At 35.9% G+C, this 144,179-nt stretch overlaps 2 protein-coding genes across 3 annotated transcripts; both read right to left on the bottom strand.

The window, feature by feature from the left end:
- Positions 1–22,675: 22,675 nt before the first annotated feature.
- On the bottom strand, positions 22,676–23,797 carry LOC145661433 (glutamate receptor 2-like). Its single transcript, XM_081726738.1, has one exon. The coding sequence runs from the start codon at positions 23,795–23,797 to the stop codon at positions 22,676–22,678; it is 1,122 nt and encodes a 373-aa protein (XP_081582864.1).
- Positions 23,798–47,114: 23,317 nt separating this feature from the next.
- LOC145662451 (methyl farnesoate epoxidase-like) lies at positions 47,115–119,862 on the bottom strand. 2 transcript variants are annotated; one of them, XM_081728039.1, is made up of 9 exons: positions 119,687–119,862; positions 103,266–103,377; positions 85,994–86,242; positions 82,559–82,977; positions 79,879–79,984; positions 67,389–67,569; positions 65,845–65,959; positions 61,432–61,570; positions 47,115–51,042 (listed from the first exon to the last, which is right to left on the bottom strand). In XM_081728039.1, exons 2-9 carry the CDS (start codon positions 103,348–103,350, stop codon positions 50,861–50,863), a joined length of 1,476 nt encoding a protein of 491 aa, XP_081584165.1. In that variant the 5' UTR covers positions 103,351–103,377; positions 119,687–119,862; the 3' UTR covers positions 47,115–50,860. The 2 variants fall into 2 exon arrangements, with proteins under 2 accessions (XP_081584165.1, XP_081584166.1); XM_081728040.1 differs by having other exon boundaries at positions 119,691–119,862.
- Between the last annotated feature and the right edge of the window lie 24,317 nt (positions 119,863–144,179).

Raw genomic sequence — 144,179 nt, 5'->3', positions numbered from 1 at the left:
AAATTTCAGTATTGGTGATAAGGTTTTATTAAAAACTCACGTTAAATCTTCGTTAAAGGATAAAATAGCTAAGTCCTTAGCAGATAAGTGGTATGGTCCGTTTGTAGTGAGGAGTTTCTTAACTCCAAATACGATACTTGTTTCTGACGAAAATGATTCTCCAAATTCTTATCGCCGATCCCATGTTTCAGAGGTAAAAGTATATAGAGATAGAAGAAACCTAGATAGAGTGGGGGACGAAGATTAAAAATTTCCTTGAAAAACCTTGCTTTATCCTTAAAAGTTTAAGTCTAGTTTATGGTTTAATGCAATTGCAATTGAATTAATTATGTTAGTATATATATAAATTCATCAGTATTATTGCTATTTTTCTTAAAATTGTAAATAATTATTACTTGTAAATATAGATTTTACTATGGCTATAGTGAAACAAAAAAATTGTAAATATAGTAATTCATTTATATATATATATAAAGTAAAATTTTGAATTTGTCAATAATAGTAAAATAATTTCATATATATATTAAAGTTTTTTTGAAAATTTGAAACTAGTTTAGAATATTTAACGTTGTTTGTTATACATATAATATTGTTAGTCAGTTGATTGTTGTTTATAGATGTTTGTTTAAAATTTGTGTCTTATAATCTTTTGTATTCCGTAGCTTGCCAAGAAGAAGATGTCGAAAAATTCTTGGTTTGGGAATTTTTCTTTCCAGGGCGGCGAGTTTGTAACGTGCCCGTTACAAGTCACAGGAACAAAAAAGAAATTAAAAAAAATAAAAATGTAAATCTACGATAAGGAAAATGGTAAAATTTACTATTAATGTATTTAATATTATGTGTTACAGAAGGAGACATAAGCTTATAAAAAATCATCTTCGTATTTTTTTAAAAAATAGGAGAGAAAGAATTGAATGTAAAAAAAATAACGCTTGTGAGAAGATTTCCTTTGCCTTTCGTAACCGAGAAATATCTAGGTCTTGGCTTATGCGCTGGTCGTCGACTGCGCATGGTCACAGCTTTGCGGCCGCAAGCAGCTGGCCTCGGCTAGCTGACTTGGGCTGTGTGTTGCGAACGGGTAACATCTGGAAGGATTCAGTTGTTCGAATGGATTACGAATCTAAATGGACGTTTCGTGTTGGTTCACGTTTCTTGTATTGAAGTCTTCGTTTGTAGAAGAGTGTGTTATAGAAGGAAATAAGAATATCCATTACAAGTGAGGATTATGATTATAGTGATATTTCATTTACTGCAATATTTAGTGTATTTGCGTATTTTTGCAAAATTAGTGAAATTAGTGTTGCTTGGAAAATCGATAAAAGTGTTGGAAGGGAGGCTTGGTTCAGTTCTCTCTGCTTCTATTAGTAAGCAAATTACAGAAAGGTGCATGAGTAATATTCAGAATCACGTAATTATAATTGTGTCTGCATTTTTTTTCGAATTCGTGAATGTGGGAAATTGTGGATCTACGTCCCATTTTCTCATTTGAGTTTCTGATTGAATTGAGATCATTTAAAGTGAATCCTGAGCATAACCTCACGTTACAGTGGAATATTCTTGTTTTGATAAGAGAGTCCGAGACGATTGAGGGCAGAGAAACTACAGAAAGTTGAGGTAAAAACGTGGATTTTCAGAGGTGAGTGAATTTTCAATTTTTCTATTAGATTGTCTGTCTACGTCCATTTTGTGTACTCTGTGGGTTGTCTTGTTGGATTCCATTTGGTTAGATTTTCAGCGGAATATATAATTATCGCGAATAAGCTCGGCAAATCCAGGGGAACAAAGGTGGAGGGATTGTACCCGAAACCTTTGAAATGTGTTATTTACCCTATGTTCGTTACAGGTCTGAATTTCTTGTTTTTGATTCAAAGAGTAAAATCCGAAAGGCTTATTAATGCTGTTTTTGAATGCTGAAGAACTGACAGTAAAATTTAATTCTCTTTTTCTAAAAAGTAAATCTTCGTTTGACTTGTTCGTGCTGTTTGAAGTATGTTTGACCGGTTTGTGTTTGAAATGTTTCGATGCTGCAACGCATTCAATTGAGTATAGCGAAGTTGTTTGCGGTTTGTTTTTACATCGGGAATTTTCCATTTTCAAAGTAAATTGCGACAAATTAATAAAAATAATTTCTTTTTATGATAAGTATTTATGGAACTTTTTCTTCGGTTTGAAAGAAAAGGAAAATCTTCACTCGATTAAAGGTACGAATTTATTTCTTATTTTTAAAGAAAGGAATATATTAGTACTAGACAAGAGAGGTCCTGGACTGGCCTTGAGTATTCATATTAGAGTTAAGTGTGAGGTGTCCTTGGCTGGCCTCGAATATTTGCGTCAAACTTTAGAGGTTCCTGACTTGACTGGAGAATTTGCTTTATTATTCAATTTGAAGATTTACGATTCAGCGAACGATTCTTTGGAATTATATTATTTTTTTTTCTTTTCTCAAACTGAGAAATAAAATATTTATTGAATCCAGATTTTGACTTGGCAGCGAGAAGATAGATTAATTATTGTAATTTTTTTGTAATAAACATTTATTCCTGAATTGGTTGTGTTGTTATTTGTTTATATATAAATTTACTGTTAGTTTATGAACTATTACTCCTCTGGATTTCCGAATTGAAATAACAGTCTGAGCTATCCGGATGCTTGCTCGTGTAAAGCCCCTTCTGAGGCCGGGCTGGATTGGTTTTTCGCACCTTGTCCGCTAGGCTACGGATGGGGGCGTTACAAATTCGAAACACAGCCCAAGTCCGTTCTAAAATTTTTGGGTTTGTATTGTAAGTCCGCTCTAAAATTTTTGTTTTGTTTGGTAAGTCCTCTTAAAAATTTGTTTTTGTAAGTATTTCACATCCGTTATTATTACTTTTGATTTAAGGATTAAGCTGATTGTTATTTATGGTAGTTCACATCTTGCTTTTGCATTTCAGAATTAAATTCGTGATTGATAATTATAACTTATTGTTCATTTATAAATTACTAGTATGTTTGATAAATTGAATTATGGTGAAGCAAGGAATTATTAGGATTATTTCCATTTGGTCAAAAAAGTCTGGGTCGCAGTAGTGTTCGTAGTTAGTATTGTATTTTGTATGTATTATAATTAAATTATTTATGTTCTATTTATATTTGTATTGTTCTATAATAATACTTATGTGTGATCCGATGGAGTATGTCAGTATTGATATTCCGGAGCAATATTCCGAATTGATAACGGTCGATAGAACCGGTAATCTTGAAACAGATACTAGATCTGATTTTGGACAGTTGAATATGTCACTTACTCCGCCAACTCAAGGGAGTTTTCATTTTAGACAACCTGCTATGAGAGCTAATAATTTAGAATGTGGAGGTAGTTCGCAGTCACCTGCGGATGAATATAATTTTAGTAGATTTGTTAATATTGGGAGTTTGAATGAATCGTTTCGAGATCAAAGGCAAGTTACTTTCAATGAGCCTTTAATGAGTTCTGGTTCAAATAATGATAGGAATTCGATAAATTTTGGAAATTCAGGTCCTGATAAGAATGAGGTTCCTTCTAGGTACTTGAATCTTAGAGATTATTACCGAAGGGTTTCTCAAGTTAGGAATTCCACTCCCAAGACTTCGTTACATCCGCGGTATGGTGCTCCACCTAGGAGAACTCAGATGGGTGAAAATGTATTAACAGGGTTGCCAACTTTGCATAGTACTAATGAATCTTCAAATGTTGAGCATAATCTCCTGATGAAGTATACATTTAAAAGAACTAGTGATTTTCTAGAGTCAAAATTTAAGGAATTTAAAACAACTGATGGCAGTAATAGTTTGCAAGTTTTTGAAATATTAGCCAAAATTGAGGAAACTCTAATGGATACTAGCTACTCTTTGAGTATGATTCTTTCTGTTCTTGTCGGGAAATGTGAAGGTTCGTTATTAAAGGAAATTTTGTTAGCATTAAATCATCAAATAGCTTGGAATGAGTTAAAATCTAGGCTTGTTAAGAATTTTATTACGCCTGTTGCATTGCATTCACTTATTTCTAATAGAATTTATAGACGTCAACGCCTGTCTGAATCAGTTACTCAGTATGTAAGATCTATAGTAATTGCAATGAATGTATTAAATTTTATGGATAATGAGTCAGACATGGTTAATATAGTATGTGGAATGAATCCAAACAATAGATATAAAATGCTGAATTATTACATTCCAGCTACCCGATCCGAGTTATTGAATCCAGATTTTGACTTGGCAGCGAGAAGATAGATTAATTATTGTAATTTATTTGTAATAAACATTTATTCCTGAATTGGTTGTGTTGTTATTTGTTTATATATAAATTTACTGTCAGTTTATGAACTATTACTCCTCTGGATTTCCGAATTGAAATAACAGTCTGAGCTATCCGGATGCTTGCTCGTGTAAAGCCCCTTCTGAGGCCAGGCTGGATTGGTTTTTCGCACCTTGTCCGCTAGGCTACGGATGGGGGCGTTACATTAGAAAAGTTTCCACCCATGAAGCCATCAAAAGAAACAACCTTCCCTTGATGAGTGCTAAGAAAGTTACAGTTGAGTCCAAAGACAAGCAGAAAATAGTAGACCTGAGAAAAGACAGTACTCTTTTTGCCAAGTTGTACGTTGCTAGTCAATCAAGGGGAATTGACGTCAGAAAACTCTTTGCCCAAGAAAATAGCTCATATCCACCTTCCATATCCGACCGCGGTAAGCTCAGAAAACCAATAAAAAAAATCCGACGTGGTGTCCTGTATCGTCGAGTCAAGTGGAGGTCGGGTGACCACTGCTCATTAGCCGTAAGTTTCTTCGCTCATAATGGATGCAGCACCCTTGATCCATATGCTTGTCCCTAAATCCAGCCGGACATTTCAAGAGTACTGCAACCAGATTGTTAAACGATACATTCTAATGGGATTAAGATCTGTGGAAAGAGTTGACCTAGTTTCTGACCGCTACCTAGAAGGAAGCCTAAAAAGTGACATAAGACAGTCGAGAGGGTCTGGGCTCAGAAAAAATGTAAAATCTAATGTTGTCATCCCCAAGTTTTTCATGTGTTCCTTGCTCACAGTAAAAGCAAAGAAGAACGCTTTGAATTTTTTGCTAAAAACTTGGTCAAAATGGATCTCCCCGCCGGGAAAAAGTCATTTGCACCTACAGAGACACGGTAATTGGATCGCAAATGGAGACGACATTTGAAGCTATATCTTCCGTATTCCATGTAAAAGCCGATGCCCGTCTCCTACTTCATGTATGGCATGTCATGGAATACTCGGGTTGTTCTAAGGTCATAGTGAAAACTGTTGATAGTGACGTGGTACTAATTGCTATGTATGCCTTTTCTAGACTCAATACACTGAAAGAATTTTGGATAGAATGCGGCAGTGGAAAGCATCTCCTATACCTTCCGATCCACGAGTTGCACAACAAAGTTCCACAAGGAGTTCCAGATCTTTTGCTTTTCTTCCATGCATTTACGGGGGCTGACACTGTGTCAAGTTTTGCAAGTATTGGTAAAACAATGGAAAAAGTGGATGACTTTCCGAAACGTAGACAAAGCTTTTTCGGCATATTCTCAAGTTTTGGACAACATCTCAGAAGATGACGACACGTTTTTACACATTCAACGCTTTGCAGTTCTTATGTACCATTCATCAAGTTCTGGAGAGACCGTCAATGAGACCAGGCGGATTCTCTTTACCCAGCAAAACAGACCCGTTGAAAATATTCCACCAACCAGCAACGCTCTGTTACAATACTTGAAGAGGGCCATCCTACAATGTTCCTTGTGGACAAACTGTCTTCAACGGAACAGTCAACGCTTGGATCCTTGTGAGTGGGTAATGGAACAAGACCGCAGATGACTACGAGCCCCTCTGGTCGACAAGCCCAAACTTCATCATGGAAAAGCTAAAAGAGTTGATAGCATGCAAGTGGAAACAGATTTGCACGCGCTGTCGATGTGTAAAAATACACGAACTTTGCACTTTACTTTGTAGTTGTGAGGGTCAATGCAGAAATTAAGTTTAATCTTACAAACTTGCCACTTTGTTTAAAGTTTACATTGTTTTCAATAATTGTGCCTTCCGCGTTAATAATCCATATGGACTGTACATGTTTTCATTGTGAGAAACTGTTGTAAATATCTGTTACCCTCCTTAAAAAAGAAAAGTTTCTTATTTTTTTTAATTTTTGCCAATCAGTAAAAAGAGGGCATTGGATCCTCTAAAAGATGTAAATAACTATTTTTATTTTCATGTTCACTCTTTTGTAGTATAATTTATAATTCATGATGAATCACTCATAAAAAAAATTATACAACCATGCAACATTGCAATGGATGTAATGTGTATTTACTTGAGTTAACGCCTCTTGTAATAACAGAAATGTCATTGCAAAATATATTAAGCCAACAGCAACCATTTTAAAACATTGCTTTTTTTACTCCCTTCCACGTTGTCATCTCCATACACCATTTACAATCGAATAAAATCGAATTATTTCATGCTCTTTCAAATGGAACAATTGGAAGACAATAAAATGATTGGTAACGGAGTTAAGCGTATTTAAGATAACTTATGTTTTTATCCCGGCGGCCATTTTGATTACGTCAACATAGGAGTTCAGTGTGTTAAATTAAGTGTCTCCCACGTATTTTAAAATTATTTATTATGTATATAAATACTGTGTAAAATTTGGGACTAGTATATGGAAGTGAAGTATTTCGGCTGAATTTGTCGCTATCTGTTAGAAGTCGTGACCGCCATTTTAATAATGTAATTAACACGTTATATGTGATATCTCAGTTATTTATGGACCGATGTTCTTCGTAAATAGCTCCTTTTAAAGGTAATGAAATTAACAATATAACACGTTACCCAAGTGTTTCGTCTAAAACTAAGGGTTTCGGAGTTATTTTGTATTTTTCTTCAACAAATACTCATTAATTTATTAAAATCTTAAATAACTCCGAAACGGTTAATTTTATAGGAAATATTTTGGTAACATGTTTTATTGCAAATTTAATTTCCTTTAAAATGAGCCAAGTTTGAAGAAAATCGGTCCATAAATAAAGGAGATATGGCTTATTTTTTGAATCGATCTGTCCGCCATTTTGATGACGTCATCACATGAGTTCCGGACGTCAGATCAAGTGTCTCCAGGCGGCTTTCTGTTCTTTGGTATACATATAAGAACTGTGTAAAATTGCAGACTGGTAGCCGGAAGTGAAATATTTTGGTGGTTTCTGACACTAACTCCATGCACAATATATGAAACATCTACTTATAATTTAACATGAAATTCCAACCACCTGACCTCCCACCGGGAATCGAAACCGTGTCTTCCGCATACACTTACCAACTAACTGTAAGAGATGCAAATTTAAGGAAATATATGAGTTAAGCAAGAACGGATGCTTTCACTACTTACCTCGGTTCTTCATTATAGGATACCGAAGGAATAAGATAAAGACTGCCATAGAGTTGTAATAGTAGTAGTTTTGTGGTTTAACTGCATTAGTAGAATGATGGATTAACACAAGAGAAGAATAGTTAGTAAATGAATGGTTATGGAATTTGGTAGCAATATAATTTTCTTAAATAATAAGACAAAATATAAGAACTGTCTACTGTTACAGTAAATTAAATCTATGTGTGTATATTTGTATTCATCTTATCTTTTGATTAAATCTAACGTCTTGGGATCCATACACTCATGAATTGACATAAACTCAAACAAAACTATCTCCGCGGCAACAAACAATAGACTTTAAGTCTCCTGTAAGTTTCGCAATATACCTAGAGTAACACGCAAATGTATAAAAATATAGAAAAATATGCTGATTAGTTGATAGAAATATTTCTATAAGATGTATATCAGTTATGTCTTATTATTCTGCTCTATTGTCTATTTCCCAAGAGCTTCGTCCATAAAACAATGAATACCAAAGCATAAAAATTTAACGTAACCTGTTTAAGCCAGATCATTAAACAAACTGCAGCAATTACGAGACTGGAAGAATGCAGCAACTCAATAATAAATAAAGTATTATAATTGCATAAAGAAAAGGTATCAAAGTTTATAAACAACATTTTGAAGTAGAGCTCCTCCCTGGCTAAATGGTTAACATACGCGCCTTTGGCACGGGAGACCCGGGTTCGATTCCCGGCGGGAGCTCATGTGGTTCGGATTCCACGTTAATCAGTAGGTCCACGTCTCACGTAGCCTCGCTGCTGAAAGAGACGCTAAACTGAAATTCAACTCAACTCAACATTTTTATGTATACTAAGGACATATAAATGTAAGATTTCCACATTTGATTCACAATGTAAATGAGAATTTTAAAATTAGGCAAATAGTTATAAGTAGATTCCGTTTCAATATGCACTAAAAAGGAGCGAAATATGCATGCAAATATACGCCAAAAATCACGAAAATATGCACTGAAAATATGCGAATATACGCTAAAAGTGTAGATACGCACCATCAAAAACTGACGTTAAATGACCAATTTTAATACATCTTTAGAAAAAAAGTTGTATTACTTGAACTACATATATTTGGTGTAGTCCTATAACTATAATGCATTCATGTTACAGTACACAACTGTGTATTTTCCGATAGCTTCTAGCAAAAACCTGTATTTGTCAATCAAAACAATTCTGTAGATCGAAAAGATTTTTTTTTTTTTTTGTGTGTGTGTGTGTGTGTGTGTGTGTCATGTCGTTAATGGGTCAATTCATCTGAAGCAGTGAAAGCACAGTGTCATTGAAATCCAATCCCAGTTACGGAAGTTAATACGTTCACAAGGTTGCGTTATATAGCATAAATAGATTTAACACATCTTTGTGTACACATTAACTTCCGTAACTGGGTTTGGATTTCAATGACACTTTGCTGATACATTGAGTGCCTTAATACCGCGGTCCAGTTCGACGATGGGTGTCATGGGTGCAAAGGGGAGCTAACCCCCTTTCCCATATAGACATAGCAATGACCATGGAACTAGAAAGACGGAATAAACGCCACTCGCAAGTTTTTGCACAACTGAACACAAAAGAAAACGGGCCTAATTACTGAACCATGCGTAGTTTTTGTCAACTAGCATGAAACATATTCAAACATTTATAATTCTTTTTTCGGACTAAGACCATCGTCAAGCTCGTGCCTTCTTCGCGTTTTTATCATGTCCTTACGTTTTTTCTTCATGTAATATCAGTCCTGATTTTTTGTAATAGTTTATTCACATACAGAATTACTTTATGGCCTAAGCAACAATTTTTTAGCACTTTGCCCTCCTGCGATATTACGCCCTAAAAATGCCATTGGAATTACAAACTTCAACTTTCGGACCCCCATAAATCTACAGCACTAGTAGTATCATAATTTTGGATATTTCTGCAGACTTTTTATACACACAATAGTATTCAGCACAAAACTTATGAACACCCCACTTTATGCCAAATCCAATATACGCCCCTTCAAATGTGTAATTTTCGGTACTTTATTTCTGGTGATTTCGTGTCTTGGTTTGCAAACCCTGTATATTTATTTAGCAAAAATATATATTATCCGTATATCTCAGTCTCTTCTGTAAATATTTGTTTTTGTTTGGTGTTCGTCTGATTCATACGTCCTGAGCAATTATAGTTTTCGTACACGCTTGCAAATGCAAGAAATGGCACTATATCAAGAACAAAGATGGCTGCCATTGAGGAACACTTGTACATACGACAACGTGAATAGTGTAATTTACTTTCTCATCCACAAGGTTCATCACACTCATTAAAAAAAAAGGAAAAGAAAAAGAAAAAAAAAGAATTTTTGGAGATGGTCGAGCTACCTTTTCTGGACCACTTCGTATGGATTGACCCTAACGGACAGTATTTCTCAGAACTAAGATAAGGTCAGTGATTAAACTTATTCTTAGGAAGTAAATCGATATCAAAAGCATTTTTCCGATATATGTTATAGTCGGAAAATATACTACTAATATGTCTGTATTTTCATTTATGTTTGATAGTGTCTAAAGAAGGATATGTTAGATATCCGAAACCGTTATTTATTGTAATATAAAATACAGTGGGTTTTAAGCTTTGGTCAGTGTTTCTTCTGTTAAAATCTGTTATAGTATTTTTCCTCCATAAAAATCAATATTAAAACCAGAAGTAGTAGTAAAATTCTATCACATCGAGTTTTAGCAGAGAGATAAGGGTGGAGTTGAAACGCTGAATCGATTCTCGAAAAACACCTGTCGCAAGATGAAACCTATTCTTCGGATGCTGAATCGATTTTCGAAAATCGATTGACGATATTCCTTACCGTTGTTGCTTAATACCTGTTGATGGAAGAATGGACGGACGAACAATAACAATCGGAAGTGTTCTAGAACGGCTATGTCCGTTTTTCCCTTTGTCAACAGGTATCATAGCATAGACGGTAAGAGCTATCAACAAGTGGTCTTCAGGAGTTGATTCTGCGTCCCAAGAATAGGTTCCATCTACTACGAAATCCTTAAATTTAAAAAGGAAGTGCTAGAAATCGACCATTTCCGGTTTCAATATTGATGGTCGTAAATCAAAAAGTATAATAGCCAGTGGCAAGCGATTTTTTGGAATCGATCTAGCATCTCAAGGATGTGTACCATTCCTACCCCTACAGCTGTACCCGGACCGTAGCCAGCCCAAAAATGTAGGGGTAGCCCGGTAGAAGTTAGGGGGGCCCGATCCAACCATATTATAGTTCATCATCATATTATAATTCATTTGCAAGCCTACCGTGAAAATTTTAGGGGGTGCTCCGTCGCCCCCCCCCCCCCGTGGATACGGGCATAAGCTGTACTATAATTGAAAGTGCTAATATTGATTTCCTTAAGGCAAAAACAAAGATATATTGAGAAGCAGTTTCCGAGAATCAATCCCAGGCCTCTAAAATAGGTTTCTTTTCATCTGATAATCCTCTATTTAAATCACAAGACGAGAAGCCAACCACTCCTGTTTCAATATAAATCTTCCTAGAGCAAAAATCGTAACAGATAGCAGAAAAACACTTTTTGATATCGATTTATCGTTCCAACAAGAAGTTCTATCTGATAATTTATCCCTCTAATGCAACTAAAAATTATATATCTTGTTCCGTGTGGTAACTTTACCACTTAAAAAAAACAAAAAACGATTTTAGCATATGTAACCTGGAGGTTATGCAAACCCGCCCGAAACACTGGTTAATTATAGCGCCTCTCGTGGAAAGATTTGGAATCATGAGACCTTCGAATACGTGCCTTACGGACGTTAAAGCCATTCGAAGCAAAATATAAAAATGGGCAACATATATGCCTAGAGGTTCTACGATCTTGCGTATAGATTACATATTACATAATTGTTATACGATTTTGAAGTTTATATGATTTTCAGTGAATCAAGGTTTATACATTCCAAGAAGTGTGGTTATTCATAAGTTTAAGTGGTGCAATAGAAAGTGTAAATTGCATAGGGGTGCGTTAAAATCTTCATAAGACAGGTGAATGGAGTATGGTATAATTACTATATTAGGTGAGTGTCAAAATTTTGTACTACATGTGAATTATATTCCAGTTTCATATACGTTGTACAAATATATATATTGGAGTTAAGCATTATTAGAATCAAATCCGGATGCTAATGTTCTTTAAATTAATAATACTCTTTACTTAAAGTATTCGTTGATTCATTCTTGCTATTGGAATTAATCCATTTAACACCTATAGGAACACATGTTCATTATAACGTAAAGGTACACATGCGGTCATTTTGACCGTGAATGCATTTTTAATATTTTTCTTTACCTATTTTACTATTTAGAAACATCGTAAAGCAATAAGAAGATTAAAGAACATTTAAATAAACAAACAAAGATGACATAGTAAATGTATTACAATTTTGAAACTTTTACAAAAGCAAAAAACTTGTTGTTATTGAAAATTATCAAATATTGACATATTATATACTGGAGTAAGGTAATGTTCACAAACTCCCTCAGTTTCTTTGCTCACACTCACACACATTCTTCTGCACAGTCTGTACATACTCTTCTATGGCATTATCCACATATTGCGAGGTTGCACTTGATGCATTTGTGCTATCTTGATGCATTTTCTATCACTTTCTTGTGGGCACTTCTCACACCTTTTCCTTTTCTGGAATCTATCATCAGGCACGCATTCAACCTGGGAAGCAATATTGTTTTGCGATATTCTGTGTGGTGATAGGGGCGGGGGAGACAGGGAGGTATTGTGAACGACGATATTGCTAATCTAACAGTGTTGCCAATATCAGAATGTAAAGATGCCTATTGGTCAAATTAACCGATGTGTACTTATACGTGTTAACGCTTTTTGACTTGTATATTGCATCGCTTAATTGGATAAGTGATTATAGTTACGCCCTACTTTGTTACTTCTGTCCAGATAAAGTTCTTATATGTCAAAGTTCTCGAAATTATTGTTATAGATTATTGAAAATATATATAAAAGCTTTCGTTTACCGAGTCCCCGAATACATAATAAAGGATATTAGGATAGGGATATTTCAACCAGACTCCAGTAGTAAGTTCATCAGAACTAAGGCTCATTCTTAATCAGTTATTCAAATTTTGCTATTTTATATAAGAACTAGCAGCGTTCACCCCGCTTCGCTGCGGTCACCCCGGAACGCAATAAACTTTGTTACTTAGATAATTTTTCTTTTTCGCTTTCAAGTGATATGATAAAAACCATAGAAGACTGCAGTAAATCTTAACATTATATCGCCTGTCATTTATGTTAACCCGCCCCGCTTCGCTGCGGTCATCCCGGTGCTGGCATATTGTAAAAGTGTCTGTAAAAATAAGCAAATCAATTAAAAAATTTTAAACAGAAGATTCAAGCTATTTTCCGCTGTATATCGCCTGTCATTTATGTTAACCCGCCGAGTGACACGGTCATGCGGGTTGCATATAAATACGTTTATTTTTACCTATGATGAACTAATAACAAAGGATTTGTACGTTATGGACACTTGAATGGTCAATTATCTCAAGACACTGGTAATTAAAAATTAAAGTGATATGATAAAAACCATCTAGGGTCCAAATCCTAATAACCCCCCAAAAATGAAAGAAATTGGTTCAGCCGTATTAGCGTGATGAGCGGACAAAGGATTTTGTACGTTCTCTTTTATATATATAGATTAATTATTGAATTTGCGTAGTTTGGAAGTCTAATGAAGTTTTACATTGAGCAATGAAAATTTCTTGTTGGCAGTTCAGAAATTTGACAGAAAAGTATATTTATTATGGGAGGTGACATCCCCCCTTAACCTATTATAACTTTTGGGACTAGTTCTGAGACATAAATGTAGTCCAGTCGGAAATTCGTTTTTTGTTCAGTCTTGGTAATTAATTCTAGAACAACTACTTGTGTATAGCTATAAAAATATACTGTAATTCTGATTTCAACAATCGTTCTAATTATTTTACACATATTGCCCGAGGTATCATATATTACTTTCCTTTAAAAACTGCTATACGGTAGTAAGCTTAGACCACATATACGTAAAGCGTTGCATTTACATATCCTTTTACAACTGACGAATTAGAACTTTTCTAAATGTGGTATATGTATCGATATTATCACGTCAAATCTGAAACCATTATGAAATATAAATAGCAGAATACATAGTCGACTTAAGTTCATTTAAATTAGAAAATTGAGATTCCATTTATGAGGAAAGTTGTAACTTAGGACCTTAAAAAATAACAATTTGATCATTCCTTTTAATATGCATTTATATGCAGTAACGACATAAATATGCATATATATATGCACTATAAAACTCTGCTGTTTCACTCCAAAACAGCTGAAAGGAACTTTTATTTAAAGATCATGTCTCTATCACGTCAGGAAAAAAAAAAAGAAGCAAATATGCTAAAATCCAAAGTCTAGTTTAAGGCGGATTAATACTATCCAGATTAGTCTAGCTCAATATTTGTGCTACTTCTACGTTGTTATTCCCCAGAATTCCATCTATTGATAGAGCAGGCATACTAATACTAGAACAGAGGCAATTTACGGCACAAATATGATGTCAGACAGGAGTCATAAGAGTTCAACAACTGACAGACACTACGAAATTTTTCCAACTTCCGCGCTTCGAAAATTTAATCTAATATCTAGACATAAACTATTATCAATTATTGTAGATTCTCAGTAGTTGAATGCTGATTAAAGTCTGCAAGAACAAGCCAAGAAAATTATGAGGAAAAAAGTCACTGAGCTTTCGGAATGCTGGTCAATCAACAAGCTTCATGCTGAATCGTGAAACATTAAATCAGTTAGTAATAGGCAACACTTTAGCGACAGGTGGAAAATGATAAGAACCACCGAGATCTGGATGCGCTCTAAAATTTTGGAAACCCGCAATAAAAACACTACACATGGAAAGGTCAATGCACGACAAAGTGCTAAACCCAGCATAAAAGTGAGTAGCTCTACCATCATTAAGAACCAGCTTTCCACTCTCATCCAGGAGTTCCGTAAGTAGTCACTTGATAATTCTTCAAAGGTGATGCTGCGTATTCAGATCTCCGAAAATCAACACAGGCTGTTCAAATTATTCTAAACCTAAATCAAATGAGCTAACAAAAATGCTGCAGTACGAAGAATATCCAACAAGCAGATGACGATCAAGCGATGAAAGGGAACCTGAACCACAATTGCTTGCGACCGGTATTTTATGTTATCGGGAATATAAGTCACAAGGTACACCAATGTCTACGCAACCAGCAGCTAGAACATCAGTCATAAGACGATGATAATGCGGTGAGGATCACCAAAATTATATATAACGTAACTTGTTATACACAAGCCCTCGGTCATAATTACATCTATATTATATTACTAAAATCATTTAAAAGAGTTTATGTTGCGTTTAGCTTTCCTGGCTTTTATAGTGGCACACACTTATTGAATTAAATACACATCTTTATGATCATGAGTATATCTCTTTATATGATGGTTCGTGAATTATATTGATTATTTACAAAACGTTGTTATGCCAACGTAAAGACAAAAATTCATCAAAAATCATCCTATTAGAATCAATTTTGATTCCTTTTTTCATATTGTCGTATCTTCTTCTTCTTCTTCAAACTGGTTAGTGCATATTTTAAAATCATATCTTGCCCGATATTTAAAATTACACTGAAAATACAAGATGTCGTTGCAGTCACACGTACAAATCGTGTAATGACATAGGATAATCGATTCCGTAGACTGAAAATGAGTTTTCTCCAAGCAGATGGCAGCCTATCAGAGGTCAGAATCAGTGGTTTTATTCTTCAAAATTACTAAAAAAGTTCTTAAAGTTTTTTTGTAGAAGCGTCTTAGTTGGATAGATTAAAGCTTAGAACCAAACTTTCTTTGTGAGCTAAGATTAGTCTCCTCATCAATAGTGTTCTACCATAGAGATACCATTCATCCTTATCTAATTTAAGTAGCTTCAAGATTTGCTTCTCATTTGCAGTGTACACTAACAAAGTGCAATTTCGCACTTTTCGGACATCTTTAACTTGTCCGGACTTTGTTTACGACAAAAGAAGCAAGTCCTTAATATAAGTCAAACAGTTAAATTGGGAACTCGTTTTGTCAGCGTTCCTTTCCTTACTTACTAGGTTTCAGACTACAGAAATCACGGCACTTGTCTTTTCACATTCTCTATACTGAATTTAGTTTTGGTCTTGCTTATATCGGTTCTAAATTTCTTCCTAGAAGGTGAGCCCAGACACCAAGTATATTAAACTTTAACAATTATAAATTATAACTGCGTGATCGTTGCAATATTACACCGAAGCATTCATGAAGAAAACTAACCCTAGCAGACTAACGACAGACTCAATAAGTAATCTGTAGGCACTTTCTTACCGAAGGAGCAGACGTTGGCAACTGTGATGATAAATATAGTATGTTGGCTAAGAATCGTCAGTTAAAATATATTCTACAATATTATTAAAGTGTAAAAGAAAATATTCAATGACGAGTCATATCGATCAATCGATAGTTGTCATTAACATAAATACAATTTTGTGCACGGACAGGTCTGCACGGGTGTTGCACGGACAGGTCTGTAAGGGGCATTCTTCCGAGTCTGAATCACACGGGCAATTGTTGGATAGGTGTACACTTGGGGTAAGAGTCCAACGGCAGATTATAGCTTCAAATCGGCCAGTTTCAGCCTATAATTCAAAGATTCACTTTCAAAAGCTGAAAGGGTTGGTTGATATCTAAATTCGTTATTCGTTTTCTCCATGCTTAACGATATTAATCATTTTCGATACTTAACTAATGTGCACAAATTACAAATAGAAAGTATTTATTAGCAATATACTTAGACTGTTGGGAAAGTTTTTAGAATCAAATAGAAGGAAACACAATGTCAGAGTGAATGGGGTTTTATTTTTCAACATAATCTTCAAATGTATACACTTCTGACAACAGCTTTCCAACGCCTTGAGTCCAGAAGAATATGTTGATTCGTCTAGGGCTACAAAGTGGCCTGTCACTGTGAAGATGACTTCATCGTTGAACTGAAATTTCTTGCCAATCAAGAATTTCTTAAGGTTAAGAAGCTGCTGGAAGTCATTAGGAAGGGTAGCAACATCAATACTTACATTTATGATCCAGTTTGACTCTATAACTCAAAGATTGAGTTTAGAAACTGTAAGGATTGGTTGATATCTAAATTTTCTTTTTTTTCTCCATGCTTAACGATATTAATCATTTTCAGCATTTAATTAATGTGCACTAATTAAAAATAGAAAGTATGTATTAGCAATATAATTGGAGCATATAATGTGGGTTTCTGTGATTACCAAATGGCGCGTCCTTATTGCGGATCGAGGAGAATGCCTCTAGATATAGAGGTTAGCTGCAAATATATTGAATAAACAGTCGCCGACAGACAACAAGGGGTACTCCTCCGGTTTGGGGGATTGTGGTGATGCTAGCTAACAGCTTCATCCTATAAAAAAATCTTGTTCAATAACATTCACGGAAGACTCGGACTAGGACTGATAACTTGACACCTCAGCAAAGTAAAATGGACATGAGATTTGGAACATGGGATATTAGAAGTCTTTATAGGGTAAAATAAGATAAAATGGACAGAGAGAAAGCAACAAACGAAGATGTTTTAAAATGGATAGGAGAGAAGAGGACACTTCTATCCACCATCCTTCGTAGAAAGGCCAGTTGGATTGAACACATGTTGCGAAGAAATTGTCTTTTTCACACCGTCATACAAGGAAAGGTGGGAAGGAAGCGAGGAATAGGAAGAAGGGCACAGCTAATCGATTATTTGAAAGATAGGAGAAAATATTGGGAGTTCAAAGAAGAAGCTGCAGATCGAGAAAACTGGAAAAAACATTTCCAGGCCCAAATCTAAAATTGAAAAAGAAATCCTCATTAGTCCCATTACCTGCCGAAAGGCAGAATACTTAATAATAATAATAATAATAATAATAATAATAATAATAATAATAATAATAATAATAATAATAATAATAATAATAATAATAATAATAATAATAATAATATAGGGTAAGCACGTTAAAATCCGTATCGAATGGGTTAGAGAAATATAAGATGAACCTAGTAGTTCAGGACGTTAGATGGAAAGGAAAGGAAACAGTGAAGTCCGGAAATTTATGTTATTTTAAGGGGAAGGAAATAAAAATCATCAACTAGGAACAGGGTTTTTCGTTCACAAACGAGTGATTTCATCAATTAAACTTGTGGAATTAGTTAATTATATATTTTCTCTTATTACTCTTAATGGTCAGTGGTGTGATTTTCTTGTTTTAAATGTACATGTCCGAACAGAAGATAAGGATGATGATATATATATATATATAAGACAGTAATTACTAAGAAGTAGGACGTGTATTTGACCAACTTCTGCGATCACATATGAAAATTCTATTACGGGATTACGAACGAGATGAGAGGATATTTTCAAAAAGATTATTTTGAACAAAAGTCTCCATAAGGAAACTAATGACAACGACGTTGGACTTGTGAATTTTGCAACATCCAAAAACTTTATCGTGAAGAGTACAAAATCCCACATAACGACATTCATAAATATACTTGGCCTCACCAGATGGAAAAACAAATGATCAAGTTGATATATTCTACTAGATATAAGAAGACAGTCTAGCGTACTTTATGCTCGGTCGTTCAGAGAAACTGACAGTAATACAGATCACTACCTGGTAGCAGCGATAACAAAAAAAGAGATTATCGTTGTATAAAGGAAATATTCAATGTCTGGAAATGGAGAGGTGAAATTGAAAGAAATTAGAGGAGAACCAGGCGAGAGAGGAATACCAGACTGAAGTGTCGAATAGATTCTCGGTTGTTTTAGAAAGTTTGGAATGAAATCGTGTCGAGGATACTTGGGTTGAAGTTAGTGCTATTATTAACATCTCAGTAAAGAAAAATTGCAGCATGCAAGAATACGTAGGTGAAACCATAGTTTGAAAGGAAATGCACTAAACTAACGGAGAAGAAAAAACAGGTGAACTGCAAAAAACAATGATATAACTACACAACATTCCGTTGATATCAAACGGAAAACTTCCAAAACGTTTAGAAAAAAGAAACACTAGTTTTTTTAAGTAAAATTAGCGAACTTGAAGGTAACAGTAAAAACTAAAACTTTTGGGATATGTATAAGGGCATCAACTAGTTTAAGAAAAGCTATCAAGCCCGTACTTATATACTAAAGAGAGACGACGGAACAATTCTCATAAATGCAGACAGCATCTCTAATAAATGGAAAGTTTTCTTTGACGATTTGCTTAACACACAGCCAAAATCTAATGTTCGTGGAAAAAGTGATAAGCACACAGCAGAGCCGTATATACCAGATCCTAGCCGAACAGAATTAGAAATTGCTATAAAGAAAATAAATAACCCAAATTTCCAGGTTTAAAGGAAATCCCGGCTGAGTTATTTTTAGCTGGAGAGAAAACTTTGTGGACAAGATACACAAACTCATTCTAATAATCTGGAACAAAGAGAAATTCACAAGAGTGGAAAGAATCAATTCACAAATCATAAGAAGAGTGATCAAAATTCACAAATCACAAGAGTGGAAAGAATCAATCATTGTTCCAATTCACAAGGAAGGCGATAAAAACTGATTGCAATAATTATCGAGGCATCTCTCTTCCGTCAACTTCCTATAAAATCCTTTCGAACATATTATTAATAAGGTTGATCCCATATGCAGATGAAGTTATTGGAGATTATAAGTGCGGATTTAGGAGAAATCAATCAACTGTCGATCAGATATTTACCATTCGACAAATACTTGAAAATAAATATCAATACAATACCACAGTACATCAATTATTTATTCATTTTCGAAGGTTTACGACTCAGTTAGGATGGTTACACTGTACAACATTCTTGCAGAATTTGGAATACCGGAAAAGCTAGTTAAACTGATTAAAATGGGTTTAAATGAATTTCAAAGTAAAGTTCGAGTTGTAAAATTCTTGTCCACGAGCTTACACGTCAAGAACTGCCTGAAACAAAGAGATGTGTTGTCACCATTATTACTCAACTTTGTTCTGGAGTACGTTATAAGGAAAATCACAAAATCAACTATGGCCTGTAGCTCAATGGTATTCAGCACGTTATGGTGTATGCGGATGATGTAAATCTGAGAGGAGATGATAGGAGAACAATAAAAAAAATGCAAAGGTTTCATTCAACGCTTGTAGCGACATTAGTTTAAAGTAAATGCAGAGAAAACTAAATACATGGAAGTTAACCGGGGTCGTAATACTGCAAATTATGGGTGCGTCAAAATATCAAACAATACTTTCGACAAAATGGATACTTTCAAATATCTAGGATCAATATTAACATACCAAAATCACATTCACGAAGAAATTAAGTGTCGATTGGAGGCAGGGAATTCGTGTTACTATTCACTTCAAAACCTTTTGTCGTCGCGAATTCTGTCAAGGAATTTAAAGCTTAAAAGTGTAAAACTGCCTGTTGTGCTGTATGTTTGTGAAACATTGTCACTTACTGTGAGAGAAGGAAGCTTACTGTAAGTATTTGATAATTAAATCCTAAGACGAATGTTCGGACCCAAAAGGAACGGGAATGGAGAATGGCGGAAACTTCATAACGAGCAACTACATAATTTATACGGCCTACCAAGTATCGTTAAGGTCATCAAGCCTAGAAGAATCTGGTGGGCAGGAAATGTGATCTGAACATAAGAAAGTTGGAACCCTTTCAAAGTTTTGACCGGAAACCTAATCGGAAATCGTTCATTTGGAAGAGCTAGGCGCAGATGAGACGACAATATTGTGATGGATCTCGCAGAAATAGAAATATAAAGTGGACACTGGGTCCAGTTGCTTAAAGACAGAAGTCAATACAAAGCTTTTGTATTGCGACATTGAACCTTCGGGGTCCATAGGCAATAGAGTTAGCTAGTTAGTTAATATATTTGGGTTGTTCGTAAACTTTTTAGGAACGCATACAAAGAAACAATATCAAAGTGAATGAGTTTTTATTTTTTCAATATAATCTTCTTGAATTGCGATGCCATTGCCTTGAGCCCAGGAAAATATGTCGATTAGTCTAGAGCTACAAAATGACGCGTGGCTCTGGAGATAAATTGTTCATTGAATTAAGATTTCTTGCCACTCAATATTTACGGTTAGGGAGCAGGTGGAAGTCACTTGGAAGGGTAAGGTCAGGTTAGTACGGGGCTGAATCGGAAGAAGTGAATTTCCTCTAGTTTCCAGAATATAACAATTCTAAATGCATGAATGTGTTGCTTTTTGGAACAGCACTTTTGTCTTCTTCCTGTGAGGTCTTTCCTTCAATTTGTCCAAAAGGTTTCAAATGTACTTATGTGATGACAGTCTTCCTTTTTCTCTAAGAAGTTTTCCGAGATTGCTCCTTTAGCTACCCAGAAAATGATGTATAAAGTCTTCCAAACTGTATCAATGAGAGCTTGATGGCTGTCGCATTTTGACTTCTTTTAATCAGAAACTTGATAATCAAACGCACTTTCTTTCGTTTCATGTTGTCACGTCACTGGCACGTTTGCTCCTTCATATGGGCCTGGAACCAAGACTAACAAACGAGTAGCGATGTGCGTTTCTTTACATGTTCAGAACAGAAGTGACCTTGTAATGTTCATGCTTTCATTCCGACTCCAATCTCATCTCTGAATAATTCTCAGAGCTTTCCCAATAGACAATGTATTTCATGAAAGATCTTCTGCTCTTAGTATAACATTGTCTATTTATAGTGCAATTCATTTCAAAATTAGGATTCTCAAACAACAAAAATACCCCTACACGATATAAATTGAATGTTAGTTCTCAATTCTATTTCATGTATAGGAAGAAATATTTTTCATGAATATAGCGTAATGTATTTTGTTGTTTTTTTTTCTGATTTCGGAGCACAAAGGAATCAACTCTCATTACCAAAGTTGTGAGAAAGAAAAATAAATATGCTTCAGTACAAGGAAAAGGTAATCCTGTTTAAAATTTTCAGACTTACTTACGTTGCCTGGACATTAATCTTTTAAGATGTGAATAGAGCTTCAGATAGAGATCGATCTTAAACATGAAATAAATCCAAAAATGGCCAAAAAGTCAATTTCATTCTCTTTTCGAGCAAAGAAATTGACATATTCTAATTTCCTTGAAAATATTTTCTTCATTGATGGAATGAGGTAGGATTTCAATTTTGCACCTCTTTCAGAACTAAGGCGTTGTGAGATGTGGACTTACGGTTTAACGTGGGATCCCAACCACATGAGCTCCGATTGGTCTTTTGTGTCAAACATGCGAATGCTAACCACTTATAAACCAGGAAATTATTTTTTTACTCAAACTAACATAATATACAATAACTTTAGAACCGTGACAAAACTTAAATTCTTCGGTTTTACGTCCCAAAGTTATACTGTATAGACTAAAGGACTCTGCGATGATCAGAATGAATGAAGTGGTGGAATTAAGAAAGTGAAAGGAAACTGGAGATCCCCAAGGGGTACTCATGAACACGAAGTTTGTCCAACGCACAGCCAACCTAGAGCGAGCTGTATGAACTCCGCACGCCAGAGAAGAACTTTCACCATTGAGGCATCGAACTTTTAAGAGATAGTACAGCAACTTTTCTTATGGTGGTAGAAACATGTTCGTCAGGAATAATTTAGATAATAAATCCACAAAAAGACCATGAAACATCAAACGTAGTGTAGTCAAAAACTGGTGTCAAAATCGTCAAGGAAACCTATATTATTTTTATTGCTATTTATTTGAACACATGCATAGATTATTTCTGTTTCTTGTGTCTTCGTAATATAAAAATAAGAAATTGAAAATGCAAAATGGGAATGAGGTTGGATAGTATTAAGATGGTAAGCATATAATCTTATGTCAAAATTCACCACCAAAAGGTTACAGTTTAAGTTAAAGATTCGGGTTTTAAAAATGCTACTAATATTAAGGGAAGATGATTAAGAAGGAATTAATTATATTAAACATACTGGAATACATGTTTCTTCAATACATGTAAATTATAATATGTTCAATACGACGTTTCTCCTTCTTTTATTTTATTATGACTTCTTCCATCGTTTGTGAAACGTACATATAATTTTAAGCAACACTTCAACCACAAAAGCTGCAATAGAAACGGTAAATCCAACACCTAATATAACAAAGAAACCTGCTATTTCTTCGAGCGTCAGAGATCGAACTGAATTATTGTCCTTGAATTTTAATTCATAACTGCGTTTATCACTCAATTCGCAAATCCAATAGTTAAATATACCTGACTCAAAAATAGTTAAAACGAATGGATTGAATGGTTCAATCAGGGGAGAGTTTCTGTGAAAAAGAAATGCAAAGCTGAAGCTATATTCACTATTCTTCATTAGACGCAGTTTCTCCAGTGCACTTATATCAAGAAATTCTGCTCCAGATATGTAGTTTGCGTAGAAGACTTCTGTTGGAATGGCGAGTTTATCCTCTCTTACTAAATTTGTCAGCAGCTGTTCATTACGGGTCGAAACTTGATTTTTATATATCTTCTGAAGATTAATGTTACCTGATTCTTCAAACATAGTCTCCCAATTGTCAGTAGTGCTGCCCCATTGAAGACCAGAATTAATTAGTTCTTGTAAAGTATCAATTGGCGGTTCATATAAGGGCAATGTAAGGAATGAAACAAGGTTGCAATTGTAAGCTGTTACAACAAGAGTAGACGTAATGAACAGCCATATAATGATGTGTCTTAAACATTCATGGCCATGATTAGGAATAGGAAACCCAATATTTATCCGAATTGAGTTCATAAGAGCATAGGTGTAGTCCAAATAAGGCTCTCTTACTCGGAATACAGACAGGTGATCTTGGAGAACAGAGAAAATGTGTATGACACAAGAACTGAACATAACAAATGCAATAATGAGAAACCACAAGTTTTTCTTAAAAGGAGAAAGTATTGACCATAGATTGTGTTTCCTTTTTGGAGCAGGAGTTAGGAATTTTACGAGCGATTGACCATGTGGAATAGCATAATCGAAATTAACATAGCTACTGTAAGTAACTGGAAATGCTGGAACTCCGACTTGATATTTTATGTTCTTTAAGCTGCCTGCTAAACTTGGTACTGTGTAATTGTCATCTGGAGTACCCCAAATTTCCTTCAAGTCAATAGTCCATGTGAAATTAAACATTTTGGCAAAATAGTACAGTACTCGATACTCCAAACCATCATAAGAGCCATCCTTTATTATTACCCATGGATTTAATATAAAGGTAGGCAAACGTATTGTAATATTATTTAAATTTGAGAGTTTATCTAATTTGTAGCTCAATAAATTAATTTCTTGCAAGCGCTTAGGCATTAAATGATCTGTCAGGGTATGAGTCATCAAACGTAGTGTTCGTTTGTCTCTTTCGTTTCGACTGTCATGTAATATCAACATATATATGTAAGGAAAGAATCGAATCCTAGGACATTTGAGATAGTTTTGTAAGGATATTTCGTTTCTTGATGTAACTATGATTATCGTTAGCGTTTTCCTTTGAACTGCTATTCTTGTTGCTGTATAAATGAGATTTATGCTTGCACAAATGTCCTCTGTTGAAATGATTATTGTAGTGCAAGCTTGATTTAATGAATCAATCAACAATTTAGTGATATCGTTGACAGAACTATTGCTTATTATATATTTTGGCGACAAAATACCATATATTGAATTTATGAACGGGTCAACACCTTCAAATAGATAGTTCCTCCCATCGATGAACATAGTGCAAATTGTTGTACTAAAAAATTCTAGAATGGAAGTTTCGATCAAAGAATTTCTACCCTCTATATTCTTAAATATGCTCCATTTGGACATGTAAATTGTTTCCAGATGAAGTACGAAGCAAATTAGAAAGCTGAACATCCTTGATGGTAGCTTCATGATCTGTAAAACAAAAATGGAATTCATATACTGTGTTACACTATTAGTAGTCGAAGCATAACACACTAAAAATTAACATAAAATTTAAACACAAGAAGAATTAAGCGTAATCAAACCTTTATATTAATCACCATCAAGTCGACCCAGATAACGTCGGAAAATGTAATATTTTCTACTTCGAAAGTAAAAATTTTAAAAATATATATATATTTGACTTACGAAAGAAGTTGAGTGTCAATTTTCTATATAGACTCTGGACGCTAGAACTATCTGAAGCACTGCTGTTGCTTTCCGGCTTTCTGTTTCGGGCTTTTTGATTCGTTAACATATCCAACTAACAAAATAAAACTACTGATATTACTTTCCCACTCTGTTCTACCACAGTTCATTAATACATTCGCTGCATATACTCTTCTATATGTGCTTACCACACATCTACCTTATCATGTCGATGTGTATTCGTCTTATCTCCGATACCATTTGCAGAAAATTCCTGTGCAGTATAAGTAAAAATATTTTGCAAATTATTTGGTTGTCTTAGCTTCATAAAGTAGTGTATACTTTTCTTAATTATCAATAGTTTTCTATATTTTAAACAAATTGTTTTGTATCGACTGAATAACAGCCCAATGTAAAACTATTATACTTCATCTTACAAACTTCATGCTATATGTTTCTCATTGATAGGCTATAACATAGTAACTTTACAGCTTGTTTCATGGTCTTGAAATATATATACACAAACTCTTTGCAATAATTTGGTCATGTTAGCTTCATAATATTTGTGTTTACTATTCATAATTGTCAATTGATCCTTCTTTATTTTACTTTTCATTTTTTTTTTTAATTTTACTTTTATATGTTACTTAACCACATTGATTCTGTATTATTTTGTAACTGCCCACTGAACCTGTAATTGAATTGCCAATAATGTCTTTTTTAAAATATAGGCGGAAGAGCACGCACCTAGAATTCAAAAGGTTGGTGGTTCGCGCCCACGCCGGAATACCTTTTCTAGTTTTTTATAGACTTACCTTAATGTAAACAAATTTCGCATATAGTCAATTTAACAAATTTTGGGGGAGAAAGTTTGTTGTGCGTTGGCATTTCGTCGCGTCTCAGCCGCTAGTTATATAATTTTCAAAACGGAAGTGGCACCGCGAATCTTCTCTGTGGGGCCGCCAATTTTTGGCGAGATGTCCCTAGTTGCCCATCGGTGGTCCACCAACGCTTACGGCATGGCGAATTGTCAAGTGGCGACCGCAGTTTCGAATTATCGGTAATAGTGTGTTAGGGCAAACGCCATATTACATATTAGAATTGCAATGTGCAATTAACTGGGCAGTCGGTAATACCATAAAATGGCCGACTTTTCTGATTTTCGAGGAGACATGTTTGCTTAAGTCAGTTTTGTGGGCTCTGAAATACATTTTACAACATTTATGGTATGTTTATTCACTGTTATTCCTCACTTCTTTGTTTCAGTCGCTCAATTCTTTATCTGGGTAAAATGAATTTCCAAAGATTTATTGTAACTGCACTTGCGCATTACGTTAACATGGACAATACAGGAACATAATTAAATCTGCGATGTTCATGTTTACACAGCTTTGCATAACTATTAGGCCTAGACATTATCTGAGACAGCAACATGGTCAGTAATATTACTACAGCGGAAATTTCGGTGACTTAGTGGCAGAGCGTTCGCCTTCGGTGCTTAGGGTCCCTTTGTTCGATCCAAGCTCAGGCCGTGTGGATTTTGTGGCGGACAAACACCGTGCTCGTGGGTTTTCTCGTGGTTCTCCCCTTTCCTTGCACTTTCTTCAATCCCCTATTTCATTCATTTCTCATCATTACCGTCTTCTTTAGCCTAACCGGCGTAATTGTGGGACGTAAAACTTAACAGCGCAAAGTTAACAAAATATTGTCAGATATGGAGGTTAAAAAGACTAAAACAAGAATTGAACTATCATTCATTTTTTTTTTTTTTTTTTTTTTTTTTTTTTGTAAAAATGTTGTTAATTGTGAATTGAATACTCAGCAAACATAACCTTTATTCTATTACATAAAACTAATACTTCGTGATTTCATTTATAAAAATTAAGAAAAGAAGTGTATTCGTAAGAGTTTTAGATAGCCTGCAGATAATTAAAAGTAGCCCAAAAACTAGCGTGTCAACCCATTTGAAATTTTAGTAGCGAGGGCACTCTAAAAATCAAGCAATCCTTTACTTGTAGCCCAATCTGACGACACTGATTCTACCAAGAAGTATTATTCTTAACTAAAGCAAGAAAATTATATAAAAGTATGGTATATTAAGTCTAAACATAACGATCTAGCATCTAATTTATTTGTTAACTTATCATTCATAATCTGCGGTAACACATATTATTACTAAATGTATTGTGAAAACACAACTCTGAAACTAAAAGCGCCTACCTAATTTTCCTACATCTACACGTAGGTTGGAAGTAGTTTCAATTAAGTTCGGAAATATTTAGTTTATGCCCTTGAGATTGTTCTAACATAACTGTGAAAGTACTTTGTTTGACAAATTGCGCGACTGTGAGCGCAAATACATGTTTGCGATACAATATGATAGCTTGGACTTCAACATTGCAATATTTGATTAAACGAATGGCATAAATGTTAATCAATAGGATATGTCAAATAAGACATCGTTCTGCCTGTAATTGAAGAAAATATGTGTGGTTTGGAAAAGATCAACACATATATAGAATAGAACTAATATATATATATATATATATATACAATAGTTCTCTATTCTGTTTTACGCAAATTACTACCTATATGATATAGTTTCTTTATCAGCTTAGAGTCTTAATTATTCAGGCAAATCCATGAGCAAACCTTCCGTTTGTATAACAGTCTCATACACTAAGAAGAAAATAAATCATTCCGACAATTACAACATTGGCAAGTGTTCTACGCAATTACTCTAGAAATGATCGTTACAAATTGTGACCTCAACGGACCAATACGTATGTCTTTCTACTAAGAAAATCAGCAGCCTAGAAATACATAAAGAGCGAACAATTATACCACTAGTAAAATGTTCCCATGCTAGGGTAAACATCTAATTCCCACTCTTATATTAATTTTAGGATCCTGAGTCAGATGCAACTACTTTCAAATATATCCATCCACAGAATCACGAGGAAACTGGATATTTATATTTAATAACATCCGAACTTTGTGGCCATTTTCTCATGACCCATGAAATTACTCAAAGTTGGAATATTTATATTTATTTATTCCCAACTATGTTATATTTACTTATATCTTAATCTTAAGGCCATTTCCTCATAGCGCCATAAAAATTTCCTCAAAGTTGAAATATTTATATTTATTTAGAGTCATTGGGGGTGAAGTCGGTAGTGTGTAAGGTATGACGAACTGACAACATCGTGTTGAGGCGAGTGAAGGAAGAAAGGTTTGTTTTCGAAACAGTTAGTCATGCTGTATGAGCGAGGGTGAGAAGAAGGAAATTGGATCGCAGAACGAGCATACCACCAGACTTCTTTGTGTGGAAGGTGAGTCACTCATGCCGTTTATTCTTGCTATTATAAGTTTCGTTCTGGAGAACCTAAGGTGTATAATGAGCTGCACGTGTAGTTTTGACTTGCGCATTTTTTCGTGAGGTAAGATAAGGTTTCTGTGTAGAGAGTACATAGTTGTTGTCTTGATGTTTATGAACTAATAGTAATTTGGCAGAGAAACAACGGGGTAACCTATGTGGGGCGAAGTCGGTACTGTTGTGTGGGGTGAAGTCGGTACGTCTTTTCCATGCTTGTAAAATGAACATTCAGCATGAAAATAAATACAATGTTTGTTGTAGCTGTGTTTGAACCTAACTTGGCCTTAAAATGCACTCGACAATCAAACACAGTGGCATAATCAGAACAAGGGGTCAGGGAGCACCAGACCTCTCCTGTATGAATGGTGAAAAATGCATGTTTCAATAAAGTAGTATCCATGTAGAAGATGTAGTATCCATGGAAAAGAGCCAGGCAGGGTACGGAAATACTTACTTCCCCCGATCATATTTCACAGCTGACAGGGCAACGAGCTAAGTTTGCACATAGACCTACACCTAGGTCTCTTCAGTTGGCGGTGGCAAGAACTCAATACAATGCGGCACGTACTGCCGATTTTGCTGACAACAGGAACATATGTGGGTTTTGTGGACGACCATACAGCAACGAGACAGACTTGGAGTGGATACAGTGCCAAAGTTGCGACACCTGGTATCACGAATACTGTGTCGGTGCTTTTTATAAAAAACAGTTTGTTTGTGGAAAATGTTAAACTGAATGTTTGTTGTGGAACTTTGTGTACAGACAATGTTGAATTGAAAGTGTGCTTGAAGGTGGAAAATTTCTAGTGATGATGTAGTGGGATATAATGGTTTATGACGAAGTAGTGGTACCTAGTAGAACATATGATTAGTAATAAACATGTACCCAGTTCACCCCATGCACCTACCGACGTCACCCCCACAAACGGGGTGAAGCGGGTAAGTCGCAGACTTTTCTTTTTCTCACTTTCCTCACTTTATTGTTTCACACTTGTACGTCATTTCCATTGAGTTTATAGTAAAAGATTCACTGTATCTAGCATGAGTTTTAATTTTCAAATAACTATCTGCATAAGCACAGTGTAGTGCATTTTATCCTTAATACACCGACTTCACCCCCAATGACTCTATATCCCGACTTTGAGACCATTTTCTCATGACTAAGGCTCGGAATTTGAAGACCTAAAGAATGCCTAAACCGGACCTATAAAAAGACCTAAAATATATTTAACAAAGGACCTAAAAACTGCGAAAATGGACGTGAATTTAATTATGATTACATATATAATGAATATAATGGTCAAGAAATACAAGATTCTCGTAGGTTAATGGTCTGTCTTTCTTCCACAAACTGAAATACAAACTAAAATAAGAAAACTACCCCACGAACTTCGTCGCGCTCGGGCACAGGAATACGCTGTTTGAACCATGGATGATTGGAAAAGGGTGTGTTGTTCCGATAAATCAATGTGTGTGCTACTCCTCTCGGACAAGCGTGTGTATGTGTAGCGCCAACAGCAGGAAGCTATGGATCCCTCGTGCATGGCGCATACTGTACGGGCGGCTATATGGGTTGGGGATACTTTTGTTGGTTTGGACTGGGACTGTTTGTGTGTATGGACTACAACGAGACATCCTTTGTGTACCTGCAGGTGTTAGAGATTCACGTACAGCCTATAATGCAACACTTCTACCCACACGAAGACGGCATTTTCCAGGATGGCAATGAACGGTGCCACGAAGCCAGGACTGCACTTGCTTGGCTTAAGGAACATTCCACGGAGCTGTAGCACATGAGTTGGTTCCCTAACTCACCGGATCTTAATCCTATAGTACATTTGTGGGATGTTGCGGAACGAGCTCTTAGCACCATGACCCCTGCACCAACATGTTCGGGTTCATTGTGTAATGCCATCAGAAATATATGGCATCAGATCCTCGTGGAAACAGATCAGAAATTACCAGAATCCATGCCACGCCGTGTTCAGGCCGTCATCTGAGCAAAACGGATCAACAAAGTATTGGGTAGGTGGTCGTAATTGAGTGAACATTTAGTGTGGTTGCTACAAATTTGAATTACATTTCTTTAAGTGCAACGAACATAATACGCCCTCCATCAATCACTGCAACTGATTTCATTTTCTGCTTTGATCAACTGCAATGCAAGCTATAATATATGTGGTTGAACACTTTTTCGAATTTTTCATTGTGGTAGTCTTAAATCTACTCTATCGTTGCTGCGATTGTAATTTTAGAAGCCATATAAGGTTGAGGGAAAACAGATATTGTGAAGATTGGTCCGTAAGAGATCTTACTTATTGAAATTCAGTTAAGTATTCAATGACCGATGAAGAAAGACCTGTATTTTTCTTTCTCATTGGATGTAAGTATTCTCGGATAGATGTGGTGTTAATAAAAGACTCAATTGGAATTCTCTTAACTGTTATCCCACAAACGTACCTAACGTAATATAATGAATCCCTCCCATAGGACGAAAACTACCTGTGTTATCAAGACTTCAACATTTACATCAACATTATCAAAAACATGGAGAAATCCATCTGAATGAATACCTGGGGAGCCAGCGTTAATGATCGATGTTAGGTAGATTGTGACTTCACGGTAAGATGCTCACACTCCCATGGATGAAATATGTTTATGAAATATTTTGAACCGTATAATGGATGTAGATTTAGAGCAAGGCTTGTCTGCATGTGTGACAGAAACGATTTAGGTCTTACAGCAAATATGAGAGCCTGGTTTATAAAAACTCACTTACTTTCAGCTTTCTGGGATTCACTTGAAGTTGTTATTTCGTAACTTGTGATGTAAAAATGTCAAGACTTTCTGGAATAAGATTAATAGCGAATTAATCGTATTCCTAAATTTGCACTTTCTTAAGTCACTTTCTCCGTATCTTTTCGAGCACATCGCCTTTTCTTTGTATACTGGCTTCATGAAAAGAATGTACATCATTTTTAAAACTAAGTCTACAGTGTTTACGTTAAGTTCATTTCCACTAATTACATAAATGAAATAAAAATTATTACGTTTTTTATATTATTAATGTTGCTCAGGTATCCTGGAACAATATGAAATGACTGCACTCTTTTATATTATACTGAGTTCATTCATCAAAATGATATGGGAATCTAAATTTAAAATTAGGAACGTTACTTTCTACCTTTCGCTATTAATTACGGTAAATGATATTGACAAAAAGAAATAGTAATTTTGAAGCTCGAAAATGATTAAATGTTGTACAATCACAAAACGCTATAAAGAGTTATGCATTTTAAATTGAAGTTCAGTGTTTGAAATGAAACACATTTGGGTTTTTTATCCAGGCATATTATATATTTTATACTTCTTTTTTTAAAAAAAGTGACTGTGAATAATCATATAGTGATTAAACCTTTCAATGCTTGCCTTTCACTAAAAAACTGCTAATTTGTAATTAAAAGTAATGTAAATTTGTCTGTGGATTTTTTAAAAGATAAAAATCTACATTGATTATGAGCATGTAAACAAAATGTTACGTTCTAGTTGAAGGTAACAAATCAGAATACTAAAGGCATATTAATATATGCCTACATTTCAAATTATAAACCAAAAGCCCTACAGAAAAAAAACTACTAGATACTCATTAAGTACTTCTCACTTCTACTGCACAAAATTACTTTAGCACACACAAACTTCATAAATCTCCCACTGAAACTGACTCATGAAGGTAGACAGTGTCAAAGCCGGATTAGGATGCGCGCCTTGCCGGCCCGGCGGAACGACTTTCCTGCACTTGGTCCCTAACCAACTCCATGGACATCGTTCCCGTTCCTATAAACCTATTAATGCGTATATCATTCTAAAGCTAATAATACAAGCTAAAAGTTTTATTAGAAACATTTTGTTGCAGAGTTATCAGGTCTTCAGTAATAATAACAAAAATGTTGAACATTATATTGAAAAATCTACTTTTTCAGATATTTATTTCAATAGCGCCATATATATTTACTTTAGCTAAAAGCACATAAAGACATGATTTAGAGAACGTAATATGAGGAACCTAACTTTAAAAAATCATATTCATACGAGCTGGCTTAATCGAGTTATTGACATTTTAATGTAGGTATGCAAATTTGTATGTTTAGGGCCGTGAGGGGGAAGGCAAGAGGGGGAGGGTTAGGGACTTTTGAGGAAATACTCCTCTTGTGGTGTTGTAATAACTGGTAAAGCTTCAGCTTCTTACTAATTAGTCCCGACAAAAGCCTATTTTTTTGCCTTTATTAACTGGACTAACAGCAGAAGTTTGCGTTCATGGCATCTGGAATAAAAGGTTTATTGATTACCATATTCATACTATCACGTATCTGGCTGTTAGTAGATCTATATTTTGTTAAACGTTGCATGTCTCATGACAGAAATAATATTTCATAATCAATTCATGAGACAAGATAAAAGAAATACTATAATATTTTGCCGAATTTCATTCTATTGGAAATCTTGAAATATTCTGCTTTTGCCCAACGAAAACAAGAAAATGAACATCCTTTTACTCCCTTCAGGATACGTACAGTATTTTAAAATCCTTTCTTGCCCTTTGATCACATGTAAAAAGGAATATTCTGTCATAATTCTGTACCTGTATTGTACGTTTATTTCTCAACCAATAAAACTGCAGATGGTTTCCTTTCAACACGTTCCAACAGTCACCTTGTTTGAGGTTAATCTATGCAACTTGCACTTTTATCATCCACATAGTACTCCATTTAACTAAAACATCATTGGATTTTGGAATATCATTCGATTATCTTTCTAGAAACCTGGTATCACTGAATTTTGTGGCCAGCAGCTCTGTAAAGCTGCGCTATCCATTAAGAAGTTTGAGCCCGACCCTGTGTCTATTTCCTGTTTCTAAACTTAATGGGGCGTTTACACTTGGTCGATTTAGTCGCACGACTAAATCAACTCGCTGCATTTGCCACTAAATCGAAGCAACTAGGCCGAATCAGATCGATGGATGTGTTCAATTATTTCAACCACAGAAAATAGAACGTCTTTTAATTCAGTTGCCAGTCGATTAGTCGCTTTCGATCAACAAGCGATTAAGTTGAATTCCCGTTTACACGGTCGATTAAGTTGAAAGTGACGTCAATTCAACAGAATCGAACGCAAATCGACTAAGTGTAAACGCCCCATAAAAGAATGGCAGATTTCTGAAAATAATGAACTGAGGGAGTGATATCTTGTTTGGAAGACCAAGATATATATATATATATATATATATATATATATATATATATATATATATATATATATATATATATATATATATATATATATATATATATATTGAAAGCAGAAGAAATGTACCAAATGAAATGGAATTAACGGGAATTACGTTGAGAAATGATTATAGTGTAATTATAAACAAAATTCATATGAAACGTAAGAAGAATGAAATTTGAAACAGATTTAATTATTTTACTTGCCGTACCCTTGTATATACATAAAGCACTGTTTTCTCTAAAAGACGAATCTCTATTTCTTTCCCTTTCTCCTTCTCTCTCTCTCTCTTTCCGTCAACGTTATCAATTAACTGGTGGACAAAGAACTTGCACAAACCCTGTTAGTACTTTCTGCATAAGAGGGTTTAGCAACAGCTAATGATAAAACATTTAAAAATTACTTACCAATACAATTAACATGTTTAAAAATCGTTATAAAGATATATATATATATATATATATATATATATATATATATATATATATATATATATATATATATATATATATATATATATACTCTGTGTGTGTCTGTAAATTTGTACGTATATAGCCTATATACTCATTTGGCTTTTTCATACTTGTCAACCGATTATTATTTTTAGTAGTATTAGTGTTGTCATTATTAAAATAATTATTTTGTATTACTTTCATTTTATTTTATTCCAAACAGAGATTATGGTAAAGATATAAATACTCGTACTTACATATACAAGTAACATCTGTGAAAATTAAGCTAAATCGTTACAAAAATACAATATTTTATTAATAAAGTTTTGATAACTAATCTGCTCCGTATTTGTAAAAATATTTTATAAAGCCATCTTCAGAGGTCACTTCAGGAGAAACATTCCAAAATTTAGAGTTATAGTAAGGGCCACAAGGAAGGTTTGGCTAGTTGATAGGGTCACTTAAAAGTTGTTAAGAAGAAAAAGGATGTGGCGCCTATAAAGAAGAAAACAAAGAAAAATCAATAGGTACTCAAGAAGGTGTTAAAGATAAAAGAATCATTGTGAAACAAAATGCAAAATCAATCATTTGGGTGGTATTCAGGGAGAATTCTTTAAACAAGTCTTAGTCACGCGATTAATCAGTGTCATATACCTGTACTAAGGAGCATATACTTTTTAGTATTCAGGGTCTGTTTGGAGTTGAACGAATAAGTGGATTTCGGTATGATTAACTAACATAACCCCAATGCAACGTGTGAGAAAAATAAATGTGCGCATTTGTAGTCTTTAAAAATTGAAAATATTTGAAATACAAAATTCGAAATATTTTCTTTGTAGTTTGAGATCACAATAACTTATAAATAATTATGAAATCGGATTATAATTAATTTATTGATTTCTGAGGAATGTATTATTTATAGTAGGAATAAGTAGTTAATTCATATTAGCGACAATAGAAGGATTATGTTGTAATTATAAGGTAAGATCATTTATCGATCAGTTATATGTATTCCTCAGAAAACTGGAAATTTTCTACTCATCTTCCACTGTTCACTTTAAGAAACAGTTCTGTTATTATAGAGGACGCAGCTTAGTAGTTGGTTCATAGTAACTCACCCGATGAGGAGAAAGGAAAGAAAGATAGTTAATTAATTGCCTTTGTATTCTCATGATGTAAGTTTATTGTGGCTTAACCAGGGTACTCTCTGATCTAAATTAATTAATGACATGTGATTAACTTACGAGGAAGGTCCATAAACCGTAAGAGTTGAATTTTCATGAAAATTAGTGACAAGACTCAGTTCGAGATGCTAAGTAACGTAGTAATAGTCACTCGATGCGCAAATGCTTCGTTGAGCTGCTACACCGACGCCATCTTGAATTCCAATAGGCAATGTCCAAGAATACCCTTTTGGCATAAAAATGAAAGTTTTTGGTAGATCTGACTTCAACATTGTAAACCGGGATAGTGCATCTATATGTGGGAGTACTTCCAGTGCATGATCGCCATCTTGAAAGGCGCCATATTGAATCCCGGTCAAATATGATAAATAGCAAGGGGGTCATGTGGGGTATCAAATAGCACTGAAATTTACTCCTGAATCCATTTCCGTAACCAATGTTTACATATATGTTTTCAGTTCAGAGTTAGGAGCTCTCTCACCTACAGGAACATATAAAAACTGTTCGAGTTAGATTTGTGTTATGAAACATGGTCGTGCGAGTAAATGTAAGGTTTTAACTAATGCATTAGTAGTCATTTGATCCACAAGAGCCATTATAACAATAAGATCTTGAGCCTAGTGAGAGAAATCATTAATTAAATTGAAATGCCTGTAGTGAAAAATGGAATAGCAGCACTGTAATAAATTATACGTATTTCAAAGTGTGATGGAATAGACTGGTGGTCGATGAAACACTTGTTTAATAGTGCTGAAGAGCAGAAAATACCAAATGAATTGTTCAGATATATATATATTAGAAAATCCACTATAATCAGTAGGTCCAGGTCTCCCTTAGCGTAGCGGGCAGAAGTGTGGGACGTTGAACTGAATCAAACCAAAAATCTATTTTAGGCAATTTTACATGGTCCATTATATTGTGTTTCCTTCTCCAATCTTGAAATCTTACGCAAATTCCCTCATTGTTGCAGAAAATTGCGTTCCTTTCCAATACTCATATTTGACAACCTATAATTTACCGTGCATATTACGAAGTTAAAATTCTTTAATGCATTTATTGTCAGTTTGTCTAAATAAAATCGATTTATCGCTGACGCATTGAACAATGAAGGGAATTTAAATTATCAGTTCACAGCCTATACTTAGAATATACACCTGAAAACTTAGAATTCACTTTTTCCTGTGTCTGTTCTGCTATTAGTGATAAGATAATGCATACACACCTGCTAAGAAGAGTGGCAATAAAGATTGTTACAAGATTCAATATCAAGTTGCAATCCATAAAAAGATCCTCTTCTTGCTTTTTCCATTAATATTAAATAATTAAACATCTGCATCTTTCCACCTTTAACGATAAAACACTAGCTTATAATAAGGACAAGACTAGTTTTTATATCAAAACTGTGATAAATAACTAATTGTAGCAGGTGTTTCGAGGATTTATTTATTATTTAAATCACGTACTTGACAACTCAATAAATTCATTTTGGGATTTGTTTATTCATGTGCTTTAACACTCACAGTGATATATATGGCTCTTTTTTGTGTTTGAAATACTCCATGGGAATGTGCTGAATTTTCCCAATATTGTACTCCGTACTATTAAAAACTAACAAAGTGGACTTATTAGTTCTCTTGACTTTAGACTATTGTTTAGGGTATTAAGACATAGCACGCAGAATTTAGTGAGTTTTCCTACAGGCAATAATTGCAACATGTGTGTGCAGTGCGGTAAATGGTGTCTGTCTCCAAATGACAAACGGTAGTAGTACAGCAATTTTGGTGCGGACAGGCGTCTGACGTTCGGTACGAACGTATTTGTTGGACCAGTGAAACATTCGTTCCATGCATAAAATGCAAACTATTAATCCAATAAACGTAGTCAACATTTTAAATCAAGCAGAGGTGGTGTCGTGAGTGAGAATGGGGTAGAAGATAAGATATTTGCAGGTATATTGCTTGCAATGATAACAAGCAAATATGATTGTAATATTTCTCTAACAGTGAGTGACACATTAGATGTAGACACTGACAGAGAGAGTGAGCGTGAAGATTCGACAAACGAAATGGATTTGGAACAGATAACTAGTCTATCAATTAGTGAAAGTGAACCTTCTACGAGCGAGTATGAGATGTCATCTCCAAGCCGGACAAAATCTGTACGTGTAACAGAAGCTGTCGTTAAAAAATACGAACAAATTCAGGAGCATTGTTGCATTGTTGAAAAAGAATGGGAAACGTAACACTGTTGCAGCTGCAGCGAAGAAATTCAAATGCAATATGGCGTTTGTGTATAAGGCTTTGAAATTCCGTAACAAACCTCCTCGCTCTCATGTCACGTCACTACTAAAATACGAAGTACTAAAAACATTCAACATTCATCGCACTAAAGGACTTACGGTACATGATTATCGTTTAAAAGCGTGGATGTTGCTGATAGCGAGGAAATTGGACTATCCATTCCGTGCTTCTCGTTGTTTCATTAACAAATTTTAAAAAAGAGCACATGATTCGCTCACGTAGGATTACTCAATTTGTAACGAAGAAAGATGTTGAAAACGAAGCTGAATTACTTGATAATGCCCAAAATTTTGTGATTAAAATTAATAAAATAATACATGAGAAACCGTACAACAGTGAATGCATCTTTAATACTGATCAGTCTAGGTTCGAGTACGAAATGATCTCTGGTAGAACTCTGTCAGAAATGGGTGAGAAACATACCACAGCAGTCGTTCAGTCTTTGGCCTCAGTGTCCCACGCATATACCATCCAAATTCACATTTCCCCAGTACGGCTAGCCACACACACACACACACACACACATATATATATATATATATATATATATATATATATATATATATATATATATATATAGTGTGTGTGTGTGTGTGTGTGTGTGTGTGTGTGTGTGTGTGTGTGTGTGTGTGTGTGTGTTTCCAGGTGCCTAAGGGCGTGTTCGGACCCAAAGTGAAACAACAGTTAGATAGACAGATACCTTTCAACATTGTTACTGATGCGAGCAAATCAGGCAAACTCACTCGCGAACACGTCAAACGGTGGCTAAAAGACGTGTTTATTCCTGATGTGAAAGAGGATTCCCTGCTGTTGCTTGACTCGTGGAGTGGACAGACGAGTGAAGACGTGCGAGAATTATTACATGAGAAAAACATTCGTGTTGAAGTTATACCCCCAAAGACCACCAAATTTATTCAGCCTCTTGATGTATACTTTTTTCGGCAATATAAACTGGTAATTCGGATACTTGAGGGTTATTTTCGACATAAATTCATTGTTTCTGGTACACCGAACAAGTTATATGACAGAATTTTCATAATGAAAATGCATTCTGCTGTGTATCATCAATTTTGTGCTCCAGTCCTAAAGGACATGCTTGCATATGCATGGCAAAAATGTGGGTACGTCACCAGAGCAATAGTTGGTTCATTTACAAATGCTCTGGAGACTATGTTGCAAGTAGAAGATAGTGTCTGTGGTTATGAAGATTGTGACGAAAGTTCATTTGTTAAGTGTTTGTACTGCTCCATGATGCTGTGTGCTAATCATTCGTTATGGATCTCCATCATCACAACTGAAGAGCAAAAGGTCAGTAGGTTAATATCTGCTTATGTGCACCAGTTTATATTATTTTTGTGATAATTTATCTATTAATTTCTAATAAGTTCAACACATATCCTTGTAAAATCATATGTGCCGTTGCACCTAACTTATATTACAACATTTAAGTGCTTATAATTTGTTAGGGGCTGCTATTCCATTTTTCGCTAGAGGCATTTCAATTTAAATAATGATTTCTCTCCCTAGGCTCAAGATCTTATTGATATAGTGACTATTGTAGATCAAGTGACTACTACCCTGCAGGCATTAGTTAAAACCCTGCAACTGCTCGCATGACCGTGTTCAATAACAGAAATTTAACTTGCACAGTGTTTATATGTTCTTATGGGTAAGAGAGCTCTTAACTCTGAACTGAAAACAGATATGTAAACATTGATTACGGAAATGAATTCAGGAGTAAATTTCAGTGCTATTTGATATCCCACATGACCCCCTTGTCATTTATCATATTTGACCGGGATTCAATATGGCGCCTTTCAAGATGGCGATCATGCACTGGAAGTACTCCCACATATAGATGCACTATCCCGGTTTACAACGTTGAAGTCAGATCTACCAAAAACTTTTTCATTTTTATGCCAAAAGGGTATTCTTGGACATTGCCTATTGGAATTCAAGGTGGCGTCGGTGTAGCAGCTCAACGAACCATTTGCGCATCGAGTGACTATTACTACGTTACTTAGCATCTCGAACTGAGTCTTGTCACTAATTTTCATCAAAATTCAACTCTCACGGTTTATGGACCTTCCTCGTTAGTCAACTACTACGTGCTAAATCAGAGATTCTGAATACACTTCTGATAACCATGTGTTAGTCAAAACCCTTAGTATGGCGCTAATCATACGTCAAAATGACTCTGCGTAAGGTACTTTGTGTTTTGGTGGAAGAGTGGGTCAGAACATATGAAGATGGTCAGTGGTTAGAAAAGACAAATAAAGTAAATAAATAAATGTTAGTGAAAAAACGAAGAGATGACACAAAAGATGACTCAGTCAAAAACAATAAGTTAGCTGAGCTGGAGTTAATTCTTTAGCAGAATAATAGGCAAATCGGCAGTAGGTAATAACTGGCTCATCACTAAACAATAACTCGAAAACTAATACAAAGTTTTAAATCCGTACAAACTTCGGTTCCGAAGTGTGGAAGTGTGTTCGTGTCAAGCGTACTTGCTTGCTACATGTAAAGCCTTGGGACTAATGGAGTAGCAAATTAAAATGAAAACACAAAGACTTACCTTGTGTGGTAATAAATGAAACTAACACAAACGTAGTACAAGGAATAAGATCTTCAAATAGATAGTTATCAATGGTCTTCGAGGAGGTAAAGTGACTAAATTTTATTACGAGGGTTATTCTGGAAATCCTTGAGCAGCATGTTTTCACAATCGTAATCTTTAGTTGTAAACGAAAGCAAGTTTACCATCTCAATCTAAAGACCTTTCTTTTTTCTTTCTTTCCAGACGTTGACGCTGTTTGTTGCTAGCACGTGACCACAGGCAGGATTTTCAAAATGGTGGGCAGAGATGTTTTGTTTTCACAACGTGCTGTGATTGAATTCCTTGTTAAAGAGGGCCAAATTCTTGCTGAAATTCACCAAAGATTGGAGCGTGCCTATGGAGATGTGTGCATGGGTGTCAGCAGTGTTAGGAGGTGGGTGAAACATTTGAAAGATGGAAGCACGAGAATCGAAGATGAGCCTCGCAGCGGGAGCCCTCGAACTGCCTCCATGGAACGCAACAAAGTAAGAGTTGATAAGTTGATTAGGGGAGATAGGTGTATCACTGTGAATGAAATCGCTGCATAACTTGGTGTTGGACATAGTGCGGTGCAGGAAATGATTCACAGCTTAGGTTATCAGAAGGTTTGTGCCCGTTGGGTCCCACTTTTTTTTTTAACCGAGAACCAAAAACGTCAGAGACTAATCATTGAACAAACCCTTCTTCACTGATTTCGACATGAAGGTGATGACTTTTTGACGAGTATTGTGACTGGGGATAAAACTGATTCCATCATTATGAACCTGAAGAAAACGACAGAATATGGAATGGCACCACTTGAATCCGCCACCGAAGAAGAAAGCGAAGACAGTGCAATCGGTAGGGAAAGTTATGGTAAGCGTATTCTGGAATACATAGAGTTGCATTCTGGCTGACTTTCTTGAGCCTGAACAAACCATAAATTCTGCTCGCTACATCCGGACACTTTTGAAGCTCCGTCGTGTCTTGCGTGATAAACGTCCTGGAAAGATCATCCCTCAACAGAATAATACGCGTTCTCATACTGCAAGTGCCAATATGGAGAAGATCAGAAGATTTAGGAGGGAAACACTTCCACATCCTCCCTGCAGCCTTCACATCCTGGCACCTTCCGACTATCATCTTTTCGGTTTTGTGAATAAACAGATGCGAGGATATCGCTACAAGACACTGGAGGATAATTGGCAAACAGTGCGTCAGTGTCTAAGGGCAACTTTAAAGGAATTATATTGCAAGGGTATTTTCAAACTTGCAGAACGATGGGGAAAATGTGGCAAAAAATGGAGGCTACGTGGAAAAGCGAAAGAAAGGTCTGTAGATTGAGATGATATATTTGGTTTCACTTACAAATAAAGATTACAATTGTGAAAAAATGTTGCTCGCGATTTTCAATATGTCCCTCGTACTTGTATATGAGTGCAGTGAGCGATAGGAAAACAGTAAACTGACTGATAGTCTTGCAGAGAAATAACACAGTGAAGGTTACATATTGGTAGACAGAACACTGTTATAATGGGAGGTTGGTATGATTTATTCTCATTTTAGTAGGGCCATGATTGTGGGTACACGAGCAATAGGTCCTTCGTGACTGTTAGTGTATGCGCCTATGGCTTGGGAGACCCGGGTTCATTTCCCGGCGGGAGTTCATGTGGTTCGGATTCCACGTTAATCAGTTGGTCCACGTCTCATATAGCCTCGCTGCTGAACGGGACGTTAAACTCAAAATCAACTCAATGAGCAATAGGTGAATCAATAACTAACCAGCAATACTAGTTGGATGTGCCCGTTCCTGTGTAGTGAAGTTGTACAAGGACTGGAAAGTAAATTGGGTAACAGTCTCCAAGAGACGGAACTTCAGGGACGTACGAAAGTTCAAAACCTGAGGCGAGCATTGCATCAAACAGTTCGTGAAAGCCAAACGAACCGTCAGTGTCCGGGAATTACCCGACCAATACAATGGTGCATGCACAACACCCATATCCTAAACAACTAAATGTTGTATATTTTCAGGCATGAAGTCCTACAGCAAACGACCCACTCGTCACCCACGTCTTACAACTCGTCACCACCGACTTCGTCGCGCTTGGTCATAGGAACACTCCAATTGGACTGTGAATGATTGCAAAAAGGCACGTTGGTACATAAATCACGGTTTCTGCTACTCCTCTCAGACGGGGTGTGCATGTGTGGCGCCAACAGCACGAAGCTGTGGATCCCTCCTGCATGGTGCGTACAGTAAGGGTAGGTTGGGACAGCTATATGGTCTGGGGATGCTTTTGTTGGCATGAGCTGCGTCCGTTGGTGTGCGAGGACCAAAGTGTGACATCCGTTGTGTATCTGCGGATGTTAGCGAATCACGTACACCCTACAATGTAAAACTTCTACCCACACGATAGCGTTTTCCAGGACAAGAATACACGATGCCATCAAGCCTGGATTGTACTTGCTTCGCTTAAGCAACATTCCACGAAGATAGAGCGTGTGAATTGGCCCCCAGTAGCTCATAGTGAGACACCATCAGGAGTATACGGTGTCAGATCTCCGTGGAAACATGTCAGCAACTAGAAAAATCCATGCCACGTCCTGTTCAGTCCGTCATCTGAGCAAAAGATGGACCAACATAATAGTAGGCAGGTGGTCGCAGTTCAGTGAGCACTCAGTCTCTATATATTTTAATAAACACTGTATTATTAAGCTATCCAAAAACTCCATTAAATATTCAAATAAATATTCTAGTTTTAATTCACTTGAGATTTTGTGAGCGAATAAAACATATCGTCGCATGAGAACCAGAAGAACGTAACTCCATTTTCGTAGGTTTACAGGCGAGATGGTAATTGAGCTACATTACAACAGATGATCGACAAGGAGAACAAATGGCGTTACGTTGCAATACACCAAATGGGGCTTTCAAAATGATGTCCAAACATGAAGAAAACGAAAACAGCATTTTTGTAGTTACGTTCCCCTGGTTCTCATGCGACGACATTATGTACAGGTAACCATAGGTGAAAAAGTGGTAGTAAACTTACATATACTCACGTAAAAAAAACATTATACTCACATATACATATAACAATAACACTACACAGATACTCACGTAGAAACTCTTCAAGGAATATTAATTTCTGGATTATCAGTAGGCAATCCAAATTCATGTGCATCTATGCAACAAAGTGTTGTAAATATTAATAAAAAAACATTGTGTCTGTCCGTAAGATTTAAACGAATACTTCTCTAGATAAACTAGGATAGATTAGCGTTTCTAGCTAATATGAAAACAGCTATATTCTTTATGATATTTTGAAACCAAACTTACGTAAATTATTAATGTCATTGTCACAAATCATTACCTCTTAATAGTTAAAAAATTAGCTTGATGTTCCTTTGAAACTAACAATGTACTAGTTATTTCTTATCTTCCTTCCAAACATATATTCATATTATATCTTTCAAACGTATTAACAACACTCTTTAGCAATTATCATAATCTACGTTAGTCTAGGGTAAACAAGGACTTCCGTTTTGAAATATATAGCTCACACCAAATATGTTCGGTAAATATCCTACATAATCACACATTAATCAATCGATTAGTATATACGATTAATTTAAATAAAAGACAAATTAATTATTGCCGACTTCATATGGAGCTCCATAAATCCGCATGACATCAATTAACAATGTATATATCTGTTGAAACATGTTCTAAGTATCCATCACTTTTTATATTATTGACCGAAACGGTCAATAATATTTGTTTTTTATCAGAGTATAATTGCGACTTTTAGGTATAATAAAGGTTAATTACTTTCAAGCTCATTATTTGTCGGACGTGATGTATTACTTTCATCAATCGTTGTCACTTTCCTCTGTCATAAATTGAAGAATGTAGTACCAAAAAAAACACAATTAATGACTGGCATAATAATCACAAAGATGCCTAATGTTAGAAGTTCTACAATGACGCGAAACTGAAAAATGCATACTTAATAAAATTTTGTTTTGCCTCACTGATGCATTCTACTTTGTATTTGCGCATCTATCGCCATTCCTGCATTTTCCCTGTATTTGCTACTTTTCACTCGGTACTGGCGACTTAATTGTTTCCGCTTGGAGCTAAGAGTTATTTGTGTTGATCTGGTATCTGAATGTATGGAAGAATTCCCACTGAGATGTATGAAGCCAGAAATAATGGCTATGTTAAACACCATACGAAACGTGTCCTATGAAAGTCATCTAGATATCACATTTACAGTTCTTCAATTCATTCGTTCCACAGATCTCTTTTTGAAAACAGGGATTATCGCAACTTCAGCAAGAAATTTTTATTATTTTGGTTTTAAATTAAAAAATCCTTACAGAAAGGAAAACTCCCACTCGCAAGTTTGACTTCCTCTTATGGATGGAAATGCAAGGCTTTTAGAACAACGTGACCCGATATTTTGAAAGAGTGTAAACGTAAACATACATATTAGACCCAGACCGGTGTGTAGAGAGCATTCGTCGGACGGGCAATTATCGGATAGGTGTGTACTCGGTGCAAGCGTTCAACAGCAGAATTTAGCTTCAAAATAAATACATTAAAGGAACTTCAATACTGACATTTGCGATCCCATTTGAATCTATAACCCGAAGATCAGTTTTAAAAACTGTAAGGATTGGTTGAGATCTAAGGATTGGTTGTTATTCTTTTTCCCCATGCTTAACGATATTAATTATTTTCGCCATTTAACTAATGTGTACTAATTAAAATAGAAAGTATTTACCAGCAATATACTTAGGTAGCTGTATGGAAAAGAGTGAATGAGATTTTATTTTTTAACATAATGTTCTTGAAATGTACACACTTCTAAAAAACAGCTTTCCAATGTCTTCAGCCCAGGAGAATGTGTCGATTCATCAAGAGCTACAAAATAGCCTGTCACTGTAGAGATAACTTCGTTGAACTAAAATTTGTTGCCACTCAAGAATTTATCAAGGTTAGGAATCAGATGGAAATCATTGGAAAGGGTAATATTAGACGAGTACGGGGACGGAGGAAGTGAAGTTCCCTTAGTTTTCGCACAATAACAATGCTGAATGTATGGATGCGTTGGCTTGTGGAACATCACCTTCTTTGTCTTGATGTGAGTTCTTTTCTCCTAGATTTACCCCTTCAATTGGTTCAAAAGGTTACTAAAGTATTCCTGAGGTGAAGCTCTTCCACTTCTCCCAAAAGTCTATCAATATGACTTCTTTCGCGACCCACAAAATGATTGTATCGAATTTTTCAACACTGTCAATCAGACCTTGATGACTATCGTTTTCTGACTCCTTTCATCAAAAACTTAATAACCAAACGAACTTGTTTTTGTTCAATGTTGTCACGTTACTAGCATGTTGTTCCTTCCCATGCGTCTACAAACCAGACTAATAGATAAGTGACAATGCATGTTTCGTTTATACGTTCAGAATTGAAGTGACCTTGTGATGCTCATGTTTATGTTCTGTCTCCAATGTCATATCTGAGTGCTTCGCAGAACTTTCCGAATAGACAACATATTTCTTGAAAGATCTTACGCTCTTCGCATTACAAAAGATTCGTCTATTTACAGTGCAATTCATCCCGAAGCTACGATCAGAGAGTTATTCTAAGAAAACAAAATACCATCATAAAATATAAATCGGATGTTAGTTCTCTATTCTGTTATCTGTAGAAGAAGGTATATTTTTCATGGATATAGCGTGATGTATTTTGTAGTTTATTTCCCTTACTGGGGGTCTTTCAGAGTATAAAGTAATCAATTTTAATTACCAATGTTGTGAGGAAGAAAAGATATAAATATGCTTACGTAAAGGAAAACTTATTCTTGTTTTACGTTTTCAGACATGCATTGTCTGGATATGACTCTGTTAAACTATACAAGAAGTTTCAGATAGCTACCGATCTTAAAGATGAAATAAATTCAAAATGGCTATAACATGGATTTGATTTACTTGAGTAAAGAACTCTTCATATGTTCTAATTTTCTTGAAAATGTTTTCTTTATTCAAAACAGGTGTAGATAGGATTCGAAAGCTAATCATATATAAACAAGGGATCCCTTTTCTTCACTCAAGGTAAACCAGACATACGATAACCTTAGTACCGTGACAAAAATTAAATTTTTCACTTTTACTTCCCTCGGTTATATCACGTGGACTAAAGAGCTCACTGATAATCAGAATAAATTAATTGGTGGAATTAAGAAAGTGGAAGGAAACGGGAAATCCTTAAGGAAACCCTCGCACATAGTGCTTGTCCGAAACAAAGCCAGAACCCCACGCACCAGAGGTGAACACTACCACTGAGACATCGTTACACAGGTAGAGAGTACGGCAATTTTCCTTTTGGTGATAGGAACCTGTTCCTCAGAAATCATTTAAGTAGTAATTCCAGAAAAAGTGTATGAAACTACAAACGTAATGAAGTCAAAAACTCGTGTCAAAATGATCAAGTAGATCTATATTATTTTTATTGCTATTTATTTGAACATGTGCTTCAATTATTTCAGTTTCCGATGTCTTACTAATAAGAAGAAAATATGAGAAATTGAAAACGTTGGGTTGTATTAATATGGCAAGCAAATGGTACAGCTTAAGCTAATGGCTCGGATTTTAAAAATGCTACTAGTATTTACGGAGAATATAATTATATTGAACATATTGGAATAGGCCTATATGTTCCTCGATATACATAAATTCTGTGGTATCGTGAAACCCAAAACCCACACAATAGCGTTCACAGATTTAGGATTTAGGATTTAGATTTCTGGGCTTTCGGCATCTAAGGCCATTTAGCTCGTCATGTTTGAGGAATGACGTACTTCGGTGAGCATACTATTCGGGGAAAGGGAAGGAAGGAAGTGGCCTAACACCCATAAGTTAGGTGAATGAGGAAAAGCCAGGAAAATCTCATTGAGGGTGGCTGTCCTGAAAAAACGCTTTACACTTTTTCGACGAGTGACCTCACCAGGAATCGAACCCGGAACTGCTCCCACTGAAGGAGTAGAATTCACAGAGAATCAAGTCAAAATGAAATAGTGAATATATCTCGTACAACTCTGATTATTGATGCCATACATTGTCAATATTAAGGTGTGTGTGTATGTTACATAAAATCTTAAATTATTACTGAAACATCATTATATAAGAAATTATAATATTAAAAAAACAATAATATTTATACATTGAAAGTACAACCAATAACACAAACAAAACAATTTCACATAAAGTTAACTCTAAATGAAATAGTGACTGTATATCCTGTTTACGTTGGCACTGACACCTTTCCACGAACTTCACTTTCTGAACTAATATAAATGAAAGCATTATTCACATAGAAGTTCCTTAAATCTGCACGGCACAGAACTTTTATTCCATATTTATTAGGTTTGTTAGGTATGTACATTTTAAAAGGGCATCGTCCCCGAAATGGTACCAGCATTTCGTCAACAGTCACAAAGCTTCTAACAACAAAATACTGCTATGGATGAATGCATCCCAAATTTCACGAATAGGAGCAAGTTTATACGTTTCCCTTCGCAGTGCTCGTGTCTGGGCACAGTAAAACCGCAAGGCTGCAAGAATGAAGAAGAATCTCTTGACACTCATAGTGGCCCGGAAGAACACTCTACCCGTACCGTCTGAAGCAAAAAGGGTAGAAACATCTTCGTTTCCTGATTTCAATACACCTACCAGATATAACAGTCCTACCACTGCTTTGATTTCAATCATATAGACATCACCCACAAATGATGGCAGAGGTTGTTTATACCTACTTCTCATTTGACGGATTTTGTCATTTGAGTGATTTACTATAATGGTGTCAGTGAAGTATAATTGCCAAGTACCTAAAAACGTCATTTTCACGGACATCCTTTGCAGCTCCACGAACACCTGGCAATCTGATAACAATGTTATGCGCACGTGTATGTCCAATTGCAGAGGGATTCTTGCTCCACTTGAAACATTTATTCTTTCCATAGAAATAGTTTGCATCACAAGTGGGTACATAATCTTCTTCCTCGCTGACATCAGTTTCATCTGAGGATATGTCACCAGGCTCCACTACACCATCTTAGATTTCCGAGGACGAAGATAACTCATTTTCATTGCTATCGCTGACAGTTGAGTCACCCAGTAGACGCTGTATTTCTTCGTCTGTCACAGGCTTCCTCCTAGCCATGCCACCTAACTTCTACAAATGTTACAAAAGTTTAGTGCAAAAAATGGGAGAAATTTTCCTATAAAATGTTCACCTTAATGGGAAAAACACTAACGTTAACGCTCTGGTGGGGTCTCACACACCCCAGACTGCTCCCAACTGTCACACTGTTTGGAATGAAATCAGAGTAATGGCGCGCACAGAGTCATCTACAGATCACTAGAAAATTCCAAAACCGCCAGCGCCATCTGTTGCCTAGATATAGAGGTACGTGTAGAAAAAATGTAATGGGGTCTGTCAAACCCCACTAGACCAGTTAAGGGTTAATTGAAAACGAAACGAAATTATTTATTGTGAAATTTATGCTACTCACGTCATATGAAAAGAAAGGAAATCTTTAAGTTTTACGTCCCACGATTATGCCGTCTAGGCTAAAGGAGACGATGATGATGAGAAATGAATGAAATGGTAAAATGAAGAAAGTGGGAGGAAATGGAAGAACCCTGAGAAAACCCACGCACACAGTGTTTGTCCACCATAAAGCTCACTTGGCGCGAGGTAAGATAGAACCAAGGACCCCACGTACCAGAAGTGAAAGCTCTACCAATTAGCCACGGCGACCCCTTTTTTTATTTTATAAGAGACAGTGAGTTTAGTATACAGAAGACCTCAAAATAGTATGTGTAGGGTTGTTAGAGAGTCCTACAAAATTGAAATCTTAAGTCATCCAAAGTGAATGTATGACTATAAAACCTGCAATTTTTCTCTATTGATGTCTGCGTCTAAATGTCTCAAAATATTACACTGAAAGATACCTACAAGAGTTTTAAAGTATAAATGGCGCGAGAATTACATGAAAGATAAGATATGTTTTTTTTTTTTCTTATAAGGGATCGTTAAGATTTAATCGAGCGGTCTCGTAAAACTTGTTGTGTAGAATATAAGAGATAGCGGTGAGCCCAAACACTTTGTTAGATAGTTTTGTGTAGTTTGTGTTCAAAGCTATTGCATTATTTTTCAGTATGGTAAGAGATTAAACATGACATTATGTTTCAAATTTCAAGACAAAATACCTTGATTAAGCAATATCACACCGAGAATGAAACACCTAAATATTCGAGCTCAAATAGTGGAGATCATTAATGCTATAAGATGTTGTACAGTTGATATTGGGGTTACTTCTGAGTCCGAGATTTTTTCTGGTCATCAGGTTTGTACGAGTGAGATTGTATTATAAAACAAGCTAGATCCAGACTCATGTGACGTGGAAAAGTCGTGATAAGAGTGATCCAAGTTGCAGCAGTAAGAAATAATATATTAAGAAATAAGAGAATACTATATCAGAAGCACAGAACCGTTTGCAAGATGAGTAATCTAAACATAATATTGTGTGTATACAGTTTAATTTTTCTTTTCATCAAAAGCACTTCTTAAGTTAGATCTAATGCTGAATTATTAGATATAAAATGTTTCCTGTTGAAAAGTGGAAGGTATTCAAGTAAATCTGGCAGAGTTTCAAAAAGGAATGGGAAAAAACTTTTAAAGACTGTGGTTGTAAAAGGTCTGATGCCAGAGTTCTGTAAGCTATTGACAAAGTAAAGGCTAGAAAGGAACAAAAATTTCTTGGGAAATGAAACTGAACAACATTTGAGCATTTAAGCTTAAATTATCACTAGTGCGATATATTACATTGAACACAAAAGATAAATCTTACATACCAAATTCATAGCTTCACTGTTGATGACATGGAAAATGTTATGTATTGTTCAGTCTATTAAATATAATAACTCTTTTTGTATCACGAAATATCTTACGCATACAGGACAGGATCAATACTATTAATATTTATCTATACTATACAAATGAAAAAGACTTGTCTATCATAACGAGAAATGGATCAACCGCTTGAAAGGAAATTGTGAACATAGTTAATATATACCGCGAACTAGGCTGTTGTCAATCCCAGCCCAGTTCATTAAAATGCGTATCCCAAGGGAAAAGAGGAAGTCCAAAATGTATACCAAAAATAGAGTTACCCAAGTTAGGAAGATAAACTTTTTGAACATAAATTTCTTATAAGAAACGAGAAGACATGTGTCCAAACGTTCTTAAAAATTATGCTTTTAAAGGAAGGAAAAGAGACTAAATGTCTGCGAAACAAAATATATTACCTGTATTCAGTAGCGTATTTAAGGGTGGGCTTCCGGGCATATCCCCCCGAAATTTTATTTACTATTTTAAAGTAAATGTAATATCTTGCAGAATTTTCACATTTCCAGGAATAAAATTAGCAAACACCCCTCCTCCGAAACAAAATCGTAAATACGCCACTGCCTGTATTCTGATTGGATTATTGATCGAAAAATTGAACGAAAGAACATGTAAGTATTGTAATCAGATAAAATTCAGTTTTCTTCTCTCAAAACAAAAGTAACATAATCGAAGTCGATGTCTTGAATAAACCAGAATGTCAACAATTCAGAAATATATATATCATCTATCTACGAATACAAAAGTACACAAATATATCAGTCAATGAACACGATTTGTTGAGTTTACAATTCAACATTAAAAGACAATTAAATATTTATTTCTTGCTAGCTAAAGTTTTTTTTGAAAATTTTATTTTCTAAATTCTCACAGTTTTAGCAACACACAGTTGAAATGGATACATTATTGGTGTAAAACTACTTAATTGTTGTATCTTCTTATCTTGATATATGTTTAATTTCTGTTTGTAATTATAGCATTATATGGCTTTGGCATATTTATCCCAGCCTCGATGGGCTTTGGTGATGGCGGTCCTTTTGAAGTTGGGTATGTGAATGAAAATTTCTTCAGTAGAATGGAGAAAAATAGAAAGAGAATCATTTTAGCTGCATTTTCTCCCAAACAGCGCCGTTTACCTGCAAAACGAAACAAAAGAGTTGTATTATTATTTTGTGCAGTAATATAAGTATTTCACAGTCATAAATTATAAATCTGACAGTAATAAAAACATGGATGAAAATCTTATTTTAATGTGAAAAGTCTTCCATATTTAAGTCAATTTTTACAGCACTCTTTCTTAATCTCAACCATATTATTAGTTTGTCTCTATTCAATTGAAAATGACTATTATTATTATTATTATTATTATTATTATTATTATTATTATTATTATTATTATTATTATTATTATTATTATTATTATTATTATTATTATTACTTAGGCAGTATTCGTAGTGAGTATATGAAGTGCAAACTCCAAACAAAAGGGAAAATAAGAATGACAACAAAGTGGATTCAGAAAGAAGAAAAACGTTTTCTCAAATTCTTCCTTTAAAACATACGTATGGCCTTCCAATGGTTTTGTATGGATTATTGTACTCTATGCCAGAAAAAATGAATACTCCATAAAAGTGAAGGAAAAGCCTAGAGGATTTCAAGACAAAGATACGAGCAATAATGGAATGTGTTAGCTGTATCGCATGCAAAACTAGTAGAGGAGTGTTTGAAAATTTAAGAGGAAAAAATAATAATTTTGTACGTAATTTCAATAAACAAGAAAGATCTATTATATGGGATGTATCGAGAATTCTAGAAATTATCAAAAAAATGCACCAAAATATTGCGATCTTGGCCAATAATTAGTTTGTAGATCAGGATCCACAAGATTTTTCAACGGCCCCTAAATCGTGTTATCGTATTTTTTTTACGGAATAATCACATCATACTGAGTTAAGTGATAGTTTTGGTTTGGCTACACTATATGCAATTCTCCAGAAATAACTACAACAAAATTTTTGACTGTAATATATTGGATCTTTCCCGGATATTTCCTTGTTCTTTCCTCTTTTGATCAATATATATATATATATATATATATATATATATATATATATATATACAGGGTGGGCCATTTTAATTAATCCACGGAAATATCTGAAAAATGATAAAACATAGAAGAAATTTTTGAAGTACACGTTATATATTCCTAAGGGGGAAAACCAATTCCGCCAAAAGTAACCCTCCCCGCCCCCCCTAAATGGGGGTACGGGGGATAACTTTGAAATGTCAAATGGGAACATGGGTCGAGTAATACCTCGTTCGAAAGGTCTTGGAAAACTAAGTAACGCTGTACCAAAAGATGTTTCATATTGTGCACCAGTTTCAAAATGGCCGCCATGATATGGTTCGGAAACTCCAGTACCCGTTGTATGAAAACCATGAAAGGTAAATGAATGGAACAAAATTGAAATACGTAAATATCATAGGGCATATCGAATGATGTAATCCCTGTGATCCCAGTGGCCTCCCTAAAGGGGTCTTGTGGGCTAACTTCAAAATTTCAATGTCCGACCGGACAACGGTTCGGGCGTACGCTTGACCTACCCAATGCTGTTTGGAAGGCAGACTTCATGCATAGAGAATTGGTGCACTAAGTTAAGATGGTCACAGTTACATTTTGATTAACTATTAGCATTCATGTCATATTGAGAGCTTGAGGGACGAAACGGTGTGTACGTATATCCCCGAAATGCTTTCTGAATAACCAGCACGCATTGCATAAAAGTTTCTCCTTTTTTAGTCACTACAGCGTCATCCTTACAAACAAATGTTTCAACCACAGCATACCTATTTGTAAGGTTAGCCTTAATTTACGAATTAAAGTAGAGTTCTCGTTTGAACTTTCACTTTACTTTCCATTCCACTCACATACAGAGCGCAGGGAGAGATTATTTTGCAGGATTTGGATTTCTCTCTATACATTATGGCAATTTTACTCTAATATTTTTATCTCTGTTGTATTATTCTCGAGCCATGGAACGCCTCCGTGGTTTTCCTATTTAATTTTCGTTATTTTCATTTATGTCTAACCGTACTCATACTATGGGCACTAGACGTTTTCTTAGACACAGTCACCAAGTCTTTGCGATCATTTTGAAAACGGTGTCTCATGTCGAAAATTTTCTTACAGAAGCTGTTTGATATTAATTTGTCTATGTAACGTGATGTTACTCGCTTCAAGCTACTATTTGAAATTTTCAAGTTGACCCCGGATACCTTTCAGTTGGCCCTTGGAGTCACCCTGACAACATCTCTCGATGTGCCTTACGTCAGTTAGCTACTCCAGTTTTTCTTTTGTTGATTTATCTCCAGCTTTCATACTACGGGTACTAAACCTTTTCTCTGACACGGATACTATATTTCGGCGGCCTTTTGAGAACACTGCCATTTCACATCAATCGTTTTCTCCTGCAATATGTTAGATTTTGCAAGATTTATCGAACGAGGTACCACTCGACTCATGTCACTATTTGAAATTTTGAAGTTAGCCCCCAAGACCCCTTTAGGGAGGCCACTGGGATCACAGGGACCACACCGTTCGATATGCCCTATGATATTTACGTATTTCAATTTTGTTCCATTCATTTACCTTCCATGGTTTTCACACTACGGGTACTGGAGTTTCCGAACCATATTATGGCGGCCATTTTGAAACCGGTGCACAATATGGAACATCTTTTGGTACAGCGTTACTTAGTTTTCCAAGACCTTTCGAACGAGGTATTACTCGACCCATGTTCCCATTTGACATTTCAAAGTTACCCCCCGTTATCCCCATTAGGGGAGGCGGGGAGGGTTACTTTTGGCGGAATTGGGTTTCCCCCTTAGCAATATATAACATGTACTTGAAACATTTCTTCTATGTTTTATCATTTTTCAGATATTTCCGTGGATTAATTAAAATGGCACCCTGTATATATATATATATATATATATATATATATATATATATATATATATATATATATATATATATATATATTCTACGGAGCGTGACAATGTGTATTAGGGCGTGTCAATTTTTTCAATTATCAAAATCCTAAATGAGGGGTGCTAAAAAGTTGAGACCTGACATTGTATTTCGAAGCATATATTTACAAATTCGATATAATGTTGTTTTGCTAGGTAACTATCAGTCCAAAGTTTTGTCATTTTCTTCTTTTTTTTACAAATTTACTTTTGTTCCTCATAGATGGCGCCAGCGTTGTATTTCATTTATTTAGCAGAAATACATGCTTGTTAAGATTAGTTTTATCTATTTGCACATTGCTGTATTACAGTTTTAATATTATGTCAAATTTATATTCTACAATCATTAAATTAGATAAATTTTCAATTTTAAACGGGTGCTAAAGTTTTCACATTTATTATATAATAACTCCAAGGGTATAAGATTGAGAGCTTCAAATTTGAGTGTGCAAACTTTTTCAACTAGTCCTTATATTAACATCGTGGTTCCTTGATGTTTCTTTAGAATGACTTCTAAGGCAAAAACAAAATGCAATACATTTACACATAGGAGTAATTTGATTGGAACCCGCAGAGAATTGTTACCTTCTGAACTTCCCATCATTAAGCTATGTTGTCATGCAGAGCATTTGGTATAGTGTCTGCTTGCGTGCCATAGCTGCCATATCGACTGCCGCCCTCAGGGATGTTGGCTTGATGACCGACAAAGACCAAAGGCTTGTGATTGATCACAATAAAGTGAAGAGAGCACAAGAAAAAAAAAATGAAATTCGTGGACCAAGAATTTGATGAGTTTTGTCAGCAAGGTATAATCGACTGCATCTTCTTTGACGGCCGTGAAGATATTACGAACGTTATGTTGGTAGCAGAAAATTCAAATCACCAGTTCCCTGGGATTATATGAGAACAACACTATTCTGTTTATAGCGAGGACGCTATCTTCATCATTTCACTCCTCAGAAAAATTGTGACAATAAAAAGCAAAATGAATTTTTTGCTGATAATCTTTAAGATTTTAGAAGGGCATTGATAAAATCTTACAAGCAATTGGAGGTGATTCTGCTAGCGTCAACACTGGTTGGGAAGGTCGTACTTTGCATTGGGTAGAAGTCAAACTCGGTTGTAAGCTAAATTGGTTAGTGTGTGCTCTTCACACCAGCGGGTTACCTTTGCGACACTTAGTCACAACACTGGATGGCATAATTTTGTCAAGCAATCAGTGGAAAGGTACTATTGGAGATATGCTAGACGCAGTTACCGGACTTGAAATCGATCCTTCATAGCAAAAACTCCCAATTGAAGAGCCTCTTATTGCGCTGAGTGAAAATATCGTAAAAGATTTATCTACAGATCAAGCATACGGATATCAGATTACTCAGGCCATTCTCACTGGAAAACCTCCATGGGATCTGGCGCTTCTTGAAATTGGTCCAGTCAGTCATTCAAGATGGTTGACTACAGCAAATAGACTGCGTCGTTTGTGGGTTTTAAAACATGAACTTAACGTCAAATATCTCATAAATCTTAGGCGGATAGTGAAATACATTGTTAGTGTCTATTACCCTGATGGTTCAACATCAAAGTCAAGCATTGCTGGGAAAAAGGGCCACGCCACATCTTGTTTCAACTGCAGTGACTTAATATGCAGAAGAAGATTGTTGTGGATGCTATACTTCAAAAGATACTTAACTTAAGAAGTGAGGCAGTACAAGGAAATCTCTCTGTACGTCCGAGCGAAACACTTGCTATCGACCCCAAAGCCTCGTTCGTTCTAGAGGTTGATCGACTGGTCTAAAGGTGTTTATGAACCTCCCTTTACATGAAAACTTTCAACGGTAGTAGCAAAGAAATTTGTAGACTTTCGGATGAAAGTACCACAGTGGCCAAATCACGCTCAATCTATAGAAAGGTGTATGAAACAAGTCACAGAGGCAGCAGCAAAAGTCTATACGCATGAGAAACGTGAGGGGTACATGATAGTTCAAGAAGCAAGTCCACAGATGATGTCGGAAAATGAATCAAAACAGGACATAATGAAACTTGTTTTGTGAATAACTTGTGCGTTAATAGTATTGCTTAATTGTTGGTGTTTCTTGAATACATCTGTAATAAGTAAAACAAGGACAGCTTTATCACAAAATGTAACACAAATGTAGCATGTATGTATAGTAATACTATACTAGTAGGCCTAAGTAAGAAGTGTATGAACTATATGATGCAGCAGTTAAAAAATAATTCATTATAATTGAAAATTAGTAGTTTCTCAATGTGGTTGAGTAAGGTATTTTTAAAATCAATGAAAAGTGTGTTTCTCAAGATTTGTAACAGAAGATACACACTTCAAACATGGAGAATGTTATATGTTTTTACTAAAACAATTATAAAGTATAATAGTACGTAATAAAAATAATGCTTTCGGTTGTTAGTAACTGCAAAGCAATAATATAAAGTCTAAATGCAGTATTTCAGTACGTACGTCTATGTATGCAGAAATTTTATTGAATGTTTTCTCAAAGTATAGGTTATATACTCTTTCTTACTGTACCTCTAGCTTTATTAATATGTTTGATGATTAATAAAATGTTTCACACGGAAAAATAATTTATTTTATAGCATTGCATGGCATTTTCGAAAGTATTTCAGTATAAAATTCCGAAAACTGCTCTTGTGCTATATTCAAATCTTGATTTACCTAGCTAGAATTTATTTAATCGCAAAACTAAGTACAGATTCGAATTTCTCATACCTAAAAACATACTTTTAAGACCCCTCATCATGAAAAATTGCAAAAAGTATGTTTCACCCTCAAAAATGACACGCCCTAATGTGTATGGTGTATTTTACGGGAAGTTTTGGAAGATATGCACTGTATAGGGCGTGACAGAAGATATGGTGTATTCTACGGAGAGTAGTACTAGGTGTGATATGGGCTGTGAGCGAAAAAGAGGTTTATTCTATGGACTGTAACAAAGCATATGGTGTACTCTATGGAATAAATTAGAATGTATGGTGTATTCTACGGAGCAGGGCAGAAGAACACATGCTGCATGAAAAGAGAAAGTAGGAGAATAATATTATAAAAGTTATGTAAGAGATGTATCATAATACCCGGCGTTTTGTTCTAATTTCCAAGAACAAGGAAATATCCGGGAATATTAAATTGTGGCTAACTCTCAACAAACTCTTTCTCTTTATTGATACATACTTGCGATTGCGCCATCCATTTTGTGTAGCATATGGCATAGTGATCTTTGAAGGTATGTTTCAGGTACTGGAAAATAGCACTTCCTAGGGATAATCTACTGGCAAAATGACATCCACGAGAGAATCATTGAGGTTTGGGAACAACCAAAAGTCACTCGGGACTTAATCTGCTGAGTAAGGTGGGTGTGGCAGAAGTTCAATACCCACCGTGGTCAGCCAAGAATGACCTCACGAATCATCTTTTACCATCCTTGTATAGATTCAATTCATAAAGTTGAAATTTGGTTTCCGGTAAAAAATGACATGTTTTTCCATCTTCGTGTACACTCATGTCCAAAATGATTGTCGCATATCTATAACTGTCATCTTGTAAGAATATAATTTGATAATGATTTTGCACGGTACTTTTAATACTGACACTATGTGTATAATCGTAAAATGTATATTTGCGGTAAATTTCATAGGAAAAGAATTATAAATACGAAAATTAGAATGCATGAAACAAAATGTTTCTAAATGACCAAGAAAGTTTTATTTTTGTTTTATTATTCTTATTTACTGCTCTTTTGACATGAAATTTGCCACATACATGCCTTTGCCGATTATACATATACCAACATTACAAGAAATACCGGGCGAATTCGTTATCGAATTATATTTCTACAACAACATATTTGTAGACATGCGACAATAATTTTGGACATGAGTGTGCATCTATCGGATAATTCATGTTCTATATGGTGATAAATATGTACCGAACAAAACTGAGAATTAGCAGACAGGATGATTCACAAATCGCATTCGCGGTATTACATTCACTATCATTCACAAACGCATTGAAGACGGCTCGAAGGAAGAATCTTACCGGTATATTAGGAAGTATTTTAGCAGTACCTCCATTTTTCATTCACACGACCGTATGCTTGGCGTGTACAGCGATATGCAATACATGTTGAAATGGCGGAGATTAAGTATCAAACAACGGGGAAAAGTCAAGAGCGCGATGGTATCTATGTTTAATGTAAAAATAAACCTTTGGTCCCCTTTCATAAAAATGTCTTTTACTGGATGGGAGTGTGGAAATCGTCTATCACAAAGGTGGATAGCTGACTGGGAAGGATGACATTATGGTAAGACCTGAGCCGACTTCCGGTATAGATGAGCAATTCGAGAAAAAAGTCGAAACAGTGAAAAGACTTAGTGGGTCGTTTCTAGCATCGGGATAGAGTAATAATGTATCCGTGCAGTCAAAGGAAGCTTGAGGTAGACCAGTCAAAAATTCAAATCTACACATTCAAAGGAACGTTGTTCAAGACACTTTAACAAGAGTCTCGAATGAATTTGAATTCTTTTGTACATGGTTACAGAAGTATTGAATCGTATTTTTACATACTTGTAGATTGACAAGTTGCAGTCCGAAATAAGTGATCGAAAACATGCAATACTGCAAACCTGAAATTGATTTAGTTTCCACTGACACGCAAATAAATACAATATTAAAGGTTTTCCCCAACTTTGTAGGATCTGGAATTTAATAGACTACATTAAATCTTTAAGAGAAGATGTCAATTGATTTTCTAAGTATACCGGCAAATGTTCACTAAGTATTTTGGCCCTTACGCATCGAATGTAGCTTAGGTCAGCTTTCTTTAAGAAGAATACAGTGCTACTGAAGTATAAAATCGTCCTTTGCACTCCGATGTTTTATTTTATTCTCCATATGGCGTACGGATGACAGCGTGATAGCCAAGAAAAAATTACAGAAACGTTTCCAAATATTATGGATCTATACCACAGGGCAATAAGTGACCTTTCAAGTTATTTATGCTATGACATCAAATAGAGGGTTATTTTCTTAAAACTCACGGGTTTGATTTGGGTCTAGAGTTTCTAACTAAAGTCCGATTTTCATGTGGTTTGTGGCAAATGATCAAGGAAGGATGGGAGATTTATGAGACTATATTTACTATTTCAATTCATCGCAGGTAATATCAGACACACCTCAAGAAAAACAGTAAATATTCACCAGTGCACCTTACAATTGGAATGACTAATATATGTTTGATATATGTTTAATATATGTTTGATTCTTATCATTTATTCATAATCCAAATATGAGGGGGTCTAATTTTGTTAATCAGTCCCAGGGCCTACTTACAGTACGATACTGTATATATATATATATATATATATATATATATATATATATATATATATATATATATATATATATATAATTTTTTCTTGCTCTTAATATATTGTTTCATACGGAAAGTACGTACAAATGGAACATTTATACAGAAAGTATTATAAAACATGCGTTTTCAGTTATATATTTCCTGTATGTTAAGTCCAAAAACTACAGTATTTACAAATGTAACATACGATTTTACGTACGCCACATACAATTTTTTCTCAGTGTACAACCACCGCAAGTTACACAAATCGTGTTTAATATCAACAAAATTACCCGCATTATCTTCCAGCGTGGATATTCGTTTTTGTTTATTATGTTAATGTACACTCTGAATATTATACAAACATGGAAAAGATCCATAAAAGATATATTAATTTAACAATTGTTCCTCTGGCACAAGACGCCAACAAAATTGTTTTATCTTTTCGGGCAATGAACTCAAGCACTGACTTGGTATTGATTGGTCTTGAATTGGATTATCAAGACCATGACCGAAACGATTTCTTTTAACCCTGGAATACACACGCGAAAATTCTAACGTGAATACAAACGTGGGGTGCAAGAGCACCCCATTTAACTAAATACTACTAAAAGCAATAATAAACGAACTTTGACAAATGTATATCACTTTATCATATACAAGAATACACAATTGCAATTTCTTTGCATTTTCAACAAGCACAGTTACTTTTTATTGCATCATTTGCATACTTTGTTTTTGTGCTCAGGACAAGCAGCCATCTTGCACCTGGTACAAAAATATTTTACTTTTCTCTTCTTGCTTCTGGGACCCATTCAACATCGGGCTTGTTTCGGAAGATCAGTTGTTGAGCCACGTGTAATTCATGGTTGGTCTTCAATATCAAGAATAATTTCGATGCCAATAGACAAAGTTGTGGAAGATTCAACTTTAGGTGCTCCTTCATGCAGGGTCTAGGTAACTGCATTCACAGTTCTTTCAGAAACTCTTTACGTAAGATTTCCTTCTGTTGAGCTTCATTATTGGAGAACAGAAGCATTACGTAAAACCAGCCTGATGCAAGAAAACACAAAGAAAACGTTGAGTCAATCGACACTTTTCCCCTACTGACACTATATAAGGTCTATATGAAGTAACTGGTGGAATCAGACAATACTTCCTTTTGTTTCGTTGGAGTGGTCTAGTGTGTTCACTACAAAGTCTGTAAACTTACTTCGACCTGCACTTACTTTCGCCATCAGAAAATATCACATAATCACACGTAAAGAACCTAAAACAATTTTCGACAACACTGGATTTCACAAACGTAAACACACACATGAGGTGCTCAAGAACCCCCCCTTTTTTATCTTATACTCTAAAACGAAAGAAATAGCTTGACAGCTACCACCGGGATGTCATTATCTAAAATGAGAATGCACTGAAGTACCAACTAACAGGCTTGAAAACAGCGTCACAGTGGCGATTAATATAACTACTTGGGTGCTCCAGCACACCAGTGTGTATTCCAGAATTAAACGAAACTATTGAATTCTACAGCAAGGATTTGCGAGAAAAATCATTAGCTTACAGAACGGTAAAGATTTCTGTCTTAAAGAACTTTCGACATGTGTGAGTGGAAATTTTGACTACTTTACATTAGACTATATAGTGGTGCACGGCCCAGTTTAAATCCTTGAAACTGTTATGGTATTTTAGATATTGTCACACAAACGTCACAATTTGTTGTGCGTTTTACAATAGTTCACTCTATGATCAGAGGTTTGGATAGTGGCATATACTGGATAGTAAGTCTATCAGGTATTTAAATGAAAGATTCCAGCCTACAAAGACAATGGTGCAAGAGAGGAATACTACCCTTCCAAGATTTTTAAGCCATAGTCGACAGTCAAGTTCAAATAAAGAACACTAAGGCAATTACGTAGAAAAGATAGGTTTCGAAAGGATAAACAATCGGTTCCTTGCAAAATGATGAAAATTACGGTGCCGAACACTAAATAAATTACACATGAAACAAATCTCTTTATCCTATGCAATCTAATAGCTATCACACACACAACTCTAAACTGTGTAGCCACGACGCTGATGGTCAGCCCTTCTTCATCTTGCTCTTACCTTTTCCAAAATAAAACGTTGATTCTAAGTTGACAGTGTTGTCATCCTTAAGAAATCTTTCTGGTCGAAATGTTTCTGGATCTTTCCAGTACTCCTTCTCCATATACACGCTGTATAAATTAACCCATATCGTTGTACCCTGGAAGAAAAGGATTAAAAGTTAGAAGAAAATCAAGGTTTACGTCCCACGATAAATTTTAAGAAAGCATTATTTTATGTGTAGTCTGTAAGCTAAAGCAAATTAGAATAAAGGTAAATACAAGATATGGTAATGACAAGTCTGACTTTTTTCCAAACGTCATAACGGGACTGGTGCCAAAAGTACGGATTATTGTAACAACCTTACAAATTAATAGTGATCCCCTTGATCAACTTCAACATACTCTCCTCCCTTCTCTATACACGTTTGTGTATGAAGTTTCCATTGTTGTAAGCAGTTGTGCAAATCTTCAGGGTTACCGTCTTGAATACTGCTGCCGTCTTCTGCATCATCTCTTCCACAGTCTAAAAATGAGTTCCCTTGAAGGCGAATTTCACTTTCGAAAGAAAACCTCGTAATATATCAATTACGGATAATAGGGTAAGTGTTTCAACACAGGAATCTTTTTAGCTGCCGGAAACTGTTTAATGGTCGAAGCAGTATGCGAAGGAGTATTGACGCGTTGCTCAATACCTGTACACATGTTCTTGCAGCTTCACCAAAACCTGCTCATAATGCTGCTTCTTCACTGTCTGACCTATCGGACCTAATGGTACTCATTCAATCGTAAGCAGGCTATTGATATTTAAAAACACAATGAGCATGACCTTCCCTTTTGATTTGTTCTTGCTTGCCTTTTTCATTCACGGTCATCAGGGAATTCTCCAGTGTATGATTTGCCTTTTCATTTCAAGATAATACTGAAAGATTTGCGTCTCCTTATCAATGACGATTCTCGTTAAGAAGTCCGGTCTGCTTCCAGAAAAAGTCCGCTTCCAGACGTTCCATTGTGTCTCTGCGCATGTGCTTCCGGAAGTCCTTCTGCTCGTACGTGACGACATTTGGTACCATTTAGGGCAAACTTTTCACATGTTTAAATGGTCGTGGAGAATTGTATGGGCAAACTCTTCATCAATGCCCACCATACTTGCTAGCATTCGAATACTGAGCCCGCGATATTTGCGGGCAATGTCAGCCATTTTTGTCACATTATCTTCTGTAGTTGCTGTGCCAGGACGACCCGGTCGTTCATCATCTATAATGTTCTCGAGCCCGGACGGGGTACTGCGCATCTTAAGTAACTAAGTGTCCAATACTACGGTCATCATACGACATTTTTTCGAACAAATACACTAAATTTAAACACAACAACACTGAGCAAGGCTATGTGATAATAATATAAAACACACAACCACATATGTGATAATGTAAAACACACAACCCCATAACAGTTTCAACACAATAACTGTGTCTTCATGAGACTTCCACTCCTTCTGGCTGCTCAGGAGTTGGTCACCTCTTATATACTTTCCGCAGATCAACTTTTAATTAGGTTCCACCCCTTCATTAAAAATTGACACTTGTGTTATTCACTTTCACTTGTACAGCTGTGTATTTGTCCAATTAAAAATTTACGTTTTTGCTTGGTATGTAGCAGGAGTGTGTACACAGGAGGAGTGTATTGCCACAAAAGAAGTGATGTAGATGAGGGTACGAAGAAGAATTTCATAAAAAAGCATGGTGGAAAAAGTAGGAGACCTAAACACAGACGAAGAACAGAGAAAAAGAGATTTGAAGAAGTTCTAAACAGAATTAAGGAGAAATTAATACAATGAAGAGAAAACAGTAAGAAGAAGCGTAGCAAGAAAGAGAAAGAGCGCAGAGTATAGCAAAATTTACGTAGGGGAAACAAAAACGAAGATAGAAGAAAGGATAACACAGCACAAAGGATGATGTAAGATTGAAAAGGGACAATAATGCAATATATAAGCATCAGAAAGAGACAAACTACAGGATTGCATGGGAAGGAGCAGAGATCATAGAAGTAGAGAAAAGGATATTGGTGAGAAAATGGAACGAAGCCAGGAAAATTATGAAGGCAGGAGACAAGGTGATGAATTGGAATGCAGGATTAGTGATAAATAGAGAATAGGAGACGATTCTACTTAAAGATGAAATAAGAAAAATGAAGAAGCAAGAAAGAGAACAAATTAATAAGGTACATAACAAGAAAAATTAGAAGACAAGAATGTATCCACCAGAAACGTATATTTTTAATTGGACAAGCGTGTTGAGCATTTCTGAGATCATTCTGCTATCACCTTTGGTAAACAGATTTATGTTGTTATATAATATTATATTATATTAGAAAATATATCTGATATAGGCAATTTATAAGTACAATATAATACTTTATATTATTCAAATAATTTTAATAAAATGTCCTGTATAGTCATATCAACGTAGTTGAGGAGTATTTCTTAAAATTTGATAATAGCCTTTTGAAGGAACAACAGTTTCTAACCTTGAAGAAATTTAAATTTTGAAATGTCAAACACATAATCAAATTAGTGCTTACACGAACATAATTTTCATATGTACAGTTCTGTTTTAATACTGACAGTTTAAAAGCGCGCTTTCTGATAAAGTTACGTCTGTGCATTTATCGAGTTTTGAACAAGTACTGCTCATTACCATTGAGGGAGTATTCCTCTCTGAAACTTCTCCCAGCTGGGCACTGGCGTGAACTTATCAAAATTATTGGGGGGATCTAATCACAATTAAATGACTAACCCACTCCTTCTCTGTTTTAGTATATATATATATATATATATTACAACTTACGAAATGTTTAGCTTCCCCCATTTAAAAACTCACTCATTTTCTTATTGCTTCTCTTGAGAAAATATCACAAAAAGTTACTTTTTTAAGTTTTTCGCCTATGATTAATAGAGATATGGTATAACATTATTTGAGATCATCATTTTTTTTTTTTTTTTTTTAAGTTCTTGCATATTATTGACAAGATTGCATTTCATTTTAATGACAACTCAGGTGACTACACTTTACTTATAAAGACTTATTGATAGGGGGTATATGCTGTCGAATGTCTCTGTTTAGTTTTGATACACCATTTCCTGTGAATATTACGTATATTTTTGGTGTTAATGTAGTGTTGCCATGCAACATGATATGTACTTAAAAGAAAGCCAATAACAAATAATCCAAAATACATTGATTACCTATAACAATAGATTTTAAAATAATTTAAAGATTTCTACCATAACAGAGGGATTCCAATGCTCGTTGTATTTTATTAGATTTCCAAATTATCCTATGCATAAGGATGTCTTAACGAAACAGCTATGTCCGTCCGCGTGACGACAGTTATTAGACATAAACGATAAGATAGCAAGAAACAGGTTTTCGAAACGGGTTTAGTATTCCAAGAATCAGCTACATATCTATCTTATCTACTCTAGTGGTCATAATTCTGGAAATTTTTCAAAAATCATACCTTTGCTCTTATAAATGCATTATTTTAAATATTCTAGCATGTTTTATGACTACATTTACTTTTTTTTTTTACCTTACGAGCCACCTCTGGTTATAATTAGTGCTCTGTACTTTTTCTCCCGAAACACGTACTGATCATTTATAAACTTTCTTTGTTTATGCGAGAAATAGTCCCAATGCTTTATTCCAACAACTTACCAAATGCAAAACAGTAACTACGATAAAATAATAGTAACCGACAGTTAATTTCTTAAAATAGGTCAAAGTTCGCCTCAACACTTTCACCTTCTTGAGGCACACCGATTGCGTAACACAGGACTAGAGGAAGAAATTTTAAGAATAGCTAAATATTGTACAGATCAATGTTGCCTAAAGTTCGTGTTGAGACCTCGATTGGTTCAGAATTAACTAAATAATATACAGGTATAATTGTCATAGAACATATTACTTCACTATTGAAACTATTTCCAGTAAAAATGCTAATAAAATTAATATCAGCTTAGTATACTACAGTAATAAGTTGTGTTTTGCTCTTTCCGATTTGCCCTCCCCAAAACTGTGATATAGTTGTCTTATGTCCCACAAAGTTGATAGTCTAAATAGAACATTTATGCATATTTAAAGTTAAGTTCATGTTGCACAATTCAGAGTCAACTTTGTTATAAAAAAAGAAATAATACATTAACTTCTCCTAAGCAAAGTTATTTGAGGGGCTCCCACATTGTTAAGATCGGGTCTGCCCCCCAAGCCCAATGGAGTCGGCGGCTATGATGCTGGGTAACATTACTAATTTCTAAACAGAGGCTTTTGTTTCAGGCTTTTACAAGATTTCTTCTAAATTTTCTCATTAAAATTTCTGTTTCGTTTGATATTTAATATTTTTTTCTCATTTCAAGATATTTAGAATGAAATTTTACCTTTGGTATTCGATATCCCATCACTTCTACATCGTCCAGAGCTAGTCTAGGAATGCTGAACAACACGTTAGATATTCTCTGTATCTCCAGTATTGTGGCAACTGTATATGGTAGTCTGAAATATAAGAAATAATTATAACAATATTATTTTGTAACAATATGTAAAGCTTAAATTATATAAAACATAAAAATTGGCAAGTCTACGATTGTCTTGACTCTATTGACGAAAACATAATTAAAAAATATACCTTAGAAGTTATAAAATTTTAAATTAACTCCGATAATTGCAAATAATGGGTAATTAAAAGATTGGATTAAATACTAAACGGAAGTTAGAGGATATATTCAGAGTATTTTCTTCAGTTGCTTGAAGACAAAGGTTAAGAGAGTATCCTTGTTGCTAGTTATCACTCGTTTACTTGCATGATCAACATGCATGAAAGATTTGTTTCATCATGCATGTTCGAAGAATTTTTTGCCCACACAATACCAACTTGCTGTCCAACTTACTAGAAGAATGAATCGGAGAAAAGAGTCACGTGATTTCCTCTGTTGTGATTGGCGGACCTAAATATAAAACAACCAACTTGCATGAACGAGCACATACACGGTAAACAAGCATGAAGAACGGCAAAACCATCATGCATTTTACAGAAGATTTTGAAAACTTTCAACGTGCATGAACGAGGCTATACACGATCTACTTGCCTGTGGTTTTATCGTTTTTCATGCATGTTGGAAGGTTTCTTCATGCATGTGTCTGCGAGTATTGGTTCCTTAACCTCTCAATAACCAGGAGGTTTTAAATAACTGCGTGATCATACAGATGGAAGGATATGTATAATTTGTACCCTTACCTAACTTTCCAAAAGCATCCTGTTTAGGATGGGGAAAAAACTGTTAATAGAATATGTTAAAGAATTTAGAAGTTATGCCATTTCAAACATTGCACTAGAAACATCACTATGATATAGTGATGTTGGAAGCTTGTGTAGAAGGGAAGGGCATCACCACGCAAATACGTCGGCACTGAGGAGTTAATAATCCCTAAAATAATGGGAAAAAATCATCCATTTTTCTTACCGCAGCAAAAAGATTTGTTTTTTCATCCCCAAGAAAAATCCATTTGGGTTTTGATTTGTCCTTTTTTTTTTTTACCGGGACGTGGACTGCCCTGGGACATTATTTGCTACGAACGCGCACTGTTACAAGACTGACATGGATTTGCAGTTCATTTTATTTTAGCTCAGTGTCCTCCCCGCTAGTCTATTGGCTAGCGCGTGATTCTGGTGCACGTGGTCCTGCGTTCCATTTCCTGTGAGAGAACATTTTTTTAGTCCATTAATTTCTATGGGACATTAATTTTTGTATAAACTTTAAAGATAAAGTTTAGCTTTGAGAAGGTTTAGCCAACTTCCGGGAGACGAATTTGTCTCCCGGAAATATGATTGGAAGAAAAACTATTTCCAAAGATTACGAGGTGTTAATAATAATGATAATAATAATAATAAAGTAAGTTGACAATTATTCAAAAACTTACCAACCTATTCATATCAAAAGAAGATGGAAGTACATCTTGTCCAAGAACTTGGTCTATTTCTCGTTGTACTTTGAGCTGGACTTCTGGATACAAAATCATGTACAAAATGGAAAAACTCAAAGTATTGCTTGTTGTGAACAATCCACCATCAAAAACATCGTAACACATATCACTGATGTCCTCGTCTAAAACAAAATATGATGAAGATCCATGAATAACGTGTAAAAACAGAAATAATATTTATGGAGTTACACAAATTATAAACAAAAAATGTTTGATAACAGAAAGATGAAAGAAGAACATGTTAAGAATATCGATCTTGTGTAACAGATACGAGGGAGGCTCAAAAATTAAGGTTAGAAAACCGATATTTCTGCAGTTTTGTCCGTTAAAGAGGTATGAGGCATGTACAGTCATTTTAATACATGGAATTAGCAACTGTGCAGATTTTGAGCCACCCGCCATCTACGGTACTAGTTGTATGTAAACACAAATGACAATTCGTTTGGAAAACTTGTCTCTCGAAGAAGTTCGTACAGTTATTCGATTTCTGTGGGTGAAACATGTAACCGCGGCTGAAATTCACTGGCTGCTGGTAGAGGTTTACGAACAGACTGTAATGTCTTGTCAGTATGTCACAGAATGGAGCCGAAAGACAACGAGCGCCCGCATACAGCCGAGAAGACCACTACGTTGTTGAAGCAGCTTCGCTAGGACATCATCGGCCACCCTCCCTGCAGCCCGGACCTCGCCTGTTCCCACACTTGAAGGAGCACCTAGGAGACAGTCGCTTTGCTTCAGACGAGGAGGTGAAACACTTCGTGACAACGTGGGTGAACATGCACAAACAGAATTTTTTCCTCTTCAAACTCATCCCATAACACAATGAGTACTTCAACCGATATGAAGATTGTCGAAAAATAACCTAATGTATATACCAGGCCCGTATCCAGGGGGTCTAGGGCGGGCCGAGCCCCCCTAAATTTTCGCTGGCCCCCTAAAATTTTCACGGTAGGCTTGTAAATGAACTATAATACGATGATAAACTATAGTATGGTTGGATCGGGCCCCCCTAACTTCAGACGGGCCCCCCTACAATTTTGGGCTGGCTACCGGCCTGGTATATACTATATGTTGGCTGTATTGGGTATATGAAATAATATACACATGTTTCACTGCAGGCTTTGTAACCTTACTTCCTGATCACTCCTCGTAAATTAGACTCGGTGGTGCCGGGTTCGACTCATGATGAAAATATAGAAGTTTCGATGTTAAACCGGGAGCGTGAGTCAATTGGCTGGCTACTGTATTTAAATAACAAACTTGAATTTAGAACATAAGAAATAATGTTTTTTGGAAACAAGCTGACTCATCAGGCACTCGGTTGAGCATGATGCTTATAGTAATCATTATATTAATGACTAGGATAAGTATTTTAGTCCATTCAAAGCACGGGACGCTTGCCTTCCTCCAGCAAAGGGGAGCGCAAGCTACTGTCATAGATAGACTGTTTTTTTTTCTTTCTTTTTTAATAAAGCAACATTTGTAATGATGGTCTACATCTTATCAAACTTCACACATGCTACAGTCTATATGCAGAGTAGTTTTTGTCGACCTTTCCGCAGGGTTGTCCAAACACAATAAGAATCAAGAGAATAGGTCTCTCTTCTGTTGATTTCTCCTGTTGTGTTCCGGAAACCCTGCGGAGAAGTCGAGGTTGGACTTTTTCGATATCAATCGTTGTTCACTTACGTGTTGCTAATTACGGAAATTAACATCACTAACGTGCTCTTAAGTCAACGCTAGACTCGACTTTGCAGAAGGCCCTACATATTTACAATTTTGTCTTTCCTATTCCTCAGCTTTCGCAAAAATTGCAGAGCGTAACAACGCAACGAAAAAAATTTTATAAAGTCAATTATAATTACTATACTTAGAATTTGCGTTCTGTTTACACAAACTGTTACGGAATTCAAGATACCTGTGGTACTGGAGACTAGCAGGAAGTTCGATTCCTGCTAGAGCTTAAGTGATTCGGATCACACGTTAAACTCTAGGTCCACGTCTCACATAGCCTCGCTGCTGAACGGAACTCTAAACTCAAATCCATTCCTATAAAAATTACATTTAATATTTCTAAGTTACTGAAAGCGAAATTATTATGTACAATAGCATTATTTATAAAATAATCAAAGTAAAGCAAAGTGCTATTTTAATGTAGAAAATGTAGAGGAGAGGGTGCAAATGTGGAAACATGAGGGTAATGTAGAAACGTAACGTATGTTGACTGCAGAGAACTTTATCCTAGCGGCGATTGCCGTAAACAATCGCCGTCGTCCCTATTCGTCACGGCACAACGCTATGAAGCAGTCGGCCAGTGTAGTTAATGATGGTGCGTCGATTGTTGTTTACACATTTTCGTGAAGTTTTTGGAGGTAAGTACGTACTATTATTAAGTCTAAAGTATCGTAGATGTAGTGTAATACATGTCAGAGTATTGTGAAAGGGGATTATTGGGAAGGTATTGGTGGCTTTCAATCAATCACAAGCAAACGTGTTTTTAACTTAACTCGTACAATCCAATTTGACTACAGTGCTGGTAACTTGGAAACATGTGGATGAGGGAAATGTGGAAACGTTTCCACATTTCCCTCGCCCTAAAGCCCATTGCATTGTTTTAAGACCATTGCATTGTTATTTTAGTTAATAATTTATTGAAGATAACATACATTTGAATCATACAAGTATATGTTAGATACTTTTTATTCGTGGCCTAACTGAGGGGTAAGGCTTAGAGGTAAACCAAATGGAAACTGACAAAGAGGCGGAAAAAAGGTGAATAATTGTCTCCACGATTTTTATTACAGGGTTCCAGCGAACCGAGTACCTCTTCAGAGGATCCCAGCGTACCGAGCACCTCTTCAGAGGATTCCAACGTTCCGAGCACCTCTTTAAAAGTTTGTTTGTTACCATATGAAATCATGAAAATACCCCCTTTGAAGAGGAAGACTTCGAATAGAGGTCGTAAGCCGAGTTCTCGCGCTGTTTGCATAACGTCTCCGTACAAAAAACAACTCGAAGAATCCTTATCTAAGAGTACGACTAGAACTAAACAGAAGCCGCCTGCAGCCGGTAAGAAAACTAGAAAAATGCCCAAAATGTCTCCTCCAATTAGAAAAAAAAATACATTCTATCTTCCAGTTGGAGTAGAAGAGCCCACCGAAAAAAACGCCCAGTGCATATTTTATGGGAATCTATTTTCGAAAGGTATGTGGTGTGAACTATGGATTCAATGTCAATTATGTGAGAAATGAAGTCACTATGAGTGTGCCGATGTGGAAACAGACCTTTATATTTGTGATTTCTGCAAATAATCTTACCTACATAACTCTTTTGTCTGCTGACAACAAAACCTTGAATCGAAATTTGTTTACTTTGTAACTTTTAGCTTCTTAACTTTGTAATCATTTAAAATCTTTTGTTGTCTTTGTTTCATCTACAGATTAAAAACATACTATGATCCAACAACTTTATGTGTTTACACATTGATTTACTGTAATTTTAGGGTGTTTCCACATTACCCTCAGTTTTAAAAAAATCGAAATATGCTAGTACATGCGCTAAATATTTTATTTTTATTTTTTACGTACATGTTTTTGGACTTGCGAATTATGGTCCCATATTTCTAACATTATAAGGCATTTTGAGGCAATTTTCCAGGTTAAATTAACGATGCACTGCTTTTTTACAAATTAAATATAAACTGGGTTTCCACATTTGTACCCTCTCCTCTACTTCAAAAGTATAGACTGCAAACAATAAATAAAACAGTGTTTAAACACTTTTATAACAGATTTTACAGAGAAAATGGGTCAAAAACGGTTTTGAAAAACTGAATCTATCTAAAAACCGTTAATTCTCAAAGTAGTGTTCTAATAGTGAGTATTTGAAACACTTCTTTTTCTCAGGCGTTTTGAAAACGAAGTTATGACATATTTTGCAACACTACTAGGACATAGTTAGAAATCAGTGTGATAACTATATTTTGGCTTGTACAGTATGTCTAAAAATTCAGTGACCAAAGTTCGGGAAATAATTCCTTACATTAAAAGAAACAAAAAAAATCTAATAAACATAGCCCGAGAAACGTCCCCTTTTAGGGTTTTATAAAACGCTAAAAATGTGAAATATCACGTTTTAATAAAACTGCTTGCGGGGTGTGAAAACTATGGGTACTATTGCAAGCGGTTCAAGGAATTACACGGGTAGGTTAGTTTAGGTTTGTTCACATTAGTTTAGTGTAGAGTAGGCTGTGTTTCATTTACTATGATATAAGTAATCGCTGCGATGTTAAAAGAATTTAGCCCATAATTTATTTTGGCATGACGATAATAGATAGATATAAATGGACATGTATGTGTGTATGTATGTATGTATGTGTGTGTGTGCGCGTGTGCGTGTGTGGGTGTTGTCTGGGTGTGTGTTCCAGCATATCTCTGAAATGTTTGGAGTAATTTTAACCAAACTTGGTAAACAATTACTTACAGTCTGGAAAAGTATGCAGTACGCGTAAAACTCCCAGACACACCTACGGGAGAGTGGAAAGGGGGTAACATTTAAAAATCATCGAAAATGATTGACAATGGTGTCAAATTCATAGTTTGTGTGGTCATAGAGATGAATCGTAACACTGCCGATGTTCTTTAATTTCAACTCACATTAGTGACTGGGGAGTGAAATGGTTAAATAAAAATAACGGCAAACGACCGATACTAGAGTCGGAACAACATTTTCCAGTTTAGTTAATTCCTGGCACTCCCGATGCTGTTTACATCGAACGTTCTACAGTGCGAAGATCGAAAATTACTGACAGGTATACAGTACAATTTTGTTCTTTGTCTACTGTTCTTTATTTTAGTGATTTAGACTTAGAGCAAAGGTATTTTTAAAGTTTTATTATGTCTTTTGTATAATAAAACATAGTTTTATATTCTGAAAATATTTTCTAGCGTTTGCACTTTTTTGAAAAGTCTTTTTGGGAGTTATCCGCGGTGCCCTTGTCAGCCAATTCCGCGGATAACCGTGCATATATATAAACACATACAGATTAAATTGCGATTTTCTTCAGTCGGTTACTACAACGACGAGAAACAGAGGAATTTGACCACCGAAAGAATATAAAGTTTACAACAATCTCACCAGATGTCATATGTTTACAGTAATGCTCTAAAAATCGTACAATGTTGTGCCATCTATAGCATGAAACGGAAATTATTTGTAACTTGCACATCGTACCTTTCCATTTTCGTCCATATTTGATTTTCATCCTTAAAAATCAATCACAAATATCCTCAGTGGCGTATTTACGATTTTGTTTCGCGGGAAGCTTTGCTAGCTTTCGGGAGGGCTTTCCCTGAAAATGTGAAAATTCAAGATATTTCATATACTTTACTATAGTAAGTAAAATTTCTGGGGGGGACTTAAGGCCGGAAGCCCCCCTAAATATCCTATATCCAGTGTTCTAAAACTCGCGTCTGTGCTCAGCAGGGTCCTCTGCTAGAGTTGAAAAGAAGACGAAAATACAATTAATCGAGTCGCTAGCAATATCTTTGTAGGAATTTCATAGTTGATATTTCTCTTCATGGATAATATGTTTATTTGAATATATATATATATATATATATATATATATATATATATATATATATATATATATATATATATATATATATATATATGAAGTAGACATTCTGTGTCCCATGCATAAGTTCAGAATCCACCATTTTGGAAAATGGCCGATTGACGTCCGTCAAAGTTCGCAGACATGAACTTTAACGCTCCTTATGCCCCTTTTAATTATCCGATTCTCATAAGTGATACATCGTTGGAAAACGCATAGAACACAGATTCAAACGACATATAACTTGTGTTGATACTGCCTAAAGTTTAGAAGAAGAAGAAGAAAACTGAAAAATTAGGGAAAAATAGGTTGTTTTTTAATTCTTAGACAGCTGGCACCATTTACACTTACCGTACGCCGACAAAAAAATCCAGAATTTAACTTAGATATTTCTGTAAAACAGGCAACAATCATGCTGGTCGGAGTTGTACAAAGTAAGAGAAAAATCAGAAATCAAATATTGCCAATGAAGCACATTTATTATAAGCCTTATGGAGCCCTCTCCTCTTCCCGTACTGTTCTCCACTACCACTACGCTACTGAAACTAACTTGTCCATATATAATTCAATTTCGACTATAAATGTTGTAGCGTCATATATGAGGAAATATTTAATGTAGAACGTATCGTTATACGTATAAATCTGGGTATAAATCTGGGATCTACGATTAACGTATAAATCTGGGAAAGGAGTGCCCCTTAACAGATCTATTGAACAGAAAGAGACTGTTGATCTCTCAAAATGTGTTATTTGTGAAAAAGACATTCAAGGAAAAGTTCCAACTACATCTGAAGGTGAGCGCAAAGGAATTTTGGAGACAAGTGCCATACGATATGATGCTGTTGGAAAACGATTGAAGACTCTCAAAGAAAATCAATCTTTTGTGTACCATTCAAATAATGAATGTTACAAGATATATACAGTGAAGAAAGCTCTTGTCTGAAGAAACTAATGAAGATGGTGAAGAATTAGAAAATGGAAGCTTCATGAACAGAGAACGCCCCTTGCGGCAATCGAAAGTAACTGCAAGTGAAGTGGATGTAGATAGTCGAACTTGTGTTGTTTGTAACTATGTGAGACATTCTGGTGTGAGACAAAAGTACAGAATTTGTGAAAGTGATAGGGCGACGCGATTTTAAATGCTACTACCCACTTTCAAGATAAGGTGTTTACACGTGTTTGTGATTTACAAGATCCCGCTGCTGTGTTTGGTGCCGACGTATATTATCACAAATTGTGTCTTGAGGAATACTTTGCTAAATATGAACGTCAATGTCGTGAGAATGTGCCTAAGGTGGACGATATTAAAGTTTCAGCTTTCCAGAGAATGAATGACATGATTTCGCCCTTGCTTGAAAGTGGTTGGAATTTACACTAAGCAAAACAAAAGGTATGAGAAACGATACTGCTAACGAAATTGTAATATGCAACAAAGGAGTTATGATATTTTTATTGTGACAATATGGAGGAGCTATTAGATTTTCTAAACCCAAAGAAAGAAGAGTCTTTGATGGTGTTTTCATCTACAATTAGTGCAGAAGAAATTGCAGACAAAGTAAGAGCATACGATGTTATTAAAGAAGCAGCACAACTCCTTAAATCAGCTTTAAGAGATGTTGATTTCGGTTTGACAGAAAATGTTGTGATGCTTCGCAACTTAATACAGCAAGGAGAAGTACAAAGATACCAAGTGTTGTTCAAAGTATTTTTGTTGATTTATTTAGTATGAAACGATCAGAAATGTTTCCAAATAACAAAGATATTGAGGAGGAATGTGAAGAAGAAGGTGAATCACAGAACTTTTCTGAAAAGGTGACGGGGAAAGGGCTGAAAGCAATGTCATTATTTCAAATTCTTTACTACAATATTCACAGAGGCCAGAAGAAAACTCCTCTTCATCTAATGAATGCTCATGAGATATATGCAAATGCAAATGAAAAAATGCAAAAGCAAGCTACTTATTATATCTTTCAACAAGCTAGGCTTATCTGTAAGCTACAATGATCTTATGAGAAATCGACAAACGTTAGTTAAATATGCCATTAGCTCAAGCAATTGTAGTTTGCCATTACCTACTAATCTAACAGGACATTTGCTTACTCTAAGCGCTTTCGATAATTTTGATTAATTATTAATAAAATAGGAATAAATAATAAAATTTATTTGGAATTTATTCCTATTATTCTTTTTGATTAATCGGGGAATTTTCTATTCCGCAGTCTTTGACCCCCATATCAATATACCGCGATGTTAGATTCCCGATGTTGTCATCACTGAAGTCTCCGAAACCATTACTCCACTTGTGATAGTTGTTGCAAGATTATTCGAATTTATATTCTCTGACCGTTCAGATCCTCCAGATGGCTGGAAATTATAATTACTTGAGTAATAGGGATTTTAGTATCATGGCGGTGGTGGACCATACCTGGGAAAGTTCCATGTCGTCTTCTGAATGCATTTTTAAAATTCCATTCTCTTCTACTATTTACATTTGATATTGGTGACGCAGTATTATTTCCCAAATCTGGTAACGACTGTCGTTGTTTCGATTTGGACTCCAGAGTCAATTTTCATCTTTCTACCTAAGTTTGGCTGTGTTCTCTGGAACTGCCTACGGGAAGAATTCCTAAAATCCATAATATTAGAGATATTTGTATCATTGTATTCTTGAATTTCCATTATTCTCAACGTCAGGTCATCTAAATTTTTATTCGGAGTGCTTCTTAATATTTTTGCCTCGTAACTGGGAACACTATTCAGCAACAAGTCTATCAATTCTCTTTCATGTGGGTTGCTACAAATTCTTTGATAAGTTTCGATAAGATTCCAAACAAAATCCGATAATATTGAATACTTATTTCGGTCTTACCGCATTAATTGCAGTTGTCGCTTTTGGGTTCTCTCGAAACGTTCTGACAAATATTGCTTCTGAAAATATCTAACGAAATCTTCAAAAGTTTTCATCTTATGCTGAATGCTTCTGAACCAGGCTCCAGCTGTTTTAATTAAACACCTTGAAACTAACACCAGTTTTTCGGCATCACTAAGTTTGAATAAGGTTAAAGTTTGCGTAAATTCATGTAGGAATGCTCTGGCAGCTCCATTGTATTGCGCATTAAACTTTGTAAAATCCCGTAAATCGGCACGCCTAAGTAGATTTCCAGACTCCATCACTAAAGTTGTTACTTTTGTAACATCTAAATTTCCTTTTGCAGATTCTCCTTCTCTACTATTAGTTATTACTTCTCTCGATACATCAGAATTCTTTGAAATTCCTTCAGTGTTAACATTCTCTTTTAACACCGAGTCACTAGGCCAACGCATACGTATTTCCGTCGCAGAAGTCGAAAGAGCTGGCTGCAATGCAGGTTGAATATTCGTATTATTTCCAGTCGACATTCCAAATGTAGTGTTCACCACAGATTCTCTATCTTGTTTTCCTTCTCCATTTCCACACAAATTCAATTTCTGGAAACCTTTCTCTAAGGTCTTTACTCGTCGATCAACTTCTCCTTCCCATTTTAAAAGTTTAAAACTGGTATGATCCAATTGGTCACGTTGCTGTATTTGTTCGGATTCCATTATGGAAAGTCAGTGATCGAATTCTTCCTGTTTTTGGACTGTCATTTCCACTTTAGTTTCAACTTCTTCAAATCTTGATTCTCTTTCCTGTTCTCTTTTCTTCATTTCTTGCATTTCGTTCTCCATTTGTGTGAATTTATTATCTATCCTTTCCTGTAGATCTTTTGTAAAATCAATCCTGTCTTTTCTATCTTCTTGCAAATTCGCATCTAAATAGTAAGATAATTTGATAAAAGTAATATCTATACTAGCTTCCACCGTAGCTCTAAATTCCTCTCGCAAACACGAACAGTGATTGTACATGTGTCCCATTGTTTCCTTTGAGGCTACACTTGCAGTTTCGTCTGTCTTCTTCTTAGAACTTTCGTCAGGTATTTCACGTTCCTCTCTCTCTAATCTATTTCTTCCATGGCTTTCTCCTTTCTTCTTCTTTTTAATTGAGTTCATTTCTTCATCACTTTTAGTAACTTGATTTCTATCTTTATCCGAATGGCGACTGTATCGTGAACTATTTCCTCTTTTACGTACTTCTTCTCTCATGTGACTTCTATGTCTTTTCTTTCTTATTCTTGTAGCTTCTTCCCTAGGACTAGCTTCATTTTCTTCAATGTTCTTTCTCTCCTTTTCACTATCACTCTTATTGGGATTATTTGATTTCCTCTTTCGTTCATCATGCTTATGTTTATTCTTACTTCTGGGTTTTGTTATCATTTCTTCCTTCCCAATTTCGTCACTCATATTGTTCTTACTAGAAGGACATAATCTTTTGACACTTCTTCTCTCTCAGTTACGCTTAACGTTTTTACTGTGTCAACTTCTTTCTCCTTTCGCCTGCATGCATCGCAAATCCACACAACTGATGGATTACTCATTTCTTCATATTTTTGTTCATTAATTCCAAGACATATAAAATGATACCATTTTTCACAGCGGTTCATTGTATTATTTTGTTTTTGTGTGCGACGTCCTTATTGTCCCTTTCATTACACCAGACACACACTATAGTACCGGTATCTCTACTTGAACTAACAATTGATATCTTCTAATAATAGCTCGGAAGAGCCTCAACTTCCTCCCTTTTCAAATCTGCCATTTCTTATATTTTTTTCAATATTCACGGAGTTTTCTTCATGTTACCCTCACATTTCCTTTTTCTTTCAACGTGATAATCACCATCCAATCCTGATCACTTGGATCGCCATTTTCACTCTAATGCTCAATTTATATAATGGCTGCGCTTAACCGTTTTACTGTAATAGTTAATTTTAATCCTGGCTATACAATATTTACATTGACAGGAAAGATTTGATGAAAAAGTAAATTGCAAACCGAAAATCCTAGTGTTTAATTGATTAGAATTCTATAAATAACATTGTATTGTCGTAGCAGGTATGTTGTGCGTCGACGCATGAAGATGTTATCAAGTACCCATCAATCCTCTGCAATACAACAACAAATAACAATTCGAAGTAATTATAACTACGTTAAAATTTTGTCATAGACTAAGCAATACCATGAAAATGCTCTTATGTATTTCCATAAAGTAAGCCACATCGGAATCGCTACCCAAACATGTAATGGTTTGGTAAATCAATCAGAATAAAACCAAGATTCAAGAGGTAATGTGAGGGGTAACATCAGAATAAGTTTTATATGATCAAAATGCTACGTAATAAAATAGAACCATTGACATAACATTATACCGTATATCTGAACATTAGTTTTTAAAAAATAATCTTAATAGCCTTAAATTTTAAATAATGTCACTTATACACTTTATTTCGTTATTATTATATTTATAATTTATGTAATGAGACTTTATATTTTAACAACAATAATATAGAAGCAGTGTATCATATCACAAGTAGCATATGCATGTTCATATAAATATCTAATTATGTATTTAATCAGATTAACGTATTATTCTAGTTGCTTAATATAATAACCCACATTTAGTATTGTATGTTATTTTAATATTTCTTTTCTTTTTAGTTTAGACTGTAAGTACATTTACATCGCGTCCTCCCGAGGTAAATACCATATGTAACTATGAGGCGAATACCATCATTAATACATATATCTAGCATATTCTCCATTATTTTAAAATTTATTTATAATTAACTCTCTTCTTTAAACACACGCACACACACACACACACACACATACATATATATATATATATATATATATATATATATATATATATATATATATATATATATATATAATATATATATATATATATATATATATATATATATATATATATATATATATATATATATATATATATATATATATAGCATTAGCTTTAAATACTTACTCTTCTCATTTCTTTATATATTAGCAACTCTGTTCTTCCTTAGTTTAAATAAACTTCTGCCACATTGCTTGAAATTCTTGTTGAAGACGGCGTATGTACTATAATGTATTTGTGATTATTTTACGATAATATTTGGTGCATTTTATATAATTTGTTTTCAATAAAATTCTAATACCTTCTAAACAGTATAAATAAAAAAGCATCACTACCTGACATCCAAAATTGTGTAAGTCAATCCAAATCGTAGTTTGTAAATTTAGGCCATTTAGCAATACTGTATCATATTTCTGAATTTTCGTTGAGATTGTTTAAAATCCCAAAATATAACAGTTTGGTTGAAATTGATTAAGAAACATAAAATTTTGAAAGGTGCCAAATCCATGATTTTGAATTTGGCAGACTGAGATATGGGAAGAGAAAAGTCTTCCCCAAACGAACTCTTATTTAACAATTCATGATTGTTTTACTTTCTTTCCGTTCACAAAATTCACACTTAATTCTCTATTTTACCTGATATTGTTTTCTGTAGTATTTAAAATCACATTAAGTGGCGACGAATTTGTTTTATTTTATAGTTTCCTTCAAAAATCATAACACTTGTTAATCTCTACTTTTTACACTCTGTTTATATTTTATCGAATCGAATGTATTATTGTTTCCTATGTTTATACCATATCGCGCAGACCAGAATACTTGTCAGTATTTTCTCAACGACATAATGCGCTAGGTACAGATCAATAAAAGCGACGCATTACAATGAAAATAAAAACCTGCATTCTTTAACGTGTACAAGATAGTATGAAATGGTTATTAAAATAAATCTCAGTTTTGCTTTGAACTCAGGTCATGCATTCTTATATTTAAAAATTATTTACGAAATAATTATCAAACCAGAACTTTCAACCTTACCTGTAAGCCCCAACTCCGGATTCTGTTTTTGGGCTTTTAATAATCCTTGTATAAAGTTCTGAGTCTCACTCGGTTTCTCCATTTGTCTGGTTTTATCCATCAAGGCCTGTTAACATTCATATTGGGATAGAAAAAATATTATTAGCTGCAGGACTTGATTGCGTGCATTTATTTTTTTTTAAAAAAAAGGGGGAGGAGCTAACATAAAATTATATTCTACATAACAAACTATAGATCAATGTTTGAACATTCTTTGGACATTTTTAGAAACAACTTTTAGTCATTCCTTACCATGTCCAAAAATATTCTTAAATATTCTATCCGTCAACAAGAACTTTCTAGTATGATTTTTAATAGTGGTTAGGAGAAAATGTAATTAAACTTCTAATGTGCCCAATGCATGTACGAATAGAAACAGCTTTTGAACGGTATTAGGACATTTTACACATCATCATTTAAACGTTCACAAGTTGTTTCAGTCCGTGTATTCATTGAACACAGACTCGATAGATCTCTCGTTTCGTGTCGTGCGAGACTTCTCGTCTTGATCTCGCTGTCTTGTAAAACAAAACCATCAAGATCCGATTTTCTTGTTTTATTTCTTATGCATTTAATGTTACATTTAAATACGAAAATCCCGCTGTGTAAATTAAAAATGGAGTTGTGTTATGCCAGTCAAGCTATACTGTATTTCATAAGCTCTTGGTAAAATAAAAATTTAAAAAACTGGTTTATTCTTCTACTACACAGAGAAAAGAATGAAGTGTGAGCCATCTATTCTATTTATATATTAAAACGCTAGGTTTATACGTTTGTCTCCAAAGAAAAGTTTACATATTGGTGTCCAATCCTTTCGACAATGAGATCTGGAAAACCACATCCGCTAGAAAAGTGCCGTTTTCACGGTCGATTTCAAATTTTGTGTAGGTTGTCCAGTTCTAATTGAATATTTAAAAACATGTCTGTTATTTCTTTATTACATTTTTAGAGGTACACTGGAATTGCTGGAATTTTTTTAAAAAGTAAAGCGTAATATCCTACAAGTTATATATTTTTACACTACAAAATGGTATACGGGAATAGTATAACTCTCAGGTGTTCGTTTCATGCCCAAATGATAATGAAAATCGAAAGATATCCATTTCTTCAGTCTAAGATGAATCTTTATTGTTTGGGGTGTTTTGCCCAATGAACACCATATATCACTAACATTATCATTAACTGTGTGCGTGTAATGTAATTGCTTATTACATATCGCATGCAAGAAGAAAGAAAACGCTGATCATACATGAATTAGAAACTCCAACCGGAAATAGGCTAAAATCTTGGAAACCTTCTGAGATATTGAAAAAATAATCGAAAAAACTTGCCTTTATGGTGCCCCTTGCCGACTTTTTATCAAGATATTTTTATTTGTGTCTGAAAAGGGCATCTACAGATGTTGTGAGGAATGACAAGGAGATCCATGCTCACGATGCGCTGTGCAAAGAGCGCAGGTTCAGCTAGTTTTTAACTAATTTGCAAAACACGACTGTACTTCACCCGTATCTAGAAGGGATCTCATAGACGACGTAACAGGAATAGTTCACCGTTTCGTTAAGAATTTCAAATTAAGAAATATTTACCATGTTATAGGCATCTACTACACAAAATACATATAACTCATACGAAATACAAAACACAAAACTACGTCATTAATAAAACAATACGACATAAGAACCATAAAAACAAGTATACAGAATACAAGAGAGTAACGGAATTTTAAAATAGAGTAAAGATAACATTTCAAACTTCAATGTACTAACTTAAAATATAAGTACTGTAATGTTCTTTCTGATTTTCCGAAATCAAACACTTTTATCATTCACATTTTAAAAGATTTAAGGTGTTTTCTTTGGTCCGTTGTTTACGAGAAGTAGCTTTAGTCAATCATTTACGAGAAGTGCTAAACTCCTCTGAAACCTTTTGATTCCATTCTTGCAGTAATACTGTCTAGGGCATACACTATATTGCTATTCATCACCGTTCACCCCTCAAAAAACGTTTCGGGTCGTCTGTACACGCCATACAACCTATAAAAGGCGTTGCTGGTTGAGAATACACTCATATCAGCTACAGTAGTCAATATGGACAGACGTCGTGAACTTAGTGAGGAAGAAAGAGTGATGATCACTGGAGCCCACAGGTTTTGACATTCGACCCGTAAGATTTCCGACAAATTTCAGATACCCTAGTCGACAATTAATGATGTTATCGTGAAGTGGAAATGATAGGAGATCATGACATGCTGGTCCAGACCCATTAATGTGAAAATATTAACAGATCGTGACCGTCCTTGAAACGTGTGGTGAAGTCAAACCAGAAAGCATCATTAGAAATTGTGACAAGGAGCTTCGATCGGCTTCCAATAGTGCTGTAATTGATCGTACAGTTCACCGGGAGATCGCTGAACTTGGTTTCCGTGGTCGAGCTGCAGTTCACAAGCCATATATCACAACCCACAATGCGACCGGTCGTTTATAGTGGTGCATCAGACTCTCTTGCCGCTGATTATGCCCATTAAAACTTAATCAGCAATCAGTTCTTCAGAATCCTCACGTATTTAAGAAAGAATTTAAAAATAATTGATCACAGTTGGATCACATATACAATGAATAGATAAAATAAAACAGGTACTTACTTTAATCTCGTGCCAAAAATGTTCTCCAAGTTCACGAGCAGCATTGTATCCTGTAATTCCAGGAGCAATATGTCGCAGGAAGGGAAGCACATGTAGTATGAAAGCCGATCTCTTTTTCAAACGAATATTTCTCTTTTGTAACTCGAAATGTTTCAACAATGATGGATCGTCATACTTATACCTTGATCCTCCAATTATACGCCACATTATGTTCACCAACGCTGGATGGAAAACTCTTTTCATGGGAACTCCTGAAGCGCCGAGTTGTTTCGATTTTTCTTTCAAATGCGAAAACAAGTACAAAGCTTCTTCAATAATTATTTGCTCCACTGTGTTACCCACGAATCCAATTTCTTTGAGAATCCTTGCACACAAGCTCTTTCTTTGGTACCATGCATCACCGCTTTTAAACATTATGCCTAAAAATAAAAATAAATTGATCATACTCTTATTACAACACCAATTTAACACATAACATATAGCTCACAGATGACGAGAAGAACCCTAAAACAGGGGTAGCGGGGAAAGGTCAACGACACGGACAAGTCCATTTTCGGTTTTTGAGGTGTGGTCTATACTTAGATGTCGTCTGCTACTCCGGGTAAAGTTATATGTGTGCTATTCCGTGGTGTCATTTGAAACCCCCGTGCGAAAAGTGGGCCAGCCCATACCTACGTCACACTACTTCTGCTAAAGTTCTTCTCGTCATCTGTGAGCTTTTTTTGTACAGAAGGAGTCGGAAACGGCTCTATGTGAATGGACAAGACAACACAATCTAAATTTAAATGTAAATTTTGTTCTAAACATTCTCTTCATCTTGACCGATACGTTTGTCTAACTTGCGATGAGGAACATGTATTACAGCGTATCGAGTTGATAGAAAAATGCATCAGTGAGCCATGTACTCTGTGGAAACTTAATGTAGCGTATCCGCACTGGGTGGGAGCTATGGAATGTAAATTGAAGGAGCTAACTGTATTCCTTTTGTTGGTATTTACTGTGATATTAACATCAAGAAATGTGTCGTTGGACGTTCGTAAACGATTTATTAAGACCATGATATGGAGCGTGGCGCTTTACGGATCAAAGACGTGAACATTGAGAAAAGCTTAAATATCCAAACTGGAAGCGTTTGAAATGTGGTGTTGGCGCAGAATGCTGCGCATATCATGGACGAAAAGGAAAAGGAATGAAGACGGTACTAAAGGAAGGTAATGAAGGACGACAGATCATAACGATAATAAGAAAAAGAAGAAACAGCATGCTTGGCCATCTTGTTCGGCACTCTGATTGGATCACCGTACTGATGGAGGGAAAGGCAGAAGGAAAGCCAGGAAGAGAAAGACCAAGTATAGAATATTTAGATGCATTTACGAAGGACCTTATCAAATTATAAAACAGCTCTCCCTAGGAAGAGAGACATTTTAACATTTCCATGTTGCCCACCAACTTATGGTTGAAGTGAACAAGAAGGAGACTGTGATATTAACAATATATATGTATCCTCAGTAATAATAATACTAGACACTCGATTGTAATAATGGTTCAAGACACTGATCCAGGGAGGCGCTATAACTCTAACTACAAAATAAGTTAAGCGATGAAGGCCGCAGTGATTTTTTTGCTTTTTTATGGAACCGCTAATAATTTAATAAATAAAAAGTGTATTATTACTGGACTTTTAACGCAAAACTCTTCGAAGCGTGCACGTTGGCCTCTTCTAATGAGGAAATGTCACCAAGATCGAACCAACGGCCTCCTAAGGAAGTAACGAAACACACTACACATGTACGTTTCATGAGACTTACCCCGTCTGTTAAGGAAAATAACTGTATGTGCCATGAGATCTACGCGGCACTCAAAGTGTTAAAAGTACAGTAATTAAGGAAAGTGTTGTTACCTTAATTAATACCCCGAAACTCATCACGATGAGGTATGGTGTTCTTCAGTGAACACAGTATCCGGGGCAAGGGGAAGGATAAAGAGGTTTGGAAGGAAGGCAGGAGCGTGAAATCTGTGTGTTAGGTATATCATCCCAGGAGTTCCCTGGTGTGAGTGAAGAAAACCAGGAAAACCTCACTCAGGATGGCTGGCCTGGAAAACCAAGTGTCCCCACTGGGAGTCAAACTCACGATAGTTTGTTCCAAACACAGGAGCGTTAGCGACTACGCTACACGGGGCCATAATTATTTTCTCAACAAAATACCAATCTTTAGTTTTGAAGTACTAGAGAAACTTAAGACTACTTAATGGAGTTAGAACTACTGCAAGCGAATTGTAGTGTACTCGTTTCTCTCTCTCTTTCTTTTTTCTTTCTTTCTTTCTTTCTGTCTTTCTCTCTCTCTTTCTCTCTTTCTCTCTTTCTCTCTCTCTCTTTCTCTCTCTCTTTCTCTCTCTTTCTCTGTCTTTCTCTCTCTCTCTTTCTCTCGCTCTCGCTCTCTCTCTCTCTCTCTCACTCACTCACTCAATGCTATAATAGGTATAATCAGTGTTCGAACTTCGAAGTGGAAAAAGAAGCAGAGGTGGTATGTTTTATTACGATTTTGACTGGACATGCTAGCTATCTAAATGTTGAAATGCACTGAGGGTATGTTGCCTAAAGGACTGCATTTATATTTACACAATAAACGAAGACCATCGGAGAGCTTCTCTGTAGTTACGGATGGCGGGACATGGAGAGACTTTGATCCCCGCAACTTCGTAAAATAATTTAAAAAAAAAAAAATATCCCCTTATGTTGTATTACAGAGAATTATAGACAAAAATGCTCAAAAACCGAATGAGGATATTGACAGTTTCCTGCGGGAAAACACCCGGACCCTCCACTCGACTGAGGGGTATTCCAAATCCCCAGAAGGTCCGCCACCTACAGCAAACAACCCATAAATCCGCCCATGCTCAAAACACGGCATTAAGGCAAGAAGACACATACAACAATTCAACGTGGCACATCAAAATATAAACTAAATGTACTTCTTTAAAGACACCTAATTTAATACAAAAGGCAGGGAAAAGATAATAAAAATGCCGGTGTTGTCAACTTAGAGGTTATTTTTACATAGGAAATATTTTTTTTTACATGCAAAGCTATTCGTCAATTTCTGTGTATAAAATGGATTTATTAAAAGTATTTAATATGTCTACTTTCCAGTGACGGTATACCTTCATCACTGAAATACCAGAGGCGGTATGCTTTCATCAGTGAGAAACCAAAGGTGGTATTGCATACCACCGCATACCGTCTCACTTCGACCACTGTATACCATAGTGAATAATGCCAATCTGAAACCTCACACTCCCCTTAATCTTATCTTAAAATCACATCTGTAAATTTTTTTGCTCTATCTACAAGGTATCAGGAGAATATGAGGAAGGTGGAGATGCAATCGCTTAAGTCAAGAGACATCTAACGTGATTTTCTAAACCAACACTTACTTCCGTTTCCTTTATGAATAAATTCGTGCGTAGGTGCCATGTTGCGTCCTTGTGCTTTCTTGTTCATCATGACTTCCTCCACGGCCTGCCTTCCACTCACTAGAGAATGCATAGCACCTATTTGTTTTCCCGCCAAAACTGGACCATAATCCTTTACTGCCTGTTTTATACCTTCAACGTAAGAGCCATTTCTCAGAGAATAGAACAGAACCATTAGAAAATTGCCGAGAAAAGGCAGACGTCCTGGTGCTGAAAATAAATGAATTTACTCTGATTCTAAATCTATGTTACATAATTTGAATATATTCATATAACTGGCTACCATAATGATGAAAGAAAATTCAACTTACCTGACTTTCGTGTATACAGTGTTGTCATTCAGCCAGTTCGCCCGAACAGGATGTTAAATTTTTGCAATCGGTTCTTAAAACTCCTTAATTTTTCATGAATTACTATTTTTGAGAATCTAGTGATTTCTTTTCTTGTTCAACTTTAGGAGAGACAATTAAGATGTATCGAATTTAAAATATGACGTAATTTACACAAAAAAACAACTGCTTTATGCCAAAACAATCGTCTATATTAGGAACCAGCAAATTTGATTACTTTCAAAGTTTGATTTCTTTTTTTAGTTGTAACAAGCAAATCCCTAGCAAGGTGCTGTAGGTTGAATAGTTAACTATCGAATGAGAAACACGATACATCATAGAGAGTACCTACCAAACAGACAGATTTTTTTTGTAGTATTACCTTTTAATTATCTCAGACTTTAATTCTCTATAACACAATAGACCTATGTCAGGAGAATATGAGGAAGGTGGAGATGCAATCGCTTAAGTCAAGAGACATCTAACGTGATTTTCTAAACTAACACTTACTTCCGTTTCCTTTATGAATAAATTCGTGCGTAGGTGCCATGTTTCTTGTCAGTAATACCGTACGTGACGGACGTGTATATATTGAGCTCCAGAAATCAGTCAGGTGTGAAATATGGGTATTGGTGTGGAATGCTGGAGAGCAAGAATAGGCCTATTTCAAGGTATCGCTCGTGGGCAGTGTTGCAAACTAGAAACCGGTCCGTGCGATGACGCTGCGTTTGGTGTGACAATAAGTGTAACTACGGTAGTAGCGATTCTCCTAATTATTAGCGACCTTGAGACAAACCCTGGGCCTTATTCAACGGACGACTTATTCAAGAAATTAGAAGAAATGGATAAGAAAATTACGGGACTGTATGACGTGGTAGGAGATTTCAAGAAGCAGATGGATAATGTAGTGGAGGAAGTAACTAACTTACGGAAGGACAATGAAATGCTAAGGCAGGAGATCGCAATAAATAGGGAAACTATCGACAAACTGGAAAATCACTCGAGACGAAACAACATTATATTCCGTAATATACGACGAGAACCCAATGAAACGTGGGAAGAATCTGAAAACTTAGTGAGAGCATTCTGCAAGGAACAATTGGGAATCGATCTTAGTTCGCATGATATTGAAAGGATACATCGTCTAGGGAAGGGTCAAAATTCTCCAATCATTGCTAAACTTTCTTCGTATAAGACCAAAACAATAACTCTAAAAAAATGCATTTCGTGCAAAAGGTTCTCCTGTTGTTATAACGGAAGATTTTTCAAGAGCCGTTCGAGAGACTCGAAGAGAACTTAACATGTTTTTAAAGGAGGAGAAATCTCGTGGAAAGAACGTTAGGCTTCGGTTTGATAAACTCTATATAGACAACAAACCTTACACACTAGATGAATTAAAGGCTGCGAAGAGTGAAGTGTGTGTGAATAACAGTGAAGTGCGTCTGAATAATAGTGAAATGTCTGTGAATACCGCAGTAAGTGTGTGGAGTCCAAAAGAGGGTCAGAATCCGGAGATGGCAACAGTGGCAAAGGAATGTCATTCCGAAGCACAGGTGAGTGAACCAGTTACCCCCCACAATCAACCCTCTAGTTCTCATCCTTCAAGAAAAACAAGAGCATCAACTGTGTCTCGGGAAAGGGGAAAGGGGCGACCTTGACAGAAGGATGACTCAGTTTGCTGCATTATTAATCCCCCCAGCAAATCTGATAACAAAAGCAGTGCTCAAAATAAACAAAATAAACCATTTTATGTATATTATCAAAACGCAAACGGACTGCGAAGCAAACAATTTGAATTCTATACAAATGTATTAGCGAACAATTACGATTTAATTATAATAACTGAGAGTTAGCTTTGTGATGGTATACACAACGCGGAATTGTTTGATTCAAGATATACTGTATTTCGCCAAGATAGGAATCTTGAACTGACTGGGAGGGCTAAAGGAGGGGGAGTTGTTGTAGCTGGGCTGCACGTGCACTCTGTTTATAATGTTGTTTCATATGATAGGAGATTTGAATGTGTAATAGCAAAGGTAGCAATAAGGTCATCAAACGTATATGTATGTGCTGTTTATATACCACCGGATTCAAACATGGCTGTTTACGAAAACTTTTTTCAATTCATTGAGGGCAACATTTCTGTGGGAAGTACTGTTTTGTGTATTGGAGATTTTAATATTCCAGAAATAACAGGAGTGGCATTTTCTTTTGAGCATTCAACTGGTACTTGTAAAAGTTTGTATAATTTCATGAGCTTGTTTGGTCTAAGTACATATAACAATGTTGGAAACGAAAATGATCGTACATTAGATTTACTAATATCTAACATAGAAGGAGTGGAAGTTTAAAGAGCGAAAATGTTATTGGTGTCCGAAGATCGCCATCATCCAGCACTGGTAATCTTATGGTCATAAAAACGACCACCAAAAATGAAATCCCAAAATAACTTCCAGGGTTACAACTTTAGAAGGGCTAACTTCTTAAAAATGTATAATGATTTATCAAATGTGAATTGGGACTGTCTTAAGCTTTCAAATGATGTTGATGTTGTAGTAGATAAATTTTATGAAATACTTCATAACGTTTTAGGTGCAAGTGTTCCTCCTAAGAAACTCACTATCCATAATTATCCGTGCTGGTTTACGGCTAGTATCATTAAAAAACTTAAAGCAAAATCATACCATCACGAAAAGTGGAAAAGTGGAAAGGGAAATATTTCATTTCACAGAGAGGAGTTTCGCAAAATGCGCAGGGAAATAAAACTAGAAATATCCCAAGCTCTTAGAACGTTCATATTAGAAACGGAAAATAAAATAGGCACGGACCTTTGTTATTTCTGGAACTACATTAAAAGTAAAACTAAACATATTTCAACCGGGTTTCTTACCTTTAATGGTCAGGAATTAAAAAACAACAACGATATTGCTAATGCGTTTGCTAATTATTTTCGGTCAGTATACTCAGATGTCGGTGCTAAATATAATATACAACATTACGTTCCTGACAAATCTGTATATGATACATTAGATCTGTTAGTACTCAATGAAATAAAAATGGAAGAGTAGAAGAAGCGATAAGAAAATTGAAACCAAAAACGTCTTGTAGTTCAGATGGCATACCATCTTATATACTAAAAGGTTGTATGGACATTCTTAAATATCCCATACATATTATAGCGAATATCTCAGTAAAGACAAGAATTTTTCCAGAAAAGTGGAAAGAAACCATAATCTGTCCGATACCGAAGGCCAACGGAACTAGAGATATAGATAAATTTAGACCCATATCAGTATTGTCACCATTTTCAAAGGTATTTGAACAGATTATTTATCAACGTGTTCTAAATCATGTGAAACCCGTGCTATCGACCTATCAACACGGCTTTGTACGAGATAGATCAACATCCACGAACCTGGCCATCATTACTAACTACATCTCAACGGAGATAGATAAAGGTAATCAGGTGGATGTAATCTATACTGACTTTTCTAAAGCCTTCGACCTAGTGAATCATGACATTTTACTAGCCAAACTAAACTCTTTCCATTTTTCTCAAGAGTACAAACAGTTAATATCTTCCTACTTAAGTAACCGTAGGCAATCAGTTGTTTATAAAGGGTGCATCTCTGAAAAGTTCAATGCTTTATCAGGAGTTCCCCAGGGCTCAAATCTCGGACCGCTTTTGTTTCTCTTAGCAGTGAATTATTTGCCGACTAGAATTAAACATGCTAACTGTCTTCTATTTGCAGACGACCTCAAAATATATATTAAGGTAGATTCAATTGATGATTGCGAGAAAGTACAACAAGACTTAACTAACATTATGGAATGGTGTAATAAAAATGAATTTAAAATGAATGTAAATAAATGTAACTTCCTACGTTTTACATGCAAGATTAGTTTTGTAGACTATACTTATTCGATTGATGGGACAAAATTAAGCTCTCCCAAGTATATCAAAGATCTTGGAATTTTCTTTGATCAAAATTTAACATTTAAGCAGCATATGGAAACAGTAACGAGCGAGGCTTATAGAAACCTTGGTTTTATCATGAGGCTAGGTAAAGAGTTTCGTAATGATTTAACTTTAATGAAATTGTACTTCACTTACGTTCGGTCAAAGTTAGAATATGCTACTGTTGTGTGGACACCAAATATGCAAAAATATTGTGATATGATTGAGGGAATACAGAAAAAATTCCTAAGACTTCTAACGTACAGGAAAACTGGGCTTTACCCGAAATATGAATCTTACAGAGAGTTCCTGGAAAATTATCAACTACCCACTTTATACGAAAGAAGAAGATATAATGATCTAACATTTTTATATAAATTAACACATGATAAGATTGACTCTATTGAGCTGCGTTCGTTGCTTTGTTTTCAAGTCCCATCAACCAGAACGAGGATAGGAAAGACATCTATGTTTTATCAAAAAAAGGCAAGAAAAAATATCCTTCCGAAATCTCCTATATGAAGGATAAGCACTCTCCACAATGAGGTCGAAAAAGACTTCAATATTGATATATTTAGCATGTCGGAAAGTGTGTACAAAAGAACAATTAAACAGGCATGTTTTGAAAACGGGATATAAGGAGCTCATATGCTAAAGACAATATGAATGTTTTTTTTTTTAATTGTCTATTTTGTAATGTGTATTTCTTTTAATTATGTGTATATCTCATTGTTTTGTATTAATATGTATTTCGTTGTCAAAGACAACACAATAATTGGGCCTAGAGCCTGTTGTGTTGTGCTTGAACTAAAATAAAATAAAAATAAAAATAAAAATAAAATAAATCGAAATGTAATTGTGCCGATGCGGACATGCAGTATATTTCTGTAGCATGTGTTTAGTTTCGTGTCAGAAACGGAAATTTTGAATTGTGCTGATGAAAAGCGATACGAAATGGGACTCCTAATGTATTCCTTTTTCAGAATAATAATAATAATAATAATAATAATAATAATAATAATAATAATAATAATAGTAATAATATAGAAATGCATAATAATATAATCATACATTAATGGTATACATACTAATCAACTTACTATATTATTCATAGAGCCAGTTAGTAAATAATTTGAGAGACATGCTGTTTATATACCATGGTACACTTCTGTTCACAAAAATTTTGACTGCTTTCCAGAGAATAAGTCAGAAAAAATGACCCTAGGCCTTACGAGTTCATTTTAGGTCTTTATCGTTTTCCCTATATTTTTGCCATAGTCAAGGGTGGAAACTGAACGATAGTATTGCAATAATGCATATGAAAATTTCGTTGTAGATTAACAAAATAACTACAATACAGGAAATTGCGGAGATTTTAAGTCGCAAATTTGATACATTATTTATATTTTTAATCTAGAACGATTTAAGATCCATCGGAAGTTGGGTAAACATCATGGTCCTTATGCAGAGTCGTTTTGAAGCGCGATTAGTCACAGCGATTTGAAGCGCGAAGCACAGTCAAGCGGAGCTCCGCGCTCCGTCTTCCGCCCTCCGCACTACGCGTGTGTGCTTACACAGTCATCCGTAGCTACGCGCTACGCGTCACGTGATTATATACAGGAGTCTTCTCAGTCAGTGTTGCGAGTCAACATGAAAAGATCGAAACTACAATAGTGGCATCTTAATATTTCTGTAAGAAGAGAAAACGAACACAGAAAAATAATTGTCTCAAGATTCATCCCCTAGTTTCTCAAAGAAGTCTGAAGGGAGCTTTTGTGTCTGTATATATAGAATTGCAAGAAGACGAGAAGAAGTATTTCAATAATTTCCGTACGTCAATTCAGTCGTTCGATGACCTAATTGAAAAAATTCCATCGAAATTATAAAAAATGTAGTTTAAATAGGATCCATATGCACGCTCTTAAAATACAGCACTTAAAAAATGTTATGATACTGTTTTTTAACAAATGAAAATAAGAATGTTTGTACATTTGATTAGAACTTCACATCCAATCACTTTTCATCCAATCAACTATTTAATAATAGAGATAAATTATTTGCCTCAATTTATCTTTTTTCATTGTCCATACCTTCATTTTTACAAAAAGATCTTTTACATATCTCGTTCCATGCCTGTTTACGAATGTCACGCTTTTTGTATTCCTCACAAGAGGGATCCCATTAACATGGTGTTAATTTAACCTCCGTGATAATTGAAACTGAAACTGAAATTTGAAATTTGTTGAAAGAAAGACGAAAAATTACAATAGTCACATACTGTTAACATTGGTACATTAGAGGCACCACAGGTACAGTTCCAATTAAGCAAAACGAAGACATTATAGCTAAATTAATAATAACATTAAAAAATATGAAAATAGTATCATAGAACAGTATAAAATATTATTTAGCAAATCACTATCAAAAATAAGATCTGGATCAATTTTTATTTTACTTTTGCTACCATGCAGGTTTCTTTTTAAATTTTAAAGAGAAGTGGCTGCTCCGCGCGCGGAGTTCCGCTTGACTGTGTAAGCACCCATTTGCTCAATGACCCATCTGCCTCGCGGAGAGCGGAACGAGGATAGGGCCACGCGGAGGCCTCCGCGTGACTATTTATGCACCCATAAGAATCAATAGAACAATCTTGCCGCGCGGAGCTCCGCGTGACTGTGTAACTGGCCTAAAGAGTTCAACTAACATAAGTGTCCTGCAGTAGTCAGTATTTTAGTATGACGCTAATCATACGTCGAAACGACTCTGCATAAGGCGGCATAACTACAAACAGATTACAATGATTAGCCACCTGCTTTACACGATTTGTTAAATGGAGTCCCTGGACTTTATGTTAGATAAACACCGTGAATGTATGTGTTCTCAGAGTTCTCTCGTTTCTTCCCAAGTTGTTTATTCCATCATTATTATCCATCTCATTGACTTCACTGTCTCGTTTTAGTCTTTTTGCATAATCGTGAGACGTTAAACTAAACTAAAATATCTCATCTATTTTTAAATTAGACCCAAAAAACTATTTTAAGCTGGATTTCATAACAATTAAACCTTTTGCCAGTAAGAAAATTTCAGTTTTTTAAAATGAAAGAATAATGCTGATGTTTCATTATGTGAAAATAACCCTTTCGCATTTTAAATTAATAGTACGCGATGACTAAAACAAAAATAGGATTCTCTTAAAAGCATTCCTAGGGATTTACACGAGACAAGATTTGTGGCTGTCTCGTCTCCAAAAAGGTGCTGTAAAAGTGATGTCTCGACTCGAAAATGTATATTTCTCTATTGGAAGAGCCATGTCTCGACTCGAATTTTGTGAGAAAAATCCTGTCTCGACTCGTCTCGTGCGCATCCCTAAGCATCCCTTCTTAGAATTTCAGAAACATATATTTATGTACAGTATATTGATGTCGCTTATACTTAAGGGGCCTTATCGCTGCGAAATTAAAATACCGCTAATTTTACAGTAATTCCGTGATATCTTTAAATAGATAAAAGATAATCGAAATGTGGAACAAGAGCGCCCTAGACAATATTATTTTGCATGAGGTACCGTTATCACGAGTCACCTAGTAGCTTTCCGTTTGCAGCCATTTAGAAACGGGAAAATAAATACCGGGTTTCTAAATGGCTCGAAATCGAAAGTAGATAAGTGAATGGTGATAACGGTATCTCAGGTAAAATAATATTGTCTAGGGATTTCTTGTACCACTTTTTGATTATCTTTTATCTATTTGAAGATATCACAGAATTGCTGTAAAATTAGTGGTATTTTAATTTCGCAGTGATAAGACCTCTTAATAATGATCCCCTTGGACCGATAAAAGCAAATAACAAAATTTGCACCTTTGCTTCTCGTTTCTTTTTTTTCTGAAGTAGACCAATGTTAAGTCCACAATTGCGTTCATATTTAACTTAACAGTTAGCTTTCTTTGTTTCATTGTCTTAGACTAATGCATCTACATCATATTTTCTTTATATTGCAAGAGTTAATTTAACATTTCAACATTCTTGGAAGAGTTCTTTAACATTTATTTTCTGTCATGAGATGTTCTGACAACATAAAAAATGAAATGAATTGTAAGCTTTAGGGCTGACGTCCCATAATTAAGCCAGCTAGGCTAAAGGAAACGGTGATGGTAAGAAATTAGTGAAATGGTAGAATGAAGAAACGGGAGGAATTCACAAATATATGGTGTAAACCGTTGAAAATATCTTTACAAAAACGCAAATTGTACACCTCACTCACAGTCTTTCTACATGAACTTACAAGGAAGTGAAGTCCTCAGTGGTAAAAGAGTCTCATGATAAACTCACATATCTAAGAAAATGATAAAACTCACATATCTACGATTTTTTAAAGTAAAACTATGTTTAACCCTTTTAAGATTTAACCTGTGGTATATTTTTATACCATGGCACAGTATCGTCTTCGACCGCTTATTTAAGCCAGATATTTAAGCCAGTATTTTTATTAGTCAAGTCAAGAATGGACCAAAGAACACCTTAGATGCATTTTGGAACCGGATGTTCGACTTGGGGCCACCAAGTGAGGCCGGAGGGGAGTTACTTTTGTTTCTTCTTAAGGCAAATTTCAAAAAAAATTTCACGCCTTTAGTTTTCGAGATATCAGATTGAAACATTGCATACGGATTGTGTGTACCTTTGGGTATTTCTCAACTTTTGGGGGTGATTCCTACGTGAAATGGGGCCGGGGCCGAGGGGCGCAAGTGTTCCGAGTGGGTGATTTTTTCAGAAAAATTCCAGTTTTTCCAGTTCAGTTGTATGATACGGTTCAGTTGGTGATTACTTGACATTCCTTTGCTTGAGATGTGCAAGACATTTATTATTATCCCGCAAATGTATTATGTTAATTTCGAGTTGATAACTGTAATAGTACACTGAGAAAAAAATTGTAGGTGGCTTACTTAAAAAGACAGATTACATGCGTAGTTCCTGTAGTTTTTGAACTTAACCTACAGCAGACGTATAACTGAAAACGCAGGTTTTATAATACTTTCTGTATAAGTGTTCCATCTATACGTACTTTCCGTATGAAACAATGTAGGCGGTCAGGATCTCACATACAAATGGACGTATATAACATATAGCTGACGAAGGTAACATAAGTATATGCATGTGATATACGGGAAACTGTTAGATGTCAGACATCCTGCAAGGGCATGATGTAACATCTAAGGGCAGTGTCTATGTAGCATACGGATAACGTATGCTCCGTACCGATTTCTATAGTAAGCAAGAGGATACCGTATATTTGTACAATATACCGCTGTCCTGAGAACGGATTTTTCTCTGCGTATAAGCCAACCAAAACAAAAAAGTTGTATTCGGATGTCTCTCTTTCGGTGTGTCTGTCCGTCCGTTCATGCTGATGTAGTGTGTTCACTCGCCGAGAGCCCGTACTGTTCAACATATCCACACCTTACTTCGCATGACATATAATAATAATAATAATAATAATAATAATAATAATAATAATAATAATAATAATAATAATAATAATAATAATAATAAGTACTGAACGAAATCTACGGACGCAGTAAGTACAATGACCACATAAACACGGTGCTACCCAAAATATCTGAGACCTTTTACTGAGCAAAGCAGTAGCAGTACGTCATTTCATCGCTAGATGTCTCGAGGTACATGTATTATGGGTAACCACGGCAAGAGTGAAAACACTGTTTACGAAGAAGTGGCAAGGTCAGCAAATAAGCGAATGTTGAAAACTGGTTCGGCATGACATATGTCAGAATGGAAAAAGAGGGAAGCCGTGTGCGTGCAGTGTGAAGAGCAGCAGAGCGGAAAGTTTGTTGCAGAAGGAAGGAAGTTAAAGATTCATAGATACGTGTCACAGTATGTAATGTAGTTTCGGTTGAAGGTACAGGACTGCAAATATTTCGTGGGAAAACTGTATTAGTTCATATTTCTTATCAGTAGTACGCGAGAAAAAAAATGTGCTCAGACAGGAGATGGTGGTCAATAATTGGAAGATGCCTGAGGCGGGGCAAGAATGTACAGGGCTAGCGTGAACGTTTACTCTTGCCTCTTTCGGTATAGTTGGATAAAGAAAATATGGGAGCCAACATGGAACGTTGAGTGAAAGACATTCGCAGAAGTAAGACAGAAGTTGGCGGCCATAGATTACTAACAAAACGCTTGCGTTATCGTTTAGAATTTCATATCCTGAGTTGTTGAGCACGTGCCATGTCGCATGGTAATGTCGACAGGCATTGTTGCGCGGGAACACAAAAGAAGCTAGGAACAGCAAATTAGCAATTCACATCAAAGTCATGCATTCAACCAAAAAGCATCACTCATCAGTCAAGTATACCTGTATCGGACGAGATGGATACGCCCTGCCAATTCTGTGGGGAATTGTTTTTCAGATACCCCAAACGCTGAAATGTAGATTTCCTTTATCAAATACAACGAGTGGTCTCACGAACAATGTTCCAATTATGATCAAAGAAAGTCTGAGTACCTGTGTGGCCACTGTGTACATATGTAGCATCGCAAGTAAAATTTTTGTGGTGTTAACAAACTGATTTCTTCTATTTTCATATTTTGTAATTATAGCATGTATGATGTAGTACTGTAACTTTTGTTGGGAGTTCAATTTGGTATTTTACTAAACTCTTTGGTATTTTATAACTTCCTTTAGTTCCATATAACCAGTACATATACATCTATGATTCAGCGTGTTTCTTGGCGTTTATGCCCACGCTTCTGTGTTTTCATTTGACTGTACACTGTTGCTCCAACCGTTGTTTACTCTTACTCCACCACATGGGGTAAGAGTAGAAAAAATTTCCTTCATCAACACTATGTTATTTCTCTGTATCCTCTGCTTGCTTTGTCGCAATTAAACTGTATATGTTATTAGAGATAACAGGCTTTCATATCAAAGGCATATTGCGTTTTTCGCTGCTACCATTGCACCGCAATTCTTTGATTTACAAAAAGTGTTCACTCTTGCCCTGGTCGCCCATACTTTCTGCACCACAAAGATGTGTCATCTTTGGCGCATTCAGTTGTGAGTTGTAGCTGTGTGTGTCAGGACGTGTTTCAGTGCTTCTGCTATTTGTCAAATGACAGACGTACGGAGCAACGGATTTGAATCACGTTCAGTGTCAAGTTGAAGAAAACTGCATGCATACTCACCGCATGCTGAAAGAGCCATTTGGTGAGAGTACACTGAGTCAAGCAAGAACATTTGAGTGGTTCAAACGTTTCAAAGAAGGCCGCGAATCTGTGAAAGATGACAAACATTCGGGTCAACTATCAACATAACAACATCGGAAATGATCATGAAAGGGCGTGATGTGATTCGTGAAGACGCAGAAGATAGACAATTCACGACTTTTGTAAGAGGCTTCGACTGTTTTACGGTACATGTCAATGAATTTTATCCGATGAGTTAAATATGAGACAAATTGCAGCCAAGTTTATCCCTCGCCTTCTCAGAATCTACCAAAAAACAACTCAGGATTCAGACGTGCACCGAGCTGCAACCAAGAGTTCGAGAGTGCCAAAACTTCTTATCCAGAGACATTACATGTGTTGAATCTTCGGTCTATGATTATGTCTCAGAAACGAAGCAGCAATCATCAAAATGAAAGAGACCATCCTCTCCAAGGCTGGAGAAAGCTCGACAAATTCACAGCAACATCAAGTCGACACTGATCTCTTTTTTAGACATTCAAGGCATTCTGCATAAGGAGTTTGTTCCACCTAGTCAGAATATCAACGGGAAGTTTTACTGCGAGGCTTTGAAGAGATTGAGGGAATATGTTCGGCACAAATGGCAGACTGGTTGCTTCACCATGAGAGCGCACCCGCGCACACTTCGTTCGTTGTGAGGGAAGTCTTGGACAAAACCAACCTGGCGAAGGTCCTATACTCTCCTTATTCCCCTAATCTAGCCCCGTGTGACTTCTACCTGTTCTCGAAAATGAAACTCGCGTTCAAATGGCGACATTTTGACTCCATTGAAGACATCCAAGTGGAATGGCAACGGCTCGTGAAGACCCTTCACCCTCGGACATCCAGGAGTGCTTCCAAAATTGGGAACACTGGCATCGTTGCATATATGCCGGAGGCGACTATTTTAAAAGAGGACATTAGGACGTAAATATAGTTTTCTGATTTTTACAATGACATTTTCGGATATTATGGGTAGCACCTCGTATACAAAATCATACGTGACGCACCGACTAAATTACACGTACAGAAAATGTAAACACAAAATGTAATCAGACTTGAAACAACCTACATTTGTCAAGGTTTCTAATGAATGTTCTATCAAAATGGCAAGTAAGGAAAAATATGTATTTCATGTTCATTTACTGATACGCAGTACTGCAAAGTGCCAATTATCCTATTACTAATAAATGTCCTATACGTTTATTTAAATCAATAACAATATTTCATCTAATTACTATTGACTGTAATATCCGATACCCACATTAATCAAAAGTCTACTGAGTTTATTTAAGTTCGTCAAAAAAAAAAAAACTATAGTCGTTAACCGCAGCAAATAATTTCGAAATCCACACATGGAAAAAAACAATGGTCTGCGACGGCGCGAAGAAAAGTCTTTCAAGACCAGATACCGCTTTCCCTTTGGCGGCGCAGCGATAAAAAATCCACTAGACATGGTGGCGCGAAGGTAAATAAAGTTCACTATTCTCTCCTAAATTAGATTTAACATACAGATAGCCTGAACCGCTCTCCTTTGGTGGTGCATCTATGAAGAAACTACTACCCGTGGCAACATAACCCGCTCGTTGGTAAGTAAAACTTTCCATTCTCTCTCAGATACATTATAAAGATAAATAAAAATACTTCTTAACTTAAAAGATTAAATATATTAAATATGCAGTCGTAGAAAATTTAATTTGATATTTCTTAGGTCGCGATAAAATAAATCTTGTTTTCTAATTGTAAGTGTTGCTAATAATGAAGTGTGTTTTTTTAAAATGAATATTAGGCTCTCCGCACAGTGCATTATGAGGAAAGTAACCAGTACAGTCGATCATTCAGAAAAAGTGTTCCAGGCAGGGGGACTCACGTAGTATTCCGGGGGCACTGCTGGTACTATTTTATTTATTATTATATTATAGACGTATTATTTTGGTCTCGTCCGGGGGGGCACTCTCAGAGCTCAGGGGAAGCAATGACCCCCCCCCCAAAAAAAAAAACATGTCTGGAAGAAACACTGAACTAGTATATGGTTACTTTTTGACTAGAAATAGGTAGAAATACCCTCAAAGGTCGTGAAATCACTAAATTTGCCTATTTACAGCAAAAATTATTGGAAATATAGACAGTGTAAAGATGACGATATATGCTGGTACAATAAAGTGACAAGCTGGTACAATTCTACCAAGTGCGAGTTAAGTCCCATCGATATGGGGCTGAGACGCCCCAGGGAGTATTAGTGGAAAGGTAGTTACATGTAAAAATAATCGAAAACGACCGGTATTCGTGTCGAATAGTTTTCGGGAGTCACTGAGATGGTCAATGACATTGCTAATATCGTTTTGAGTCCAAGTTTATCTTCCATTGGCATAACGAGGAGAATGAGAAAGCAGGAGAAAAAAGTCCAAAATGACTTAGGTTTCTGTCGAATTCATAAGTTTCGTGATCGATCAGTTGATCGACGACAGGTATCGGTGACATTCAAGTCCAAATCAGTCGAATAGAACGATAAGTAGATAGGTGCTCTAAAGTTTCCGAAAGTTCTTATTTTAAGGGGAGAAAAGGGGATAAAGTCTGTAATTACTTTTGCCACACTGAAATTAATTAACTATTGTTTATGATTGAATCATTGGAAGCCGGCTATACCGTTTGAAGTACATTATAAAAAATAGTACCTACCACAAGCTGCATTTTTATCATATCACTAACTAACTAACTAACTAACTCTATGGCCTATGTTAGCCGGAGGTTCAATGCCGCGTTCACAAGAGCTCTCCACTGACTTCTATCCTTAGCTAACTGCATCCAGTTTCTACTTTGTATTCCAATCTCTGCGAGATCCATCTTAATATTGTCCTCCCATCTGCGCCTAGGTCTTCCTAATGGTCGTTTTCCGATTGGTCTTCCAGTCAAGACTTTGAAAGCGTTTCTACTTTCTTCCATTCTAGCTACATGACCCGCCCACCTAAGCTTCCTAGACTTGACGACCCTAACAATGTTGGGTAGACCATATAAATTATGTAGCTCTTCGTTATGAAGTTTCCGCAAATCCCCATTCCCGTTCCTCTTGGGTCCGAATATTCGTCTCAGGATCTTGTTCTCAAATACTTTCAGTCTATGTTCTTCTCTCAGAGTAATTGACCATGTTTCGCAACCATACAGAACAACAGGCATGATTACCTGTCACTTTGATTAAAAAATGATCATAAGGGAATAAAGAGATACAAAATTTATCCTAAAATAAGTATCTTTGAAGTTTTTATCATTACAATTTACTCATAAGCCATGTTACTCATAATGCTTGTTACTCATAAGGAATGAGCATCTTTGCTCAGAATGAAAAGCAGAGTGTGTGAGAAAGAAATAATAATCAGCCATCACGCAGGTAAAAAGAGATGTTTTTCTATCGTTTCTGAACCAAAAAGATACCAAATGAGTACGTCAGAAATGACCAAATAGGGACGAAAAGGGTACGTCACAAATTACCACAAAGATATCATCAGATACGTCCAATGGGGCGTTTACACTTAGTCGATTTGCGTTCCATTCAGTTGAATTGACGTCACTTTCAACTTATTCGACCGTGTAAACGGGGCTTCAACTTAATCGCTTGTTGATCGAAGGCGACTAATCGACTGGCAACTGAATTGAAAGACGTTCTATTTTCTGTGGTTGAAATAATTGAACACATCCATTGATCTGATTCGGCCTAGTTGCTTCGATTTAGTGGCAAATGCAGCGAGTCGATTTAGTCGTGCGACTAAATCGATTTAGTCATTTGACTAAATCGACCAAGTGTAAACGCCCCATAAGATGACTAAAATCTTACCAAAAAAGTTCGTTCTTTAATGATACCACAATCTTCAGCGTTAAGAGCCTGTCTTACTAAAAATTAATACGAAATTTACCATTTTCTTTTGCTTGATTATTCATCAGTGAAAGGGAAAAAAAAGAAAATTTTTGAGTTTTACGTCCCACGCTTATGCCGGTTAGGCTAAAGGAGACGGTGATGATGAGAGATGAGTAAAATAGTGGAATGAAGAAAGTGGGAGGAAACGGGAGATCCCCGAGAAAACCCACGAGCACGGTGTTTCTCCACTACAAAGTTCACTTGGCGGGGGCTGGGATCGAACCCGAGACCCCAAGCACCAGAGTTGAACGCTCTACCACTTTTTTTTTTTTAAAGTCAACTGACTCACCGAACGTGTTCCAGTAACTTACTTAACTACTTATATCTAATTTTACTTGCTTTACTCATTTTTAACTTGCTTTCTCCATTGACCAAAGCGACAGGAACACGAACACACAAATATCGAGGACAGTTAAAATCACAAAGGCTCTCCCACCGGGAATCGAACCCGGGACCCCGTACACCAAAGGCGCACGTGCTAGCCACTAGACCAGCAGGGGGGGCTACCACTGAGCCACCGCGCCCCCATCAGTGAAAAAAGATAATGAAATGCAAGTTACCACAATCATAGATAATGCTATTCTACAATAGAAAATATGAACCTGAAGAATGTTCAGTGTTGCCAGAGAAACAATTTCCCTAAAATCTAAGTTAAGACAGCGAGTAGAGGAATGAACTCAACTGCATTTGATTACGTATCATGTTGTTTTGGTTTCTTCTGAACTACTTTTTAATTAACGTTATTATTTAGTTTTAATAACTGCATGTTAAAACTATTTTGTTTATTACAAACTAAATACAACTATTATTTAAAAAGGTGTTTACAGGAAATCAAAACAATATGGTTCGTAACCAAATGCAGTTGAGTTTGTTCCTCTACTCGCTGCCTTAACTTAGATTTTAGGGAAATTGTTTTTCTGGCAAACACTGAACATTCGTCAGGTCCATATTTTCTGTTGTAGAATAGCATTATCTATGATTGTGTTAACTTGCATTTCATTATCTCCTTTCACTGATGAATAAACAAGCAAAAGAAAAATGGCAAATTTTGTATTATTTTTAGTAAGGCAGGCTCTTAAGGGTCTTCACTACAGCGATATTAAACTACCGCTAATTTTAGAGTTTTACTGTAACATCTTCAAAATAAATAAAAAACATTCGAAAAGCAAAAACGTAGTGCACTAGACAATACGATTTTGCGTGTGATAGCGTTATCATAACTCATGTATGTGCTTTCGATTTGCAACAGTATATAGATTTAGCAGCATTTTTGTGGGTTCTGTAAATAGCGGCACATTAAAAGCAGATAGGTGATTTGTGGTAAAGGTATCACATGCAAAATCTTATCGTCTAGTTCACTACGTTTCTGGTTTTCGAATATTTTTATTTATTTTGAAAATATTACAGAAAAACTCTAAAAGTAGCGGTAGTTTAATTTCACTGTAGTAAAGACCCTTAACAGAAGATTAAACAAAATTATACACGACATGTTTATATGATTACAGTTAACTTTCCACCAACCAGTCTTATGTAAGTAATTTAAAAATAGAATGCTATTAACCTTGAGGGTTTTGCTCCAGACAGCCCCGCCTTTAAAAAAAAGAACAGCAAAAACCGTCTAGTACGTCATTTTATGGACCATAATAGAAGCAAAAGTTATATTTTTTTTTTCTTTATTTCTTCAGAAATGCTTTAAGCACTATTTCTATCTTCCTGAGCGCTATTAATCATTAAAAATGAATATTGGTTTAAGACTATGAAAAATTGAAAAAGAAAGTTTGGAGTGTAGTATATAATACTTACAAGGCGGGAATCTTTCAGGTAGTCGAAGATCTAAGTAGATGTAGAGAAGAACAAGTCCAATCAAAACACCCCATATCCACAACATTCTTCAACTAATGTTTCCTTGAAATATCTGAAACATACATACAAACTAATATTAACACAAGGAAAGCAAAGACCTATTTTACTAGAAAAAAAAAAAAAACGTAATTTCAACTTGCCCTATAAAAGTCAAAAGTTGTTACCCGTATATAGATATATGCATAGGGTGTTTCAAAACAACACCGACAACGTTTGGGAGGTGATTCCTGACACCAAAATAAGACGAAACGCAAAGACAAACCTGGGTGCACAAATACTCCCTTTCAGAGTTATAGGCTGCCGAAAACATGTGAAAAATGAAGTAACGTTCATTTAATTCACTTAACGAACGAACGTTCATAACATAACGAACGAACAAACGTTCATAACTCCGAAACTATGGGACCAGACATAGTCGAGTCAAGACTTCATTTAGGAAGTAATATGTGCTCTATACAAATATCCAAGTTTCAGAACCCGGCAGTATTTAGGCAACAATTTTTATAGAGGGAGTTGGTGAGTACCTCAAAGTATATGTCCGTGGCCAATCAAACTCTATAAAAATTGTTGCGTGAATAACCTTGGATTCTGAAACATGTATTTTTCGATAGCGCATATATTAGTTCCTCAATGAATTCTTGACCCGTGTATGGTGGGTCCCATAGTTTTGGAGTTATGAATGTCTAAAATTCATTTTTTTCGTGCTTTCGGCAGCCTATAACTCCGAAAAGAAGAGAGAGAGAGAGAGAGAGGAGCGAGGGATCGAGGGATTATTACCAGTCAAACAATTTGAGTAAATCAGGGAATGACTGCCTGCTCAAAGAACGGGCAAGAGGAACAGCGAAGAGCACTTTTTTTTTTTTTACGCTCATATGTTAATATTAGCTGTATGAGCCAAATTACGGACAGAAATTTATGACATCATTTTACGGACTGAAATTACAAACCAAAATGATGTCAGTATTTGGCCGCCTCGAGGTGAATAGTCGCTCGTTGACAACAAGTAGTTATCCAAGTTGATGCAGAGAGGATGCTGAAAGTCTAGAGTACGTTGACCATGTGTCTGAATAACAAGTTGAAAAGGCTTTTGCCTAGCATGTGCTCGAGTAGATATGTGGTACGAGGTTTTGTTTGCATTGGTCACAATACTTTACCTTAGTTCGGCTGTCCTGTCCTCTAGTCAATGTGTGGCCAGCCAGTATTATGCCTACAGCCCTGGTTGTTACCACATAAAGATCTTACTGTACCTCGGTTCGGCTGTCCTGTCTTCTGGTCAATATGTAGCCAGTTTTAGTATTATGGCTACGGACCTGGTTGTTACGTTACCTAAAGATCATTCCTTATATTAACATCTTACCCCATGTGCAAAGTGCCGCCAACTATCATCGGTTCCCTGTTGCCTTTTGTTAGATAGCCGCCGAAATGAAAGAAAAATGACGGTTCGAAGCGGAAGCAAAGCGGCTGCCGTCGTCGTAATGTTAGATGGTAGTTGTCGTTTTTCCGCCAGGTGGTGTTACAGACTTTTCGACGAATGGCCGCTGAATGATTGTGAGAACTCGGTAACGTCCGCTGAGCTAGGATATAAGATCAACAGGTGGCAGCACTATACTCTACAAAACTATTTTCGTGACAGATTACAGCAGAACATGTTGCGTTACTTACTACTTGGCAAACATGTCAAAAATACCGCCTAAAGCTTTGCTCATTGCAAATAATAAACTCCAAAAGTAAAATTCTCACTGACAATTACTAGTTACTTCTGATATGCTTGGAGGGCGATGTCTTTGGTGTTAAATTAGCATACAAGTACCACGCTGAAGTGGTAGTTATTTTGTATTTTAACCATGTATTGGTACATAGGTTTCAGCGCTTAAGTACCAATATGTTGTTGCCAAAACTGAGAGTAGATGATTAAAGCCGGCAGTGAAGAGCCCGTTAATGCTGGTACTGGCGGTTATTAAGCAGCCATGTGGTGGTTTAATGGCGGCACTAGCGTTCCAAAGGAGGAGAAACGGTGAATTCCGTCTTATTACCTCCATGGCGGTAAAATTGCGTCATTCTTGTAATTTCGTAACGGTACCACCGCGTCTAACCGTGTCAGCCTGCCAAATTTTTGGCGACAAACCGCCGCTGTTTGCGGTCGATCCGACTACGTCTTGCATATGGGGTACCTTCGTATATCCAAAAGTCTTCTCAGACAACCTTACTAACTAGAATTCTATATACTTTGCATTTATTTTCCATGTGAACAACTATCCCAGTTATTTCAAACAAGAGATACCTTTGTACGTCGCTCGGTCAATCTATAGTAAAATTTTCCTGTTATTAATTTATGAGATTGTTATGACCAAGAATGGTTTCAGGGGATGGCCCGTAGGGAAACTTCGTATAGCGGGTACAAATTCAGCACCCTCTGTCCCGCCATCCCGACTCATATCTCAGATCGTGTTCAATTTGCTTTTTCAGTATTTTCGAAGTTCTTTCCATCCCCAGCATATATAAATTGTTCCCCAGGAGAAGGAATCTTCTGAAATGATAATGGTTGTGATGCTAAATATAGTTGTGGTATTCGTTTTTATGTAAACGTTTATTTTTGTTCATATAAGTCGACTAAGTTTTATCACAGGAACTATGTAAAACTGTACAACCGCTCCTACAACATTCAAAAAAATGTCAATAGTGTAACCATGTGGTCTATATGAGTTCATTCAGCCGTTTAGGTATGAATGACGTTCTCATGGCATTTACATATCCTCATGATAAATTTTCTAAGATATCCACTAATACAATTATTTTTAACGTATTTTAAATGGCTGAATTAAGACAATCTGCCTTGTCTTGCACTTAATCCTTTCATACATTCATGATATAACAGCAATTACAAGTTAAAATATAAAACACACATAGAACACTGTAACTAAAAAAGAAAATAGAAAAAATTAAAATAGAGAATAAAGTGCAAGGGGAGAATTAGGTGGAGCTGATTACTGGTAATCTGTCTATAGTAGGGTGACCAACCGTCCCGTAAAAACGAGATTGTCCCGTCTTTTCACTACCATTCCCGTTGTCCCGAAAAAATCTCCCGGGACGCCAAAATGTTCTATATTTACATTTGGTACAAAACAAACCTTTCTAATCTCTAAAATTTCCTAATTTATATTATTATTTTACTAAGCTATGTGATTATATTAGAATATGTCTAATGACTGAGGAACGTCATTACGACGTTTGCGATGGTTGATGTGGCGACTGCACTGTTTCTCCTCCCCAGTCGAAGACTCCCACTCCTCAGACAACAGTGCAAGGGGCTGAAAACTTCTGAGAAACAAATCGTCGTCTAAGATTCAACACCTTGTATTTCCAATTTTAGCGAATTTGAGTTTTTGATACCATTAGAATCAGTAGGCTATAGGATGGCCCACAATCTGGTTAAATAGTACACCATTTATCACGACAAATGGCTCTATTATTCCGTCGAAGTAATACAGTGTATAGTAAGGCTGAAGCTAGCTTTTAAACAGTTTTTTGTCTCTCCTGTAAAATCTGTGAAATGTTATTTATGCGGTATTGAATCTCAGACGACGAAATATAACCTTGTTTTTGTTCTCTGTTTTGGGCGATGGAAGATTGAGACGCTGTCATCAGTACAGTACAGTGTTTCCGTGATTTGACTAAGATGTAACGTACTTTCGTTTACGAAAGGGGAATAAAAGTATAAAAGTGAAAGTGAAAAGAAAACTAGTTGTAAGTGAAATAATGTTTAAAATTAAGAAAAAGCAAATAAAGGGAGTTGGAATCCAACGCTGAGAGAAGTTTGTTATAAATTCCACGGTGACAGATTTGATCGCTCCACCCCAAAACTCGATACATGAGTTTAATACAGTAGTTGCCTATGTTTCCGTAGAGTAATGTTATCTTCGGTCAGAGTGAGTCAAGCTTCAAATCAAATAGGACGTGTTGCGGCTGTTTTTATTGTGCGTGTTTATTATGTTACGTTCCGTGCAATCTGCTTGGGCCTACCAAATCAGTGAAACATAGGAACAGACTGAGTTTGCCAAGTTGCAGTAAGTGTCTTTACAATTCTTTTACAAAACAAGAATCAAATGAAGAAAGAAAATCGAGAATTGCTGAGCTAACTCAGGTCTACCATACGATAAGCCACAATCACAGTTTTTGGTCAAATGATTGTAAGAATAAATTAAACAGTCTTATATTGAGTGGCTTGTCAATCGCATCGAAGTTCAGTTCTGTCAGAAAAAAACAATAGGCCCTGATAACTGGTGTTTTAACTCCATTTAGTTTGAAAACTAGCGTTGAAGAGATAAATAAATGCCCCTTTTATGGCATTTTAACAGATGTGAGTAATCATAAAGCTATCAAAATCTTTCGTTTTGTAATTCAGTATTTTGACATAAACGAAAGAGTATTGAAAATTGCTTCCTTGCCCTGTGAAACGTCAGACAAGATACCTTGAACTGTATTGTGAGTTTAAATTTAAAAACAGTTGCGTTGCATTTTGAGATGACAATACAAACACAAATTTTCGTAGTTTGAACAGACAAGGAAAATGTAATGTGTTTAAAAAATTGAAAGTCAATTTACATGGAAATATTGAAAGTGTGGATTGTCCAGCACATGTCGTACATACAAAGTCTTACAGAACTGCTCAGATACAGCTGCTGATAGATTAAGTTGTGACATAGAGAGTATTGTCGTCAAACTCTTCTTCTCTTATTTCTTTGTATACACGGTACGAACAGAGAGGCTAAAAGAATTTTGTGAAATGGTTGACATTGAATTTGCCATTATTTTGTCACGTTCTAAAACTTGTTAGTTATCTTCGATGCCTGCAGTAGAACGAGTTTTAAAATTATTTGATGCTTTAAAGGATTTCTTTTTAAAACGAGGGGGAAAACTCCAAAGATTTTGCTTACGTTTATATATATATATATATAATCCTTTAAGTGAAGCGTACGTATGGTTTATTAATAGCCAGCTTAGTACTTTCCACCACGGAATTAAGAAAATTGAAAAAACGTAAGAAGTATTATGAAGGTCAATGCTGTATTGGAAGGCATGCTTAAAATTATGTCTGAAAGAAAAAAGGAATAATTTTTATCATTTAATGTAAAATCTGTTCTGAAAAGCAACAAGACAAAATCAACTTCAAAAATGAAGTTAATGAGTTTTATAAAACCTGCATTGAATATCTAAGGAAATGGAATATATCGTTCTATATTTTTTCAATGTTCGAATGGATGCTGTTCAAGGACATTCCCAGTTAAGGACAAGTTGAAGATTGTGTTTCTTACTTCAAGGAGAAAGGTATTACAATAAATTATTCTTTGCTTTTCGATCAATTGCTTCGTTGAAGGATTTTATTAGCAATTATATAAAAGAGTGGAGCGAGAAAGATAAAGAAAAAAAAACCACTCCAGTGCCGCGAGAAGTGGGTTTGTTTTTTCAAAACCTATACTAGGTCTGAACAGCACTCTGAATTTTTAAAGATATGCCAATATGTGTTTAAATATTACCCCTGCCCATGATGGTAATACTGAATGAATATTTTCTCTCATGAACATTTAGTGGACAACAGACGAAAGAGACAGGATGGGAGTGGAGATCTTATCTGCAATTCGTCAAGTAATATACAATTTCAAAAGGGACTGCTGTAACTTTTATAACTGTGTATTACAAAAGATGGAAGTTTTAAAGATGGCTAGGACATCAGCTAAGTGTTCTCATGAATCTACCTGATGAAATGAACTCATGTTTTGCATTACTTTATTCTCATGAATATACCTCGTGTTTTTTTTATTTTAATAATTGATATTTTCGTATATTTTAGTAATATATTTTTTATATATTCTTCATATATTTTTAGTAATGTTTTTAAATATTTCATTATTTTCATTTTTTGTTAGCTGCTGATAGTTAAGTACTTATTTGTTATTTAATTGATTCCACAACCTTTTCAATAGGTTTTGAAACGAAAAAAAAGTACAAATTTGCCCTTTTTTGTGAGAGATACAAGAAAAGAGAGAACGGAGAGACTAAAACATATATTTAGCGGAGCAACCTGTCCAAAAATAAAAGATGTCCCGTTTTTTCTAGTTGATGATTTGGTCACCCTAGCCTAAAGGAAATATTGTTTTAATTTTCTTTAAATGGAGAAATATTTCTAAGGAAGAAGTTAGTCATATGAGGCATATGAAGTATTAGACTGTATGATTCAGGGACTTGGACATTATGGAAGTTAGAGAAGAAATATTTAGAGAGCTTCGAAATGTGTTGTTGGAGGAAGATGGAGAAGATGAAATGGACGAAGGAAATGAAATAAACGAAGATATTTTAGAAATAGATAGGAGAGAGGAGAACGCCAGAGGGGAGCAAGGGGGGCAGGCGCCCTCTTTGTGGCTGCTCCTACCTCCCTGACTTGCCCCACCCCACCCCCGACTCCTACATCTTAAAACATTTTAAATATGGTATTTTATACGTCAGTATCATAGCCAATCACATTATCAGATTGTATTATCAATGCATTTACTATGTGGTGGATTACTGCTCAAACATTCTTCTTTGAGCATCTGGGTATTCACGTATATTTCTGTTTTCTAATTTAGCGCTTTTTCCGGTAAATTTTAGTTATAGCTCTTTCTTATGAACACTAAGAATAGGCAACTTTTTTAAAAAAATTATTTAAGAATTGGTTACATTATAGATCCGATTCTTTCTGCCTAGGGAATAAAAGTAGTAGAGTTGATCGACTTGTTTTATTGCATTGGATCAACTTCAATAAGAAATAAAAGACACGTACAACCATTAATTATATGCCTTAAATAATTCGTGCGTATTTATCCAGATTTGAACGTTTCAATTATACATTTTGTTTTATTTAAAGGTTCTATATCTTTTGTGGAACATTATTCTCGATATTCAGTTTTCATAGGATGGACTTATAACAGCTTAATTTGTGAGTACCAAGAGTTTAATTTCTGGAGGAGATAAAAAGTGTTGTGTTTTCCCTTACTGCAAATAATAGTAATAGTAAATGTATAGGATTAAACTGATTAACTCCCAATAAAATGTATTGTCAAAATGCTGATCTTTAGTTAGTAATTGGTCTGTATTAATGTTCCCTTTGTTATTTTGCTTCAAAGCACTGACGTGTCGTCTATCATATTGTCTACCATATTGAGCAGACATGTGCGAGGAGCTGCTGAAAAGTTCATAGCCCAACCCAGAAGTAGTGCGCGTGGAATGAAGAGATTTTACTTATTTTACATTCTCCCCCGAAGTTCAATGCTTCTTTGCATGGTGCTCCGGTTTCTGAAGACCAGTTAATAACTCTGGAGACTGTCCCTCGCATCACTGTTCATAACACTTACGCTTATCCAAAATTGCGTCCTTGAGATTGGGGAATAAGTAATAGTAAGACGAAACTAAATCTGAGGAATAAGGAGGATGATCTAGATATTGAAATCCTAGATCATGTAATGTCAGTTATGTTTTCAGTGTTTGATATACAGTACAGATGCATTCCCCTGAAGAAACAGAATTCATTTTTTCTTTCAGTTTTTCGTGGCATTGCACTTTTAATTTGTCTTTCAGTTTAGGAGTAATGCAGAGATTCTCCATTTAATGTCTGACCTTTGGGCAGGTAGTCTATGAGTAGGACTCCCAGAAGAATGTCGCAAACACTTTTCCAGAGGACTTTTGTTTCCTGAACTTCTTGAGGCGAGGAGAAAATGAGTGCTGTCACTCCATTGACTGTTGCTTCATTTCAGGATCGTAGTGTACAACCATGTTTCCTCCATGGTTTCTATTTCCGACAGAAATTGATGGGCATTGCGGTAAAAATGGTTGAAGACTTCCCTTGATGTCGTCACTCTTTCACTCGTTTGATCTGCTGATAGATTTTTGGGAACCCATTACGACGAAAGCTTACGCATGCCCAAGTCATTATGAATTATGTTACCGATGTGTTCCAGAAAAGTGCCCATAATCTCTGCGACACGTTTTGCTGAAATTCTGCAAATTTCAAGAACAATGTCATGAATTTCATCCACGATTTCGGGGACAGTCATTGCTTTTGGTTAGCCTTGACGTAAAGCATTGTCTGTTGATAAATCACCACGCTTAAAACTGTATCACTTATTTCTTCACCACTGCATATGAAGGAGGAGAGTACCGTCACTGATTTTTTTCATGAATTTACTTCAGTGACTTCCCTTGATGCAACAAAAATTTGATGACAGCTGTGATCTCGACGTTAGTGAAATTTGAAGGTTGCGGGTACATGATGCTCAACAGTAGCGTACGCAGGAATTTATTTCGGGAGGGGTATTTTATAACGCAAACTCAATATGAGGATATTTTATATTAAAATTCCTAAAATTGACCCTAAAATTAGGCTAAATTTACACAAAGGTCGAAATTTCGGAGGGGCCCGGACCTCCAGGACCCACACCCTGCGTACGTCCCTGATGCTCAAGGACTTCCATGTCTTAAATAAATGACGACTACTATCCACCCGCCAAATTAAATTCTTGTTTAGAAAAAAAGGGAAAAGTAAATATTTTCCCCTTTAAGTGGCAATAAGGAATGGGTGTTATTTCTAGTTCCAATTATTCAGTTTAAAATCCATAATAGTAATAAAATTGGTTGTAGGTTCAGTGAACCTTTTGTAGAGATTTGAATGGTGACACGTTTGGACTGGAAAAGAGAACGTTTTTAACCATTTTCGTCATATTCTCGCAATGCAATGAAGTGTAATTAGAGAAAATGTTTTTATGAGTAAACATATTAAAACATATAGTTACTTATGATGACGTTGTATTCGTCCTTTGATTATAAAGAAGTTGTCATTGTAATAATTGTACTACGTGGCTTAATTGAGCTGAGCGAATCAAAGTTCGTATACGCTTATTTTGCGTTTTACTCGGCTTATATACCTTAAAAAATCAAATAGTTGGCGAAATTTCGATTTTGCTGTATTGATGACAAGCTTTGCAAGTAAGCTATCTCGGATTAATCGGATCACAAGGAATATTGATCTAAAGTCTGCATTTGTTTAAATTGAAATTCGCAGTGCATACATGTAGCAACAGAATACATGAGTGTGTTGTTGGTTCCACTAAGGTTTAGGTTTCTAGCTACAGTGTTAAATAATAATTCAACTTTTACGTATTTTTTAAATTGACAAGTAGGCAGGAAATGAGGGGGAGATACGCTGTCAAGTCTACCAGTCCAGCGATAATCTTATTTTATTTTTCACTAATGCTTCGCATTTTCAAAGAATATGAAAGTAACAACTAAACATACTCATCCCTCGATTTTACGGACCTCCATTTAACGAATTTGGGAAGCAACACATAAAATCTGCGGGGAGAAGTCGATGCAGTCTGAATGTCCTGATTTTAAACCGAAAATGTTGCAATTATTATGGGGTTAAGTTCCAAAGTTGGGCGTCCGTTTCCAGCATTTTTTTTTTTTTTTAATTTACAGGAAAGATATGGATAATTTGATCGTTTGTGTGCTTGATAATATATGAGTCTCGAAAAATCTGTTTATTTGTTATATATAAGCGGTTATAAACATGGGACTATACGGCAAGCGGAAGGAACTACTTGGCACAAGGTAACCGAACAGTTGCATTGTGGGAAAGAAACGAGCATTTATGTTATCAACATGGCGAATGTACAAGGCCAATGAACTAAAAGTTTTAACATTTGTGAAGCAATACGTTGATAACGAGCAAAATCTTTTAAAAGTTTGTGAAGAGCACGGATTAATGAACCTAATAACAAATTGCAGAAAATGTGGAAAGGAGATAACGTGGCGAAAGCGGACGCCCAACTTCGGAATAAATGCCTTATTGTCTTATAATGTATATTTACAGCGTATTCAGTATTTTATACGGCCAGGTTCGATATCGTGCTTGATGAAAAGTGCATAGTGCTATATTATTCTTTTGCAATGTAATTGTAGATATTTGCCACTGCAAACATTTGTAGTGGATATTACACACTGCAAGAACTTACAGACAATCGGAAACATTTGAACATTCATGCTCCCTTTTTAAACAACTTAAAAATGGAGGAAGCCAATTAAAATGAGGGATGAGAGTGTGTGTGTGTGTATATATATAGGGTGAATTTTGTTACTTCATACTGCAAAATATCTTGAGAAACAACCATTGGCAGGAAACATTTACGAAATAAAAAGTTAATATTTTGCAGGGAGAAATTTGCCAATGCTAAAATTAATCTCCCACTTAATTTCCCACTTACACTGAGAAAAAATTGTAGGTGGCGTACTTAAAAAGGTAGGTTACATGCGTAATTCCGTACAGGAGACGTATAACTGAAAACGCATGTTTTATAATACTTTCTGTATAAGTGTTCCATCTATACGTACTTTCTGTATGAAACAATGTAGGCGGTCAGGATCTCACATACAAGTGGACGTATATAACATATAGCTGACGAAGGAAACATAAGTATATGTATGTGATATACTGAAAACTATTAGATGTCAAACATCCTACAACGGCATGATGTAACATCTAAGGGCAGGGCCTATGTAGCATACGGATAACGTATGCTCCGTACTGATTTCTATAGTAAGCAAGAGGATACCGTATATTTGTACAATATACCGCTGTCCGGAGAACGGATTTTTCTCTGTGTAGGGGTGGACGAGGGAAACTGAAAAATTATATAGGAACACCGCCATTTTAATTACAGACTCGAGCTCTAAGGGAAAAATACGTAAATTTTATTCGAAACAATTTTTCTAACCCTGATAGGTGGTGGTGTAATCTGTTAAATCTAGGTTCACTAAGGTATCTTCAATTTGATTGGTTAGATAATAGTTTAGCGTCTTTCTTAACACCGATGCTATATAAAATGCAGACAGGCCATTTAATGTGGAATTCAAACCACTGTAACGGGTTCAAATGTGAATATCCTTACACCGGGAATCGAATATTTCATACCGGGAATCGAATATTTCATTATTTGTTAGTTGCAAATATTATTTGAAATACGATTAATTTATGATTAATTATATAATATGGAAACAACAATGCAATACATGTTGTACTGTAATGTAAGTCAAGCATCATAAAACTATCATTTTTGGTACGAAAAAATAGTCGCCCCCCCCCAAAAAAAAATTCTCTGTCCCTCCTTTGTGCCCCTAAGAAACTAAAGCTGGCGTGGTCACTGGAAGAGAACGCTTTTAGTCAGCATTGTTTGTGGGAAGCTCAATTGGATTGGAAATATCTTGCGAAGAAATTGTCTTCTTCATACTGCCATAGAGAGAAAGATGGAAGGAAAGCGAGGAATACGAAAAAGAACACAACTAACCGATGATTTCAAAAATAGAACAAATTATGGGAGTTAAAAGAAGAAGCTGAAGATCGAGAAATGAGTAAAGAAATATCTCCAGACCCTGACCAAAAAAAGAAAGAAAGGAAAGAGCTTATTAATCCTAGAACTTTTTAACAGTCAGAATTAATAATAATAATAATAATAATAATAATAATAATAATAATAATAATAATAATAATAATAATAATAATAAAGAAATCCTGACTATATATAAAACTAGATGGACTGACATAAAATAAAAGGCCGGTTGACGTGGAAAGTTCAAATTTGGTATGATTGTAGATTTTCGGGACTAACTCACAGAAACATTGCCAAAATTAAATATTTTTAATTTTTAAAGGGTCTAAAGGGGAAATGAAGAAATTCCCCATGTTATTTAAACGGTCTTATTTTTTTTCTTTTTTTGGACTTAGTAAATCGCCAATAACAAAAATTTTCAACTTTAGAGTGGTCTTATGGGAAGCTGAAAAATCTTTACCATGTTATTTATATGGAACACCTTTTACACTCCAAAATTATTGACCACTACCTGTAGGACTAGCATGATTAAATTTGATATGATTATAGCTTTCCGGGACTAATTCAGAGGAAAATTGCCAAAAGTGAATATTTTTAGTTTTTAAGGGGTCTAAAGGGGGGATGAAGAAATTTCCATATTATTAATGGGCGAATCTTGAGATACAAAACTTATCTTTCAGATAGTTAAAATATGAAAAGAAACTTCAAATTTGGTAGAATTGTGGGTTTAAGGAGTGCGAGGTCGTAGGTCTAGTAATCGCGGAGCTCAGGGGGCGAAGCCCTCAGCTGGGCCAAATTCAGGATATGTTAAGAGCAAATATACGAAACTCACTGTTGATGCAAAGGCTGATACATAAGAGACGCGAGGCCGTAGGTCGAGCTAACGTGGGAGTATAGGAGCGGAGCCCCTAGCCAGCCAAAGGGTAGTCTATATTATAAAATTAAAGGTGACTATGTTTGTGACTCTTTATTTCTTGAACTACAAGATCGATCTAGATCAAATGTTCAACATAGATGAGGTTCAAATCTGGATTGTTTTTTCATCATTTCACTTTGATGGAGCAACGTAGGGAAGGAGGCGGGGATATATATATATATATATATATATATATATATATATATATATATATATATATATATATATATATATATATATATAGTTAGTGCGATCGGAGTTTCACCATTGATCTCAGCGACCGCGAAAACTATAAATTTGACACCTGGTTCGAATTCTTAAAAAAACATTTCGTCTTGGTCTGGGACCTGGACCAAGGTACCCGTAACCGGTTCACTCCCATTCTACCTAATTCCCGTTCTGCCTAAATGCCCTCCAGCACTTTGTAGAAAATATTTTCAATTATCTCCCCTTCCCCTACCCAAGTTAGGGGTCTGACCTTGGATTTAAACAGCATCGGAAGTGTCACTGTTCACCTTAGTCATCCCCAAAACTATGGATTCGACACTAATATAGGTTATTTTCTCCCCCTTCCCCTAAGTTCCACCGTCAAAGTAAAATGATAGAAATCATCAAAGACCCGAACCTCATTTATGTTGAAAATTTGATCGAGATCAGTCGGATGGTTCAAGAGTTATGAAGTAACAATCATAGTTATTTTCATGTATATATATATATATATATATATAACATTTCTATCCATGGGGTCTCAAACTTGTAATATAAATAACAATAAACAAAGGTTCTAATTTGGAGTTCATTTTTCTCGTGACCCCGTGGACAGATAGGTTTAAAAACTGTTTTATTGGATTGAGCATTCTCAAATAACTGTAAAACATGGAATTACAGATGTATTCAAACATGGGGAACTTTCTACCAGTGGCCAGTGGCGGATCTAGAAAATAAAAAGTGGGGGTCCAGCCAGCTCTCAGACTATGATAGGCCGTGTAGAATTCAGACATTTTTACCCGGGGGGAATGTGAACTCTTCGGAGGGAGGTGCTTTTTCTGTATTTTTGCAACAAAGTAGCATACTTAACAATTCCATTCATATGCATATCTTACCTAATATTGAGACTAATTGCGGATAAATATTCAATGTAAGATCATAATTTAAAAAGCAATGGTTTAATTTAATCTAAAACATTAAATAATTAAAAAGACTGACAAAAAATATTTTTAAACTAAACTTCATTTGATATTTACAGTAGTTATTTTTGTTATTATTTCCTTTTTACAGTAGATACTGTTTGCTATTAATGTGGAAATTTGGTAAAGGAAGATTTAAAATAAATATTTTAATTCTCCTAAAACAGACATACCGTACATAGAAATATGTTAACAAAAAGTTATCATTCTTTCTCACATTTCTGACTCTAAATTAAGCGTATTTGCCTTGGCTTCTTCGCTGCATACACATCAATAACTTAGTTCACGAAAACCTCAGTAGGATCTTCGTCACCTTCAATAGCAATCTTTCACTGATATACTGCTATTCTATTGATAAAATATATATCAATCTCAAACTCAGGGGGGGCAACTGTTCCTCCCTGATCCCTCTAAATGACGCCCTATGAATCTCACTCTCTAACTGACTTCAAATTAAAGAAAGGTGTGTTTACTTTAACAATTGTAAAACACAGTTACGTCTGTTACTTCCAATGCGCAAAATAGGATTCAGGTCGTTCTACTTCAAATAACGCAAGAACTGTTCATTTTCAAGAACTAAAATCTACTGACATCAGAGATCATATGGAATGATCGAAGGATCTTAAATATCTTTCTTTTCCTATCTCAATCTGTGCTAGTGCTACCTGCTAATCTAATCTAATATAAATAAAATAAAGAGTTTGTTTGTGTGTTTGTCTGTCTATCTGTTTGTGGCCTGGGGACCAGATGAGTGGACCGAGAGTTACCAAATTTTGGTCAGGGGTACCTTGGCCCAGGCTCCAGATCAAAACGAAGCCCCTTTTTTTAAATTTCGAACCACGGGGATCTCAGGGGGGACGTTTACCGGAACCGGCTTGAGAACCAGACAAATTGACCGAGAGTTACGAAATTTTAGTCACGAATACCTTGGTAAGACTCCAGACGAGAGTTAAACGTTTTTGTCAAAATTCGAACCAGGGTGTTCTCAGGGGGACGTTTACCGGAACATGTAAAAGTAGTAGAAAAGGACCGATATTAGTGTCGAATTCATAGTTTTCGAGGTCGCTGAAACCAATGGTGAAACTCCGATCGCATTAACTACCAAAATCACGCTATTCGGCACCGGGCCGGGGGTCACCGGCTGGTGAGGGGGGATACCGAGACATGTAAATGTAATCAAAAATGATCGATATTAGAGTCAAATCCACAGTTTTTGCGGTCGCTGAGATCAATGGTGACACTTCCATCAGCGATGACTTGCAAATTCAGCTACAATTGTATGTGGGCCGGGGGTCGGCAGAAGGATACCAAGACATGTAAAAAATAGCCCAAAATGGCCGATATTAGTATCAAATCAATAGTTTTCGCAGTCGTTGAAATCAATGGTGAAATTCCGATCGCATTAACTTCCAAATTCACGCTATTCAGCTCCGGGCCGGGGTCACCCGGGGAGTGAGATACCGAGACATATAAAAGTAATCCAAAATGACTGATATTAGTGTCAAATCCATAGTTTTCACGGTTGCTGAAATCAATGGTGTAACTTCCATTAGCGATGACTTGCAAATTTAGTTACAATTGAATGCGGGCCGGGAGTCAGCGGTGGGGAAGATACCGAGACATGGAAAAAATAGCCCAAAATGACCTATATTAGTATCAAATCCATAGTTTTCGCGGTCGCTGAGATCAATGGTGATACTCCCACAGACGTTGACTTCCAAATACAGCCCCTGTGCGAAGCATCGGTATATTCAACTAGTATATAATATAGGGCAAGAGTGTACTACCTACTAAAATATAAGTACTACAAACCTTTCATCAACACCTAACAATTTCATGTTCTACCAAACTCGCTCCTAGCGTTAAGAAACACAGGTTCTATTGACTATTTGGATGTTAGATGCAGGGGCGGATTCAGGACGGACTTCTGGGGGGCGGTGGGTTGTAATACTCTTATTTAGAGCTACTTTTAAGAGCTCCAAACTCTGGTATGAGTTTTGTTTATATATAAAATAAGTAAGTTTCCTCTTCTGGGCGGATCGCCCCGATCTCCCCCTCTGAATCCGACACTGGTTAGATGTTTGGATGTTTAGATGTTAGATGGATCATAGATATTGCATGTTCAATATTTATGTACTGGTAGAATCGGTCTCGTCATTCATATGTATATTGAGAGATCGGATTTTGTTTGCACGTGCACGGAAAGAAATGCAAATATGTGGGTGAATAATTTCTACATTTTGTGAAAGTTTGAGTGTTTCTCAGGGGGTAGATTCCCACGGGTTACCCCCTGAATTCATCCCTGATGGTAAGTTTATCTTGGGTTTGCTATAAAGTTTCAAAACTATACAAATAATAACTTAAAATATTTTTGTTCTTCAAAAAACTGGAGGAGTTTAGGTTCCTGATCCGGGGCTAGAACCGCCACTGCCAGACTCATGAACGTTAGTTCCATATTTTAATTAACTGATTCGATTTTCAGTTTAGATTCCGTTCCAGCAGCGAGGCTATATGAGAGATGACCTTTACCTTAACATGGAATGCCAACTGTATGAACTTCCGCCGGGGAATCGAGCCCGCAGATCTTGTACAAAGCCGCAACGCTTACCGCTTAGAAATGAAGGAGCTCTATATTTCATACAGGAGCGTAAATAAGGGCCCCGCAGACCCAGCATTGCGGGGGAAGCTAAGTCATCAGGGGGCCCCAAGTGGGACGTAGAGAAAGGGCATCACTCCACGCTGTCTGCGGGGTGGCCCCCAAGCCTTTAGTTACGCCACTGATTCCATGTGGTTATACACATAATTCAAGCACAATAATAATAAGTTATATAATAATTAACTTACTTACTTAATCCGTCCTCTGTACTCAAGGGTATTGGAAAGTATACAAGAATTAAAACAAACAATCACAAATATATATACCGCTATCTTCTCAAAACTTCTCGGCACGAAATCTTCGCATTTGCGAAGTTTCCAGCTCGTGATCACACGAAATGGAAAGGAACCTACGTTTAAGAAAACAACAAAGAGGAATCAGTACAAAAACCTCACCGAAAGAAAGACTTTCAATGATTGGTGCAGGCTGCCTCTAAGCGTATGATTAAATGAAGCGGAATGCAGGAGGATAACTAGATGACCTTCAACTATATATACAAAAAAAAAAAAACGTGGGGAAATATATAAAATCAAAATTAAAATTCTACACACATGCTTTACAGTACGAATTTTGGTCCTGTATGTAAAGCACTATTCTTCTCACAGCTGTTTTCAGGAACGAAGGACATTGAGTGGAAGTATCAAGGCTAACTCAACACCTATGATTTTTTTGGTCTGGTGGTTCGAGTATTAGAGCGTTCACCTCTGGTGCACGCGGTAAGCAGTGGCGGATCTGGCCCGGACCGATGGGGCGTAGGCACCTAGGTTTTTCAGTGACAAAAGTAATCTTTTTTTTTTTTTTTTTTTTGAAAATTTATAGTAAATTCATTATATAGGTATCATAGTTTGGGTTCTGGCTGTTCCCCAGTTTTTAGCTTCTAGATCCGCCACTGGCAGTTAGAGTCCATTTCTGTCTTGAAAGGGGGCGCGGGTGGCTCAGTGGTAAAGCGTTCACCTCCGGTGCTTGGGGTCCCTGGTTCGATACCAGCTCGCGCCGTGTGGACTTTGTGCTGGACAAACACCGTGTTCGTGGGTTTTCTCGGGGTTCTCCCGTTTCCTCCCACTTCCTTGATTCCACCATTTCACTCATCTCTCATCATCACCGTCTCCTTTAGCCTAATTGGCATAGCCTTGGGGCGTAAAACTCAAAGATTTCATTTTTTCTGTCTTGAAAATGAGGTGAGAGTCAAGGCAAGATTTTTTTTTTTTTTCTTATCGAGAAGAGGAACACAAAATTTCTCGTCTCGTTTTCGAGTAGAAAATCGAAACTAGACTGGAAATTTCTCAAGTTTCGTGGGCAACACTAGTTCACACACAATTCTTAGAAATGAAATTAAATCTTTGAGTTTAACGTCCCACGATTATGTCCTTTAGGCTAAGATTGATTGATTTTGAGTTTAACGTCCCTTTCAGCAGCAATCCTTTAGGCTAAGGTAGACAATGATGAAAGCAAGCGAATGGTGATGGAAAAATTAGTAGAATGGGAAAGTTGGAGGAAACAGGAGTACCCCGACAAAATCCACAGACACCATGTGGCCCACCACACACTTACTTGGCCGGGGATCGAACTAGAAACCTCACACACAAAAGGTAAACGCACTACCACTGAGCCACCATGACCCCGCACTCATGTCTTAGAACTCAAACATTGTTTTAATGTTACATGAATTATAGTATAAGAACTAAAAATAGATAAAGTAATTATACGAACACAATCAAGAGTATTTATCATCTACACAAATCATTACAAAATATGCTTTAGAAGTGTTTCATACATAAACACAGAGTATTTCAAAAGTCCCTTAACACCCCTTTTAAAATTCGTATGGATGTATTTATATTGAATTTGATGTACGAAATATACGATAGCACAAGAGGCAAACCTTTTAGATAATGGTTCCCGGTCGGCCGCCATCTTGAATTTCATTTTTTTTTATTTCAAACAATAGGTGAGTCATGTGATACATGACCTTAGGCTAGAATTTGCTCAGGATGTCAAATGTGAAATCTAATTTCATGTATCTTAATTTGGTGAAAAGTTATGGACAACGCGAAGTGATGTTTACCTGGGTTACACAGTGTGCTCCACATGTACTCCGTGCTGGAAAACGCGCCTGTGTAGACGCCTCTCCTAATTGCTGTGAAAACGTAGCAGGGTAGCTGGGAAAATTTGCTCATAGATAATCTTGATGACGAGGATCACGAATTTTCACACCACATAATGTGTCCCTAAAGGTAGAAGTCCATTGGAGTGAGGTCTGGTTATCGGGCGGGCCATTCAACTCGCCAACGACGACCATCCATGCCCCCGAAAATTTTTCACCCACGTCTTGACGCACCCGGATGCCAAAGTGGGGAAGCGCATCGTCTTGTTGAAAAAACCGGGAAATATGCCATCTTCCGACAATATCTGATCGTGTAACATCTCCAGGTACCGTTCCGCAGGTAAAGTTTCATGAATGAAAAAAGGACCTATATATCCGCCAACACCATAACCTTGTCTGTACCAAACATTTTGGAGGGATCTGCCTATACGGGGTTCTCAGGCGACCAGTAGCGCATGTTCTGCCAATTCACCTCCCCATTTACGAGCAAGTAGGCTTTATCGGAATGGAGCATCTCCATCGCGAAGTTCGATTTAGTCGTAATTGCTCCATAGTCCACTCGGCGACCTAGAACGTCCTCGGATATGTGTTGCAGCATTTGCATGTTATATGAATGCCGCTTGTACCTCTGCAGCACTCTGTACACTGAACTGGGATTTACATCACATTGCACGGAGAGACGACGTGTGCTCCGCAGTGGTGACATCGAGAAGGAGGCCAGCACTGCCGTAGCTCTTTCGTAGTCCAGCAGTCGTGAACTACTCGGTTTGTTCCCGATCGCGCCTGTTTAAATTTGGTTGATAACTATGCAACTGTAACATGTAACACAGGGTGATGTTATGGATGACGCTGATTGAAATCGGCTGCTACTCCACAGGCACTTTTCCCGCTCCACAGTTTGACTATCTGCATGCGTTCTTCAGTTGTTAACGGCTTAGTTCACCACTGTTCACCATATCTAGTAAATAATAGATAAACATACTCACATTCAAGAAAGTTCTTTATTACCATTCGTAAACGGTATGTTTGGATACTTCAAATCAAACCTACAAAGATTCAACGCCTACACTATTCTCGCTCTAATTTTGCTTACGTATATAAACAGTAGTTTCTAAAATGCGTTGTGGTATCAAGGGACACCAAGTAGGATTCTTTCCGAAGAGGACATAAGATAGATTTGAAGTGAAGCAAGAGGATCAATTCCAAGAGAGACAAAAGACTAATTCCCAGGGGAATAGAAGATCGATTGCTAGGGGAACAAAAGGTCAGTTCCAAGGGGGATAAAAGACTGATGCCAAAGGAGACAAAATACTGACATACAAGCACACAAGACTAACACACACACTTTGATCACGCATGCACATAATATATAATGTAAAACAACGATTATTTACGCACATATCCTTATTAACTTCATTAAACTATAGTACTGTAATATTTAATATAAATGAAGTATATTAAGTATTATAGTGTGTGAAAGCAATTTAGTATGGTTTGATATATGCTTCCAAGAACTGAATACTCTTCGAAAATCTCAGGGGTAAATGCCTCCTTTCATCTCCACTGCTGGTGGCAATTATGATATCTAGTTTCTGAAAGGGAGTGGGTTCGATTTCTGGCTATGAAAAGTCATTAACCAAAGTTCTGTAATCCCTTTTCTTTCCCTTTCGAGGTCATCTACACAGTTAGCACCGTAAGATGGAACTTGTCACAAACTTCATGAGCCACAGGACCGAATGACTCGGGCAGACTTATTACTTAAAGAGACCCGGTGATCAGGACAGATTAGTGACTCAGACAGACTCATGTTCCGGAGAGACTAGGCGATCAGGACAGATCCGGTGACTCGGATAGTCTCATGATCCAGAGAGACCCAGTGATGATGACAAACTCGTTGATTCGAACAGATTCATGATTCAGAGAGACCTGTGGCTCGAACTGACTCATGATCCGGGAAGACCCGGTGACTCGAACATACTTATGATCCGCAGAGACCCGGTGACTCAGACAAACTCATGACCCAGAGAGACCTGGTGACTCCGACAGACATGATCCGAAAAGCCCTGGTGACCAGGACAGACTCATGATCTGGAGGGACCCGATGACTCGGACAGACTCATGATCCAGAGGGACTCGGGAACTCGGACAGACTCATAATCTGGAAAGATCGAGTGTCCATGAGAGACCGGTGCTCCTGACAGACGCATGATCCGAAAAGACCCGGTGACTCGGACAGACCCATGATCCAGAGAGAGAAAAAGAAAAGCTTGTTATCTCTTACAATTTTTGCTCTATAACGATAAACATTGAAATCTTAAATAGTTGATTTCTACCATTTCCTCTTTGAATAGGGTGTTAATGGATTCAAAATTGAAAGAAACCCTTACCGTTTTTACTCTATGAAAATCAATGTTTAAACTGGAAGTAATAGTACATTTCAACCATTTTCGATTTCCGCAGAATATTGTAGGTGGTGATGGTATGTTCTCCTAAAACGCTGAATTGATTGAAAACAAAACAAAAAAAAACTTGTCAAATCTATCAGCGTTTCTATTCTAAGGTGATAAGCATTGAAACCGGATATGGTTTACTTTTACCACTTTCGGTTTGAATAGAGAATTAACGGAGGAAATTGAACCTACTCTTGGGACGCCGAATCGATTATAAAACAGCGTTTCCCGGTAGCATTTTTTGTTCTGTGGAAACCGCAAGACTAGTAAATGTCAACCAATTCCGGTTTTCGCATAATGTTGTGGATGGTAATAATATGTTCTCTTGAGACACTGATGCGATTGCAGAAAACCTATCTAACCGATTGCTATATGTTACACTTTTTTGTTGTATAGCTATAAACGTAGAAAGCGAAAATAGTTGATTTCTACCACTTCCGGTTTGAATAGAGGATTAACTTACGATATAAAATCTATTCTTGCGACTCTGAATGGATTGCGAAAAAGACACTTCTCGATTATCTTTTATAATTTTCACTCTATGGAAATAAGTATTGAAACCGGAAGTACTAGTAAATTTCACAAAATTAATTTCAACCACTTCCGATTTGAATAGAGAGGTAACGTGCGAAACGCAACCTATTCTCGGGACGCTGAATCGATTGTAAAAAGCCACTTCCCGATATCTCTTACCTTTTTTTTTTTATGTTTATGATTTTATGTAATATGACGTGTGTCCTCTTTCAGTTTTGAGAACCATCCCTATTATTTTAATTGAAATCAATTAAGGATAGAAAGGTTATTTTCCCATTGTTACCCATTTGCTTCGTTCGGTTTTTCTGTTCCCACCACATCTAATAAAATTGCAGTTAAGATCCCGGACTTTTCCCCTGGAGATGTCCATCCGACGTCACCCGTTATCCAAAAAGAAGTGGAATTATAACAATGCATTAAGTGAAACAATTTTTAAATGCTTGCTTTTATGACACAACCGCATTAAACTCCGCATTTCCAAATTTTCAATTTTCTACAATGCATACATATATACATATATACCAAAATAGTGTTCCAGTGCAGCTTCCTGATGTTTGGATTTACCCTCTCCTCGGGAGAGATATTGTGGTAAAGAGCTTAGCTAGGGTGACTGGTTCGGGAATTGAACACAGACTTCCCCCGTTGCCAATAACTTCATATTGTAAGGAAACTTGCAGATGAAATAGACATGCTAAGAATATAAAATGTTCCTATTTTGCTATGAAAATGTTAATAGGGTTAATTATTTCAAATAATAAAGGGTGTCCCAAAAGTAGTTACTCACTTGTTGTTAGGTGCGGTAGGTTAAGCTGTATGATTGATGTTGTCCCACATAGCACACTACGTCCCTGGGATGTCCCATTTTGATCCCAATCTTCCCATTCGGTTTCCGGGATTATCGGGACAATGAGAAGACATCCCATGGGCGTCCTGCATGGGACATCCTGAAGGATTACCATGTAGGATGTCCACGGGACGTCCCAGATGGAACGGGAGGTCTGAGGGAAAACTAATAGACATCCTTCGTGGTCCCGTTGAATATCCCGTATCTCCGGATATCAGCGGACATCTGGATCTCCCGCGGAAATCCTGTGGATGTCCCGGGAGCACATTCGGATAATCCCGGGATGTCCCGTCGTCCGTTGCAGGGTCAGTCTCGGACATCCTGTGGACGTACTTGTGCTATGTGGGGTTTGTTTGTTTCCTTTTTTTTTTTTTTTTTTTTGTGGTGTAATGGTGCTTTTTTTCCTTCTTGTGGTGGCAGCAAGACGGTGTTCCACTACACTGCCCAGATTGTTCGTGACTTTTTGCACAACACCTTCCCCGGGCGATGGATTGATCGTCAGCGATTGTCCAGTGCAGTGGCCGACACGTCACTAGACCTCACCCGTCCCGACTTCTTCCTATGGAATATTTGAAGGACAAGATTTATGCAAGATGCATAAGCAGTGTTGCGGAATCAATGGCCCGAATCACAGAGGAATTCAACAACATTCCCATTCAGATATGTCGAGGTGCGTGCAGAAATGTGCGTTTCTGGATGCAGGTATGCATCGATGTTAATGGCCGCCAGGTGGACCTCCAAATAAAGAATAGCGATTAGATACTGTAGAGCACTTGTTTTTTACATCATTCCTCTGTATCTACAATTTTGTTTCATGCCATTCTTGTTTATAATAAAAATGTACTAATCACTGAAAAGGTGAGTCACTACTTCTGGTACACCATATATAAATATATATATATATATATATATATATATATATATATATATATATATATATATATATATATATATATATATATATATATATATATATATATATCATTTTGGGAAGGAAAGAAGAAGGGCGGCAAATCAACGTATCACCATAAACTTCGTTACTGCTGATTGAAAAGAGTATTCGTGTTATTTTTCAGTGGAGATTTCCATTAAAATATGGATTTAATATTTAAATCCCCCCCTCCAAAAAACACAAATGTAACTCCGATATAAAATGTCCATTAAAATATTTCTTCAGAAGACTTTTCAATATTAGGAAATATCAAAGAAAGAAATATCATCCGAATTCTCTCCCAAGGACAAACAATGCAATTTTATTGGTCCATGTCACAGGTGTGTCCCCGCAGTCACGTCTGCTTTTCACCACCATAGATAGTGTACGTAACTGTACAATTATATCTGTATACGATATTACAGACAATGGATATCTACATAGTTAGGGAAGAAAGATTTCTGAAAATTGATATTTTGCAATGTCGATTACTGTGGAGCTTAAATAAATGCAGAAAACACGAAGAATACTAAAGAATACTAAAGGAGTATTGGGTTCCTTATCCACACCAAAAACTTCTCATAATGAGAAAGAATGGGCTGAACTGAAAGGCAAGAAGTAAGCCTTCACTGCTGGTCCAGTGAACGTGATCCCGGGTTCAATTCAAGTTAGAAGAACACAAAAAATTAATTTCATCATTATTCACTTTATAATCTGTTTCGTTAAGCCTAAAAGGCATAAGTTTGAAACTTTAAACTTCTTTTTTTACTATGTAAGTAAACTAGTTACCTATGTGTAGAATTTGTTCAAATACAACCTCAAATACGTTATTATTTGATTTGCGATCTTATTTATTTCGAATCTCTGTAGGAGCTGGCTCAGAAGTTGAGCATTCACCTCGATGCATGGGGTGCCTGGTTCGAACCCAGCTCGCGTTAAGTAAGCTATGTGGTGGACACATACTGTGTTTGTGGGTTTTTCCGGGGCTTTCTCGTTTATTCCCACGTTCTTCATTCCACCATTTCATCAAATCTTATCGTCTCCTTTAGCTTGCATGGCATAATCATGGGACGTAAATTCAAAAGATTTCATTTGATTTTTTCTAATCTCGGATACAGCAATGACCTATTTAGTGGGGCTATCGGACTGAAGCCCCCCCTGAAATAAATTTGTTAGTTTTTCGCATTCCGCGTGCAACAATACGTAATCTTTCTTACCATTTCTAAGAATTTCATTGACTTTCCATTTTCTTATGCTTTTTGTTCAGAAATAATACTGTATTTGCCAAATTTCATTCCATGTAAGAAATGCGTTATTTTTTCTTTCTTTCATCCATTCCACTCTTCGGTTTCTTTTTCTTAGTTGTTACTTTCTTTCGTTTCTCCTACCATATTTTCGACCGTTGTTCTGATTCACATTGGCCATCTTCAGTAACACCAAAACTAAGAGGAACTGATAAGCGAAACTGGTGCTCCACACTAACTTGCACGGATATCAACATAACGGGACTTTAGTTATTGGAATATTTACATCGTTTAGTTATAAAGAAAGGTAAATGTTTGAATTAAAGAAAATCTAGAGAGGAGAATAAGTAGCCCGGGAAATTAGGTAGGCCAAGAGGATGCTTTCTTTTTCTTATATGAATAGAATGAAAGATTAGATTCACTGCTAAAATTTTGTGTGTATCATATCACTTAAGATATCACATCATATCACAATTCTTGCCATTAAAACTTCAGTCAGTATATTTCAACTTCAACTTGTCTCAATATTTTCTTTCAGGTAAAAACGTACACAGATAAAACTGAATATTTCCATTTTTTTCTAAAATTAAATCAGTTGAGATGAAATGAGATTACAATATTCAACGTGTGTTTGCAAGAGCATAATTTCTGATTTGCCTGGAGAAGAGGGATAAGATTTTCCAGCGATATACGAGTTTCCCTTTCTTTTTCTAGTATATTAGTAGTCAAGCGATTAAAATATATTTAATTTTCAAACTCATTCCCTCCCTGCTTTCCCGCGTTGTGCATAGCCCCCTGAAACAAAATCATATTTGCTTAATTCGTGAATTAGCTTGATTTCAAGAGACTTTACAATATAAAATTTACATATATTTTATTCTAAAAATTTGCTGGGTGTCAAAGAAGAATAATGAATTTGAGCTGACAAGGAAAGAGATGGAGATTATATATCGAAGTGGAAGATGGTTTATATACCAATAGAAAGCACCAATGACGCCTATTACGAAACGATAATAATTTTTTCCGTATGCATATACTGTGCGAATTATACGAATATAAAGGGTGTCCAAAAAATCCATTTCCACCCCTAGCAATTGCAAACGATGAGACAGATGCCAAAACAGAAAAACACGCGTTTGATCATTTTAAAAATACAACGATTCAAAGCAAAAAATGTTGTCCTAGGGCCACCCGCAGGGTCCCAGGCAGGGTCCAACTGAAAAATTGCAAAAGATAAGTGGGTCAAGTAGCATATCGTTCGAAATCTGTTGGGAAATGAAAGAAGACGGAACAAGTCTCGACTCTCTAAATTACCTAATGCAAAATTGCAGCCGGTCAAAATGTCAGCAAAAACGTCATTGTAAAGTCTATGGCCACCCCCAAAAAATCTGAAAAGGTGTGACAGATATCGAAACAGGAAAACATGTGTGTCATATTTTCAAAAGTACAATGACTGAAAGTAAAAACATTTGTCCGAGGGTCCCAAACAGGGTTTTACTCAAAATTTTCAAATGGCAAGATAAGTCAAGTAGCATATCGTTGGAAAACTGTTGGGAAATGGAAGAAGAAGGAACAAGTCTCGACTCTCTAAATTACCCTGTTTAAAATGGTGGCCGGTCATAATGTACATCTTCATTTCGATTCTCCGAGCGCTTTCACTTTCATTTAGAAATCGGCACTTGTTGTCATTACGAAACATTTTCACGTATTCACTGTTCCTGGTGCAAGAGTTTTCTTTTGTTTCTTTGTTTGTTGGAATCATTTTATAATTGATAATCCAAACAACGAGCATAAGTACCACTACTGTACGATCATAAACATAAGTAGAGGTAAGAGTCTATATTTTTCTAATGGCTCCAACCCTACTTATTTATGTTTGTGGTTGTACACTCCGCATCAAAAAAATTGCGACAGCTAACGCCGTGTAGTTAGGCCACCCAATATACACCTTCTTATCCCATAATCATGTCAGGTATCCCATAATCATGCCATACTCTCTCTCCTCCTTTCTTGTCTCTCATACGAAAATTAGCTAACACCATGAGCGCAATTCTTATTTCAAACTACACATGTATTAGCTTTGATAAAATAAAATAACAAAACCGAGACGAAACAAGATTCATAGGTTGATGTAGATAGAAACTGAAACACACAATGAAAACTTGAAACCAAGAAAATAACCTAAGATTATAAAGTATCCAACAGTAATATAAAAATAACGTTTGTTTTTACATAATTTTCAGAACTATTTGAATATATAGAGGATGCTTTAAACATTCATTATGTCAGTTTCATAATGGATAGCATACTCAATTTCCGATAGAACTGTATATCTTCAAGACACATCTAGGGTAATGTCAAAAGATTAACACACATGCTTTGTTTCCTCGTGATTCGATTGCAAGTTCGGTAGTGTTCATTGGACGTACTGAACTAAAATACATTATCATATACCCATTAGATAGAGTTGGCCATATCCTCTATTTCAGACTACTAATGCAAACTGAACAAAAATCAAAATCAAAACAAAGAAACAAAATGGAAAGAAAATGAGAGAAAGAAAGACAAAATTGAAGAGTACTATTTCACTGCTAAATTTCTATCAGAAATACCCTATATTAAAAGTCCAAACTGTATCATAATGAAAAGTTACAAATGCTCGAAAGGAAAAGTTTATGTTCCTCATAGATGTAGCATGTTTCAAATTTCAACGTGAATAAAACACATTAAATTATAGGATAGAAACAAATTTTGCGTCGAACTAGAATAAATAAAATTTGGTTTTCAAATACCCAAAGAGGTTACAATTTTCTAGTCTTTTCCGAAGATGTATCTGTTCTGAACTCCCAACATTCATTTCATCTCTTTCAGATATAACGTAATATGCACAGGTAAAATGAAAACGCTAAGAGCTCAAACGGATCATGGTGTCAGTCGGATGATGTAGAGCACCACTGGGTCGAGGATTCAAATCCGTAGTGATCCCGTAATTCGACTGAGACTCGATAACCCAGAGGATAAAAAAGAGATTTTACTTATTTCCTTGCATTTAAACAGTATTTCTTTCAGAGATGATCAGGACAGGGGATGTTATACCAAGAGCACGAAAAACACGACACCGAAGCTTCCTGTTAATTAGGTTCTCCAGACCAGGTATATTGAGCTCTTGCTCCGTTTTAACTTTGGAACATGAAGTGTGTGTGTGTGTGTGTTTAAGAGAGGGGGAGAAGTGAAAGATGCAAAGACAGGATAGGGAAACGTCAAGAAAGAAAGAGAGGGAAACGAAAATAAGTATGAAACATACCTATCATTCCAGTGTATGATGTAGAATGCACACACTGTTTACTTGAATTATCGTCAGTGATGCCTTGTAAGTTCTCCATCACAAGATGAATCTCTGTTTGCAGCCATTATATTATGCGAAAAAATCATACTACCTGATGGGGAATCGAAGCAAGGTTTTAAAGTTGGAAGTCTGATACTTTACCACTACACCACCGATTGTTTTATAAAAACTTGGTTTAACAAATGGTGTAGTGTTTCTTTCTGAGAACGATAAAATGAAAAGTATATACTGCAGATAAATGATGTCTTTGGAATGACCTCGTCATTCCCTTGCCCTTTCCCAACCAACATTCGTAAATCGTTTCTATCATGATACAAGTGTTTGCTTCCACATTCTCCCGTATTGTTTGTCCACTATAATAAGTCGGTTCTTCACAATCACTTTGTTAAAATTTAACCTTTGGCGTGAACAGGATTTGAACCTAAGTTAGATAGCTATATTTCTTACAAGGCCATTACTTTACCCCTACACTATCTTTTTTTTTTTTTTTTTTTTTGAAAATCTTTATTAACAGTTCTATCACATGTACATTGGACAGTTATAAAAGCAATACAAGAGCGAGTTGATTAAAAAAAAACTGGTTACAAATCTGAAAAGTTTACAGAATTGTTATGGAGCTAAGACAACAAAATAATTTGCGAAGTGTTGTTTATACTGCACATTCATTTGCTGCAAATGGTACCTTAAATAAGACAAATACACATCGACATGATATGGTCGATGTGTGGTGAGCACATAAAGAAGCGTATATGCAGCGAGCCAGACCACGCAGTTATTTTTTGCTTTAGGAAAATAGTTAAAATCTGGATATATTAGAACATCAGTAGCAGTAATATGCGATGGTGAAGAATGACAAATCTTACTTATGAGTGTACTAAATTTGGTCCATATATGTTGAATCTCTGTACAGTATTGGAAGCGATGCTCAAGAGTATCTATATTATGACAGTAGTCACACAGATTACAAGACACTATACCAAGCTGATATAGTCTGTCTCGCGTTTCGTATTTATTATTAACGATAAAATACCAAAGAGATCGTTGCTGGGTAGTTAAAAAGGGAGCATTAATATTTTGCCAAATATAATTCCAATGAAGTTGTGGTTCTTTCAATTGAATGTGGGGCGTGACGATATGTTGCGTTCTAAGATAATGTCGGTAGAGTGCTTTGACAGGCATTAACTCAATTTGTGCTCGTTCAATTAATGCATAAGCGATATCTAAGACGGGTTCACACAAGTGTGGGAATTTAATTCCCCAAGGAAAAATATGAATCGGAGCTACAAGGTCAATGCAACCGAAACATGCGGAGAGAACAGATGACGACACACTGACCCTATCGTTCGTAAACAATTCAATGCTTCTTTTCAGCAGTAGTGATTTTGCCTGGAGGGCTATGTTTACATAAGCTACGCCACCCTGAGCTGGTAAAAGCTCAAGTTGATCACGTGCAATTCTCAACAGCTTGTGTTTCCACTGAAAGAACAAAGTGTGACTGTTGAGGAATTTATATGTTTTTGTGGGAAGAGGGAAAATCTGACAGAAATACCACAAAAGACTCAATGCTTTTTGTTTGAGAAATGAATTCCTACTGATCAGGTTCATATTGCGAGGCTTATGCTGTATTAGATGACCACGTATTTTGTTTGCAATTATGTCAGAATTGTAGTGAATGGTTTGTTTGGTGTTATTGAACCATTCAATACCTAGGATTTTAACTGAGTCAGCAATCGTATAGTGCGAACTGTATGTAGTCCGGTATTCGGGGTGTATACATAGTAGTTTTGTTTTGTCTTTATTTAAAATCGCTCCAGAAATTTGTTGATATCTGTGTAAAAGGCTCTGAATATCTTCTAAGGTAGAAATACTGTTAACATAGAAATGAACGTCATCAAGATAACTTGCGACAGAAATGGAAGCTTGATATACTTGTATGCCAGTGAGTCTGGTTTGTGCCGCGTATATGAGAGGTGCAACCGAGAAACTGAATAAAAGGCTCGACATGCTATCACCTTGAAGAATACCATTACAGAAAGGAACGACACAACTGAGACTACCATTGAGTTTTAATTTAGTTGTCCTGTTATGATATACTCCTTGGAGCATGGACAAAAAGGCGCCATTGAAACCAAATTTTTGTAGAACTTTAAAAAGATACTCGTGTGATACCCTATCAAAAGCTTTCGAGAAATCGGTAGATAAAATAGCAACGGGCGTAGGAGAGGCAGTCTCATGATAGGCTATAAAATCTCTTATGTTAGCTAAGGCTTCATGAATTAAAGCTTGTTGCCCATGTCCATATTGACAGGAACTTAATAACTCTCCCACATATTGTTTCATACGAAGCGCGAGACATCGTGTTAAAATTTTTAAGTCCGCACTTAAAAGGCTGATAGGACGATAATTGTCTATGAAGTTAGAGTTAGGCAGTTTAGGGATTAATACAGTAATACCCGTGGATAGAGATTCCCCTAAGGTACAGGTATCTCGATATTCATTGAAGAGGTCCGTAAGAAACGGGGCAAGAATATCAATGAAAGTAATATAAAATTCTAATGGTAAAGAGTCAATACCAGTAGATTTACCACGTTTCCCTAATTGAATTGATCTCTTGACTTCATCAAGTGTGAAGGGACTCTTGAGATACTCTTGAGCATTTACATCTAGGTTTAGAGGAATAAAGTCCAAAAAAGATTCATCTTCATTATGTACATTAGGTTTTGTATACAATTGTTTATAATACTGAACAAATTGGGGAAGTACCTGCGAACCTTCATAAATTTGGCCATCCTTGCCCTTAATAGAAGAAATTAACTTTCGTTTGCCTCTGAGTCGTTCTTTGTGAATTTGTACGATGTTAGCTTGTTCCGTGTCATCGGCCTGGACAAGTTTGCTTCTAACAAAAAAACCGCGCATGCGTTGTTTATGCAATGACAATAAATGCGCTTTGATTTCTTGAATTTGAGGCCTGACCGGACGGCCTCGTAATTGTTCTTGCATGTATTCTTTGAGAAGACTAGAGTAATAGTTGTATTGAGTATTGTATGCCTGGGTCCGTTGAATACAATATTGTTTACTTATGGATCGAAATCTAGGTTTAATTCGCTTGTCCCAAAAATACATAAGTTTGCCCTGATAGCGTGATATTAACGGAAACAAGATCCGCCATTCCTCTCGAATTAAATGCTGATACTCAGGGTCCATAAGTATAGAGGTGTTAAAATACCAAAGAGGACTACTTCTCAAAAATTTGGATACTGGTAGGGTTATTCTCATAATCAGAGCATAGTGATCACTGAAACAAACAGGTTCAAGCTTAATATTGCGCACTTGTGCAACAAGTGAGCGGCTTATATAAAAACGGTCCAAGCGACTAGATGATTGTGAAGTATGAAATGAGTGACCCGGTTCAGCGGGTCGAAAATGACGCCACACATCCACTAAATCATACGTATTTACTATGCGCTGGAGTTCGGGAGAAAAGTTAAAGTTCGGAGTCTGGTCAATGGGTTGTAAAACGGAATTAAAATCTCCACCTAATATACAAGGGTGAGTACCATTAAATAGAGCCTGAGCAAGGTCAGTGTTGAAGAAATCTTGGCGCTCTCTCTTGTTATGAGAACCAGAGGGGACATAAATATTACATAATTTGATGCGTTCAAGCATACCAAGGGAGATTCGTTCATTTGGGTAATCATTAATTGTCTTAAAAGCTAGATCACTACGATAGATAATTGCTGTACCTAGCCCATTCTCTGTAAAACGAGAATAGCATGTATGATTGGAAAGAGAACCATATTCTGGAAGGGCCACTTCTTGAGCGAACAACACATCAATATCTGCTTTGTAAATAAAATCTCTTAACGCTTCTTGTTTAACAGGAGAAGTAAATCCATTTAGGTTAATGGTGGCAAAACTAAAACTATACATAAACAAAAAGAAAGTGAAACGAAGTGGTAAACACTGCATAAAGGGCTGAAAATGATACCACAATAATACAAAGAAGATAATTATAAATCTTCCCCAACAGGGGTACCAGCTTTCAACTTTTTCAAGGTGGCCCGTGTTCGTGCACCTGAAACAGGTGTAACATCTGAAGAGCGACCTCCTTTAGAAGTTTTTGAAACTCCAGTAACAGTTGCCTTTAATTTGGAAAGTTTACGTTTTTCATATACAGGGGCACTAAGATCGGATTCACTGGCGGAATCACTTGTGAGTGATTGCACATTCCGGTCACGGGTGGTATTCGAGTCGGCTACCAATGGCACAACAGACTGATTATCGTGGTCCATGGGAGCACTAGAATCCATTTGTAAATCCTTTACTGACTGTTGGTCACCTACCTGAGCTAGTTGTCCTTCCTTGAGAATTTCTTGGGCCTTGCATTCAGGAGTAGACTGAGGTACTGCAGTAGATTCCAGAGGGGCAATAACTTCCGGGTCAGTAGTACGATCTTCTTCCATTGGTAGGTCGGGGTGAATGACGGGATCGTGGGATGTTTCAGGTGCTGGAACGTCAGGACTTGAAGAAATACCAGGGTGAGCAGAAGTGAGCAGAGGAAATTCCGTATAGTTATCAGTATGCAGAGACACCTTTTCATGTGGGAGATTATACGGGGTACGAAGCGGTGGCAGTGGAGAACTGCGAACTGGCGGGTGAACTTTGAAGGGCGGACCTTTTTTCCGGGGGCATTCTTGAACAAAATGGTCCTGTGAATTGCACAACGCGCAAGTTTGGATTTGACCGGAATAACTACAAAAGAGGCGCAAACCACACACAGTAATAAATGAAGGAATATTTTGTTTAACCTTCATTTTAATTAATTTACGTCCAGTACGGGTGACATAGACATGATCCGCAGAATACTGTTCGTCTAGGATTGACTGTATTTCACCATACTGAGAAAACACTCGTGTTAACTGTTGATTACTAAGTTCCATGGGGCACAAAGACACCTTAACGACGGTAATACTGTTGTCAGCGAGATCGATAGGAAGTAAATGTTCCTTGTCACTATCGGTGAGTAGAAGATAGAATTCGTTCACACAGAACCTTGTTGACTAACTTAATATACAGTTGTTTCTTTATATAGTCCAGTTCAATGCTGTGTATTTGATCTATGGTTAATTTAAACGTGTTTCGGATCCATTCATGGACAAAAATTGTAGAAGGCTTTTGACTTACTTGACCAAAATTTATACGTAAGGTATTTTCACGTAAACAACTCATGTCGAAATTTCGTCGTAGAACGACCACAAAATCACTCGAAGAAATAAATATATGAAGAGCTAGAAGACACTAATAAATTCAATATCCCACTAAGATAATTGCACAGTATACAAACTTAAATTGACTCGTCGTGTGTTACAACACTAACAGCGAGCGAGAGACGATGTGAATAGCACGAAGTCTCACGAACGTATGATAAATGATGTCTTTGGAATGACCTCGTCATTCCCTTGCCCTTTCCCAACCAACATTCGTAAATCGTTTCTATCATGATACAAGTGTTTGCTTCCACATTCTCCCGTATTGTTTGTCCACTATAATAAGTCGGTTCTTCACAATCACTTTGTTAAGATTTAACCTTTGGCGTGAACAGGATTTGAACCTAAGTTAGATAGCTATATTTCTTACAAGGCCATTACTTTACCCCTACACTATCAGACCACCTTAAATTTCAAGCCAAATATTACTTACCTTAGTCCTGATCTTTAGAACGAACCAAAGTGCACAACGAAATTCATTTATTCGACGGCGTACAGAGAAATTAATGCCAACTAAAAAAGGAAAACATACAATCCAGGAGAAAATAGAGAAATAAAACATATTTTGCAGTAATTTCGCCGTGCAAGTTCAAAAGTACGTGAATAATAATAATAATAATAATAATAATAATAATAATAATAATAATAATAATAATAATAATAATGTTTGAAATATGTTTATTGGAAGCAAACTACATTACAGCCACGGCTGCCCCGAAGAAAGAAAGAAAAATGTTTTTACAAGCATAGGGCGCATACAAAAATAGATGAAATGGATAAAATATTAGTTCAAAAAATAACATAAAACATGCAGTATCTGTTACAAACTGGAAAAAACAAAAATGACAATAGCAAAAAAATAGGCATAATTAACATGCATATAGAAAAGGTATGCCATATCGGAAAAGTATACAGTGTAAAATTCAAAAATAGATTATTGACCATGTAGTTGTAACAGTTTACAAAATATTAAAAGAAAGAAAAATGTTCAAAAAGACACTATGTAGTTGTTACTACAAATTGAAAATAAATATTTCTAAGTTAAACACATCAAGTAAAATACAGTGATTCATAAAGCTAGTAATAACGACGAAAATAAAATAAGCATAAAAATACATATGACACAAATAAAGATCCATGACAAAGATTTTTTTAAAAAAAATGCAGTATACGTAGTAAGGAATGAATTAAGCATTGAAGAAAAGAAAAGATAATAGGAAAATAAAAGACGAGAGAATAATTAAAAAACCTAGCAAAAGGTAAAATGATTCTTGAAATGGCACCTTACAAACTTTATAGAATGACCTCCAGAAATATAATAAAAATAAGAAACAAACATGTGCATCTGTTCAGATTCAAAAAAGGTTCTTACAATTTGATTTTTAATATATATATATATATATATATATATATATATATATATATATATATATATATATATATATACAACAAATCCATACAGTATTTAGTGAAAGTACAAAACAAAATTAAGACAATCAGTTGCAAGCCTAAAAATATTGAGACGTTTCATAGTTTATTTTAAAAAAATTTAAAAAAATAATTCACGCACCTTCTTAAAACTCTTATGAAACAAGTCAAGAACCGGGAAAAGTTATTAGCTGTTTCTATACTTTTACAGATTGAAGACCTAGTTAGATATTTAATAATAAACGGAACGAATTTCCTAATGTTTCTGTAAGGAATTTTTAAAGAGAAAAAGTTCTCCAGAACAAAATCACCATGCAGAATAACATGAAAAAAATTCAACTCAGAGCCGACGCCTGTCAGACAGAAGGGTATGATTAAGATCCACCCTTATGTCTGACCGTATATCGTTATTATACCCTGACGTCTGACCGTTATTATTATTATTATTATTATTATTATTATTATTATTATTATTATTATTATTATTATTATTATTATTATTATTACCCGCTTCGTTGGGTTAAATTGAGAAAAAATAGTAATATGTTCCGTTACTCAGCCACTGTTTAGTATTACTAAAGCGCTCTTTCATATCGGTCATTTTCGATGTGTTTTATATATCTCTTCCCCACCCTATGTTGTGGGGCACGGCATCTGCAGCGTCATTGTTCATCTCAGCGAGCCAGAAAACTATGAATTCGACACTGGTATTGGTTATTTTGATCATTTTTATATGTCTCCTCCTGCTCTAAGTTGCGGGGCTGAATTTGATATTTTAAACAGAACCAGATGTGTCACTGTTAATCTGAGCGACTCTAAAAATTATAGATTCGCCACTAATACGGGTCATTTTTCGTTCTTTTTTAAATGTCGCTTGCCCTCCCCATCTCTTAAGTTACAACGTCAGTGATATGAGAGAAACCATCTCAGGTTCGAACCTCATCTAGGTTGAAAATTTTATCGAGATTTGTTTGGTGGTTCAAGAGTAATTAAGTTTTATTTATTTTTATATATTTCACTCTCCCATTCTCTTCCCCAAGTTCTCCCGTGAAACTGAAATGATAAAAATTATCTCAGGTCCGAACCTCACCTATATTAAAAATTTGATCGAGATTGATCCTTTGTTTCTTTTTAACTCATTCCTCCCCCAACCCCTAAGTTATATCGTCAAAGTAAATAAATAAATAAATATCATCTTAGGCCCGAACCTCATTTATGTTGAAAATTTAATTGAGATCGATCGGGTGGTTCAAGTGTGATGAAGTCACAAAGACAGTCACTTTCATTTTCATTTTTTTACATATATCTCCCTCTCTCCGTCCCCCACGTTCCACCGTCAAACTGAAATGATAAAAGTCGTTCCAGATCCGAAACTTATCTATCTTCAAACTTTGATAGAGATCGATCTGGTGGTTCTAGAGTTATTACGTTTTATTCATTTTTATATATCAAACCTCCTCCCCTCCTCCTAACCCTAAGTTATACCATTAAAATGAAATAATAAAAAAGCTTCCCAGGCCCGAACCTTATCAATGTTGAAAATTTGATCGAGATCGGTTGGATGGGTCAAGATATTAGGAGCCACAAACATAGTTACTTTCAGTTTTATAGTATAGGTTATTATTATTATTATTATTATTATTATTATTATTATTATTATTATTATTATTATTATTATTATTATTATTTGCGTACTTTTGAACTTGCACGGCGAAATTACTCCAAAATATGCTTTATTTCTCTATTTTGTCCTGGATTGTATGTTTTTCCTTTATTAGTGAACACTAATTTCTCTGTAGGCTGTCGAATAAATGAATTTCGTTGTACACTTTGGTGCAAATAACGTTTAAGGAAGAAGACGGTTCGCCCAAAGATCAGGGCTAAAGTAAGTAATATTTGGCTTCTAATTTTAGGTGGCACGATAGCCTAGGGGCAAAGTAATGGCCTTGTAACTAATACAGCTATCTAACAAAGGTTCAAATCCTGTTCACGCAAAGCTTAAACTTTTACAAAGTGATTATGAAGAATCGACTTATCATACTGGACAAACAATACGGGAGAATGTGGAAGCAAACACTTGTATCATGATAGAAACGATTTACGAATGTTGGTTGGGAAAGGACAAGGGAATGACGAGGTCATTCCAAAGACATCATTTATCTGCAGTATATACTTTTCATTTTATTGTTATCGGAAAGAAACACTACACCATTTGTTAAACCAAGTTTTGATAAAAACAATCGGTGGTGTAGTGGTAAATGTTGGTGGTGTAGTGGACTTCCGACTGGAAAATGTTGGTTCGATTCCCCATCAGGTAGTATGATTTTTTCGTATAAAATAATGGCTGAAAACAGAGATTCATCTTGTGATGGAGAACTTACAAAGCATCACTGACGAAATTCAAATAAACAGTATGTGAATTCTACATCATACACTGGAATGATAGGTATGTTTCATACTTATTTTCGTCCCCCTCTCTTTCTTTCTTGACGTTTTCCTATCCTGTCTTTGCATCTTTCACTTTTCCCCCTCTCTTAAACACACACACGCACTTCGTGTTCCAAAGTTAAAACGGAGCAAGAGCTCAATATACCTGGTCTGGAGAATCTAATTAACCGAGAACTTCGGCGTCGTGTTTTTCGTGCTCTTGGTATAACATTCCCAGTCCTGGTCACCTCTGACAGAAATACTGTTTAAATGCAAGGGAATAAGTAAAATCTCTTTTTTATCCTCTGGGTTATCGAGTTTCAGTCGAATTACGGGGTCACTACGGATTTGAATCCTCGACCCAGTGGTGCTCTGCAGCATCCGACTGACACACTGATCCGTTTGAGCAAATTAGTTTACATCCGGAAAAGATGAAATAAATATTGGGATTTCGGAACAGATACATCTTCGGAAAAGACTAGAAAATTGTAACCTCTTTGGGTATTTGGAAACCAAATTTTATTTATTCTAGCTCGACGCAAAATTTGTTTCTATCCTATAATTTAATGTGTTTTATTCACGTTGAAATTTGAAACATGCTACATCTATGAGGAACATAAACTTTTCCTTTCGAACATTTGTAACTTTTCATTATGATACAGTTTGGACTTTTAATATAGGGTTTTTCTGATAGGAATTTAGCAGTGAAATAGCACTCTTCAATTTTCTCTTTCCTTCTTCCTTATTCTTTTCTTTTCTTTTTCTTTCTTTTTTTCTTTTTTTTTTTGTTCAGTTTGCATTAGTAGTCTGAAATGGAGGATATGACCAACGCTATCTAATGGGTGTATGATAATGTATTTTGAATTAGTACGTCCAATGAACACTATCGAATTTGCAATCGAACCACGAGGAAACAAAGCATATGTGTTAAACTTTTGACATTATCCTAGATGTGTCTCGGAGATATACAGTTCTACCGGAAATTGAGTATGCTATCCATTATGAAACTGACATAATGAATGTTTAAAGCATCCTCTATATATTCGAATAGTTCTTTAAAAACATGTAAAAACATACTAACGTTATTTCTATATTACTATTGGATTTTTGGAAACGGAACTTTATAATGTTAGGTTATTTTCTTACTACGTTTGAAGTCCACAATTTTATCTGTTTTCCTTTTTCTTCTTGTTCTCTCTGCTCTCTCTCTCTCTTGGCCTCATTTTTGATTCTATGTGTAATAGACATCCATTGGTTTCAAGCTTTTATTGTGTGTTTCAGTTTCTATCTACATCAACCTATGAATCTTGTTTCGTCTCGGTTTTGTTATTTCATTTTATCGAAGCTAATACATGTGTAGTTTGAAATAAGAATTGCACTCATGTTGTTAGCTAATTTTAGTATGGGAGAGAAGAAAGGAGGAGAGAGAGGAGGTCTCTTTACCTGACACGACTATGGGATAAGAAGGTGTATATTGGGTGCCCTAACTGCACGGCTGTAGCTGTCGCAATTTTTTTGATGCAGAGTGTACATTATACGTTAACTAGTCAGTTCTATACTCAAAGATGTCAAATGTTATTTCTTTTCCTTTCTTTATTTCTTAATTTGCTATTATTTTATTATATTGTTTTTATTTATTTAGACATTACTGGGCCCTAAGAGTAGAATTTCACAGTATTGGCATTTCTTTTATTTCTCTTGAGTACAAGAATTGAAATGAAAATAACCTAGAACCCGGCTACAGAAAGAAGAACTAAAACGCAAGATGTTTACAGTGTAGAGATGCAAAAAACCGGCTTTTTTGAATCGATGGTTTTTCTCACATAAAAAGCCGGCTTTTTTGGGAAAAAAACGAGAATTTTGGAAATTTGGGCTTTTTTCATTTTCATGATTTTTCTATCTAAATAGCTTTCTTATAGTATATTCTATACTTAGATAAGAATTCCATGACCTAAATGCCATATTTCGCTCTAAAATTCACCATCAAGATGGATGGAGCACATGTTTTACGAATTAAAGCTAACATGAAGAATGTAGTATTTGAGGGCAATTTTAGAGGCTATTTAACTTTATTTTAACTTTTGAGTTATCGATATTTTTTCTTCTCGATATCATTTCAGTTTGTCATCTGTTTCATTTCTAAGAGCTTAGTACTATAGCTTCTAACGCAGAAGTTAAACTTACGTTTTTCTATATATCCGTCAAAGCGTACGTTTTTCAATATATCCGTCTAACCGTACTTCCACATTTCTGTTATACTGTAGCCGTCCAACGATTTAGCAATAATTTTCCGGATACAACCTTGAATACTAATTTATACAAATAATCAGTAGCGGATTTGGAAACGTACTTTGGGATGGGTTTCTCTCATTGTTTCATTTTCTAAAATCTCCTAATTTTATTTGGGAGGAGCTTGAAGTTTATGAGTACAGGCATAACTAATACTGTATTTCGTTTCGTTTATATATTTAGCGATAATCTTCCGGATACAACCTTGAAGATCATTTTATACTGAGAATCAGTGGCGGATTTAGAAAAGTATTTTGGGAGGGTGTTTTCATACTAATGTTTAGTTTTTCTAAACATTCGTAATTTTTATTTGACGGCAGCTTAAAGTTTATGAGTAAAGGCATAACTAATAGATATTTCGTTTGTTTTAGACATTCCGTAATTTTGGGGAACAGGCTTCAGTCCGAAAGACCGCCCCCCCTAACTCTCGCAAAACCGTCACTGCTGGTAATTAGTAATAATAACGATTTAAAAACAATAAGAAATGAAGTCAGCCAACTCACAGTATACGCACTATTTCCACTTCACAGATGAATGAAAAAATACTTTGTCAGAATGGTCGAATGCTGGGTTGAATTCCGGACTTCTCGATAGAAGCGCAAAAGCTCCAGTCAATCATGTTTGTTGTGCAGTTGTATTTATCTTAACTTAAATATATTCCGTAGTCCTTTTTTTTTGTGTGTGTGTGTGTTGGTGGGGTGGGGAGAGTTCCATAATTATATGAAGGGTGTGAGCCAAGAACATGGTAACTAACAAATTTTCAATTGCTGAGTTACGCAGCATCAGATAGGCAGCAACGCATACCGCTTCGTTTAATCCCTCATGTATAGACTTATGTGAAAAATCAGCTTTCCGACTTTCAAAATGGATTGTGCAGCAGAAAATTTCTAATTTCTTAAAATAGTAAAATTATGGGTTACCATGTTCTTATCTCACACCCTTCATGTTCAAACCCTCTTGTTAAAAATACAGAAAACTTGAGGACTGAATAAACCGTGATGATGCTTATATAAAACTGTAGAATTTCAAGAATATACAAAACCAAAAGCTCTAGGTGTGCAGCCTTTAAGTGTATCATATAAATCTAAGTATTTTTCTTATGTTTTATTTTAATTTTATTTTGTTCCAAAAAGAGGGTATGCAATATTTTGAAGTAAAAATACTACATAGAATTTTGCTACTTATTTGAGTATTTTTTAAAAAGAAGTATTTACTTTAGGGTTGGCTGGTTTACACCAGCTGTTTTTCTTCTTTTAAAAAATAAACAACTGGTTTAAACCGAAAAAAAATAAAAGGTACGAAAAATGCGAATCGTGTGAACTTCATGGTGACGTTTCCATACATCAAACCATCTGCATTAGTTTTATTTCCTTTTCACCTTTTAATCAAGGTGTCCCATGTTCAATTCTCGGTCGAACCACAACCCTTCTTTCATGCGTAAACAAAGTAGCGGTTCGGATGTCACTTTAAGCGAAAGTCTTCTCCTTGATAACCTCGGTATTACGTAAGGATGTTAAGCCTGAACATACGAAACGAAACTAAATTGTATATTTCTGCATGCCTGAATGCCTGTTGTTTTATAAAGAAGCCAAGGTTGCTTAAATATACTGATATAAAATGACAAAATTGATCGATTGCCTACGTAGCTTCCAACACTAGCTTGGATTGTACTTTCAATGATATGTACGCACTAAATTTGTAATTTAATACCTCAGTACTGATAATGATACGTTGACCTTTAAATTTTACATGCAAAGCAATAACAGGATTTTTTCCGTTATTATTTTACATTTAGAGTAATGACGGGATTTTCCCGA

Source organism: Thermobia domestica, chromosome 10 (genome assembly GCF_964235325.1).
Source record: "Thermobia domestica chromosome 10, izTheDome1.hap1.1, whole genome shotgun sequence".
NCBI lineage: Eukaryota > Metazoa > Arthropoda > Insecta > Zygentoma > Lepismatidae > Thermobia > Thermobia domestica.
The sequence above is the reverse complement of the archived record's forward strand: the minus strand, read 5'-3'. Positions and strand labels throughout refer to the sequence as shown.

Excerpts from the sequence above, each read along its gene's own strand:
- LOC145661433 (XM_081726738.1), bottom strand. The coding sequence starts at position 23,797 with ATGTTTAATTTCACATGGACTATTGACTTGAAGGAAATTTGGGGTACT.
- LOC145662451 (XM_081728039.1), bottom strand. The coding sequence starts at position 103,350 with ATGTTGTGGATATGGGGTGTTTTGATTGGACTTGTTCTTCTCTACATC. Across the intron at positions 61,571-65,844 it reads TGGGATATCGAATACCAAAG|GGTACAACGATATGGGTTAA; the intron begins GTAAAATTTCAT and ends CTTTTCTTCCAG. Across the intron at positions 51,043-61,431 it reads AACGTTTTATTTTGGAAAAG|GTAAACGGCGCTGTTTGGGA; the intron begins GTAAGAGCAAGA and ends TTCGTTTTGCAG.